General features: G+C 39.2%; 1 protein-coding gene across 3 annotated transcripts; it reads right to left on the bottom strand.

Moving 5' to 3' along the window:
* Window positions 1-26,427: 26,427 nt before the first annotated feature.
* On the bottom strand, window positions 26,428-103,118 carry Rab28 (RAB28, member RAS oncogene family). Of its 3 annotated transcripts, XM_051200204.1 has the most exons (8): window positions 102,851-103,118; window positions 98,614-98,710; window positions 93,510-93,598; window positions 80,639-80,768; window positions 35,163-35,266; window positions 32,589-32,666; window positions 28,418-28,512; window positions 26,428-27,312 (listed from the first exon to the last, which is right to left on the bottom strand). In XM_051200204.1, exons 1-7 carry the CDS (start codon window positions 102,923-102,925, stop codon window positions 28,423-28,425), a joined length of 663 nt encoding a protein of 220 aa, XP_051056161.1. In that variant the 5' UTR covers window positions 102,926-103,118; the 3' UTR covers window positions 26,428-27,312; window positions 28,418-28,422. The 3 variants fall into 3 exon arrangements, with proteins under 3 accessions (XP_051056161.1, XP_051056160.1, XP_051056162.1); XM_051200203.1 differs by lacking the exon at window positions 28,418-28,512; XM_051200205.1 differs by lacking the exons at window positions 28,418-28,512; window positions 98,614-98,710.
* Between the last annotated feature and the right edge of the window lie 41,061 nt (window positions 103,119-144,179).

Below are 144,179 nucleotides of genomic sequence, written 5' to 3'. Positions count from 1 at the left end.
GATTTCAGTTTAAATATAACTCTATAAAATGGAGCCAAAGCCTCCAAGTGTGTATTTCCAGGGACTTCCCTGTTTGAGTTGGTTGCATAAGAACAGTCTTCTCACATGAGCGCAAGTGCATAGGACTATATTCTCTGCTTCCAGCAGAGGTTTTGCTGGCATGAAAAAAGAAAGTTGCCTTGAGAACTAGAGTCCTGAGTTCAAGGCTAAGTTCTTTGTTGTAGCCATGGAACCACAGAAGGATGGCTCAGTTTATTCTGTATAAATTCGTACAAAGTTGAGTATGTAAAAATGAAATAACAGTAACAACCCAAAGCAGAAATTTAGTATCCTGTCCCTGTCTTCTTTGTTTGTTTTATTGCAAAGATTGACTACTATATGCCCAAGGTCTGGTTCCTGTGGTTTAGAGACTGGTTCAGGACCTCAACAGAGCCCATCTCTGGTCAATACACTAATGGTATCATTTTTAATTGACTAGTCCATGGGGTGTCAGGACTAAATAAATGTCACTTCTAGGTGTTCCTATGAGAGTGCTTCCGACCTGTGTGGTGGTTTGAATGTAACTGACCCCATGAGATCACAGGGAGTGGCACTATTAGGAGGTGTGGCTTTGTTGGAGTAGATGGAGTCACTGTGGCGGCCAGCTTTGAGGTCTCCTATGCTCAAGCTATGCCTGGTTCAGTTCACTTCTTAGCTACAGGACAAGCTGAGCTCTGCTTGGCTGCTCAGCGACACATTCAGCCACTTACTGCTTGAGAGACAGCATGTTCTCAGTCACAAGCAGGCTCTATGGCCTCCCCCTAGCCTGGAGAAACTAGATCACTTTCCCCCTTATAGACCAGTCAAGTGTTAGATACCACGCCATACTTGATAATATTTTTCACACCCAACTACTTAAAATAAACTATGTACCTTCATTTCTTTCCCTTTGAGGAACTGCTCTGAAAGCTATAAGGGAGGAGGGAAAAAGTACTTAAACAAGCTGGTGGCTATTTATAGAAATATATATATATATATATTTATAGAAATATATATATATACATATATATATAATGACCCTCTTTGTCTGTGCATTTCACATTCATGGATTGAAAATATTTTTTAAAATGTGTTATACTGAACAAACAATTTTCCTGTCAGCATTCCCTCGACAATACAGTATAACAACCACTTACACAGTGATTTTAATGCCCTATGCATTACCAGTAACCTAAAGATGATTTAAAGTCTGCAGACGGTTGTGTCAGTTCTATGCTAACACTACACTACTTCATGTAAGTAACCTGAGCATCCATGGACTTTGGTGTCTGCAGGAAGTCCAGGACCTAGTCTCCATGGAAACCAAGGGACAGCTAGATCCACAAAGGGGAGAAAACAAACTAGTAATTGTAGAACTGGGCATGCAATGGAGCTCAGTTTTTCAGAGAGTGTCTGTCAGGCACCTTCTAGGTGCCAGGCTGAGTTGGATCCTGAGGACAGCAATGAACACAGTGGGCAGCCATGGGAGAGGGGACACAGCAGGGAATCTCAACAGGCGAGTGCATGGGGTGAAGACAGTAAAAGCAAGGCAGGCCACAGTATCTCATCTGTGCAGGAGGGGACAGGGCCAGCTGCAAAGATGTGTGAGAGATGCTGGAAACAGAGTCATGGTGGTGGGGGTGGGGGGTTACCAGGATAACATTTGAACACTGGCCTGAAGGAGCTGAGGGAGCAACCCAAGCCGTGGAGATGCAGAGACTCCTCCTCTGCCCTGTATCTTTCCCAGCTATCTTCATAGCATCACGACCCACCACCAAGGATTGGTTGAGCATTAATTTCAACACGTCACTCTGAAAAAAAAAAAAAAAACAATTACCTGAGTTCTTTTCTTTAACATTGAATGTATGTGTATTCCAACTATAAAACGATGCTACAATACTAACCATGCTCTTCTAGATAAAACAGCCTAGAAATGCTCATAGGCTCTCTGTCTCCAAATATTTGTCTTGACTAAAGCAATCCTGATGGCAGGTTACAGTCTTTCCAAGGCTGTTTCGGGACCTAGATTCTTTCTGAAAAGAATGGCTTTCCACAGTCTCTCTCGCTTACAGAGGGTTCGCCACCCTTAGTGGCTGCAAGCAAACATCTAAAAAGTATACCCTGGGTATTTCAAACATGAGAAGGAATGAGATAGGTACTGAGGACAGGAGGGAGCTGGGAGAGCCCCCACACACACAGAGAGAGAGAGAGAGAGAGAAAGAGAGAGAGAGAGAAATGACAAATGACAAAATGACTGACAAACTGCCAATACAAGAAGACAGTTTAAAGTTTCCTACTTTGCTAAAGAGTTTGCTAGACACACTATGGCCTATGGGCTGAATATGGAAGATTACAGAACAACTTCAGGTGACTGACAAGGCAAGATGTCTCTGCACTTCTAGAGTTTATATATCATCCTTCTGTGGTCTTTGAGGGAGTTAAAGACAAACAGTTATGGTTATAGTTTTCCTTGGTTAGGATTAAAGGTAAATTACATAGACTTTAGACACACAAAGATAGGATAGATGATGGAATATTTTCTTCAAATCTTACTAAATATTAATGAACTAAATATTGTTAACTGTGATTCTTATTTGATAACTGTTGTGTGATATATTCTGCTATATTAAGGTTAAAACCCTTCTTTTTATTTTAGACAGAAAAGAGAAGATGATGGGAATGTCATTATGTATATGTGTTTCTCATACTGGTTAATGAATAAAGCACTGTTGGCCAATAGGAAAGGAGGATAGGAGGGACTAGGAGACAAGGAGGAGAGAGGAAGTAGTAAGGAGGAGTCAAGATGGAGAGTCTGGAGAGAATAGGATGCCAGCCGGCTGTCCGATAAGAGGAGACCACGTGGAGATTAACAGAAATGAGTTAATATTTAAGACAGAGCTAGCCAATAAGAAACTAGTACCTGGCCAACAGCATTATATCAAATACAGAGTCTCAATGTGTTAATTGGGGCTGGCATGGAGGGGGGACAAGACCATGCGGCGGGCAGAAAAACCTTACTCCTTACAAGACAGAGTCGGGTTCACCAGCAGCTCTTGGAATATCAACAAGTTGAAGGTTTCACATGAGGAACTCTACTGACCCACACCAATAGCAGTGAGTCAGGCCACTGGAGGATAATACCTGCTTGCTACTTCATAGCCTCACACTTGGACACGCCCACCACCCCCCGACAACAACTGCTCAGTGCTGCCCACTCTGTCCCTGTGCACCTTCTCGATTGCACTTCATTTGTTTGGCACTGATGAAACACGATTGGGAAATTTGCCTCAATGAATTCTGGAAAATGTAATTTCTGGGCTTTAGCCCCTGGGATTTAGGAGAGATAAGGAAGTCTTCACCCAGGTGGATACATGGCTCTGATACAGCCTCCAGAGTTGGCTTGTTGTGATTTTCCTGAATGTTGCTTAAGAGCGGGATGCTTTTCCTCCACTCCAGCTCAGGGTAGCTCCACCTAAATGCCAGGGTTAATGGCCCACATCAGACAATATAGCTGTTCCTCTTATGTAGCCCCAGATCCTGTGAGTCATACAGCTGTGCCAAAAGAAGACAAGTAGAATTTTACCATTTTGGTCTGCTTTAAGTCTATGCAGGCTATTATTAGTCTAGTCATCCCCAAGACAAGGCAGCTGACCTGCTTCATAGACGAACTTCTTCTCTACCTTCTCTCCTTCTTGCAGCTCTACGCCATCCCATTTAGCCTAACAGAGTTCTTAGAGGTTAGCCTTCCTAATAAACCCTATGAAGTCACCAGAGTCTCAGTGGAACATGAAGACACTTTCAAATTAGTGTGAGTGAAAGCTGGTTCCTTCTCTTCTCTATGAAAGTCCCATCTGTACAAAACATTGCTCAGTTTCCTTTCCCCCAGGGAAATGTGGTCCACGAGTCTTGGGAAGGGTTATGCCTCTCTTTAGAATACCCTAAGATAGCACATCTATTAATTCCAAAGGGGAAAGAAGACAAGTGATGTGTCCATGTAATTCTAACAAGTTTCCAGCCCTTAGTACCTATCCTGCTGTAGTACATGTCCAGGCATGGAGTGAAGCAAAGAATAAAGGCTTGATAACTCCCTGCATAGTGTCCTGTCCTGAAGTCTAGGTGATGAAACCATGACAGTCATTCAGGGGTGTGTACACATTCACAGAAGGAAATAAAATTCTTTTTACAGAGTAAGAGCTGGCTTTATTTGTCACAAGTAGCATCCCTACCATTAGACTGAAGATTAAGTAAACCCAACAGTTGTCTCTTTATAAAACACGAGAATCACAAGCATATTAATATTGAATAGTGAATACTCAGGGCATGCTAACTGGATAGAACAACATCAACAACTAAAACTTGTTCCTGTGAGAAAACTAAGTAGTCTTCTTGAGATAAACAGTAGCATCTAGTAGGAGACCAAAGTATAGCCTATTTTGGCTCAGAATATCTCGCCTAACCATTCTGCTCACAGAGCCATTAAGGATATGGTGGACCTCTACAGCAGTTTGATTGTTTTGTCTGTTCTGCAAGGCTTCTGTCTTTGGTTACTTCTTGCTCCCCTACTCCACCATTTTTTTTTTTTTGCAATATTTTTTACTCTTAGTGTTTAGGGATGGGAGCAGAGGTGACTCGGGCTTGTCAAGCAACTGGCTTCATGATCTACTCTCAGTGAATGGTAAACACTATGTGGTCTATGAAGGGGATGGAGAATTATCTTCTTGCCACTAAGAGGTGCTAGGGTGTAAGGTCCCAGTTTGGACTCAAAAGAATCATAAACCAGAATTGAGTCAGAGGCAAGCTGAGTTGAGGAGACCAACCATCCACTGTAGAAGTACGCAGGGTTCTAATACAAACTTCTAGAGAATCAGCCAATAAGTTACTATCACTCTCAAGATTTGTCTCATCCAACCAGGAATCAAGGACTAACCAGACACGTTTCTTAAAGAAAATTCATAGACTTGTCATGAAATTATTCACATAACTTGAAGAACTGACATTTATAATATTGGAAGCCAAAGCCTTTGTGAGTTAACAATGCTTGCCCATCAGGGTTTGGTCTGAACTGATTACACCATTAAAACCTTCTTTTTCCAATGTGGCAGAGTCCTGCTACATGGTGAAATGTTTGACACTGGAAAAGTAAATACCACGAGCCATTATTAGCCAGTAACAGCCATCAACGGAAAGTGTAGGGAGAGCTGTGATTCAGAATTAGCTGTAGAGAATTACTTGACCACAGGATGATGAAGAAGTGGCACTTGGCTCCTATGATCTGAGCTTGAACAAGGCATTTTTCCCCATCTGAGAAGTCCCCTCTATTTATATAATAAAAAGTCTGGATGGGTTTCTAAGGGTTCTTTCACTAATGGATCTGTTAAATTAACCATAAGTGCTTCTCCCATTTTTTATTATAATATAAGTTGAAGCCAAGTCAAAGAAGGAAATATTTCTTCCATGAGCACAGCACTTTGCCCATCCCCCACCTGTGAATGTTAGTGTTGTAAAAATGAGCTCTGGCTTCTCCACCCAACGAATTTGTTAGACTAGCATGTGGAGAGTTAGAATAATACATATATCTAGTGACCCGTTAGTAGCTGTTCTTATGCTTTTCCAAGAAGACACCAAGCTCAGTTAGATTTCCCGAGTCTCCCTGCAAGGGTTGGGAAATGAATGCTTTCATATGTATGTGTAAATTTATTAAAAGGCAGGGTGAGATATTTTGAGATTAAAAATGTCAAAATTCTCTGGGCAGGAAACACACCTAGAATCCCAACACTTGGGAAACAGAAGCAGGAGTATCTGGAAGTCAAAGACATCCTTGGCCTTATGGGGAGATTGAGATCAACCTAGATCACAACATGATGAGACCATGTGTTAGGAAAATACCAAAATCCCTTTTTATCATCATTTTCATAAAATGCACATGCTATCGATTGAAGCATGGAAACGTGCCTGCATCAGATTCATCTCAAGAGAAAAATAAGTTGATGGGTGACTGAATCTGAAACCTGGTGGTGCTCCATCCAATGTGTGCTCCAACAGTTTATTCACAACTGGTAATGAAGGAAACATGGTGGGGCACTAAAGAATGCATTGAATTAGGGAGAGAAACAACACTATCTTGGTAGGGAGAACTTAGCATAAGGAGTGTGTGCTGATTTTTATAAGCAGGGCCAGAGACACTGTTTGCAGGGGGAAAGCTGAGGAATGCCCATTGCAGGAGTAGACTGAATGTGGGGGCTGCTCATGCAGTCTGTCTAAGCATGCCCCTAAGGTCTATGCCTGATCTGTGATCAAGTTGTTGCTATAGCAAACAAACACAAGATAGAACAAGACAGGTAAGATGCAAGTAGAAACAATAGTGAGAGGATATGTCCCTAGAGAACCCAAGAATGATAGACCTGCTTCTGGAGATTCTCAGAACCATTCAAAAGACTTGCAAAGGAATGAGGGAGGCCTGCGTTCCTCTGGGAAAGCAGATCTGTTGTATTTTCCATCCCCATGATGTATTTGCAAAGAGACATTCTTATGTTTCCTCAAAATAACACAGCCTGGCAATCAGAAGTGCCAATAAGGTAGGCCCCATGGAGCTTTGCCCAACAGTGGTTGAAAGATAATTAGAACATGGAACTTTCTACCATTTTTAGCCCTCTGCCCAAACAGAGGGCAGCTGCCAGGTTTCCAAAACTCCTCTCTTGAGATTTGGAATGTCTACATATATACCTCTGTTTGCATGGACACCATTGAGCTGAACACCCTTGATTGTCACAATGATGAATGAGGTCAGAATAATTCCACACAGAAACTTATAAGCCGTAGGCTTGAAATGAAGGACAGTAGAAGGCCTCTTTCCTAGTGATAGAGTGCTCTAAAATCATGCTTCATTAGAAACTGGCTTATGACCCAGTTATCTACACTTTCTTCAGTTCAAAGCAAACAACCTTTTTTGAAAAATGGGCAAAGGGATCTGTAGAAATTGATCAGTGTTTAAGAGATTTTCTTGCTCAGGGTCAAGGCCCCAGGTTTGATGGTCAGCACCCACATGGTAGCTAACAACAATCTGTGAACTCCAATTAGAGAGGATCTGACACCCTCTATGGGTACTTAACACACAGGCAAAACTCCCATACACATACAAATAATTTTAAAACACTTAATTTGATCTTTTCTTTTCAAATGGGCAAAAATTATAATTATATTTCTCCAAACATGTACACATGATCAGTAATGACGAAGAAAAGCCATTCTAGACTATCAACCATTAGGGAAATGCAAACAAAACCTCAGCAATCAGTAACCTCACTCCTGGACATATATGCAAAGGAAATGTATCAGTTTGCTGAGCTCTGAATGGCCAATTTATCAGAGTACAGTATAGTAGCCAGGATTAGAATCCCCTAAGGGTCTATCAACTAACAAATACATTTTTGAAAAAAAATGTGAAGTATTATTCACCCACAAAAATGAATTGAATTCTGTCATCTGCAATGATGTAGACTAACATAAATATATTGTGGACTAACATGTAATATATTTTTATAAAAAGAACTCACAGAAGTAGAAAATAAAATTGTGGTTACCAGAGGCAGAGGTGGTAAAAGCACAGGTAAGGAAGGACACACTTTGGTCAGAGAAATGTGTAATTACAGTTAAGTTGAAGAGATATGTTTGAGGGATCTATTGTACAGCATGATTGTGGTAAATGGCAATGCATTGTACCCTTCAACATAATGACATCAAAATGAACAGTACCTGCCACAGAAGATGATAATGAGGTGAGCACGTGTATTTAAGTAACTAGATTGAACTATGCCACAAGGCCTATAACTACAAAGCATCATGCTATATTATAGACGTGGAATTTAATCTAGATTTTAATAAAGAATAAAAGAAAGCAAAAATAAAAATGGGATGCTAGTTCACAAGATATGTGGATAAATGAAATATGGTAAATGTATACAATGGAATAGCATAAGGGCATGAAGAATAATAGAAATCAAGCTTACTAGTGATGTTCATTTATACATAAAAGTAGCCTATACTGAAGAAAAAAGAGAGGAAGAAAATACACAAGCTATAAAAGTTGACATAATGCTAACCCCAAACTTCGATGCACACATGGTACTCCAATCAATAAGAAAAAGCCAGTAGTTCTATTCTCCCTACTGAACCACTGGCTACTGACAGATTCTGAGGGAGGGAAAGTCAGTATCTTCATATGTGTACATACAAGGGAGCCCACCAGGCTCTAGTGGATAGCTCCAGGTCCATGGTAACAGCTTCCATGGTTAAACTCAGTAAGTCATAAATCAAAAGAAAAAGAAATAAATGTGGAATGGGATACATAGAAAGTTGGGAGCATAGCAGGAAAAATAGAGCTTTCATTAATAATGTTTGCATACTTTGTTTCCTCCCCCTGTGGAGGTAGGATTTGAGGTCATATTTTATTTGCTCGATTCATCTAATGTTTCACTCAATTCACTTCCTGTTGTGAAGTGGGGAGTGGTTGGGTTTTGTTGTTGTTGTTGTTGTTATTGTTTTGAGTTTTAGGGTTTTTTTTCTTTTTTGAAACAGGGTTATTCTGTGTAAAAGTCCTGGCTGTCCTGGAACTCAGTCTGTAGATCAGAGACCAGGCTGGTCTTGAACTCACAGAGATCCACCTGCCACTTCCTCCTGAGTGCAGAGATTAAAGGCATCTGCTACCACTACTACCAATACCACTGTCTTTGGATCAAGATGCAGAACCCTGAGCTCCTTTTCCAGCATCATGTCTGCTTGCATGCCACCATGTCCCACTATGATGATAACGAACTAAACCCCTGAAAATGTAAGTCACCCTCAGTTGGATGTTTTCCTTTATAAGAGTTGCTGTGGTCATGGTGTCTCTTCACAGTAACAGAAAACCTAACTAAGACAGAATCACCCATCATTTCCTATGTTTACAAGAGACACCACTCTCTGCAGTGTTGAGTCTATATTATATGTATCTCTTCTGTCTGAAAACAGGAGACACTTCATCTTGCCAGCTTCATGACCACTCTGTGTAATATATGCCATACTGATCTCTGTATCTCTTCCCAACTCCACACTCAAGAATATTACTCTGGTGGTGTGAAATCAGCCTTGGGAGGAAACAAAGTATGCAAACATTATTAATGAAAGCTCTATTTTTCCCCAAAAAAATCTATTATTGCAGACAAATATGTTAAGGAATTTTTCTTTTTTATGTTGTTGTTATTATTATTATTATTTTACATATCAATCCCAGTTCCCTCTCCCTCCCATCCTCCCATGCCCCCCAATGACTCCCCCATCCCATCCCCCATCCACTCCCCCAGGAGAGTGAGGCCATCCATGAGAGATCATCAAAATCTGTCAAGTCATTTGGGGTAGGGCCTAGGCCTTCCCCCGTGTCTCTAGGCTAAGGGAGTATACCTCCATAGGGAATGGGCTTCCCAAGTCTGTTCATGCACTAGGGATACATCCTGGTTCCACTGTCAGAGGTCCCATAGACTGCCCAGGACTCCTAACTGAGACCCATATTCAGGGTTTCTGGGTCAATCCTATGCTGGTTTCCCAGCTATCAGTCTGGGATCCATGAGTTCCCCCTTGTTCAGGTCAGCTGTTTCTGTGGGTTTCTCTAGCCTATTCTTGACACCTTTGCTCATCACTTCTCACTATCTACACCTGGATTCCAAGAGTTTGGCTCAGTGTTCAGCTGTGGATGTCTGCCCATGCTTCTGTTACTGGATGAAGGCTCTATGATGGCATGTAAGGCAGTCATCAGTCTCATGTGGGAAGGGCATTTAAGATTTCCTCTCCACTATTGCTTAGATTGTTAGTTGTGGTCATCCTTGTAGGTCTCTGGATATTAGTTAAGGAAATTTTTAATTGACATGAAATCAATGCATATTTATAAGGTACAAATGATATTTCAATACATTATTCTGAGACACTCCTCACATCTGTCCTTTCTCGGTGATGAGAAGATTAAAACTCCTTTTTTTGTAGCATTTTGAACTCTATATGGTTATCTATGGCCACCCCACTGTACTACATAGCACACTAGGACATCTTTCCCCTAACTGTAACTTAGTATCCAAGAGCAAACTGTCGCTACCCTCCTCTCTCCTCTATTCTCCTAGCCTCTGGTAACCACTAGTCTGTTCTCCACTTCTATGAAACCAACTTTTTAAATACTCCCTATAAGGGGAAGTTGTCTCTAGAAAGGAACAACATAATGCCGTCCATCACATCCATTCTATGCCAGGTGGTCTGATATCATCCTTTGAGACTCAGTAGTATTCCACTGTTTAGTCCTATCAGGGTTTCTTTATCCATTCATCTGTTGATGGACCCTGAAGCTCCCATTTCACGATCATTATGAACAGTGCTTCATGAACATAGATAAGGAGATGTCTTTTTAACAGTGGTTTCATTTCCTTTCTATGTACTCCCAGTGGTATGATTATTGAAACAGATGATAGTTCTACTTTTTTTATTTTGGGTTTTAGAGATAGGGTCCCTCTGAAACTCGCTCTATAGAACAGGCTGTCTTTAAACCCGTAGAGATCCGCCTCCCTCTGCCTCCTAAGTGCTGGGATTAAAGGCGTGTGCCACCACTACCAGGCTGATAGTTCTATTTTTGAGACAAGTCCACTTACAGTGGGTTTTACAGTCTCCTTAACTGAGTATAGCACTTATAGTAAGACACAGACCATGACTTCTTACAGCTCAAGTTATATTTACACAGAACCAAATACTCTTGGTGGTTACTTTGAATAGGTGTCTAGGTGCTATACAAGGCATGCTCTGTCTTACTGTTTCTCTCAAAATTCTCATTTCTTAAGTGTATATAGTACAAGCCTATTTCTTAGGTGAAAAAGAAATCGTGAGATATGCCATGACTTGTGCCCAGTTGGGGACTAAGATAAGACCTGAGCACCCCCACACACACACCTGGAAATCAGTGTTTACACTCCTGCAGCAAGGTAGGCAGTGACTAAATATTTGTAGAGTTATTTACACAAGGGTGACTCTTCCAGAGAGTCAGGGACCCACTGCTCTGCTTATGTGTAAGGCAACACCCTCTCCAATATACAAAACACACTGGCATCAGGCTGCTTTCTCTAAACATCAAAGCCAAGCCTGAAACACTTATGGTTAGAAGATTAGATTTCATAAACGTATTAAATTTATGTTTTTTTGAACAGCATCACTGGGGGGAGGCACCGTGGTTACAATTCTCTCATCTTGAAATAGACAGAGAGCAATTTCCTCCTTTGCTGGCCGTCAGCCTGGCTTCCAAATCATTCCCCCCAGACTTGGCGGAATTTCAATGACTCCAAAATTAATCTGTTGGCCAGGGAGTATGTCCAGTGCCTTGAAATTCTGGGAGCTTTGCTGTGGTCTCAAAGTTGGTGCCGAGATGAGAGGTCAGAGGTAAAATTCTACTACTTTGTCCAATTGGAGAACCCTGCAGACACATTTCTCCCTTGCCTTTCTAAAAAAAATGTTCTGAATTGGAGCAGACAACAGCAATGAGAGAATAGTAAGTTATATGAATGGTGTGTCTATTAATTTATTCGGTATTTGAATTCCTAAGGCAGGCAGACATATAAACAGATAAACAATGAGTCTTGCCTAGACAAAAATACACATACCAGCTGCTAGGATCCCAAAGAACCTGGGGTGATAAGGTAATGTTTTCTACAATGGGTGAGGTTTGAAGTTAGGTTTAAAGGGAACTGGACATGAGTAAGAAAGTAAGGTGAGGTGTTACAGAGGAAGGACGGAGGTTACACTTCAAGTGATCCAGTTATTAAACTCAAGTTTTAAGTACCAGAGAATCAGAATAATACCAAAGTAAGCAAGGGGTAGAGGGTAGATTGAGCATTATACTGGAAGCCACGTGCAATGGGTACCATCCCAAGTTTTAGTCAGGGGGCAACACGGGCACATTTGTGGTTACAAGACACCCTAAGGCCTGGAGATCAAGGAAGAGCTTTTTGGGAAAGCATATGTAGAAGAGGGGGATAAAGAATGGGGAGAAAACCAATACCCAGAGCCTAAAGAACTATGGACCAAGGTTGCGGATATTGCTCATTGTTAAAGTTCTTGCCTTGCAAGCCCAAGGACTTGAGTTTCTTCCCAGAACCCCACTTCTTTAGAAAGCCATGGTACTTGTAGCCATAGTGCTGGGAGAGCAGAGATGGGTTGCTCCCTGGGGCTCACTCACCAGCAAGACTCTCCAGCAAACTTGCAAAGAGCTGTTAATGTATGTTTGTCCAATAGACCAATGGGAGTCTGACTAAATCTCAGCAGAGGGTAGTTGACAGAATCACACCTGTAATACATTGAGTGGGGTAGCAGTGCTCTGTGAGTGATGGGATGACACAGTACATCAACATGAATAGGCTAAGACATGCCCAGAAGATTGGCAAAAACTCACCTCTGAATGTTTCTACAAGGGAGCCTCCAGAAGAGATTTGAAGTTGGAAGCACTACACTCTTCATTGATGTGGGTGGGTATCAGCTAGGGGCTGTAGAAAGGCAGATTCTCTCTCTCTCTATCTCCCTCTGTGTGTGTGTGTGTGTGTGTGTGTGTGTCTCTTTCTGTCTCTCTTTCTCTCTCCCTCCCTTCTCCCTCCTCCCTTTACTCCCTTCCCCCTCCCCTCTTTTCTTAAGCTAGGACAACCATTGCCTTCTGCCTACAGATATGAGAGCTCCTGGTTTTTGGACCTTGGGACTTTATGGCATCAATTGTTCAGGCCTTCAGCCCTGCACTGAATTTCATAACTCACTTGCCTGACTCTGCGACGTTATGGCAAAATAATGGGGGCCCCCTCTGCCTCCACTGTTACACGAGCCCAGTACCCATATGTGTCAGTCTTTTTATGCCTCCATCCATGCTTTGATATCTACAGCCCCTTGGCTAATAGCAGCAGTGAGAGTGGCTAAAGCCAGAATGAAATACTATCTCAAGTGAGTAGAGAGGCAATGTCTTAGCCAGGATGTCCATTGCTGCAAAGAAAACAAACACTATGGCCAAAACGCAAGCTGGGAGCAGGGGGGCCAGGGAGAGGGGACTGGGTTTATTTGGCTAACACTTCTAGATCATAGTTCATCATTGGAGAAAGTCAGAACAGGAACTCAAGCAAGATTGGAATCTGGAGGCAGGAGCTCATGCAGAGGCCTTGGAGGGCAACAGCTTACTGGCTTGATTCCCCTGGCTTACTCATCCTGCTTTCTTATAAAACCAAGGACCACCCACCCAGGGATAGCACCACCCACTATGGACTGCACCCTCCCCCATTCATCACTAATTTTAAAAATTCCATACAGCTGGATCTCATGGAGGCATTTCCTCAAATGAGGTTCCTTCCTTCTCTGATGATTCTAGCTTGTGTCAAGTTGACACACAAAACCAGCCAGTTCAGGCAACAAGAGCCACCTTTGTGAACCAACATAAAAGGAGTGGGTAAAGGAGACAGGAACCAGGAGATAGGGGACGAAGGAACCAATACTGTAGATCAAGGGACACAGAGACCAAGGACATGGGTCCACCATAATATGAACATACCAAGTCCCGGCACACCCTGGGAAAGGCATCAAGGTTCCTGTGTGATTCTTTCAAGAGCTGCTTTTGGGAGTTGGAGGAAATGGGAGTCAAAACTTATGATCTAACATGAACGTGAACATGAGATTCAGTCCAGAGAGAGGTTAGGAGCACTCCAAGTAAAGGTCTTCAGAGAATAAATGCATATAATTTGATTTGAAAACACAGGGAGATGAGATTGTCTCCTCTGTCTAAGATCCCATAGGAGGTGCATGGGCAGAAGACAGAAACCACAACACAAAGAATGAGCTGATAAGTGGTAGCTTTCTGGGACTGGAGGTATAACAGCCCTGGAGACTGACTTGTCAATGTGAGGGTGGACACTGAACAACTTAACACAGAGCTAGGAAACCAACTATGTGGGAAAATATCAGAAATGGTGTGTAATTATGACTTACCAAAGGAATCAGTCACACACACACACACACACACACACACACACACACACACACACACACACACAAAGACATGATAAAGTCACACTAAATGAAGAGTTTGAAAGATGACAATTATTTTTAAAGGATGCTTCAAATAAGTTTTAGAACAACCGTACTAGAAAACCCATCTCATGTCAAGGTATATGGATTATTGTGGTTGTTTCCAACATATGTGTGAGTGGTGTTTGTGTGTGTGTGTGTGTGTGTGTGTGTGTGTGTGTATGTGTGTTTGGTTTTTGGAGAAAGGGTTTCTTTGTGTAGCCATGGCCATCCTGAAACTTGCTCAGTAAACCAGCTGGCCTCAAATATTTTCATTTGCTACTGTTCTACTAGATTTGTCTCGGAAAGATTCTGAAAATTAGAGGTAAAAAGGATGGACTAGACAGTCACCAGGTTTTCCATAGGCAATGATTCTTGTGTGTTAACTTTGCCAAGAATCTGAGATTCTGATAGCCTTTCCCCCTCCCAGAGATCTCTCTCCTATCCATCAAGTTAACATGCCATGGGACCTTCCCTCCAACCTCATAATTCGATCAAATGCTGACCTGAGGGCCTTCTGCCCATGGAAATAAGGCATCTCTATGGTGATGCACAACATCCAGAACTGGGGGCAAGATAGGACACTGGGAATGACATCTGGGCTCCTAGTGAGGACAGGACATGAACCAGAGTCTTACAAAGCTTCCAACAGTATCCGAGTGTGTCTTTACACACAGCACGCATGCACACACCCTCTCACCCCTCACCCCTGTTCTCTAAGCCTTTTAAAGCTGGAGGCCTCTCTGCACGTCTGTGGAATCTCTGACCCCACCCCCACCCAGAGGCAGCACAAAGCAGGGGTCAGGTGGTGCCACATGAGTTGGGAGGGGTAAGGGGTGGGCTGAACTCAATGGAAAGGTCATCTGGACAAGCAGTGGGGGTTGTGGATAGGGAGTCCAAGACAGGTGGTGGATACCATTCATTTTCTTAGGTTGTATATGCTATAAGGAGCTTATCAAGGAGTGTTTACAAATGCAGGGACCTTGCTGTTTTAACAGATTAACTGGTTCAGTAACCCGACAGCCCATTTACATGAATGGTTAGTTTACACTTGACTCTTTTCCTGGACAGTAGGCAGATAAAGAGGCCATCGGGTTGATGGGAAGGAGGCTGGCCATGCCCAGAACTTCCATTAAGCAGTTAAGAATGGGATTTGGGTACTCTGTCTACCCTGAATCGCACACACAACTCCCAACTCCCTCTATCCTAAGTAGACATAGAAATCTCCTAGCCCTGCCTGGGCCCATTTCCATACAGCTCCAAACACTGAGGAAGTTCACCACTGAGAAAAACTATCAGAGCCACTCCAATTACATTTTCATATTTGAACGTGACAAATCTGCCCCAACCCCAGTAGAATTAACTACGTGGGCTGTGTCTTCTTCTCACCTCCATGATCTCAGCTATGCTGAAACATGAAGTGTTCTAGACAGGCTTGTGTGGTGAGAACTAAACTTCTACCTGACGGTAAAGGATGGGACTAAAGTAGAGGAGCACGCCCTGGCCCTTTCCTCCATCTTTTCTTCGGTTTCCACCTAGCATGAGGTGAACAGCATGGCCAGTAAATAGTTAATAGGTACCCTGAGAGCTATATGCAACTTCAAAAACATATAGTGGACACCATGCAGAGAGCTACAGCATGCCTTCTCATCTCATTCTTAAAATCACCTAGAGATAAATAATGATTTCCACACCTTTTATATTAGGGAACTGAAGCCCAGAGAAGCCAGAACCTTATCAAGAATGCTGTAGTTCCTACATGGAAGAGCCAGATGCTAGTCCCAGTCTGTCAGGCACTCAAGCTGCTTCCAGAAGGCCATGTCGTTTCATTTCTTTGTGACTTATGAAGCTTTGCATGTTCACAAGTTCACCCAAGTGCTTAACGAAGCGAATAAAAGGCATTTGTCAAGGTAATCCCTAATGGAGATAACAGAAATATTAGCAAAGGCCCAAGTGAAAACAGTTCAAGTGAGGCCTAATTTTTTACAAGGCCAAAGAATGATTTACTTTATCACAGTAAAGAATTTCATTTGACAAACACATACTTTATCATCTCTGGTCTGCTGGAAATGTAAGTTTACATTTTTCCCAGCCATAAAATTAAAATAATTTTGGATCCAAAAACTTAAATCTCATTCTAGCTTCCTTTCCCTGGAAATGCAGATGCTAAATATGGAAGCTGAGAAGGCTTGAGAGCTATCAGAGAGGGCAGATGCTTGTGTCAGGGGAGGCAAGTTCAAGTCCCACTCTTGCCTCCTGCTGACAGAGTGACCTTGGGCAAGACACTTTTCTCCTCTACTTCACAGCTTCCTGGTCTATAACTTAAGAATCTCAAATCTCACTGCGGCCTGAGGCTAGGACTACATGAGAAGGCCCAGATGAACTGCCTGGCAGAAGGGGAGAACTATGGAGGTTGGCCATTATAAAAACTGAATGAACCTAGCTTGGTACTTAGTGTGTTATAGTTACTCGGTATATATTCAGATCTTCCATTCTGCATTCCCATCTCTTTATGTGTCTGAGTGTTGTCCTAGAAAGATAATGCCAAAACCAAAGTGGGTTCTACCAATTGGTTGTGAAAGAATTGAGAAAGCACCTCAGTTTGCTCAACTTTTTGGGCCACCATATCTGCATCCACCCTAGCACAGAAAAACAAGCCAATCGATTAGTGTGTCCTTGGGCAATTTGGAAGACAAATTTGAGTAAGTCAGGACATGAAAACAGGAGGCAGCGTCAGTGTGGGAGAAAATGGTTGACTCAAGTGCCATGACCTCTGGGAAGCTGGAAAGACACAACCTTTCTTGTCCAAGTCAGAGTAGATTTGGTGGAGATTCTCACAAATGAGGGGACTTCAAGTAAACCTGGACTGCTGGTGCAAGATGCAAAGGCAGCATCTCACATGGGATTAAGTTTCCATCACAAAGAAGACCTTAGATTTCTAGTAATACCTGGTTTCCAAAACTACCCTTCCAGTCTCACTGAGATAAACAGACTAGCAGTTCACCTAGCGGTTTGGAATTAAGGTTTTTAGATACTGAGTCCCAGCCCCTCATCTCACCCCTAGGAAACTTTAAAGAAATGTCATCATGATCACCGTCCCATTTTACAGATTTCCGAACAGAAGCTAACCATTGACAATACTATTGTGCACATAAGGGAAAGGTAGACATGAAGAACTGTGCCAATGATTCCAGATAAAACCCAAAGGCCTATGTCTAGGCTGAGCCCAGGATTAGTGATATTTTCAGCTTCCCTGGAAATTGCGATCAAGCGGGATTGTGGCCCCAACAAATTCAGTGCAGAGAAAGAAAGAGGCTGGCAGAAAGGAGGGGCTTGTTTCTAACTATGTCAAAATTTGTTCCTCCCTTTAGTTTCCACAACAGAGATGGCTCAGCTCACTCCTAAGCTGTGTGAGTGGTTCTTAATAGTCTGCAATGCAGACAGGTTTCATTTATTTAACACACCTAAAGTACATCTTGGCCTTCAGGAGAACAATAGGATTAACAAGCCTCCTGGAAGCAGTGTGCTTCTGTGGTACTTCAAGAGGACAAGACTTGGTACACTAGTGACAGGGAAAGAAAGAAGCTAGTAACCTCTGCCTAGGAATCTTCAGAGGCAAGACTAAAAAAAATAAGGACAAAGGCTTCTTACATGCAACAGTAGTTACTTCTGTTTCAACAACTACATGTGTGCTATGAATTTATGCAATACAAATTAAATATTTTCAAGTATAAGATTTCTAAGTGTATTTTTTTGTATATACGAATAGCATGACAATTAAATGTTTTGATGTAATAACCTGATAAAAGACTAGATGTCCTCACAGGCCTGGCCTTTCATTGTAGTTCAGTGTTCTTGCTTTTCCTGAGACCACTGTGGAATGCTAGCCTCCATCAGCATTGTGCAGAATGGACAAGTCTGCATAGCCAGTAAATCCACAGAGCAACTTGTGGCTTCTAAAGGTGTTGGAAGTTATTATTGTGTAGTATATTCACATACAAGATCATGGGGAAACAGGCAGTCTTATTTGAATTGGTAAGACATGTTAGGACATTACTTCTAGAGGGGAGTTTGTCAAAACTATGAAATTGCATGTTTACTAGCTAGCCTTCTGACCAGCCATTCTACTTCTAAGAGCTTACCTTAAAGGTAAATAATAAAAGTATACATAAAACACATATATAAAATATATAAAAGTACACAGAGCATAGTTTTTAATAAGGCAAGACAAACTGCCCACTGGTAAAATGAGTAAATGAATATTATTATATAACAGCCACTGACAATGATACCCATGGGTACAAGAAAATATTTATAATATTATCCAGAAAAAAAAAGCAAATCTCGCTGCTTAGTGCCATGTTACTTATATGTGAATATAGTTTTTGGGGATGTGTATTTATGCACAGATGTCTAGAACATGGTCCTTCTACCAAATGCCATCAATATGGAGCAGAGAAAGGAAAGTTCTTAATTTCTTCCCTGTGCACCATTTATACAGTCAAAACAAACCATGGAGCTACCTTTATTTGGAGAATCATATTCTTAATTAGTAATAACCCAGAGAAAATCTAACCTAATGAAGACTGTAGATATTTGTTCTACATCTTTAGTAGCATCCTTATATATGCTCATATAGTTGTTCTAAGAGTCTGTTCATTCATTTGAAGCTATGTAATCAACATGAGTATGGGAACAGTTGAGATGAGGCTGATGCATTGCATGGTCTGGGTTAGCGTCCACATAACTCACCAGCTTCAAGTCATGAATGGCTTACCAAAATGTGCTAAACTTCAGTTTCCTCATCTGTGAAAAACACTAATAGTTATCATATTAGCTACCTACTGCTGTGCAATAAGTACCCTAAGGATTCTGAATTTTAAACAATAACGATTAATTATACATTATAGTTCTATGGGTCAGAAGTTTCGGGTGCTCAGTGGAGTACTTATAACTTGGTGTGGTGGCTTGGATAAAAGTGGCCCCTATAGGCTCATATATTTGAATGCTTGGTCATTGGGGAGTAGTGCTACTTGGGGAATTAGAAGGTGTGGCCTTGATGCAGTAGGTGTGGCCTCATTAGGAGGAGTCTGTCACTGTGGCTAGGCTTCAGGGTTTAAAAGCTTAAGCCAAGCCCCATGTCTTTCTCTTCCTCCTGTCTTCTGATCAGGACATACAACCCTCAGCTCCCATGTCTGGCTGCCCATGCACCCCACCATGAGGATAATGAACTAAAACTCTGAAACTGTAAGCAAGCCCAAATGTAGCACTTTCTTTTATAAGTGTTGCCATAATCACGGTGTCATTTCTCAGCAATAGAACACTGACTAAGACACTTGAGTTCTTCCCTAAGGCTGAACTCAGAAAGCCAATGCTGCAATTCCCTTAAGGCCTGCCTAGTGCTGGAGGATGTCTAAACTGGCTGCCCTAAAGGACTTCCAGAATTGACTGCTGGTGGAACTTCTTTACAAGTCTTCTTGCTACAAGATTCCTCACAGCACGGTGCCTGGATTTCCCCCAGAAGGAGCAATTCAAGAGGCTGAGGTGAAAGTGTCACTATTTTTTGTGGCCTGGCCTTGGAGATTTATTATCCCCATTTCTTCAGTTCATGGTCATGGGGTTATGTAATTTAATGAAAAAGATGACACCAAGATGGGAAGAGAATCCTAACGGTCACCTGGAAGACAGACTATACCATATATTATGTTAGGGACGTGCTTACAAATTGTGTAGGATAACTGCATTGCACTAAACGAGCCACTGAGACAACTAACTCAGCAAATAGGTCCCTACAACTGCTCTGGTGCAGTGTCTGTTTCTTCTCATGGTGGGGTTAGGTGGTTTAGGCAGTAGTAGCCTTCCTAACAAGTGGTTTCCCATCTGCCCTCTGCAGTGTTTCTCATTATCCAAAGGAAATCCCAATGAAAACAAGAGTATGGGACCCACCTGTTAGAACAAAGTTGAAGAACGGTGCTTCAGCGGGAAGGGTGGCCAAGTTGTTAAAGGGTTCTGAATGTCACCCTGGGGAGTTCACTTGCCTTTGATGGAGGCCATATGGGGCCTTAGAGGGGCTCTGAAAGAGTGACTTAAATTCATGGGCAAACTCATTCCCAATGGTGTGCTCTGACCAGTGGTGGAGTCTCTGAAGAGGCTGTTGGAGTAACCCAGGTGTCATAGGCTGAGGGCTTCACTGGTGGGCAAGGTGAGGCTTGAGAGACATGGTATTACAAAGTCCCACCACATAAAACCTGTGGGTGCCACTCATTAAGGATTAAAGGGGGCAGTCCCAAGGTAGAGCCAAGGGCGGCTAAATGTGCTGGTGTATGAGCATCCTGGTGGCACGCTCCTCCCACACTGTGTCCAGATGGTTCTACTTCCTGGTGCGTGTGGGGTAATGCAAACCACCTGGAATCATGGAGGCAGTCTGCTTTTTCTCATTCCCAACTCCGCTGCCCAGAAAGCTGGTACACTGTAGGGCTAGAGAGAACACAAGGGTGAGGATCTGAGTGCAGTGTACAAGACTATTAGTAGGTAGAGAAGTTCATTTCCCACGGGAAAAGATGTGGAGAAGGGCTGTCACTCTCAGGCGGTGATGATGTTTCTCCCCCTTCTCATCCCCGCCCTTATTCAGGTAAACTTTCTTGCTGTAAATGGTCCATGTGCCGCATTTCCTGTGAAAGGAGTCTCAGGAAACCCAGGATGACATTAAGGCCACTCTAGCCCACATGATTCCTCTTCTAGCCCAGGAGTTCCTGGAGGCAGACACCTACCTGTCTGTGTGTTCTATGGCCCCAGCCCCAGGCTGATCATTGTGATGTTGCCTTCTAAGAAAGTTTGACAATTAATTTTCTCTAATGTCATCAGCTTTATAGCCAAAGTCAAAAGTTGACATGCACAGGGCTGTAACCTGATCTGCATGTTCGGTCCGGGCTGCCCACCAGACCGCCACTCACAACAACAGTGCTGCAGATATTTCGGTGGCCCTCCAGGACAGAAAAATGTCTTGTTCCAATAAGGCATTAAAAAAGTTCCCCAAGAGATGAAAGTAAAGTCGCCTGAGATAGGACTGCCTTGTATAAAGGTTCCATGTGTACCAAGAAAGGACTTATTCACATGTAGCTTTTAGTTGGCCAAAAGAATGTATTAAACTGGATTATACTTTTATTAATTACTCATCATTACCACTCCTCATTGTCTTATACTTTGCATTTCTCATTCATTCGTGTTACAAACCTGTAATAGAGTGAAACAACACATAAAAGAAAAACTTCCATCTGGGAAGCAAACAGTTGAAGGTTCTTTGCTAGGCCAGACTGAATCTTCTCCCCTTTGTCCTACACTTCCTCCTTCTGAAGTATAGCACTCCTCTCCTAGAGTCCATTCTAATCTGTTTGAATACCACTATCTTGGCCATGTCATTCTGGCCTTCTCCTTCCATTCCAAGTATAGTCTTCTTTCAACTGTTTTATATGTAGCCAAATCCCCCCCCCCCACCAGCTTACTTGGAATGTGCCGTCATCCTCGTAACAAAAAAAGCATCTATAAGGGGAAACCTGTAGGCACAGTCCAATCTCTTGCAAATTAATTACCATCCAAAGCCCAGCAGCATAAGCATCACTTGAGAGTTTACTATAAAGACAGAACCTCAGGCCTTGCTGCCTGGCTGACTCCAGGCGGATTGTGAATGCAGCCCCAGATGACACTGATTCTTGATAACTGCACTGTGCTATTGGTCCTGTTTGTACCTATCTTAATCCTGTTTTTAAGCCCACTTCTCCTTAGGGAATATTTTATCACAATAATGGATTTTACACCTTGATAAATTATACATGTGCCTAGATTTAAGGTGCAAAAGTACAGATCCAGCTTCATATCTGTCTGGGAACCCAAACAAAGACTTCTAGCACAAACCACTTGCCTATACAAAAAGAAATAAATATTAGACCAAATGATAAAGGAAAATTGACAAATACTCTTATTAAACAGCTCACAGTACAACTTGACCCTAGGACGCGTTATTGCTGACCTTCCCCCATCATGATTTATACAGTGAGCCCTACTCCTTTCCTTGTGCAGATTTTCTCAAGAAGGCTACAAGTGTCCCCCAAAGCCACATCCTTTTTTATCCTACCCTGCTGGGTCTTCTAAAACCTTCCCAGGTTTTTCTGTTTGTTTATTTGGTTGGCTGGTTGATTTTTTTGTTTTGTTTTGTTTTGTTTTGTTTTTTCTTTTTCTATTTCAAAAGCATATCAAACATCCTGTTTGATTAGTACTTATATAGTTAACTGCTTATCTCTGAGCCAGCCACCAATACAAATGGAGTCTATATGCTAATGGGTTTAAGCTAATAAAGGTTCTAGAAAGGGGAGAATCCACCAAGAAAGGAAAAACTTGTGGCTGCTGCTGCTGGACAGACAGCTACCATAACAGACATGCATTTCTCTTTCCTTTAATCTTGAAACTGCTTAGGACATCCAGCATTACAGCCCATATTAGCATAGGTTATGGGAAACCCCTTTTCTATTTTAAACATCATAAACATTTAAATATTGTTATTTTATGTCATCATGCTCTATCACTATTTCAGTGATCGAGTCTAAAGGACCCTGACTTACCTCCTCCCAGAAAAATAAAGCAGCCACAGAGTTCTTCAGACCACTCCAAAAACCACTCCAGAGCGGTTTGCCACACATAATAGAGGGTGCCCTTGAGGGGCAGGGCAGCAGCCAATGACCAGTTCTGGCTAAAGACCTTTGTATTTTTCCAAAGCTCATAAGCAACATAAGTGACCACAATGTGTTTGAAATATTATAGCACGTTCCTTCAAGGGACAATGTGTCTAAAACTAGATGGAAAAAAAACTTGTAATTTCTTAGATTAAAAACTGTAGACAGGAGAGGTTAACAGTCAAAAGTAAAATAAGCATGGGTTCTGCGTTGTTTCATAAATAACCCTCGGGGTACAGGGGAACTTGGTAATGAAGAATTCAGAAACCTGCTTCCCCTGTGCTGTTCCCCATGCTGTTCGTGTTTGCTCTACCTGAATCGGGGTTCTCCAGACCTGTCAGTGTTCACACTTGACTGACATATGGAAAACCAATGGAGCTGAAGATGGAAGTTTCGGAAAGGGGGCTCATTTATCTTCGTCTTCGTGGTCAAGACGTGTGCTGCTGGTCAGGGTGGCTGGTGTAGAGAAAGTGCACAGAGCCTCACGGGACAATCACCACATCTCAAAAGAACCAGTAACACCCGGGCCTCCTGAATTCTCACAATTGTAAAGGCAATTCTGTTCTCAATCAGAAACATTTTGTATGGCTCTTGGCTCTGCCACTTACTAAGGATACTTACTCTCAGCTCCAGTTTCCTTTACATCAGAGGGTGATTCTTCTCTCAACAGTTGGCATAAAAATAACACGTCCCAGAAGCCTCCATGACCCAGCAAGCCTAAAGGCCATTCTCTCCCCTCTCCCTTATCATTCACAGTCAGTTCAGACTTTACAAACACACAGCTGCAGAATGTCCACTGTCCACACACCTTTCTGATTGCTGTCCTTGGATGCCCACAGTGATTAGCTTGTGCCATCACATGCACATGGAAAATTATACACTTCGTAATATCTTCAAATTTCCATGTAAAAATACATGCAGAAACCAACAGAAAAGGGCCAAAAAGGTGTGGCCTATCCCCTAAGTGAAGGCAAAGCCTTAGCAAAGTTAGTTCAGCACAGCTTCAATCAAGCACAGCATCGAGAACAGCAACAAATATCTCTCCTAAGACCCCCTCACCCCCAAACCCTTGAAGGTTCGGATCTCACTTATTCAACTTTATCTTCTCCTAAATGCCCTTGCCTATAAATATTAGGCACATTCTGATAGGAACAGCAAGCTGGACTACCTTGAAGAGATTAACAGCGTGTTAAATTGTTTAAAAATCTAAAATAGTAATGAAATTAAAAAGTAACGGATTAACCCACACCTGATCAGTAGAGTCAGAGGTAGACTCAGGCGTTCCACCAGATCTAGGTCTCACCTTCCACCATCTTGGACAAATACTTTTTCTTTCTTCAATTTAGTTTCCTTAGGCATACAGGATATGAACTTTTCTAAAATCTCTAACAGCTCTAAACTTAGGTGTCCAAAGTTTCTGCACACGTGTGTAGCAAGTCTCCAGAGATGGGAAACTTAACTTATACTGAAGGACATGAGGAAGAAGTTCCCAAGCTGTCCTTTACTGAATACTCTTGTGGCTCACAAATATAACAGAAGGCTCACAGAGATATAAATTTTGTGCCTTGTGTTGCAGGACAGGAAGGGGAAGAGCCATCCTAGAGGTACTGATGTTAAGTTTTCAGCTGTGGAGTTGGGGCTTCATGTGTCTGTGGATCAAGGGGTGGCTCTTTCCTACTTCAGTAGCAAGTATGTGCTAAACACTGGATCTTAGCACAAAACACAGCACAATGATGACTAAGAAAGGGCAGTGCCTTCCGAGTGCTGGGATTAAAGGCGTGCACCACCAGCGACCCGCTTGTGTGTTCCTACCACTGCCCAACCACTCTCTTTTTTATTATTCTTTTTAAAACTATTTTATCCTGTTTCTTTTTCTCTCCCAAGCCTACGTATATTTTAAAACACACTGTAAACCTTTAGAGGTTTTTCTTAATCTGAATCTGTCTTTACTGTATCCTTTTATGGCCACGAGTCTTTATCTGGTAAACAACAACACTGCTAAAATGAAAGCCATGGTCTATTCAAGATGGTGGAGGGTACTTTTACAGCCAGAACTGAGAGCTGTGCTCACTGCCTTGGTCTATGCTGCCATCCAGCAGCATGTTGCTGGCTTGGAGATGTGGTCACTGCCATTGCCGGCTCTCCTACACACCATTCAGTTGTTAGTAGAACTCTTTAAAAGCTGTGCAGTTTTTTGCCGCTTATGATGAGTCAGAAAACCTCCCTTAAAGGACCCGCACAAGTCTCTGCTTGTCTCTAGCAAAACAAAGTCCAACCGAGAAAAATGCTGCTACCAAGAAGTCTTGTTTCTGTTCTTTTGTTTCCTAAAACCTTTCTTAAGCTTTTGTTAAGTTTTAAGTGGAAGTTCTTATTAGCCACATTGTGGCACCATTATGTTATGAGAGGTTTTCCCTGCCAACCTGGTCCCACCGCTGCGCCAGCCCCAAATAACACTCAGAGACGCTGTATTAGATATAATGCTGTTGGCCAGTTACTTGTTTCTTACTGACTAGCTGTGTCTTAAATATATTTCTATTAATCTAAGTATTTCCACGTGGTCTCATCTTACCAGAGAGAGGGCCCGGACCTCTGTTCTTTCCATTCTCTACATGTTGACGCCTCCCTACTCCTTCCAGAATCCTCCTTGTCTCCTAGACCCACCTATCCTCCTTTCCTATTGGCCAACAGTGCTTTATTCATTAACCAATGAGAAACATATTTACAGAATGACATCTCCCATCAGAGCAGGCAGCAGATACTGTGGGATAAGGAAGAGGGAAAGAAAGGGGTTAGTGTGGTGATACATTATTTACGATTTAATAAAGCTTGCCTGAGGGTTCACACTACATAGCAAGCCACAAACCGTAGAGTCATGCAATGGTGATACACATCTTTAATTCCAGCAACCATACTAGCTATCCACAGAGCCAGGCAATGGTGGCACACACCTTTAATCACAGCACTCAGGAGACAAGCAAATGGATCTCTGTTAGGTCAAGGCCACACTGAGATACATGAAATTGATCCAGTCTAAAAGAGAAACAGCTCTCACATAGGGTGATCTCAGCACTTGGGATCACATACTCAGCACTTGGGAACTTTAGGTATATAAGGTAGGAGCAGATATTCAGGCTAGGGCATTTTGGTCCCCAGCCACATAAAGGGTAGGACTGCTTCAACCTGGGTAGAGGTAAAAGCTAATGGCTTGGCTGCTTTGCTTCTCTAATCTTTCAGGCAAACTTTATTAATCATAAATAATATATCACCACAGGGTAGGGGAGAGGACAAGAGGGGAGGGGAGGATTCTTGGCAGTGGGTAGAGTATGAGTCAATGGCTAGGAATGAGCCCACAGTTTTATGTGCACAGAGGCAACAGTGGCATGAGCTGTGTAGAAAAATGAGCTGGAGCTGATGGAGACCCAGAAATGGCAGGCTGTGGGTTCAAGAATATAAACAGACCAACAAAATAAACTAGGAACTCTTAAATGACTGACTTCACACTAGACTTCACAGGATTGCTACTCATGTGTTCAATCTACTTTGTTTTACTGTAACAAAAAGGGAGAAGGACGAATGAAAATTCCAGAAATGTAATTTAAATAAATTTATTTATGAGAGGAAAACATCTGAACATCAGGCACAGTTTGATCAGTCCACAATGACCCAAGGATGTCACGACTCATCTGGAAGCACTCTCAGGCAGTCTGCAGGAGATCCATGTGGAGGATCAACTGAACCGTTTATCAAAATTCATAAAGCCATCTAAGCCAAATATGACAAAATATGCAATGACCATGATACAGTAATAAAAATACAATATCAAATACTCACTACTTGTGAGTTATAAACTACAATATAAACATTTTAAAAATGAAAAAAAATATTTCTATTACAGCCTCATTTGAAGCACTTTCAGTTAAATACAGCTTTGTATATTTTACTCTTAACAGCCAGCAAAGGAACACCTTCTTCAGTAACTGTTTTGCCATCAGTGCTCTGAAGTATACTTTCACACGCAGGAGGTCAGATAGAAAATGATGATCAGAGCTTGGAGCGTCTTCATATCTGGTAAATCTTTTCTATATTTAGGAAAAAAGAAGCGAGGATGTAAAGAAGCATGATGGCTCTTCTGGAGCGAAGAGGAGTTCTCAGTCCAGAGAATGAACTCGCCATTCAGATTTCAAAAGGTGTGGTCCTAAAGCCAAATTCCTTCCAGTCCAGGCAGTTGCCTGCTCCTGTGAGGCAACTGAAGGATGAAGAAGCGAAGTAGGAGGAGAGTGTGAGCTGACTACAGGAATGGTCACTGATAAAACATGTTCCTACACAGCCTGGGCCCAATCCTGGGTAAGAAAACAGCCAGAACTATCAAGACAGTGTGTGTTCACTGAACTGCACACATGGAACTCCGAGGTGGGTTAACAGTTCTTGACATGGGCTCCTGGTTGTAGTTTACAATATCTGCCTTCACCACCCTCTGCCATGAAAGAAAAGAAATATTATCAGGACATCAGAAAAAGCTCCTGAACATCTATTGTTTTCTGAGCTCCAGTGAACTTCTCATGATAAACATGAAATAGGAGTTGGTATTAAAAACAATTGAGCAGAACTACTAAATAGTCACATTTAGGGTTTTCTTGTTTGCCGCCTTTTTTTTTTTTTTTAAAGGAAGCAAATCAATTATGAGTCATGCCTGGTTTTGTTGTTGTTGCTTTTGTTTTTGTTTTTTTTTTAGCATTAACTGAGGTTATCACAAGTCTTATTAACAACTCACAAATCAATATGATTTAATTTTAGTTAAATTTAAAATCATTCATGCACGATAAGAAATCAGCATTTCTAAGATCTTCTTTCATGATCATTACACATGGCTATAATTTTGTGAATTTGAAAAAGTAGTATATTTTAAAGGACCCACATAAAGCAGAAGTGTCCCGAGCAACGCCACTGTTAAAAACGTTTCCAGTTTTCAAAACATTCCTCTCAGAATACTTACTTCCAAATAGTTCACTATGGGTTATGCATAATGACTCTAAATAACATATGACATAGTGAGGAATTTAGAAAATCACATCATGCCCATGCCTATATATCAATTTAAACCAAAAGATACTTTCACTCTGCCTTCCATTTCATACTCAGCCTAAAACAATGAACTCAACAAAATGTCTAACACCCTTCTCTTTGCAAAATTTGAAATGAAAACAAACTATTGGTTTCAGCTCTTACGAAGTCTATGCACACAGAGAAGGGCAGTTCAAGCCTTTCTTTAAAGTAATTTAAAATACCCTTTCAACTGCCATCGATTTCAGAGGGAAAATGGTAAAGGAATTACTAAAGAAAAAAGCGTTCAATCCTCTGCACTGCGTGTGTGATAAACACCCATAAAGATCAACATGCTTGAAAGTAATTGAAATGGTATTTTAATTTAATGTAGCTTCCCTGGCAAATGACCAACTTTTCAAAATTCTAAACCATGACTTACATCATTTTATTTATAATGTTCTTTCATAAAGAAGAACAGAATAACATAACTAGCCCCCACCCCACTCCCCAAATGGCAGTAATTCACCCATAAGTACCTGCGCTACTGTACTGAACAGACTCTACTCTGAGAAGAGCTGGGGTGTTCATTATCTTCTTCCGGGTACTTGACTATTTCTGCCCTGACAATACGCTGTCAATTCCGTACAACATAAACAAGATGAAGGAGAAAGAGGAAAAAGAGAAAAAGAGAAAGACAAAATGAAAAGCATGTTTAACGACTGACAATAGAAGGGAACAGCAAGGCAGAAAAAGGAAATTAACACATGAATTTAAACGTGTCACAAAAGAATCAGCAGGATGTTTACACATAAAAGGAAAGAAAAGTAGGAGAGACCCAATAAGCATAATTCTTTATAATTCTCTTCAGCCACTGGGACAGATGCATGCCCCTGAACTTCTTGGCATTAGAGGACTATGAAGAATTATTGGACTCGTCTATGCTAAAGTGCAATGGAAGCATTTGTTCATTTCCTTTGACAAACATTACTGATGCTCTACTATGGTAGTCACTCTCTGCTAGGAGTGCATAAGCAAACCACCTGAAAGATTTATTCACATGTTATTAGAGACCTAATGGGCAAAGACACACAACCAGTTCTCACACAAGTGCTTCGGTAGTGAGTGTAATGCTCTAGGGACACAAAGGAAGACGGAAACTCTGTTGTTTCAAAAATCAGAGGTAGACAAGTGCCCTTTACAGCTTCCATATTTATACTTATTACTCTCCCAGGGTTTCGTATGCTGCTTACTTCCCACTCCTCCTAACCCCATATTTCCAAATTTCCCATGGAAATCACTTCAAATGCAGTTGTGAGTCATGTAAAAAAAAAAAAAAAAAAATTCTAAAATACACTATTAAAGTGCAACAGCTGTTTCTTTCAAGAGTGTTGCTAATAAACAAAACCATGGTACTAGATGCTAGTTGTTCTCTCCTTAGAGATAGGACTCTATGGAAGAACCATGCATAGACAAGTAACAAGCACATCTTTAGATCTGAAGCCAGGAGTTCTCTCTGCATGACTACACAGACCTCTTACATTTGTTCATTCACATGTACATGAAAACACATTAGCTGGAACGGCTGTTTGTGAAGACATGTCTTAACAAAGAGTTGATAAACACTGACAGTGAGTGAGCAGGACTCCGTAGTATACAAATGTGTGAAGGTAGTTAGCTTCTGTGTCAATTCGCTAGTGAACAGTATTGACTTCTGGACAGCAGTCTTCAATTACTAGGCACTTAGCCTGCTGCATTACCAACTGACAGATGAGGTGCAAGCAGGATACATCAACGACTCCTATGCCAAACTATGGATTACAATGGAAAAGGGGGATTTTCACCACCAGCAAATAAGTCATTGATCAGACAAAACATTGTTTTAAGCCCTATTTATAAATACAGCCAGGTTACTGACCTGTGTGCAAGGCACTGGGGTCAAAGTACTAACTAATGTAAATGACTAGCTTTTATCATTAATTTTATCCACAAGGTAAGTTTTCCTTGGAGTCTTGACTGTTGGACATGAAACTATGTGCCATGTTTCCAAACCTGAAGCTACATCAAAAGGCTTTGAAGATTCAAAGCTTTGCTTATTGTGAGTAGAAAAACGTTTCCTTATCATAAATGAACCCATGCACTGCTGGTTGGAATATAAGTTATCCCAAACAGTCTGAAAATCAGCATGGAGAGTCTTTAAAGAACTAGAAATAGACCTGCCATATGATTCAGCAATATTGTGGTCCCAAAGCAACATATCATAAAGATCCCTGCACAATTTCCTTTTGGAGTCCATTCCCTATGGTGGAATACCTGCTCAGCCTTGATGCCAAGGGGGGAGCAACTTGGTCCTGCCTCAACTTACTTATATGCCAGGCTTACTTGATTCCCCATGGGAGGCCTTACCCTCTCATGGATGAGCGTGAGAGAGAGGGAGAGAGGAACATGGGAGGAGGAGAGGGAGGGGGAACTGAGGTTGGTATGTAAAAATGAATAGCAAATTTTAAATAAAAAAAGAGCCCTGTGCATCTGTGTTTACTGTTGCATGAATTTTAATGACTCTTAATAATATCCTCAAGTTATATATTAGCAGGTTGGGGGAGGGTGCTGAAAGATCAGAGAAGCAGAGTGGCCAGCAGTAGCTCTTCCCTCTACCTCAGACCTAAGGGATGATCCTGTCCTCAGACTGCCTCCTCAGACTGCTTCAGACTGACTGCCTAGACTGCCGAGCTCCTGTCTCCTCCCACTTTATATTCCTATCTCTACCTAGCCATATCCTTTCCTGTCTTCACCTTCTTAGTGCTGGGATTAAACACCTATCACTCAACGTGCTGGGATCAGCTCTGTGTGAGCTCTGTTTCTCTTTTAGAATGGATCGACTTTACATAGCTCAGCGTAGCCTTGAACTAACAGAGATCCGTCTGACTCTTGCCTCTGGAGTGCTGGGATTAAAGGTGTGTGCCACCTCTGCCTGGCTAACTTTGCACTCTGACCTTCAGGTAAGCTTTATCTGTTAGATCACCACAGTTTACTGCAGCACTTTTCATAGAATATGTAATAAAGTAATCAGAGTTATATACAGAGATACAAATGACCAGTAAATACATTAAAAATATTTTCAACATCCTTAGCCAACAAGAAACTGTATATCAAAACTACACTAAAATTCCGTCTCATCCCAGTCAGAATGGCAACAATTAAAACAAATCATTCTGGCAAGGATAAACTGCTGGTGGGAATGTAAACTAGGGAAGCCACTATGAAAATCAAAGAAATAAAACTGAGCCTTCTGTACAATACAGCCATAACTCTTCAGAATACACGCAAAGGAATCTAAGTCAACACACTAGACAGACATCAAACACCCATGTTTATAGGAACTATTCATAATAGCCATTACTTCAGATCAGCCTAGGTATCAAGCAACAGGTGAACAGATAAAGAACTGGGATGCATGTACACTTTGTAGTACAGTTCAGCCAGAAAGAATAATGAAAGTATGCTATTTTCAGGCAAGCAGATAGAACTGGAAATGAGCATGTTAAGAGGAATGAGCCAACATCACAAAGATGAATACATTTTCTCTCATATGCCTTTCTAGATAAAATATCTGGCATGAAATATATTTATAAATATATACATATATGTTACATATACATAGATACATACAAATGATACATAAGCAAAAGAATTATTGGTAGAGAAAAGGGAGCTAGTTCTAAGTGCTTAAACACATATTCACATAGGCGTAGCCATGAGAGTCCCTCACAGAACTAATTTATAAAATAATCAAGTAAATATTGAAAGGTATGAAAAGATAACAAATGTTTTTAGTTGCATGGAATGGCACAAGGAGAAATTTGGGGGAAATGTCAGTTTTGTTGAACCAGATTACTCTTACTCCAAGTCTTCATTTTATAAAATGTATGATTTACGGAGCAGTTACATGGCATTTTTAAGCTCTTGACTGCTGATATTTGTTTACTTATAAGATTATCTAGGAATACTAAAAAAGTACAGAAAACTTTAGTAACTAATAATGTTCAAAATAATATAAAGAAATAATATTACTACATGCATTTTAAAGATGATCGGATAACCCTAAAGAAGCTTAAAGTATAAGCAGGGCCTAAATCCCTGCATTTGGAAGGGGAAGGCAGGAGGAAGCCAACAGAGGCTTCATATTGAGGGCCTCTCTCAAACAAGCAAGAACAAATACAAAACAGGATTCTCCGAACCTTAATCCATTCAGTAAGAACTGATAAAAATTTCATTCCTTTTTTTTTTTCCACCAAAAGGGACAAAAATTACAAGATTATCATTATTTTGTAAAAATTAATTTTCCCAGCTGGACAAAGCAGCCTTACAGACTACAGACAGGATTTCTGCATCTTCTTAGAATCCCCCATGACAGCGCCCCTTACCAGCAGGAAGTAGTTTGGAAAGAACGATGCCCAAATTCCCAAATATTGTCTATAAATGTTTGTTTTCATTTAAATGGACTTGGTTATATAAAATAAATAAATAAATAATACACAAGTAACATACAAAAAATTAATTTTCCATGTTTTTTAATAAACATTATACATATAATCTATTTCCAAGGTTTTGGTGATTTGTACATAAAACAAATGGGAAAGAATTTATGCATAAAAATTAATGTCACAGAAAATTTGTTACTTTTTAAAATATAAATTTTAAGATAATCACCTGTGACTGTTCTATTTCTGCTTTGTTTAATTTGATTCCCAGGATTTCTGCAGCAACTTTCTGAAAACACAGGAAGACCTACATAACAAAATAGGTTTAAATGATTTAACGCAGGCATGCTTCAGTTACCTTCAAATACACTGAACTTTCTAAAGAAGGATAAACAAGTACTCCAAAAATGGCCCACCTGTCAAATATGGTAACAAATAAAATCATTTTAAACCACAATTTGAAAATTCACTGAATTAGTCTAAACACGCATTTATTACTAAAAACATTTTAAAGAATTTTTAAAGATTTCTTCTTATTTTAAGTGTTTAAGTGTTCTGCCTGCATGTATATATGTACTGCATATGTGTACTTGGTGCCTGTGGAAGTCAGAAGCCGGTGTCCAATTCCCTAGAGTTTATAGATGGTTATAAGGCACCATGAGGATGCTGGGAAACAAACCCAGGACCTCTGTAAGAGCAGTAAGTGTTTTTAACAGCCGAGCCATCTCTCCAAAGATTTAACATAAAAATTACAATGGTAAATATAAAAAACACACCAATAGCATAATATAATCCCTAATTCCTGGAGAAAATGAAAGTGAGTTCATATATACTTTATTGCTCTGCTGTTTGACTGTCTGGTCTATGCTGCTCTTGTGAGATGGCTTTAGTCTGTTTTAGCAGGTCTTTCTCTCCAAACCATAACACTGTTGGTTCTCTTATCAATGGCAAAACTCTCCATTATTCCCTAAGTAAAACAACTTGGTACCATTTACTGTGTTTTATCAGCTTGGGGTAAAGGAGTGATACAGTCCATTACAACTATACATTACGAGCATTTCTATAAACAGCCTTTTGTATGTGGTTGGCTTTTCCCAGGTCCTCAACAATCTTGAGAGCTTCAGGCCTAACCATATCTTCTGACCATTTTCTGACCATTCCTGACCAGTTTTGCTCTGTAACTGTCCTACCAGGATCCTACCCCAATTCATCTCAGGATCACTTAGTGAATGTAATCCCAACTTTACTAAGTTAATTATTTCTAGAAGACTGGAGAGATGGTTCAGAAGTTAGGAGAAATTAGGAGGACCTAGGGTCATTTCCCAGCACCTACATGGTGTCTTATAACCACAGGTTAACTCCAGTTCCAGTGGATCCCATGCCCTCTTCCAGCCTCCATGGGGTCCTGCACATATGTTAAACACATAAAAAACCTTGAACAGGCAAACATATTCACATGAATTTAAAAATAAATAAATCTTTAAACAATTAATGTTTTCTTGAAAATTAACATTCATAAGCAAGGCCCTGGATTTGAGCCCCAGCATCAAAAGAAAGGAAAAAGAAAAACTAAATCAAACAAAACCTAGAGAGTAGTCAGGTGTGATGACTCAGGTCTTTATCCCAGCACTCAGGAGACAGAGGCAGGTGATCTCTGACTTTAAGGCCAGCCTAATCTACAGAGCAAATTCCAGGACAGCTAAAGCTAAAAAAATGAAAGCCTGTCTTGTAAAATCAAACAAACAAAACAAACAAAAACAAAAACAACAACAACAACAACAAAAAAACCCAAACTGGACAGAGACAAATATTTGCAAGACAATCTGTTATTGTCTATAATATGAGATGTGGACATAGTAAAACCAATGAAAAATATGTGCTGTTAAGTAGAGAGTGAATAATTAATAAAATTTTACAAATTTCAACCTAAACTCTCATCAAAGAAATTCAAAATTAGTGAGGGTTGTATCATTATTGTTGTGTTCTTATTTGTACTGATATACAACTTTAGCAAAGAATTAAAACAATTAAATCCTTAATATTACAAGGATTTGTTTAATAATAGGAAAAGACTAGGTTAGTTTAGTCTTTCTCAGGAGCAAGTGGCAATATGCTCCAGTCCCCTGTCTATCTAAAGGAAATAAAGCATCAAAAGTTATTAACAAAATTTCATAAGAACACATTTGACACTTAGAAAAGCCCTACATGTCCAACAACAATAGGGCATGATTCAGTATATTTTTGAACATTTAGCAGATGACAAAATTTATTTTGTAACATTAAATGGCATGGAAAATTTTTTACAGACAAAAATAGTAAATAAAAAAGTACACTATAAAGCTATTTCTAGACTGGATCTGAATGTTTAAAGAATATTTGTTATGGTTAAAATGGTGGGCCTGGAATATCACTACTTGGGCTCACAAACCCTATCTCTACCACATAATACCTATGTAGACTGAGACCTGTGACATGAGCTCTAGAAGATATCTACAAAATAGAGATAATCAGAATATATAACATCCATCACAAAGTAAGCAGCAGTAATTACAATGAGGCCTTCCAACTAAGAGCACTAAAGAATCCTCTGAGACTCAAATGGGCATCTCTGGAGACTTGGGTATTTTGTAATTCTTGTTAAATCAACTATAAAATTAACCAATCCAAAACAAGCATTCTCACTCTCCTATTTATGTCTTCCTTTCAAACACATCCAGTGCTCCTTGTTAGGAAATAGAAGTGTATTTTCAGGAACACTTGAAGACAAAGCATCACGTACAGCACACTCCACTGTTTTACTTACAGAGTCTCCTGTCTTGGCTGAAACGAAGTGGCTACTAAAACCATTTTCCTGGCAAAATCGTAAGTGTTTATCAGGTTTTACTGTTCGCATATGCTCCAAGTCAACTAGAAAAAATGTTAAAGAGAGAACAAAAATCAATATTAGAATCAATAAAGGTATTTTTTAACATGTTGAAATTTGACTTACTTTCCAATATCATTCATTTCCCACTGTGTAATCAATCCTAGGCAACTTTCTAACTTCTTTGTTTCCTCATAATAAACTGTGAATAATAAACACACCTATTTAATATGGTATTCTTTCAGAATTAGTCCATGAATAGAGAACAAAGACTGGCAATGTGCTCAAAAATACATGCTGTTACTATTACTGTAACATCACCTATATAAATTCACACACCATGACAAAGTTCAAAACACATCTGCTCAATGTAGTACATTAAAGTACAGTTATTAACTGAAGATAGGATGTACATGAGCATATTTGGCTAGAAATAGTTTAATTACTTACAAGATAATTTAATAATTACAACATTTCTGAAATATTTTATATTACATAGCTACTTTAACTTATTCACAAACACAACTTACTTTCACAAAGAAGCTCCTGTTTTCCAAATCATTAAGTACCCATTTTGAGAATAATGAGCAAGATCTACTTCCTGGGCTTTAGAGCAATGTGTAACAATAAGAAGAAGAAGAATGCATGAACTTGAGGCAAAGGGCGTGCTGGGAAGAGGTGTGGTAGGAGAATGATATAAATACAGTACTCATGTATAATATAATTAATCTCATCTTGCTTTCTCTCTTTTATTCAGTCCATGACTCCAGCCCATGGAATGGTGCCATCTACAGTGGGCACCTCAATCAGCCTAATGTAAGTAATTCCTCATAGGCATGCCCAGAGATTTGTCTCCTAGGTGATTCTAGATCCCATAAAGATGGCAATCAAGATTAACCATCACATGAGGTATTGGAACTAATTATGCAGTATGGTACACTTGTTATTTACACCAAGGAGAGAGAGTTTGAACAGGCTAACTTTAGGCATTTGCTAGATTCTCTTTTAATGTTCAAATCAAGGAAAATGACATTCTGTGGAAAAATAAAGAAAAAATGCAGTACAATCTCAACTCAGTTAAAAATGAATTATTTGTCTACTTTGGTTAGGATAAAAATATAATTTTGAAAAGATAGTACTACCATTCCATGAATACCAGAAATCAGAGTGCTTTTAAAGATACTATCTGTTTGTAACACAAATTGTTGAAGAAGCTACTTATTGCTCCTCCTCTGCTTCAGCACAGCAAGAATTACCCAAGCCTTCAAATAAATGCTGAGAGTGCCATCACACTTGCTGAAATGCAGCCTTCCAAGGACAACATGGAGAACCTAGAGAAAAACTCACTCATATGCCAAGACAATCTCTAACGAAAGGGTCAAGACCGTTCAGTGTATAAAAGACATCCCCTTCAGGAAATGGTACTGGAGAAACTGGATATCCACTTGCAAAGGAATGAAGATGGAAGCAGTACATATAAAAACTTAACTCAAAATGGATTATATACCTGAATGTAAGATTCAAACCTCACACTGCTGAAAGGGAACAGGAAAAAGCTTCAAGACATTGGAATTAATATGGATTTCTCAGATATGACACTGAAAGCACAGCAGCAGAAAAGGAAAGCAGAGAAGATAGAATTACATCACACATAACAAGACTTACACATCAAAGCACACAATCAACAAAGTGAAGAGAGAATCTGAAAAATAGTAGATACACGCAAATTATATGTTTGATAAGATGTTAATATGCAGAAGATACTTTGTATTTTAATTTTTAAAAATATTTTTGTCTCACAACTCAAATGACAGGAAACACATTCAACAATACGCCAATGCTTTTCTAGATATGTTTTCAAGGTGATAATATCATCTAAGACATAAAAGGTGGCAGAAAGAATACCTTACATCTGTTAGAACGACTGCCATAAAAAAAATAGTAGTAAGTATTGGTGAGAATGTACAAAACTTGAAACCTCTGTACACTATGGTAATAGAATAGCACAACTGTTGCAGAAAACAATATGGAAGATATTCAGAAAACTGGCCAACAGCATTATATCAAATACAGAGTCTCAGTGTGTTAACTGGGGCTGGTGCCGCAGTGGATCCAGGCTGCCAGAAAAACTACTCCTAACAGGAAGATATTCAGAAAATCCATAGTCTAGCTACCATATGATTCATCAATCTCACTTCTGCATCTATGCCCAAAATTGAAAGTAGGGTCTCGAAAAATATTTTGGATACTCACACTTACAACAGCACTAGACACAAAAGCCAGGAGCTGGAGATAAAGCCAAATGTTCACCAATGGATGGATTTAAAATATGTTACGAAATGGTTATTATTCAGTCTTAAAAATGAAGGAGCTACTGTCTCAGTTTATAACATGTAGTTATCAGGCTCCTTGAAACATGTCAATCATCAACAGTTACAGCAATTTTTTTATATCCAAACAGATGATCTCTACTGTTGAACTTCATTGACCAAAAAGATGATCAGATCATGTACAAGAAGTCATCTCATTTAATCAGTAACTGTTTCCAGGGTGGAGAGAAGGCTCATCAGTTAATTGAACTTGCTCTTCTAGAGGAGCTGAGTTTAGTTCCTAGCATCCACATTGCAGCTCATAATTGCCTATAACTCCACCTCCAGGGGATCTCTTCAGTCACCCACATATACATGCCATACACAAAGAGACATATGCACATAAATACAAACAGAAGTAAATCTTTAAAAAAAGTAACTAATCCTAACTTCTTCATTGTCTCTATTAAAACGAATGTAAAAGTAACCTGGGCTGAATGTATCCATAGTTCTTCCCTGGACAGGAAGTGTGATAGTAAAAAACATACTCTTACCAGACATGGTGACACAAGCCTTTAATCCCAGGACTTGGGAGAAAGAGGCAGGAGGTTCGTGTTTTGCCAGCCTGGTCTACAGAGTGAGTGAGTTCTAGGACAGTCATGGCTTCATAGTAAAACCCTGTCTCAAAACATCAAATAGTCATCCCTGAAAATATGCAAACAAGTAACGTTATACAGACTGAGCAGACTGTACTCACATATTTAGGAACATACACAAAAACTCCTTGTGGGTAACACATATCAGAAAACCTTCGAATAGTCCTGTAAAATTCAAAGCACTTCTACTGGCCACATCTGTGTTGTTTCTAAATTCATATAAAGTATTCAGAAGAAAATTATAAATATAAATGATAAAATGTTGCATGGCCACGGATGTCATAATGTATACAGAAATGTATACACATATGATTGTCATCATATCCTCTAAATTTAAGAGTGGAAGACAGTGCATGTATACACAAGGAGTCAAGCTTTTTCTTCCTCCTTCAAGTCATAACAATCCTACACATTTACCAGCCAGATTAACTGCAGGCTGTGAAAATCACACAGAACAACAAAAATTATAAAAGGTATTCCAATTATTTATTTAAAACAACACAGGTAGCTCAGTGGGAAAGAGTAGTGCACTGCTCTTACAAAGGACCCATGTTCGATTCCCAGCACTCAGTTCACAACTGACTGTAACTTTGATCCCAGAGGATTTGATATCTCCTTCTGTTACCCAAGGACATCAAGCATGCAGATGGAGCACACACGTATGCAGACAAAACACTCATATGCATAAAATAAAAATAAGTAAATCTTTAAAATGAACAGGTAAAGCTGTATCTTAAATTTAGGAAATCAATAGGAATACCTGTTTTGCTACATAGTAGGCTAATGAACACAAACAATAAATAGATGAATGCTATAAACATTACCCTTCATGACCGTGAGAAAAGAATGATAAACAAGGTGACGTGTAACTGAAAGAATCTTCTGAGCATGGTGGTGTACATCTGAGATCCCAGAAGGCTACTACGGCAGGAAGTTCATGAGTTTGAGGTCAATCTGACCTGTGCTGTGTAAGGTAGGTATCCTGGGCTTCACATGGAAGCCCTCACTTCAAATCTACCTAAATAAATGAATGAGGGAATTACAATTATCATAATTCAAAATTGAGAGGCAAAAGGTGACCAGATAAAAGAGATTCATAACGAAGAGAGGAATGAGGTGAGCCAGTACAAGAATATATGCAAGAAGTGTGGAGCTGTGGGAGGAAGACCTTCCTCCTCTAACTCAGACCCACTTTAGTAAAACCAGTTAAGCAAGTTAGCAGGTTGGACAAAAACTGTATTTCGTTCACCTCATTCAGGATTTCCACAGTAACTACCTACACAGTTACTGGTCATTATGGCCAGAACAGAGTATTCAATGTAACAGATTTTAAACCCTGGATACACAAAATGAAATCAGAGCTACTGATAAGATTAAATGATGCACAATTTTCAAGTCTGAAAACAGTTTATAACAAACTTGTATTATTTTTGTCCTGGCTTTAACCTCAGCAGCATTCTGATTTCCCACATCTTTTCCAACATCCTATCATAACATAATCTATAATTAATGTGACTTTTTCATTCAAATCAGTTACTTCGTGCTTTGAAAAAAGGGAAAGTACTCTATGAAGCTAATTAGTTGCAGTATTAATGTCCAGTGCCTGTCAAAGGCAACATTCAAAATAAAAACTGAAAAACTGTTTTTGCTCTTCGTTACACATATAACTGTAGCAACAGAATATTCTCTGTGAGATGATTATAAAAGCTCCCACATTGAACTTAAAGAAGTAAAAGCAAAATATAAATACAGCACTTGTGTGGATTTTCACAGTAATTTTTAGGTTATCAAGGAAACATCTAGAGTGTTGATCTGGTTATACTCAATTCAAACAAACTACTTGTCACATTAACTACCTCCAGGAAGTTACTCCAAACACAAAATAAACTGTTTATGCCCCTACTCAGATAGATAACATGACAGATTGTTATTAGTTGAAGACAGATGAGATACATTAATTTGATTGTGAGCATGTGTTTAATTTTACCCTGCCATGCACACTCTCTAATGCTGTCTTTCTATGATGCCACAGTAAATCATGCCATATTAGAAGAATTGCTAACTCAAGAAAATAAAAAAGTAACCAGAACTTGACTTTAACTTTACAGCTCCGTAAACCAACCTTCTTACCAAAGAAACAACCTTGAATATTATTAAGTTCCACATCGGGATAAAGCAGAACACTGAAACATCAAAGAAGCTACTTTAGTTCCTACTATCAGTTTGAAGATGGGAAGGCAATTTAACATTTTTCCTGTTCACTAGCTTTTTTTTACTGAGATGTCTCCTCTTGCCTGTTTCTACTGGCCTGTTTATCCCCCAGTTTAAGCATATCCTATAAGGCCAAACTTTCCATACATGTTGCATGCATTTTCCTCAAATTAGGATCTTCACTTCAGATAGTTCATGACACTTTTGAGAAACAAAACTTAAGATTTCATAAAGTTCAATATTCTTGAGATAATAAGGTATTGAGTCCTTGTTATATGCAGTTGAAATCAAAACAAACAAGTAAACAAAAGAATTTACAGGTACATTAACCACTCAGAAAGTGTTGGTTTGGTGCAAAAAGTGTTTAGATTTTTGAAATAAGGGGAAATGATTCCCTGGAAACCTGTAGGCCATTCCAAACAGGGACGCGGATAGACTAACTGCAGCTCTTCATCTATGCCTCTATTTCTCCAAATCTAACACCCAATCTTACCCCCCAGCCCTTAGCATCCCAGTTTGGCAGCAGAAGACCTGCTGAGTCTCCCCTTCCTCTCTGAGCCCCATCACCTAAGATTACTTAGAACTTCTACAACATTCTTTGCGCCCACTCATTACATTAACCCTGCTTTCAAAGCCAGCAGGTACTGCCTAGGAACATGCCAGCCAGGGAAGCAAGTAGGTAGGTGAAACCGGTAAGCATGCTTCAGATTTTCACTCTCCCTCCTCTCCTCCATATCCAATTACTGAGTCGCATCCCCAAGTCTGTAGACTTTTGGCCTCTCCTCACTCTCTGTCCCCATTTCCAGGGGACTAAGTAGATCCTAGAGGAATATCCTGTTTTTCTCCCTCCTGTGGACCCTCTCAGTCTCCACTAGCCCATTACTAAGTGTCAGTTCCCAATACTAACACACATTTTACCTGGAAGCCCTAGAGGCCACACCTACTAGGAGCCCAGAATTTCTACCAGACAACACATACCAACCACACTCTTCTAAGAACTACAGAGGCAACAAAAGAACAAGAAACAAAACATCTACCCAACAAAGATAAGACCAGATATCAGCATCTAAAATTCCAAGATTCCCAAACCCAGAGAGATGCCAGTTTAAAAACACAATAACAGCAAGGACAATATGTCTTCAATAGGACCCAGCAAACCCTACCACAGTAGGCTTTTGAGTATTGCAACACAGCTGAAGTACAAGAGACTGATTTTAAGGTAGCCTTTATGAATGTGATGGAGGTCCTTAAAAAGGAAATGAACAAAATACCTTAAAGAAATCTATGAAAACACAAACAGTGGAAGGAATACATAAGAATTCCTATTACTTATTCAAGTCATCCTTTCATCACTGAATAGGGCACTAAACTACAGCTTTTACAGAGATGCAACTTAACAAGTTTAATGTTCTTGCCATTCCTAGTTTGTTGACAGCATTTTCCAAAAATCAGGAATAGCTATTCAACTTTATCAGAATGTTTTTGTGTATCTATTTAAATAATCCTATGGCTTTTCTTCTTTAGCCTATGAGTGCAGTATATTACATTATTTCATATGTGAAGCCAGCCTTTCATCTCCAGGATACAAAGATAATGCCCACTTGGTTTTAATGTAGTACCCTCTTTAAAATACTACTAATTCAATTTATTAATATCTTATTAAAGAATTTTATGTCAATGATCATGAGAGTTATTGGCTAGTCTTTACCCGGTTTTAACATCAGATTATCATATTAGTGTTACAAAATGAGTTTAGGGCAATGTTCTACCATCTTTGACTCTCTAAGGGTTTACATGCAGTTGGTATTATATTTCCTAATACATCTGGTATTAGGCATCTACAGTTTTCTTTGTGGAAATATTCAAATTATTAAAATTTTCTATTAATATGGGAGATGCTACCAGTCATATTTATTTCAGTAGATTTCAGTAGTCTATGTTTGTAGTAGAATCTGTCAGTTTAACCTAAGCTGGTAAGTAATGAAAGTAAACCTTTCTAACTACCTCTTACACAACTCTTAAGAACTGAAGAATTTGTAACGACTTCCCATATTTTCTTCTTGATACTGCAATGCCAATCTTCTTTTTAATGGCTAGTTTGGATAGGGGCATATCATCGATTGTTTAAATGAATTATGAGTTCTGGGATGAAACTCAGGTTACCATGGTTGTTCCAGTAAGAGCATTACCACTCCAAGCCTTCTTACCAGACAGTGTTTTGTTGTTGTTTGTTTCTTCTGCTCTTAACCTTTATTTTTTCCTTCCTTATGCTTGCTTATACCCTAAACTTTGGTACAATATTTTCATTTTCTGGTCAATTCAAAGTAATTTTTGGTGATTTCTCTATTCCCTAATAGCCTGATATGAAGTGAACTGCTGAATTTCTGTGTGTTGTGGTGCACTATAGATATTTTTTAGTACTGTCTTCTACTTCAATTCAATTACTATCACAGAACAAATTCAATATTTCTCACATTTGAAACTTTTACTAGTTACCTTATTAATTTTTTGGAAATAAGAATCATTCTAGCCAGTTTATATAAAATATTATCATTAAAATAATTAGTAGAGTAACAAAAAAGGTATTTTCTTGCTAATTCTTTGTAGGTAAGAATGTGTCCTATCATGAAAAATACTTTGTGTGAATTTGAAAGCAACATCTATTTAGTTGTGACATACGAGGTTCTTTTTCTTTCATTCATTGTTTTATTGTTTTTGTTTTACTTTTGTTTTGAAGATAAGGTCTTGCTCCATAGAACAAACAGAACACAAACTCCTGCCAATCTTTTTGCCTCAGCCTCCCAAGTATAAAGATTATAGGAGTGAGTCATTATGTCCAATTTATAGCCCACATTCTAGCTCCAGCCTGTTTCCTAAGTTTGGCAGTTTTACTTATCCTATAATCCTTCCCTGTGTGTACCAGGTACATCATTCTAAGATAATTCTGTTTTACCGTCTCTCCTACCATTATGCGCTCTCTCTCTCTCTCTATATATATATATATATGGCCCTCATGAATGAATAAATTAATAAATGGGTGAAGGAATAATTTTTCAAAAGCAAGAGTAAAATGTGGTTTGATCAAGCCAGACCGCCTGAAACAGAGTACCAGGTGACCCTACATTCAAAACAGCTGGACAAAGCAGCTTTACAGACTACAGCCAGGATTTCTGAATCTTCTTCGAATCCCTCATGACAGCGCCCCTTACCAGCAGGAAGTAGTTTGGAGAGAACAACGCCCAAATTCCCAAATATTGTCTATAAATGTTTGTTTTCAGTTAAATGGACTTTGTTATATAAAATAAATTTTAAAAAATAAATAAATAAAAGCAAGAGTAAACAGTATGTGGAGATGTCTATATTTACAAGAACTAAATTGTAGTGATATTTATCTACATAAATGCATCCTAAGCAAGTCCATTTTAAATTCTAATAAAGCTGAGCTCATTTACAGGGTTTCCTTAGGTTGTAATGGTAAAGTGTAGTATAGTGAGCTTCCAGAAAACACTGCTATCCCAATATGGCAAGAATAAATAAGACAAATGTCAAAAAAAAAAAAAAAAATGACTCTTCTAAAGAAAATAATGCAACTATTTAAGAAAAAGGCAAAGGTAATTTCAAGCAAAAGAAAATAATTTTTAAAAAGGAAAAATTAATTCCTAAATGAATCTAAGACTAAGAACAAAAGTTAATTTTCACCAATAAATATAAAAAATACAGAATGTTGGCCTGTAATTTTAGTGCTTAAAAAGAAGATATGCTGAAGAAACAGGCAATTCAATTTCAAGCCATAAAAATATTCTCCTCTGCAAAACTTTCAGTTCATAGTTTCAATATATTAGCATATGAAATTATAACTCTGTGGCTATAAATGGCATTGTGGGGAAGAAGTTAGTATAAAGACAGAAGCAAATTATACTAACCATCTTTGTTGTGTTCAGCTTTAAATAAAAAAGATTCTCTTTTTAAGAAAATAAAATGAGAAGACGGCTCAGCACTTAACAGCACATGATGTTCTTGTAGAAAATCCAGATTCAATGCCCATTATCATATGGTGGAACTGTCCAAAACTCCATTTCCAGAGACTCCAATACCCTCTTCTGACATCCACAGGCAGTAGGCATGCAGATGATACACAGACATACATGCAGGTAAAGCACCGGTCCCTATAAGCTCATGGGGAGTGGCATATTGGGAGGTATGGCCTTGGTGAAGTAAGTGTGACCTTGTTCAGTGTCACTGTAGGGGCAGCTTTGAGGTCGCTTTTGCTTTAGGTTCTCCCAGTGTCAGTCCATTTCCTGTTGCCTTCTGATCACGATGTAGACAGCACTGTGTCTGCCTGCATGCCACCATGCTCCCTGCCATGATATGGACTCAATCTCTGTAACTGTAAGCAAGCAACACCAATTACAAGTTTTCCTCTAAGAGTTGCCGTGGTCATGGTGTCTTTTCACAGCAAGAGAAACCCCAACTAAGACAATTTTTAAACAATACCAACTTCTTTTTTGCTCATTTTTAGACACCTACCTTATCATTACATTTTTCTTAAAACTAGCCTCTTTATGTTTTTGGTTAATCCCAAATTCTAAATAATTCTAAATATGTATTTCAGAGTCAATGTAAACTCCACATTCAATTTTTCATTTTTTTTTTATTTTTTTCAATTGTTCATTTTTAAAAGTTACTGTTTTGTATAGAATAGCTTTGACTTGTCATGTCAATTTGAACTCTTATTGAAAAGAAAAAAGCTTTTTTAAAAGACTTAAAATGTTCTGACTCAGAAGATACAAAGGGCCAAAATTTCAGTTCAAGAATATCTGACTTAACAGTAACAGCCTTTCTCTTAATGAGTTGTCTTTAAGGAAATTACATACTTTGAGAAGTAGATTCAAATTTAGCACACGATGCTCCTCTCTCAGCAAGAAACCCCAGCGGTCCAGCTCATAAATGCAATATGCTCTCTGAAGCTGAAATAATAAACATGTGGGTTTGCACCAAAATGAAGTTAAAGAAAGCTGTCAGCCTGTTTGGGATAGTCAGGAAGTTAAGGAAACTTCTGGAAACCACAGTTCTTTCAGTCAGTAGATTTCTCAACACATAACCGTGTTCTGACATTGTCATATAATAGATGTCATTTATTGACTAGTACAAGAAAAACATTCAGAAAGCTGACAAGCTTCTATTAAGTCAAAAATACAATTAGTATTTCTGAATAGCATTTACAAATTTCATAGTGAATGCTGTATTCATGCAGGAGCAATTACTGGGGAAGTAATCAATTTTGATTCACATATTTTGTATAGAACCTATCCAAATAATAGAGGAAGACTGCACTTTGGGAGTGTGCAGTAAAAGTATGATAGTTATTCAGATACCAACAGCAATGAGAATTTTTCATTAAATAGCCAATTTTCTTACTTCCTCAGCTTACTGAAGTCCAATACTAACCAAAGTATGGCTGTTAGTTCATTTTTCCCTTTTATAGAACATTGTAAAACTCATTCTAATTCAGTTATCGTAAAAACAAAATAAGCAAACTATAGAAAATTCAATCAATGAAAAATTTGGGTAGTTTTTCAAAATACTTTCCTAATTCTATATGATAATAACTGGTGTGGTGGTAGCACACACCTTTAATCCTGGCACTGGGGAAACAGAAGCAGGTGGATCTGAGTTTGAGGCCAGCCTGGTCTATAAAGTGAGTTCCAGGACAGCCAGAGTTACAAGGAGAAAAAAAAAAAAAAAAAAATCTACATAGTAATTAAAAAAAAAAAAAAAAATGAGCCAGAAACACTGAGAGAAAACAATAACACCAGGAAAAAGAATTTAAAACCAAGCTGGTTCTATGCAACAAAACTATGAGTGATTCCCTAGAATTTATAAGCATGTACTGACTGTTCGCTACTGTAAAAATCCACATATATACCTCACATCCCACCTTCAACCTTTTAAGACTCAGCTTCACAGTTCAGACCAGGCCTCCCTTAGTTCTTCCCAATTGTCCCTTTCAGCCATTCCATTTGGTTTACCTCCATTTCTTTGTGTCTCACACCCAACACTTAGAACAGCTTCCTACCAGGGACCTCACAATGGCCACACTTGGTTAGAACCCAGACTGGGCAACAGCAACCAAAGAACAGAACAACCAATCAACCAAGGCATGACCAGATACCTACATCAAGAAACACCACAAATATCATATCACCAGATGCCTAGAGCAAAGCACAAAAACACAAACATGAACAAATAAGAAAATATGCCTCCCATAGAAGCCAGTAATCTCATTATTAAAAACCCCATGAAAAGCAATTTAGCTGAAGCATAAGGACTTCAAACAGCAATTATATGTCCATGGATCTTGTCTTAAGTTACATTTCTATTGCTATGACAGGACACCATGGCCAAGGCAACTTATAAAGAAGGAGTTTAATTTGAGATTCACCAGTTCAGAAGGTTACAGTCCAGGACAATACCGGTGGGGAGCAGCATGGCAATCAGTCAGCAGGCAGATACAGCACAGAGCAATAGCTGAGAACTCTTATTGGGATGGCTTATTAAGCCCCACTTATAGCATTCAACTGCTTTCTTAGTCTAAAGTCTGTTTTCCATATTCCTTTAAAAAAACAGCATGGTCAGGTCTGTCATAGCAATACCCCAATTCCTAGTACCAACTTCTGTTTTAGTTACTTTCCTATTACTGTGATAAGGAAACAGAACAAGGGCAACCTATAGAAGTGTTTAACTTGGGGCTTACAGTTTCAGAGGGTTATAATCCATGATCATTCTATTAAGGAGCATGGCTGCAAGCAGATAGGCATGGTACCTCACATCCCACCTCAGCAACCGCTGAGAGCTCACATCTTGAGACACAACACTAAGGCAGGGATGGCTAACTGAGAATGCTGTGGAATTTGAAATCTCAAAGCCTGCTCTCAATGGCACACCTACTCTAATAAGGCCACACTTACTAATCCTTCCACTACACAGTGAACAAGTATTAAAATATAAGAGTTTGTGGGCATATAGGGGCCATTCTCATTCAAGCCACCACAGATCTTAAAGAGGATGTGAATAAAAGCCTTAATAAGACCATGAAAAGGCAAACAAAAAGCTGAACTAGTGAAACAATCACGGATAAGAAACAAAGAACAAAGAAATAGAATCACTAAGGGAAAACCAAACTGAAATAAAGCTTAAAATGAAAAACTCAGGAAGTCAAATAAAAAGCTCAGAGGTAAGCCTCACCAACAGATTTTAAAGACCCACAGTAAATTATAGAACTCACCTCTCATTAAGGATTCTTGTGTTTGCAACAGAGACCATTACAGAAAACCATGAACTAATCAAAATGCAGTTGTATAACCTCTCCTAATCTAAACATCTACAAAATACTCTCATATCTAAAGCTAAAGGAACACTGCCAAAAAGGGGATTATAAGAGCCTAGAGAAGATCAGGAAGTTTGCTGCAAGACTGTCTCCTAGCAATGTCAGAAGCTACATCCACATACCATCATGACTGCCTGAATATTAGCTGAACAAGGGCAAAAACAGACAGCCAAAGGGGAAGGTGGAAAGACCACAAAGCCTCAGCCTACACAAAGATCTAAGGAATGCTAAGAGTAGGTGAAATCATCTTCCCTAGAGAAGAGCATACCAGTTGTTAACCAATAGCAAATGATCAGTCCTGAAAACATGTATCATTTATATTTAGGGGTGTGTGTGTGTGTGTGTGTGTGTGTGTGTGTGTGTGTGTACACCTGCATGTGTTTATGTGTACAGCATGTGTACAGCATGTGTACAGGATCTGGAAGAGGCAAGAAGAGGGCAGTATATGTTCTGCACTGAAGTCATAGGGTGGTTTATGAATTGTCAGTCATGGGAACCTAATGCAAGTCCTTTACAAGAGCAGCAAGTACTCCCAATAACCTGAGCCAGCTCTTCAGCCTCAGATTTTCCATTTTTAATATTAAATTACCAAAGCATAAGAGAACAATGGCTACAAATTTGTAAGGGGGAAAGAATTTTGAATAAAAAAAAAAAGGTACAATAACTCTTCTAAAGTTAGAAAAATTCACTTTTAGACAACAGCTTCTTCAAAGCACACTGTCTAACACAACTTCTATGAAGAATGGCTGACTGACATAATCAAGCAAACAGAGGCTGCCTGTTACAGAGACAAATGTACAGAAGAAAAGCCAAGAGGACATGGTAGCACATGCTTTTAATCCCAGAATCTAGGAGGGAGAGTTAGATAGACTTCTGTGAGTTTGAGTCCAGCCTGGTCTACAGAGTGAATTCCAGGACAGCCAGGGACCCTGTCTTAAAAACAAACAAACAAAAGCAAAATGACATAAGGAAAAGCTAGTGATATGTGACCATGAAATAAAGTACATTATAAACCAGAGAAAAATTAATAGATTAAAAGAAAACCTAGGGGCTGGAGAGATGGCCCAGCGATTAAGGGCACTGGCTGCTCTTCCAAAGGACTTGGGTTCAATTCCCAGTACCCACATGGTACCTCACAATCACAACTGTCTGTAACTCCAGTTCCAGGTGATCTGAAACCCTCAAACAGACATACATGCAGATAAAACCCCAAAGTACATTTTAAAAAAAGAAGAAGAAGAAAAAGAAGAATAATTAGAAGAAGAAGGAGAATAAAACCGAATATAAAACCATTTAAAGGAAATAAAGAAAAGGTACAGAAAAATATTTCTGTTTGAAGGTAGAAGGCTGTAGATTCATTCGGTTTATGCTGATGATGAAATTCTGGAATACATTTTGAATTTAATAAATGATCATTCTAAATATTGCTAAATTTGAAGGGTACTCTTTGAATGTATTGTAAGCCTGGCTTCAGTGCACGAGAAAGCAGCCTCTGCTTCCAGTCTGGGCAGCACACAAAAGTTGACCTTTGGTTGTGATGTAGGTGAGCCAGTCCTGAGGGCTTGAGAGCAACAGAAGTGACCACTCCCCTCCCGTCTGCCATGCAGTGGGCTGGGTGAGGGAAAGATGCCCTCCCACCTCTGCCCCTCGCTTCCTACAGCAGGTGAGAGTTGGCCCAAGGTTATAGAACTAGTTCTGCCCTGCACCAGCTGCAGCACACAGGACTGGGCCCTGCACCCCACCTGGGGCCAAAGGTGAGCCAGCCCTGAGAGGGTGAGAGCAGAAGAGCTAACCCCCCCCCCCCAAACAACACACCCATATTCCCACTAGAGCAATCAGGAGTGAAGGCCCTGCACTTTGCCTAGTAGAGCTTCCCTGGTGACATGAGTGTGGCAGACCCAGACCTGTGGGCCAAGAACAGGAGAACTGGCCCTTCTCCATGTAGGCTGCTTTGGGTGAGCTAGCAGAGGCAGTGCTGGAGAGCTCATCTGGGTAGAGATAATGACAGAAAGCTAGCAAGCTGACCAACCCAGCTTCCCCCCAGGCCCAGAACCAGGGCTATGAGCTGGCCCATCCCAACATCCACTGAAATCGATGGAACTGTTGGGGCACATGAAGGGGATGTGAAGGGGGCAAATCTACAGATCCAAAACAACAAGAGGATATCCGAGAGGAGCCCCAGTGAGAGCCCGTTATCAGTGGTGTAGCAAGAGTCAGAGGCTTGATCCAGACCAATGACTCCTGACAATGAACACTTGCAAGTAAAGATGAATGGACAAAGGGTAAACTGTGTGATTCAAAGGGACACACTACAGCTGCCAAAACAAGAGTCCTTTGGTTGGTTGGTTGTTTTTGTTTTGTTTGGGGTTTTTTGTTTGTTTGTTTGTTTTTCTTTTAAATTTGGTTGTGATTTGCAGGCTAGGTTGCAAGAGCAGAGGGCAGATTCAAAGAGATGGCGAGATAAGTGGAATACATGATTGAAATTCACAAAGTATCAATAAAAGTAAAAATAAAATTTAAAAAATGTACTGTAAGCATAAGAAAAATGTTGCCTGTAGTTAGACAATAGGCAATACACCTTAAAAGAAAAACCTCAAGTTTCCATGAGGAACTTAAAAAAAGAAAAATGTTGATCCACAGAAGGCAAATGGGAGCAGAAAACAATATGACATATGTCAGATAAAACAGTGTGAAAAAAATAAAACCAGGAATAGTAATTAATAAAATGAACATACTATTTAAAAGACAACAACAGGGATTTTAAAATTAAGTCATAAAAATTTTAAGCTAATATACCAAAATGTAATTAGGCTTTTATTAAATGAAACTAGATAGACTCAAAAAGATAAATATGACATGTTTCTCTCATTTTTGGATCATAGATTGTATACATATAACCATATAGAAAGGCCTGAAGGAGGAGGAAAGGAGAATGAAGGGGAGGTTATAGCAGTCAATATATTCAAAATACATGATACACTTGAAAAAACTGCCTTCTTGAAACCCATGTACAACAAAGAAATATAACAAATAAATAATAAACACATAAATGCATAAATAAATCCCACCTGGGAAAATAATTTTTGATGTTGCTAAAGATAAGAAAATTAGAACCAAAACTCTAGTATAAAGTCAGGAATATTACTTGTACATTAAAAATGGGCCTAAGGCAGATCTCTGAGTTGGCTTCCAAGGACTATTATATCAAAGTAACACAAATTGGTATCTCAAAACAATAGAAACATACTCTATTATAGTCCCCTAAAGTCAAGGTGAGGTGTTGACAGGGTCAAGATTCCTTAAAGGGTGAGTCCTTCCTTGCTTTTTTCCTAACTAGCAAAAGGGGTGAATAAAAGCAAAACATAGTAATATTTATGTGTGAAATACCACAGGGAAGCTCATTACTTTATTACTCACTATACAAGGGAGGTCCTTAGTCTTACTGCAAGTTGATATGCCATGCTTTGTTGATAGCTATGGGAGGCCTACACCCCTATCCTGAATAGAGGGGTATGTTGAGTGGAGAGAGAGGGGTAAAAAGAAAGAGAGAGGGAAAACTGCCATCTGGATGCAAAATAAATTATTTAATTAAAAATAAAAAAGACTTAAGAACTCTGACAGACTTACGTTGCTTGGGTGCCTATCACACCATTCAGAACAGGTGAGTGACCCATCTGCCAGCTGAACTACCCAACACCCTAGATTCAGCTCCCAAAGACCATTCCACTGTCCTCCCCCTTCCCAGGTACCCAGCTGACTTGCCCCTGCCCCCTACCTTCAGCAGACTTTCATTGCCCAAGTACAGGCTATGCCTATCGGAAGAGCTGGTGCAGGCCACTACAGTTTGAGGAATAGATGCAGATCAAACTAACCAGAAGAACAGACAGGCAAACTCAGGCAGAGATGCCCTATTAGACCAGAGACCACACCTGCCTCCAGAACCACAGACAGGTGGCCCACCAGCAGACCTACTCCACTCACTCAGTGCCCCCAACCCCCACTCCTTCCTCATTATCATATCCCACTGCCAACTCAGGCAGAGACTCCCCGCTGCACCAAAGGCCAAGCCAGCCACCAGAAGTTCAGCCCCCAACTTGCACAGAAGTCAAACCAGTCACTAGAAATGCAGGTCACAAAGACCAGAAGACAAAAAAGAAAAAGAAAAGAAGAAGAAGAAAAAGAAAAGAAGAAGAAGAATAAGAATAAGAAGAAGAAGAAGAAGAAGAAGAAGAAGAAGAAGAAGAAAGAAGAAGAAAGAAGAAAGAAGAAGAAGAAGAAGAAGAAGAAGAAGAAGAAGAAGAAGGAAGAAGAAGAAGAAGAAGAAGAAGAAGAAGAAGAAGAAGAAGAAGAAGAAGAAGAAAGAAGAAGAAGAAGAAACAGAAGCCAAGATACAACACACCCATCCAACAAAGACAAACTCAGAAATAAGCATCTAGAACTATAATCATCCCAAACCCAAATGCCCAAATGCCAGTTTAAAAACACAATTAACATCAGTCAGGGCAACACAGTACCACCAGAACCCAGCTATCCTACCCCAGCAAGACCTGAATATTCCAAAGCAGCTGAAACACAAGAAAACTACTTTAAACCCAATTTTATGAAGATGATAAAGGTCCTTTAAGAGGAAATGAAAAAATTCATTATGCAGTCAAAGGAAAAAAAAAAAACAGAGGAAGGAAAATGGAAAATAGAAACAATAAAAAATGTGAATAGAAACAATTTTAAAAAAACATAAACTGAGGGAAATGAAAAATCTAGGTTAGTGAACAGGAACTACAAATGTAACATCACCAACAGAATGCAAGACATGGAAAAGAGAATCTCAGGCATGGAAAATATAATAGAAGAAATAGATTCATCAGTCAAAACAAAAATGTTAAATCAAAAGAATCCCAGCTCAAGAACCCAGAAAATATATTTAACTAAAGAAGTAGTAGTTTTCCTAACCTAAAAGGATGTAAAGGAACAAGAAGCTTAAAGAACACCAACTAAAATGGATCAGGAAAGTCCCCATGCCATATAATAATCAAAGCACTAAACATACAGGGAAAAAATGAAATAGTAACAGTGGCAAGGAAAAAAAGGCCAAGTAACATATACAGGCAAACCTATTAGAATTATATCTGACTTCTTAACAGAGACACTAAAAGCCACAGAGACCACAGATGCCAGACCAGACACACCCAGCAAAACTTCAATCACCATAAATGGAGAACAAAACATAATCCATGACAAAGTCAAGTTAAAACAATTATCTATCCACATATCTAGCACTACAGAAGGCACTAGAAGGAAGTTACCTACACCCACAAAAAAAAAAAAAAAAAAAGGCAATAAAAAAATCTCACACAAACAAAACTCAAAGAAGGGAAACACACACACAAACACACAAAACCACCACCAACAACAAAAACAAAATAACAGGGATTAACAATCAGTAGTTATCAATATCTTTCAATATCAGTGGACTCAATATGCCAAGAAAAAGGCACAGGCTATCAGAATAGATATGAAAACAGGAACTATCTCTCTGCTGAATACAAGAAATACGCCTCAAGATCAAAGACAGACATTATCTCAGAGTAAAGGAATGGAAAAAGATTTTAAGCAAATGGACCCATGAAGCAAGACCCATGAAGTCTAATAAAATAGACTTCAAGCCAAAATTAATCAAAAGAAATGGAGAAGGACATTTCATACTCATCAAGGAAAAATCCACTATGATGACATCTCAATTCTGAAAATCTATGTCCTAAATGCAAGGGTAACCACGTTTGTAAAGGAAACATTACTGTAGCTTAATTCACACACTGAACCCCACACATTAGTAATGGTAGACTTCAACACCCCATTCTCACCAATGAACAAGTCAATCAGACAGAAAAGAAACTAAACAGAGAAATAATGGCGCTAACAAGGTTTTTGACTCATAAAGAGCTAACACATATCTACAGAATACTTCATCTAAAAACAAAAGCATACACCTTCTTCTCAGCACCTTGTGGAACCTTCTCCAAAATTGACCATATTCTAGATTACAAAGCAAGTCTTAATAGATGCAAGAAAACTGAAATAGCCCCTTGAATTTTATCAGGACACCATAGATTAAAGCTGAATTTCAACAACAATAGAAAGCCTCGAAACTCATGTAAACTGAACAACTGTACTGAATTGCCATTGAGTCAAGAAAGAAATAAAGAAATTGAAGACTTCCTAGAATTCAATGAAAATGAAGGCACAGCATACCCAAAATTATGGAACACAATGAAAGCAGTGCTAAGAGTATGGTTCAGAGCAATAAGTGCCTTTATAAATAAAATAGAGAGATCTCATGCTAGCAATCTAACAGCACACCTAAATCTCTAGAACAAAAAGAAGCAAACACAAGAGGAGTAGATGACAAGAAATAATCAAACTGAGAGCTGAAACCAATAAAAATAGAAACAAAGAGAACAATACAACTAATCAATAAAACAAAGAGTTGGTGCTTTGAGAAAATTGACAAGATTATTCAAATTAACTAATCTTATCCAAATTAACTAAAAGACAGAGAGAGAATATCCAAATTAACAAAATCAGAATCAAAAAGGGCACCATAACAAAAGGCACCAAAGACATCCAGAGGATCATTAGGACTTACTTCAAAATCCCATATTTCACAAAATTAGAAAAATCTAAAAGAAATAGACAATTTCCTTGTTAGATACCACTTACAAAGTTAAACCAAGATCAAATAAACAAGTTAAATACATCTATAACCCCCAAGAAAATAAAAGCAGTTATGAAAAGTATCCCAACCAAAAAAAGGTCAGTGCCAGTGATTTTAGCACAGAATTCTACCAGACTTTCAAAGATGTAACACCAATACTTCTCAAATTATTCCATGAAACATAAACAGAAGGAACATTTCCAAATTCGTTTTATGAGATTACAGTCACCCTGATACCCAAGGCAAAGACTCAAAAAAGAAAGAAAATTACAAATCAATTTTCCTCATGAACACTAAAGCAAAAATACTCAAATACTTGTAAATTGAAATCTAAGAACATATCAAAAAGATAATCCACCATGATCAAGTAAGCTTCATCCCAGAGATACGGGGATGGTTCAACATACGAAAATCTGTCAATATAATCCAACATATAAACAAACTGAAAGAAAACAAAACAAACAAAAGCAACATGATCATCTCATTAGATGCTGAAAATGTCTAACAAAATCCAACACCCCTTCATGATAAAAGCCTTGAAGAGATAAAAAGGGACATACTTAAACATAATAAAGGCAACATATAGCATACTAAAGTCCAACATCAAATTAAATGGAGAGAAACTTCAAGCAATTCCACTAAAATCAGGGACAAGGTTGTCCACTCTTTCCATATCTATTAAATAAAGTACTTGAAGTTCTAGCTATTGTAATAAGACAATTTAAGGAGATCAAGGGGATACAAATTGGAAAGGAAGCAGTCAAATTTTGCAACTGATAGTATATATAACTGACCCCAAAAATTCTACCAGGGAACTCTTGTTATAGCTGATAAACACCTTGATGGAAGTGGCTGGATACAAAATTACCTCAAGTTCGGCAGTGGTGAAAGCATGCCTTCAAATCCCTACACTGGAGAGGCAAAGGCAAGCAGATCTCTTTGAGTTTGAGGCCAGTTTGGTCTGCAGAGTGGGTTGCAGGATAGGCTCCAAATCTACACAGAGAAACTTGTCTCAAAAATCAAAACAAAACAAAACTAACTAAAATCAGTAGCCCTCCTATATACAAATGACAAATTGGCTGAGAAAGAAATCTGGGACACAACCAACACCTTTCATAATAACCACAAAATAATACAAAATATCCTGTGGTAACTCTAATCAAGCAAATGAAAAACTTATATGACAGAAACATCAAGTCTTTGAAGAAAGACATTGAAGAAGATATCAGAAGATGCAAAGATCTCTCATGCTCATGGATCAGTATCTTAAACATAGTAAAAACAGCAATCTAGACAACAATGCAATCTCTATCAAAATCCCAACACAATTTTTCACAGAGCTTCAAAGAACAGTACTCAATTTCATATGATAAACAAAAGTTCCAAGATAGTCAAAACAAACCTGCACAATAAATAAAGGCACTGCCAGAGTAACCAGAGCCTTTGGGGTCCAGCCCTGAGACACTAGGGTTCAGGCAGGGCACTACTGCAAGCAAAAACAACTTTTTTCTTAGGATTTCTGAGGGTAAATGGACTCTCTCACATGTGCTTTTCCAAATCAGTCTCTGTATTGTTTTGTTTATATTCTAATTCTCTTGTCCTACTTCTAATTCTGCCTAGTTTCTTCTTTATATCTTCTTCTCCTGGAGTCTAAAAACTCTCTAACAGGGACCTTGAAGCAAAAAAGAAATTTCAAGAGTTACACCTATTTGGTCAAAAGCACATTCCTAGGGTAAGCAATAGAGAGCTGAGCCATTGCCATGACGACACAGGGTGCTAGGGTTATAGGAGTAAGAACATGACCAGAGGGCAGGCAGGGATACAGTGCCCAATGAGATAAGCTTTGAGACATAGGTCTTTTGTTAGCAGACTTGTAAGCAAAGAATTGGCCTACTTTTCTTAGGGCATTTCATGTAGCAACCTGGTTAGATGTCTCTGACTCTGACCTTATGCATATCAGCAAAGTTTTAAACTTATGATCTATTTACCAAAAGCCTTTAGTCTAGTTTGAACTTGCTCTGAGGTGAAAGTGAGATAATTATATGCAGTTAGTCTGAGCAAAAAGAACAAGCAGACTTTTAAGTGTCTATAGTCCTCATAGGACAAGTAGATCCAGCTATGAAGCATATCCCAGAATATTTTCTATATATCAAAAGTATACAGGTTAATGAAAAGTCATCTTCCTGACCATCTACAGATATGTGTGCCCCAGTAGATGAAATATTTTCATGACATGAACACATATGCAGTGCGGAAACACCCAAAGCTATTCTAGGAGAGAAATGAAGTGGCACATGAGAGAAATTACAGATACAGGCAAGCGGTTTTCAGAGTCAATGGTCCTGTAAACCTTGCTAGACAGGATTAACCTCCATCAAGTCTGGTGTGTCGACACCTGAATTATCAATTGTCATATGCTGTATATTTCCGTGGCCTCCAATACCAGAGTTATTACCACCCCTAATTTCAAGCTCTACTACAGAGCTATAGTAATAAAAATAACATGGTACTGGCATAAAAACAGACACACACTGATCAACGTAATCAAATCAAAGACCAAATAATAAAACCACACTCCTATGGTCACCTGATTTTTGACAAAGAAGCCAAAGTTATACAATGGAGAAAAGAAAGCATCTTCAACAAATGGTGCTGGTTGAACAGGATGCCAGTATGTAGAAGAATGCAAATAGACCCATAGCTATCACCCTGAACAAACTCAAGTCCAAATGGATCAAAGAACTCAACATAAAACTAGATGCACTGACCCTGACAGAAGAGAAGGTGGGGAATAGCCTTGAAAACATTGGCATAGTAGACAGCTTCCTGAACAGGACACCAATTGCACAGACACAAAGATTGACAATTAACAAATGGGACCTCATGACACTGAAAAGCTTCTGTGAAGCAAAGAACACTGTCAGCAGGATAAAACAGCATCACATAGAATGGGAAAAGATTTTCACCAACTCCACATCTGACAGAGGGCTAATATCCAAAATATATGAAGAAATCAAGAAACTAGAGATGAACAAATGAATCCAATTTGGGAATGGAGTACAGATCTAAACAGAGAATTCACAATAGAAAAATCTCAAGTGGCCAAGGAATACTTAAGGAAATGTTCAACATCCTTAGCCATGAGAAAATGCAAATCAAAACAACTCTGAGATTCCATCTAACACCTGTCAGAATGACTAAGGTAAAAAACACAGGAGACAGCTCATGCTGGAGAGGATGAGAAAGGGAACACTCCTCCATTGCTGGTGGGAGTACAAACTTGTACAGCCACTTTGGAAATAAATATGATAGTTTCTCAGAAAATTGGGAATCACTGTACCTAAAGACCCAGCTATACCACTCTTGGGTGTATACCCAAAGGATGTTCAGTATCAACACAGAACTCAAAAAAAAAAAATTATTCTGCGTGAGGTAAACCACACCCAAGAAAGGCAAACATAATACATACTCACTTATAGGTGGATATTAGCTGGAAAGTAACAGATAACCATGCTATGGTCCACAGATCCAGAGAGACTGAGTAACAAGGGGGGCTTGGAGTGGGGAGAGCAAGGATATCCCTGGGAAGAGGAAACAGAATGGGTTTCAAGGGTGGACTGTGGGCAGGTGGGAACAGGAGGAATCATGTTGGGGGAAGAAAATACTGGGTGATACAACTGGAATTGGGGGGCACTTGGGGGTAAGTCGAAAACTTAATGCAATGGAAAGTCCATGGAATCTGAGTGTACGCCTTGCAAAGACTCATTGTTATAGGGGACATGGGGTCAGAATCTTTTGTAACCATGCAAAGCTGCAAGAGGAAGGATTAGGATACCAATCCAGCCACAAAACCTTCCACCTACAGTCTGTCCTCCCTACAGAGTGTTCTGTGACTGGAGTCTAGCAGAATCACCAAAGAAACCAGACTTCATCCAGCAACTGATGGGAGCAGATGCAGAGTCCCACAGCCAAACACTAGGTGGAACTTGGGGAGTCCTGCAGAGGAACCAGAGGGGTCAGGGACACCAAGAGAACATAACTCACAGAATCAATTGACTGAGACTCGTGGGGGCTTGTAGAGACCTGTAGAGACCTGACCTAGGTCTTCTGCATATATACTATGGCTTAGTAGCTTGGTGTTCTTGTGGGATTCCTAAGAGTGAGAGCAGCGGCTATCTCTGACTCTTCTGTCTGCTTGTGGAGAACCCTTTTCCTCCTACTGGGTTGCCTTATCCAGCCTTAATGTGATGGTATGTGCCTGGTCTTATTGTGGCTTGTTATGCCATGTTTGTTGATGTCCCTGGGAGGCCTGTTCTTTTCTGAGGGGAGACAGAGGACGAAGGTGGATCTTGGGAAAGGGGTTGTCGGGGGTGGGGAGAGATGGTACAAGGGGAGGAAGGAGAAACTGTGGCCAGGATGTAATATATGAGAGAATAAAAAGAGAATAATAACAAGAAAAGAAAATGGTAAAATTAGGAATGATGATACATTCCAGTACTTGAGAAGTGATGGAGATCAAAAGTCTAGAGCAGTGGTTTTCAATATGTGAGTCTCAACCCCTTTGGGATTGTATATCAGAAACCCTACATTATAGTTGGGGGTCACCACAACTCAAAGGTCACAGCATTAGCAAGGTTCAGAATCACTGCTCTCAAGAGATATTTCAGCAGTTAAGAGCTCCTTTTGTTCTCATAGAGGAATGGAGTTTGGGCCCCAGCACCCTGCATGTGATCTGACAACCTCTTCTGACTTCCTCAGATACCAAGCACACATATAATACATATACATACATGCTGACAAAACATCCATATTCATAAAATAAATATATCTAATTCCTTTTTTTAAGCGATCAGTGAACATGTGCCTAGCACATGACAGATGCCCTATGAAAGGGAAGGGCTTTGAAGAAACAGCAATCTACCTAACTACTAAAAAATTTGCATCGATATGCCCAATTACTACTATTTATATTTTTACTGATATATAGTTTAAATAACAAAGGAAAATCAAAACTAAAGCAATAGCTTTTATCAGAGAAAATAGTAAATACTTACCATGAACTGTACTGTATGTAGTATATCAAATATCGATGGATTCTACATTTCTGTCTAGTTCCCTCTAACTAGGTCTTATTTTAAAATATAAATGTACCTAAAATTCACTATTTCCACTATTTACTAATTGTGAAGTAGACTACCATTCTCTGCTATTCTCTAAATGATAAGTTTGCAAAGACACAGGTCTGAGCTCTACAATTCTCTTAATCCTTAAAATTTTTCCCCTATCTTTTTGACATTTTTCTTCTCTGTGTATAATACAACTATATTAAATGTTGTCTTTCTTTTATAAACTGAAAGTCCTGTTAGGGAAGTGTTTCATTCACACTAAAAAAACTTTTACAGAAAGACTTTAAGTTTCCTAAGAGCAGGATTCATGACTTATTTCTTAAAAACCATCTGTATTGGACAGCCAAGTGGTCAGCCCTGAAATTACATACATACATTATACAAACTGAGCATGTTATATTTATATATTTAGGAATATACTACATAAATATATATAAAACAATTTAAGAATAGAGGTCATGAACTTGGGGGCAGTTCATGGAAAGGGCTGGAGGGAAGAAAGAGAAAATAACAGAAACATATTTTAATTTTTAAAAAGTTTAAAAATTATAAACCACCTATATATTCATAGAAGTGGTGCTTCATGCATTGGCTTTACTAAGTAATGATACAAATCTTTCTATTTCTTTTCTATGCTACTTAATTTAAAGGTATTTTAAATTATGGACTCTACAAAACATGTTCTTAACACACATACAGCATCCATTAAAAAAACAATACAAAAACTGCATTCTAGAACAGCTCACTTAACATACCTAGTTCTTCAATTATTAAATAAAATTACATAACAATCATATTCTCATTTTCCATTGTCAATAATATAGCCTTTTCGTCTATAATAGTAGACTATCTCTACTATTCTCTAAATGATAATGACAATATACTTTCATAGTAGCAATTTATGACATTCCAATAAACTAGTATGCTGCAATGATACCTAAAGAAAAGTTTATTTCACTATAATGATGCTTCCAGACATCCCTCAAGTCGGGTGGTTACTTACAGTTAATGATCTGTAACATACCACACAAGAAGTCCTAAAAAGACTTATTATCCACTGCATGTGAAACAATATTTGCTTTATGGATGGATTAATGAATGAAGACATTCAATGTAACTGTAAAGTAAAATCAAAAGAAAACTTACAAGTAACATGTTTCCTTTAAGTAAAAGGGCTGTGACCATTTTCCATTAATACTTAACCTTTCTCCTCTATGTGGAGAGCATACCACATAGAATACTCAGATCCACAAAGGCCAAGAGCTGTTCTAGGTTCATGCTAACTGCCCCCAATTAAAAAAGAAGTCATTTTACAGAAATGTAAGATCATCAGTATTTCTTGTTGGAGTCAGAGCCACATCTCAAAGCATAACAGTGCAAAAGAGACATGATTTATATACATAACTATGGAGAACCATTTTATCCAAGCTACACAAACACACACACACATACACACACACACACATACACACACACACACTTAACATAAACATGCCTAAAATAGTATTACTCTGCACACAAAATGCTAATCTCAAATACTTGATCTGTCATAACTGCCTGACTTTGTAGGCACTTACATCTTTACCATTTATAATTTTATACCATTTACTAGACTCAGCTTTTGTCTGCCATATGTCCACTGTGGATTAACTATTCCCTTAGGTACAATTAAGGACTTTCCATTTGTTGTAAGAAGAGCTAAGTATGAAGGACACAGCCAGAAATAACATTTATAACTCAACCAAACACAGAAGCACATTCAAGCTCAAGCAGTGGTTTGTGCACCATCTTTTTTTTTCATTAGACACATGTCTGAATAGCAAAATAAACCTCAGATAGAAATCCACAGCAATAGTACAACAGCTTTCATCATTCAGAGTAGCTATCAAAATTGCACCACCTCCACAAGTAAATTTTTAAAATTAAAAAAACTCTTCTGTAAGTTAAAAAGTTTGAACTCCAAACATTAATTATAACAAACATTTAATCATTATATTTTCAAAGATATTCCACAAAAATTTCAGCTTTTGGCTTTTAAATCTTTATATAATAAAAACATACAGGGCCTGAGCACACAATTCAGTGCAGAGTGTTTATCTAGCACACATCAGGCTCTGAGTTCAAATCTTAGCATTACTCAGAAGAAAAGGAAAAAAAAAGATAATACATAAATTTAGCAAAATTGTCTGTTATTGTTTGCAAATAGTAGACAGGATTTTGAAGACAGAATAGGAAAGACAATAATAATAGCTAACACAAGTAGCTATATTATATAACAGGAATGATTCTAGGAGCTTTGTGCATTTACAATAATCTCCTTTGTGCATTTACAATAATCTCCTTATGAGTTAAATGTTATTAGTTCCACTATTCAGATATGAAAACTGGAGTACAAAATGGTAACTTACCATAGTCACAGAGTTAATACCTGAGTCTATATTTGAATCTAAATATCTTGATTGTATGTCTAGAACATATACTGCACATGACTATTAAACATATTATATTGCCCATCGCTATTAAGCATATTAAAGTGGGTCCAACATTCTTTAAAATTAATATCCTTAGGAAAATATACATTCATTTTCTTAAAGTTTTGTTATTGTTATTTTTGGTTTGTGGAGGAGGCTGAGGTTTTTGGTGGAATAGTGAAGTAAGATAGAGTCTAACTGTATAGCACTGAGTAGCCTTGAACACACTAATGTCCTCAAACTCACCAAGAAGTATCTGCCTCTACCTCTCAAATGTCAGGGTTAAAGGCATGTGCCATTATCTCCAATCTAAAGTTGTATTTACAATGAAACTTATGATATTCTTTAGGACTAAGAGTTTGGCTACTCTAGCAGAATCATCATCAGAGACCAGAGAGACTTCATCCAGAAACTGATGGAAACAGATGCAGAGTCCCACAGCCAAACATTAGGCAAAGTTCAGGGAGTCCTACAGAAAAGGAGGGAATATCAGAGGAACCAGCGGGGTCAGGGACACCAAAAAAAATACAGCCCACAAAATCAATTGACTGGGACTCCTGGGGGCTTGTAGAGATCAGGGAGCCAGTAGGGGTATGACCTAGGTCCTCTACATATATATGTTATGACTGAGTAGCTTGACATTCTTGTAGAATTCCTAAAAGTGGGAGCAGAAGCTATTTCTGACTCCTTTGCCTGTTTGTGGAACCCTTACTGGGTTGCCTTATCCAGCCCTGATGTGATGGTGGCTTGTTATGCCATGTTTGTTGATGTCCCTGGGAGGCCTGTTCTTTTCTGAGGGGAGACAGGATGAGTGTGGATCTTAGGGAAAAGGGAACTAGAGAGAGGGACTGAGAGGAGGGGAGGCAGGGGTAACCAGTCAGGATATAGTGTATGAGAGGGAAAAAAAATTTAAAGCTAAAAAAATAGTTTGGCTAATAAAAAAACAACTGCCTTTGCAATACAAAGTCATATTCAAATTTATGTGGTATTAATAAACTGAGTTACTTTTCTGTTGCTGTGACAAAACAACATGATCAAGGAAACTTTTAAAGAGAAGAGTTTATCTGAACTTACAGTTCCAGAGAGGTAAGAGGCAGAGCAGTAGCAGGCACAGCTCCTGGAGCAGGAAGCTGACCATTCATATCCTCAACCATAAGCAGAACCAGAGAAGCATATTTACCAGCAAAGTCCACATCTAGTGAAAAACTTCTCCAGAAAGGACTCATCCCTAAATCTCCCCACACAATGTCACTAACTGGGAACTGAGCATTCAAATGCCTAAGCCTACAAGGACATCTCTCGCTCAAACCACCATACTAATTCAAAACCATCAAATGTAACTGTTTACTCCCAGATTTATTAAAATCAGCAACATATTAAATATTGCAACATATTTAAAATATACAGCATCACAGTCAACATATGTATTCTTGAAAATCTGGAAATTGTGCTAATTAATATATCTTGATCCTTATCTGATGATTGCTCTCTTAAACACTTTTGTATTTAGCATCCAAAACACCTCTCACTCTGATTGTCTTCCTTCCCCATTGGCCATATTTCATTATCCTTGCTGAGGATCTCTTCATTTTCCCAAATACATTTTTGTAATTTATTTAAAGTGTTTTATTCATTTTACATACCAACCACAGTTCTCCCATCCCCTTCCCCTCCTCCCACTCCCCTCCCCTCCCCCCAACCCTACTCCACCCCTACACACTCCCCAGAAAGGTTGTCTTCCCATGGGGAGTTAACAAAGCCTGGCATATATCAAGTTGAAGCAGAACCAAGCCCCTCCCCACTGCATCAAGGCTGGGTGAGGCTCCAAAAGCCAGCTCATGTACCAGGGATGGATCCTGGTCCCCACATACAGACCAAGCCACACAACAGTCACCCACATGCAGAGGGCCTAGTTTGGTCCCATGCAGGCTCCCCAGCTGTTGGTCATGAGCTCCCACAAGCTTGGGTCAGCTGTCTCTGATTTCTCCCAGTCATGACCTTGACTCTCCCTTGCTCATATAATCCCTCTTCCCTCTCTTGGACTGAACTCCTGGAGCTTGGTCCAGTGCTTGGCTATGGATTTGTGGATCTGTTTCCATCAGTCACTGGCTGGATGTCCTATGATGACAATTAAGGTAGTCACCAATCCAATTACAGGGGCAAAGGCCAGTTCAGGCCCCCTGTCCACCGTTGCTAGGAGTCTTAGCTGGGATTATCCTTGTGGATTCCTGGGGTTTCCCAAATTTTTAACACACAATATCACCCAAAGCTTAATGCTTGGATCCTTCCTTTTTTCATACTGGTAAGTTTTATTTAATCACCTGGCTGTATGATTCACATCCTGTTGACTATGCTTTTTATGTCTAGAATACGGCTTTCCCTGTCTTCTATACTGCTATACCTACCTCATCTGTTAAATATCTTTACATTGACCCCTAATAAGAACCTCCAAGTTAGAATGTCCAAATCCAAACCTTTTAACTTTACTTAAAACTTATTCTTCCCACAATCTTCCTCCTCTCAGTTAAGGTAACCATGACTTTACAGAGGTTTAAGTTTAATATTTTTCCCATTAGCTTGCACTTTTCCTTTACTCCTCTATCAGTATGAGAAAGCCTAATGTCCTGTCTTTTAAAATACGTAAGGGGTTCATGAAATGGCGGAGTGGTGAAGAAAACTTGTTGCTCTTGCAAAGGACTAGGGTTCAGTTCCCAGCACTGAGCACTCACAACCATCCACAACGCCAATATTATTGGATCTGATGTCTTCTTCTGACCTTCACTGGCACCAGGACATACCTGGTGCACATACATACATTTAGGCAAAATATCCAGAATCTAAAAACAACAAAATTAAGGAATCAAAACACCCAGAAGTCCAACACATCTCACTAGCTCTGCTGCTATCACACTGGCCCCCAGACCCTGTGAATCTCACCTGGTTCTATTAGAAGCCTCGCAACTGGTTTCCCTGCTTCCACTCTTAGCCACTATCAGATATTCTCAAATTTTACAGCTCTCATTTTCAAATACTAGCTAAATCACTTCACTCAAAAACCTCAGAGGCTGGCTTAGTTAGGGTTTCTATTGCTGCAATGAAATACCATGATACAAATATGCAATTTTTTACAACTCTCCCAAAGACCCTGAGTCTGGGCACATTTCCAAGGAATGCCTGGACAATTATAAAAATTCAGTAAGTCTTTGCTAAACTTATCATTATTATTGTTGTTGTTGCTGCTATTTAGTAGTATAAAGGAAATACCAAGCATATATAATATGAAAGAATATTAAAAATTGCAAGGGAAAATGACTAAGTAACATAGAGGCAGACCTACCAGAATTACACCTGAACCTGACTTCTCAGTGGAGACTCTAAAAGTTAGAAGGGCCTGGATATATGTGCTCTAAAACACCACAGATGGCAGCCAGCCCAGACTACTATACCCAGCAAAGTTTTCACTCACCATAGATGAAGAAAAGACGATATTCCATGATAAAGCCAAATTTAAACAATATGTATCCACAAATTCAGCCCTACAGAAAGTGCTAGAAGGAAAATGTCAATTTAAGGTAGTTAACTACACCTATGAAAATAGGAAATCTCACACCAATAAAATCAAAAGGAAAGCACACACAAAAACTCTCCTCTATCTCTCTTTCACACACACATACACATACACACATACACACCAACAACAACAGCAAAATAACAGGAATCAACAATCACTGATCACTGATAGCTTTCAGCAGTAGTTTCAATTATCCAATAAAAAGACATAGACTAACAAAATGGATGCACAAGTAAGATCCGTCCCTCTGTTACATCAAGAAACATACCTTAACAGCAATGATAAAGGGTTAGAAAATGATAATCAAAGCAAATGAACCTGAGAAGCAAGATGATATTAAATATTTTAATACCTACCAAAACATACTTACACATCCAAGCCAGCATTCCCTTAACTATTATATACATGTAAAGATTGAGATAGAGGGCAGCTTCTCATCTATGCTCAAATACTTTCCTCCAATAGCTTCTCTTAAGCAAATAATCACAACTCTGATTTAAAAATGTACACGTCAAAAGAAAAGACAACAGGAACAGCAGCACCAGACCCACCTCAACTGACACCTGGATCTAGTGCTTTGGATTGCTACCAGCCAAAAAAAAAAAAAGAAGCAAAGTATTAAACAAAATAAAGAAAGGAACAGAAAGCGTCCATTTAGAATTATAAATAAAATGAACTTCACAAATCCTCAAAATAGTTGTTTATAATTTATACATCATAGCTCTCTTAAGTAAAGTATTTCTAAAATACTAAAGCTGACAAATATTGTAGGAGTTGATATGGACCCTTCAGGGTAAGAATCAAATGTTAGCTATTTAGTAGTTCTACCTATTTACTATTCAGATAAAAAAAAAAAAAATTTAAAGTCTTGGTGCATTTATACTACAGTTAAACATGTTTCTGTAAATTCCACACAGCTATTTCTTACACTCTATTACAAAAAGCAAAGGCTATTAAAGGCTTTGTGGTAAGTTTATTTAAAGCATCAATACAATTTCCAACTTCAAATGTACTTATTTTTCTAATACATGTCCACTGAGTACAGACACACAACTTATAGGGTATGTTAAAATGTAACCTTTCAACTTCGCAATGTAAAACATCACTTCCTGGGCAGATAGTACTCCAGGAACGATTAATCACTGTTAGGAAGAATATACACTCAACATTGTTAAATAGTCCTGATGCACTCTTTTCTATGCCCTCATCTGTCATGAAGATTGTTTAAAAATCTGAGTTATTAGTCTTTATTTGGGAAAGGATCTGGTTAATATCTTTAAGAGCAGAAATCATTCATCCATCCACTCTATGCTGGTGCATGATAATTCCTACCCCCAATACATGTTCCTGATAACCACCACTAACCAAGAAGCTATAAATCAGTACCAGGGCAGCTCCCATGCAACCCCTGTTAACTCTGTTTACAATCTGTCCACCTCAGAATGTGAGCTAGCTGAGGAAGACGCTAGCTGATGGATCAGATAGTAAGAAAAAGTTAGAGATTAAAGATAGAAAATGACGAATTAAGATGGCACATATTTCTAAAGTGTAGAATGAGTTTTAAGGAAATCATTAAAAAGTTAACATTCCTAAATTTTCATTTTAATTGTTACAATCTTGCCAAAAGCACTGAAGAAAATTAAAACTATACTTCAATGCAGACAAAAATTAAAATCTTGGTAATAAAACCAAAGTATAGGTTTCTAACGTGAAAAATAAAGTTAGATAACAGCAAACTTTCTAAGTTTTTAATATTTATATAATCTAACAAATGACATGAATTCTACACTTTGTTTCAAACATAACCCAGCATAATACAACTGTGATGCAGTGTCTAAGAAACTCCCACTGACACTATTCCTTAAGATGAAATCCAGTGGGCCAATTGGCCTTTACGCCATCTAAAGATATATTTTCTATATTGAGAAAAAAACATTTTCATGTCATATGCATGTGTGTAGTTCTCAAGCTACTTGTTAAAAGGAAGAAGGAAAATCATTTTCCCTGCCTATCACCGTGGGCAACAAATTCTTATAGTTCCAACAGTCTCCATTATGCAGGTGATGATATTCTTAATTTTTATGAAGTTTAGTTTCAGTGTAGAAAGACACATCAGATGATAATGAGACTACACAAATAACTGAACATAATAACAACACAAAAGCCTAGGTGGCTCCTTGAGATTGAGTTGCCAAAAGCATTAACTTTAAAATGACTTTTAGGATGGGATGAGAGTGACAAAATAGAACAAAGAGAAAGAAAAGATCAGAGGAAAAAGCATTCCACTCAGAAGAAACTCTAAGGAGCAAATGAACTGGGAGTAGCTTATAAAAAGAAAGACAGAAGTAAGGACCAAGCCTTGAGTACAGAAAACTTGGAGGAGACTGGATTTCACTCTAAAACAGTGAAAAGGACAAAGGCTTTAAATAGGAGTAGGCTATGAGTTTCCCTTTGTACACTAAGTGAACAACAGCAAGGAGCAGGAACACCAGCCAGGAAGTATCTACATGACATGCACAGCCAGACCCACCAAGGTGCCCGTAAGTGAACATAATAAATCAAATACTCCTAAGCTCTGCAACATGGCCTCTTCAAGTAAGAGTTCCCCAAAGCTGGAAAAGCAAGATTTTCAAAGGCATAAAAACAGGGATTAAGCCAGGTGGATTCAGCTCCCTGCCTTTTATGCATATAACTGTTCCCAGATGTAACATAACTAAGGATCGTAACAGAATCACTAACCACTTTTTGAGAAGTACCTCTGGCTCAGTCTTTGAGAAAATTAACAATGGCCAGCTTAACATGCCATAGCTAGCATTTTAAAGTTTGTTGAATAAATGGCCCTCTCTCAGCACATAGTAAAAATCACTTTTTTTCTCTCTCCTTTTAATGATACATTTTTTTTTTTTAACTAACAAACATTCCTTCCCTGTAAATTTCATAGGACGTCCATTTCAGATCTAAAATACTATACTTTGTGATCATCTAGATAGATGCTACATATACTTCATACTTTTAAAACGCTATTATAATTAATACTAAAATAGCAGTTGAGTGTTTCCTACACATAAAGCATTCACTACTTTTCATACAGTATTTCATTTCATCTTTAAACTGACCTATCATACGGAAACTACTACTCACATTTCCAGATTTAAGGAATGAAGACTTAAAGATGTAAAGCCACACATTTCTGTTAAATGTAGAAATTGTATTTATAAATAATGTCTCATATCCAAAGCCCTGTAATCTTAAACTCCACTCTATACTTCAGGTGCTATCTTACGTTGTACAAAAAAAAAATCACTAACTAATATCTCACATATATTTAGAACAGAATATAGGCTAAAACAAATTGTTTAAATTATTATATACATTTAAGCACTGTATATTGAAATAAGTATGGTCCTATATACCAATCCTTCTGTCCATTTCTTCAAAACAAGTCCCTTTCTCGGTGGGTACTTCCTTTACTTATACTACATAGATAAGTATAAGAACATACATAAAGAATTTTAAGTAGATAAGTAGTAACAAAATAAAATTTAATTTTCTATAAAAATAAATCCTTAACTAAACAGTACAATGTTATTCTTTACCGTCAGCCCAAATCTCTGTTTATTTTTAATAAAGAGCAAGTAATCATATCATCTAAAGATAAACTCACAATATGTTATGACACATATGCTGTCCTATTAATTTTAACTAAGACTTAACTACTGCTGCTAGTATTTCTCAGACTATATTCCTTTTCAATGTATTCCTTATCCTTAAGTTGTGAGGAACATAGCACAATAAATAGTTAGTCTATCTCAAGATCAGCTATACCACTCTTGACATATACCCAAAAGATGCTTCATGCTACTGTAAAGAAACATGCTGATCTGTTATTCATAATAGTCAGAAGTTGGAAACAACTTAGATGTCTGTCAATGACCAAATAAAGAAATGTGGTACATTTATATAATGTAATATTACTCAGCCATTAAAAAAATGAAATCATGAAATGTACAGGTAAATGAATGGAGACAGAAAAAATCATTTTAGTGAGGTAACCCAACCCCACAAAGACAAATATCGTATGTATTCACTTGAATGTAGATACTGTAAGCCCCTTGAGAGGCATGAGAGGCCAGGCCCAACTCTTCAAAATATTCTATTAGCTATCCCTACCCTGTGGACCTCCAACCATCAGTGTCTGCCCACAAAACACTCTAAAGGCCATAAAAGCTGGACTCAGGCCTCCAAGCTCCATCCCACAGAATAAAAGTCCCAAGCTCATTTATAAAGGCTGAAATCCCACCAATCCCTGAGCTCAAAAACCTACCAATCTCTGATGTGGGATATTCTTCTGTATGCTGTGAATATGTGTTGCTTTTATTGTTTGATCAATAAAGCTGTTTTGTTCAATAGCCAGACAAAATAGAGCCAGACGGGGAATCCAAACAGAGATACAGAGGGAAAGAAGGTAGAGTTGGGGAGATACCATGTAGCCACCAGAGGAGCAAGATATGAGGTAACAAGCCACAAGCATTGTGGTAAAACATAAACTAAATGGCTTAATTTAACTGTGAGAGCTAGTCAGTGATGTGTCTGAGCCATCGGCCTTACAATTACGTTAATATTAAGCCTCTGAGTGATTATTTGGGAACTCCATTACATATAGTGACAAACATGGGGCATAGATCCACATAAGACCTAAAAAAGCTTAGAATGGGGTTTTGAACAAACCAAAATGTAGCCGCATTGGCCTTCCCAGTCTCAGTCTCATGCAAGCCACAGAGCACAAACACTGCAGCATTTGGGGTTGAGCACATCATGACAGATTTCTGCCACAGTACACAGAGGCTGTCTCCAAGCCACATAACACGCTGCATGGTAGATTTAGCTTTTACTCATACAGACAAAAACGGTTTATGGGCAGTGTGCCATAGCTGCTTGGTTATGGAATAGACCAGAGTAGCAGTGGAAAGCGTGCCTCCCAGAGCTGGCAGTAAACATATCTCAACCATGTTGGAAAGCCAAACAGGACAGAGCCAGCAGCCAGAGCTGCCACTTTAGTCCTAGCTTAGCATTGTATAACACTTTCCTTGCCTGAAAAGAATTGTGAATACACAATAAGTTCAGATTCAGACAAAAAAGGCCTCTAAATGGGTCACAGGGTGCTTACTAAATATGCATGAGCTTAGGAGAGAGAAGATAGCAGACAGAAAATCTTACATTTAAAAAAATAATAATTTTAAGGATAATAAACAAAGGTCCTTAAAAGTGAAAAAGAGTAATAAAAGAATTATAAGCCACATAAAGATGGCAAATACAGAGAGAGTAGGATTATGTTTTCTTTGAATTTTTTGATTATTAATAAGCTAACTGCAGAGAAACATTTGATTGTGGGGGCTGCTAATTAAATGTATGTATGTATGTATGTATATAAAGGTATACTGACTTCAAACTTTGAGTCTAAGGATATTTTCTTTGAAAGAGTTCACACTTTTGTTTTCACAGAAGATGAGAAGCTGTGGACTCCTTCCAGGATAATATGATTTGATCAAGCAAAACCCTCTGAAACGATTGCCTAAGTAATCCAACATCCACGATTGCTTTAGGACTTCAGGCTGAGATAGACCAACCACACGAAATACCCTAGTCAGGACTTAACCATAATTCTAAATTTTCTCAGGGTCCCCATAAGATTACCAGTGCCCCCCCAATCAGCAAGTGGTATAGAAAACTACCTCCAAATTCCAAAAATATTGTTTATAAATGTTTGTTTTTATTTAAAGGGGGTTGATTATAAATTGATAATGGTCACAGTAAATCTTTTCCAAAGAAAAAAGGGGATATGATATAGGTATGATATAGAAATTGGTATGGATTTTAGTTTACTGATACAAACTTAAAGTCAATTTTCTTATACTGTATGTTTAAGGCATTGTGTTTATATAGCTAAATTTAAAATGCAATGTATAATTAAAAATACAGATTAATAGTCATCTATAATAGTCAAACTTATATCCAAGTTAAGAGTTTCTGGATATGCAGAGAGATATTTCAGATGAACAGGTAATCTTCAAACATTTCAAAGACCTCCAAAATATGGCATTAAAAATGTTTTAAGAACCTGGATTTTTCTCAACAGTGAGATATGTCTGCTCTTGGCATTCACACCACATAAGGACATTTTCTCAACTATGTTCATAGCAAATATTATTCATAACACCCAGATCTTGAACAACCTAGATGCCCCTCAACTGAAGAATGGATAAAGAAAATGTTGTACATTTACACAAAAGAGTACTACTAAGCAGCAGGAAAAATTGATATCCTAAAATTCTTAGGAAAATGGAAAAACTAGAAAAAAAAAAGCATCCTGAGTGAAGTAACCCACAACCAGAAAGACAAATATAGTATGTACTCACACATGTGTGGATACCAGACATAAACCAAGCCCAGCATATAGTCCACAACCCCAGAGAAGCTAGAGCCCTCTTTCAGATGCAGAAATCCACAACTAACCAATGGACCAAGTCCCCGGAATATAATCAAAATGAGAGAGAATTGATAATATGAACAAAGGAGTCAAGACCATGATGGGGAAACCCACAGAATCAGCTGACCCCAGCTAGTGAGAGATCACTGACTCAGGTCTGACAAATGGGGAACCTGCATGAGACTGACTTATAGACTCCCTTAATCTAGGTGACCATGGTGTAGATGGTACGATACATGAGGCCACTGCCAGTGGGTCCAAGATCTAACACTAATGCACAAACTGACTTTTAGAGGAGCCCAGTGCATATGGAGAGATACCTTGCTCAGCCTAGATACAGGGGTGTGGAGGGTGGAGAGCTGCCTTGGTCCTGCCTCAATGCCATGATGGGACAGACTTAGTAGACTTCCTAGGGGAGGCCTTACCCTCTCTGAGGAGCATAGAGGTGGTGGGGGATGGAGGGAGCAGCAGGAAAGGAAGGAGGGGGAGCTAGGATTAGAATGTAAACAATAAAAAAAAAATTTTAAGAAAATGTGGTACATTTACCCAATGGAGTACTACTCAGTGAGAAAAGAAAAAAAGACCTCTTGAAATTCACAGGCAAATGAATGGAACTAAAAGAAAACAGAAAACATCCTGAATGAGGTAACCCAGACCCAGAAAGAAAACCACGGTATGTACTCACTCATAAGTGGACATAGAGCAAAGGATCACCAGTCTATAATCCACAACCCCAGAGGAGCTAGGAAACAAGGAGGAGCCCAAGGGACATGAACAACCAGTAAGGGGAAAGGGACAAGATCTCCTTGGGAGCATGGGGGGAGGGGAAGGGAGGTAGAAGAAAGAGAAGGGGCGAGAGGAAAACATGAGGGATCAGGAAGGTTGAGTTCAGGGAAGAAGGGAAAACAAGAGAAGAATAGCCTTAATAGACAGTTAAGGAGAAACCTGGCACTAGGGAAATCTCCAGAAATCCACAATGATGACCCCAACTAAGAATCTAAGCAATAACGGAGAGGCTACCTTAAATGCCCTTCCCCAATAATGAGATTGATGACTACCTTAAACGTCATCCTAGTCTTCTTCCAGTAGCTGAGGGAAGCAGAAGAGGACACCCACAGCTAAGCACTGAGCCAAGCTCCAGGAATCCAATTGTAGAGAGGGAGGAGTGATGAGCAAAGGGGTCAAGACCATGATGGGGAAACCCAGAGAAACAGCTGATCTGAGCAAGTGGGAGCTCATGAACTCCAGTCTGACAGCTAGGGAACCAGCATAAGAGAAAATCAGGCCCTCTGAAGTTGGGTATTATCTGGGGGGAAGGGGTTGGGACAATCTATGGGGCCTCTGGCAATGGAACCAGTATTTATCCCTAGTACACAAATGGGTTTTGGGAACCCATTGCCTATGAAGGGATTCTTTCTCAGCCTAGACACTTGGGGGAGGGCCTAGGTCCTACCCCAAATGATGTGACAGACTTTGATGATCCCCTATGGGAGAGGCCTCAACCTCCCTGAAGAGTGGGTGGGGTGGTATGGAGGGTGGTGGAGGGAATGGAAGGATGGGAGAGAGAGGGAACTGGAATTGATATGTAAAATAAAATTGTTTTAATTTAAATTAAAAAAATTTAAATAAAAAAAAATACACAGAAACTAGATAGCCCTGGGACATAGGGTAAAACCAAATACTACTGTTCTACTAAAAGTATATAACAATAAAACGAGTTCTACATACTACTATACACATAGATTAGCCATAATCAAAGTAGCCTCCTCCTACATCAGTTGGAAAAGATACAGAGATTCACAGCCAATGTTCAGAGTAAAAGACCTTGGACTACTCATCCCTAAATGAGATGTCTGCATTAAATCTCTCCCCTGAGGGCTCAGCGAACTCTGCAGAGGAGGAAGAAGAAAGAATGTAAGAACCAGAAAGGATAGAAAGTACCAAGGGATTGGGGCTTTCTAAATACAGTGCAACCAATGTGTGATGTACACATTGGAACTCAGAGACTGTAGGAGCATGCACAGGACCTGTGGAGATGGGGTAAAAAAAAAAAAAAAGAGAGACGTGAACACATGCCCCCACCCTTAATCAAAAAGCTAGCTCCAACTGATAACCTCTTGCAAAATAAAAAAAAAAAAAAAAAAAAAAAAAAAGGGTTTTCTTCAAAGGAATAACACCGGGAAAACAAGCTACTTTTTTTTTTATTAATTTTTATTTAAAAACAATCTCACGTTACATACCAATCCCAGTTCCCTCTCCCTCCTGTCTTTCCATTCCCCCCCCCCAGCCTCTGCCCATCCCAACACCCATGCACTTAATTCTACATTTTAAACTGCAGGAAACAAACTACTCTTAAGGACAGGCTCCATGTGCACCAGTAGGTGGCAAATATAAAATGAAGTCAACAGCATTTGGAGGTTTTGTCTCACAATGTTGTGTCGGTGTTTTTTTTTTGTTTGTTTGTTTGTTTGTTTGTTTTGTTTTGTTTTTAAACTTACAGGTCCTTTGTGTTTATATTATGTGTTTTTTATGGGATTCTTATGTGTGTGAACATGTGTGTCTTATTTATTCCTTGGATGACTGTGTTTTCTAAGGAGAGACAAAAGTGGTTTGCATTGAGATGGAAGAGGAGGGGAAGAAATGGGAAAGGTTAGGGGAAAGGAACCCATAATCAGGATATAGTATATTTTAAAATTCTAGGAGCTAAGAGACGGGGCCATGCTCAGCCCTCATTGGACGGGAAGCAAACAAGTATGTGGTGGAGAGATGGGAGAGCTGGAGATCTGATGGGAAGTGAAGAAACAGCCTGATGTGAGAGGACTGTGCTACCACCTGAGGCCATGGCGATGTCAGGTCCCATGCTGCTGTTGAGGGCCATGTCTGGGTCTGTCTGTGGTCTGCAGCTGGGGTATATCGATGTCCATGTTACCACCAAAGGCAATGAGGATACCCTATGTCTGTACTGTAGCCTGAAGCCATGTTGATGTCCAAAGGCTCCGCTGAGCAGGCCAGCCTTGCCTAGGTAAGACAGCTGACCCTGATGTTGTGAGCATGGGAGAGACGGCCCCTGAGGTGTGGGGAAACTGGCCCCACCTTGCCAGGGTGGCATGGAAGAGCTAGCCCTAATGACATCAGGACAAGAGACCTGGCCCCATGGTGTGGATGCGGGAGAGCTGGTAGGCTGACCAACTCAGCCACTGCCCAGGTTTTGAACTGGTGTACCCCAACACCTTCCCCATCTATGAGCTGCTGCTAGAGCATGTAAAGGGGCCAGTCTTTCCAATCCATAGCCACGGGATCTCCTCAACTCAAGGAAACAGATAACCAAGAATCTCTGAGGGTCTAGTATTGGTGTAGCAGAGGCCAGAGGCCTTGAACTAATAATGGCTCATTGTAATAAACATCCACAAGTAGAGCTGTTTGAGCAAAAGAATACTGAATGACACAACAAAACTTCCAATGCCTCTACCATGAGCAAACAGGTGATGGAAAGACAGAGGAGCAGACTGGCACATGCATAGAATGCTGTGGTTGACAGAGGAGCAGTCATTGCCCAGAGGGTCAGGTAGATGGATTTTTTGTTTTCTGTTGGTAGTTTTCTGCTTGTTTCTGTTTGATTTTTCTTTTCTAATTTTTCTTAATTTTTTATTTTCTTTTGGGAGAAAGGTTACAAGGATGGAGGGTAGATATTTAAAGACTAGGATATGATTAAGGTTAAGGTGCATGATGTGAAATTCCCAGAGATTCAATAAAAAAAATTATGTTTAAAAGAATCTACTTTGGGACTGTCTCAGCAGTTAAGAGCACTGACTGTTCTTCCAGAAGTCCTTAGTTCAATTCCCAGCAACCATAAGGTGGCTTACAACCATCTGTAATGAGATCTGATGCCCTCTTTTGGCCTACAAGGAAACATGCAGGCAAACACTGAATACATAATAAATAAATAAATAAATAAACTTTTTTAAAAAAGAGTATTTTCAATAAAATAGATCATTTCACCCAAAGGTAACCATGTTTAAACACTATTATTATTATTATTATTATTTATTCCTCTTATTTTAGCATCAATCCCATTTCCCTCTCATTCCCTCCTTCCCTCCCTCTCTCCCATCCTCCCATACCCCCCCCCAGACCACCCTCCCATCCCATTCCCCAACACACACCACATGTAGGGTTCCCACTCTTTTTTTACATGTCAATCCCAGTTCCCTCTTCCTCCCTTCCTCCTTTCCTCCCTCCCTCCTTCTTACTCTCTCTGCCCCCTCACATGCACCCTGACCACCCTCCCCTCCCATCCCCCCACCCCAATTCCATATAGGGCTGTGCCATCCAGGTGGGGTCATGTAGATCTGTCAAGTCACTTGAAGTAGGGACTAGGGCTTCTCTCCTGTCTCTGTTAAGGCAGTTATCACTCCATGGGGGATATGTTAGCAAGGTCCTTTTGTGCCCCAAGAATACATCCTGGTTCCACTGTCTGAGGTCCCTTAGACTGCTCAGTCCTTCTGGCTGAGACCCATATTCAGGAGAACCTGAGTCAGTCCCATGCTGGCTTCCCAGCTATCAGTCTGGGGACCCATTAGCTCCTCCTTGTTCAGGTCAGCTGTCTCTACGTGTTTCTGCAACCTGGTCTTGCATCTGGATTCTAGTTCGACTCAGTGTTTAATTATGGGTGTTTGCTTCTGTTTCCAACAGGTAGTAAATGAGGGCTCCATGATGGTGGATAAGTTAGTTTTTGATCTCACCATCCGGGAAGGGCATTTATGGTAGCCTTTCCACGGTTGCTCAAATTGTTAGTTGGAGTCAGTCTTGTAGGTCTCTAGACATTTCTTTAGGTTCAGTTTTCTCTTCAAACCAATAATGGCTCCCTCTTTTATATTCTCTCTCTCTCTCTCTCTCTCTCTCTCTCTCTCTCTCTCTCTCTCTCTCTCTCTCTCCTGTCTTCTATTCCTACTTGACTCAATCTTCCTAGTCACACGTGCTTTCCTCTCCTCCCCTTCTCTTTCTCCAAGTTCTCTCTCCATTCACTGCCCCCCCCCCCACTTCCCATGAGAGGGTTCCCACCCTTAATCCATCTTGTTTCTCTTGCTTTGGCAATGTGTAGTCTTTTGTGAATTTTACAGCTTTTTAATAAAATTGCATTCCCAAAAAGAAAAGAAATACATATGATTACATTAACTAGTGTACTATCAATTTGGAAACACAAATTGTAAAATATTCAGAAGATACAGAGTTAAAGACCTAATAGGCTTAACTGTAGGATAATCTTTCACTAAATAATCACATGAAATTGGGCCAATGACAGATTATACAGTAATAATAGCCAGGAAATATTCACCTATAACCTCTTTGTTTTACATATGTAATAGTCTTGGTGACTATATACTCTGTTATATGTCGTACTGAAGGGACATATTATAAATCCACTTAAAAATGGGGTTACCCCAGGATAAAATCCACAGCTCCAGAGAAGCTAGGTAACAAGGAGGACGCTAGGAGGGACACATGGATCACCCCGGGAAGGGGGAATAGATGAGATCTCCTGGGTAAACTGGGGGTTGGCGTAGAGGGGAGGTAATGGGGGATGGGAGCATGAGTGATAGGGGTGGTCCAGTTGAGGAAGGGATAAAGAGGGAGAGCAATGAAAATGATATCTCAATAGAGGGGGCATTACGGACTTAAAAACCTGGTGTCAGAGACACTCCCAGGAACCCACAGGATGACCCCAATTAAGACTCTAAGCAGTAGTGGAGAGGGTGCCTGAACCAGCCTTCTCCTGTAATCAGATTGGTGACTACCTTAACTGTCATCATAGAACCTTCATCCAGTACCTGAGGAAGCAGATGCAGAGATCCACAACCAAGAACTGGACCAAGATCCAGGAGTTTAGTCAAAGAGAGGGAGGGGGGATTATATAAGCAAGATGGAGGTCAAGATCATGACTGGGGAAACCCACAGAGACAGCAGCTAACCCTAGCTCCTGGGAACTCATAGACTTAGACCGACAGCTAGGGAACTTGCATGGGACCCACCTAGGCCCTCTTCATATGGGTGACAGTTGTGTTACCTAGTCTATTTGTGGGGCCCTAGTAGTGGAACCAGGATCTGTCCCTAGCTCATGAGCTAGCGTTTTAGAACTCATTCCCTATGATGTGATGCCTTGCTCAGCCTTGGTGTAGGGGGAGGAACTTAATCCTGCCTCAACTTGACAGGCTAGGCTTTACTGCCCCCCTTAGGAGGCCTTACCTTTTCTGAGGAGTGGATGGGTGGGGCAAGTTAGAAAGGAGGCAGATGGGGAAAAGACAGGAGGAGAAGAGGAAGGGGAAATTGTGGTTGGTATGTAAAATAAATTTTAAAATTTAAATTAAAAAAGAATGGGGTTATCACTAAGTCAAAGATGAAAAGTCTGAGTTTTTATAATAGTAAACTTCAAATACAGCAACCTATTTTCTGCAAAAATTTAAAAAACTTCAACTACAGTTTTACTTTATTTTTAATACCTGGACATAACACCACCAGTCTAGACCAGTATTTCATCTAATCTAATATTCTGTTGTTGACATTAACCAATGGTGGATGCATCACAGGATAACCTAAACATATAGCATAATGTATAATTATATACTACTATGTCATTATCTCAGATGATGGTTAGATTGTACCCAGAAAGAAATGAAAACAAATGCCAATTCTCCTCTTTCCTTTACAGATTCCCATAGAGTGATGGGAAATCTCCAACAAAAGTATAAGCAGAGTATGAGTTAATGCTTTAGTAACATGACAACTGACCAAGAAATTATCATCTATAATGAAAAGCTGCAAACAGAAATAGAATTCAAAGTGACCAAAACCTATTATTTAGAAGGGAGATTTCAATGAACTACAAATCATAATTCACTCCAAAAGAATTACTTATAAAACAGATGTGTAATTTTTTGTCAAAGCTAAACACAAAACACACAATTTCTACCAAAGGGCATGCCATTTTGTGACATGCAATACTTTTTTTTTTTTTCTAGACAGCTGAGAGTATTATTTTTAACTGCAAAGAAATGGCTTCACACCTGTTATGTAATGATTTTAAACTAGGGATTAGGTTTATTAAATGCTCATTTTGGTGTGTAAAACTACATAATGCAGAAATCTAGTTGGAAATACTATTTCCTAAATAATAACAGGGAAAATGTATTACATTTTAGAGAAGCTAATTCTCTTGATAGTATAGCTAGGCATTGACTTAACAACCCTTGTACTCAGGAAACAATTCCCAACTAAATCCTCTATGGTATAATTTGAATTCATTTTCTCTTTCTCTGACCTCAAGTAAGCTAGAGATTCTCAGATCATACCATAATATCTCATGTATCTAAAACCTCTTCTTAATGTCTTCTTTTCAAAATAACTACAAGTCTATAAACCAAATACTGGTTGAGTCCAGGTTCAGTTTTATGATTTCTATATGATGTAAATCATAGTTCAAGAAACTCACCTCAAAAAATTACTTATCCATACTTATCTGCCAAAGACTGTACCTTTCCCTAATACAATACTCTTCCCAAAAAGATTATCTGCATTTCAGAAATAAATCAGAAAAATTCAGGAAAAGTTTATTTAAAAAAAAATAGGAATGCAGAATAATTAAACTCAAGATCATCTAGTGAAATGTCTCAAAACCACTGGGACAGAACTGAAGCTATAACGTAGTGTCATAAAATCTACAGCTGTGCTATTGTTCTTAACAGTCCACATTGCTTCCTGAACACCACAGAAGAGCAAAAACATACACAGTTTTGAACTTACCTTTACAAAAGCAGCAGATAAATTAGAGCAGAACAAGCCTCAAAATAGTTACTGAACAGTAGAGGATGTCTTAATCACACTACAATGCCTGAAATGAGGGTTCAATTCGTGTGTTCAAAAGTTACTTCTTAGACTGCAATGTGAGCCATGTGGTATACAACAAATTTCAGAGCTGAAATGTCACTTACGGGGAAAAAAAAGGCTGTTATGCATATTCATAAGAATTTTCTACTTAAACTCCAAAAGAAGCTGTTTCCAGATATCAAATATACTTTTAGGAAAAAAATTATCAACAAGACAGGCAAATTTCTTTGCAAAGTATCAGTTTAGACCACCATAACAAAATGCCAAAGACCAATGAACAAACATTATTTCTTATAGTTCCAGGTACTGGTAAGTCCAACATGAAGGTGCTAGCTGATGTTAGTGAGAGTCCTCTTCCTGGTTTGATGGTTACCTTCTTGCTATGTCTTCATATCATGGGGGAAAAATCCTCTCTTCTTATAGAGGCTTAATCCCATTCATGAGGGTTCCACTACCATGAGCCAGTGACTTAGTAAAAGCTATACCTCCACTAACCACCACATTGGGAACTCAAATCTCAAAATGTCAATTAGTGAGAGGACACAAACATTCAGTCCAAAGAAGCAAATAACTCTACTACACATAAATAAGTAGTACCAACTTACTTTTATTGCCCACCAAAGCAACCAGGGGCTGAGTTTCTGACTCTTCACTCACTGTCTTCACCACAGAATACCAATCTTCTAAATTCTCAAAGCTTTGATAATTTGTAATATCATATACCAAGAGGATTCCCTGTCACAAAAAAAATACAGGATATTTATAACAAGCTTTTGAAATAATATTAATAATACTTTTAATGCTTCAGCTATATAAGGTATACTATAAAAATGCAGTTGTGTTTTTATATATAAACCGATTTTAACTTAAATGTGTTATTAGTAGAAACAGTATCAAATGATCACATTCAAATAAATCCTGAAACAAAGGTATAATTTTATCAAAATTTTAAGTAATTTCCCAATAAGATACCTGAAGATTTCTTAATAGATTCAGGATAAGAAAATTCTTACACACACACACACACACACACACACACACACACACACACACACAAAACTGCATAGACTAAACCCACCTCTCACTTTCACAAGGTCAAACATTTAAACTTTTCTATAAGTAACCATCTGCTGCTTCTCCAATTTTGAATGTCTTCAAAAATGAGATTCCATGATGTCCCTTGATGGGCAATTTTAGTGTTTAACACAATTTTCTTTAAATGAAATGTGGATTTCCTCTTTTAGTCCTCTGTGCATTTAGGGAACAACTGGAGAGTATCCTCCCTTTAACAACCCCTCGTATACTTGAAGACAGTTAAGTAACTCCTTACCAGTTTGCTTTCCAGAATAAATAAACTCAGTTCCTTAAAGCTACCTCAAAGGGCCTATTCTCTGTCCCTTTAATCATGGCTGTTGATTCTTCCCAGGACACACTACATAGAGTTTTTTGACATCCTCTTTAAAATGAGCAATGTAAAACTGGACGTGATACTGTAATAAGAGTACAAGAAAAGCTAAATATAAGAGAGAGGTTGCTTCCTGTCTCTTATACATCATATTCCTTTTAAATGTATCCCATTATATTGCAATGGAAGAAAGAGAAGTATATACACACACAAACATAACAGAACCGCATACTTGATTTTCATCCAGTTTGTGGTAAAACACTTAATACAAAGGTCTGCTTACAGGCTAAGTTACTCGTGGCATTCATGTCTACTTCTTCATTCTAACTATTTTTGCATCTGCTATGAATAAAATACAGATATAGATCTTTACACTAATCCTCACCACAGCCTACAGAGATTGGCATTATTATCCCAATTTTATTGATAGAAAGGTTATAATAACCAAGATGACCCAAACAGATAACTGACTTTAATCAAGGGCTAAATGACTAAATGCTTTTGTCTGCAGACTCTGTCATGCATTTTATTGACTGCTAAGAATATGAATGCTAAACTTCAAGAAACTCTGTCTTCCAGGAAAACTAGACATATAAACAGGTGAGTATACAACACAGCAGACACAGCAAAAACTAAGTTAATAATTAGTGAGCTTGGAGTCCCACTGCAGCTGCTATCAATGTGACATTATTGAACTAGGACACCACTCCATAACATTTCTACCCTATACATAACAGAAATTATAGCAATTAGTAGAGAATTCATTTTGACCATAGCACATCTCTAACAATACTTTTTAGTTTATATATTTAAAAAAAAATGTAATCATGAGTGTATTCAACAACTGGCTCACAGAAACTGCCAGAAAATTTAAGAGTTGAGGTTTTTTTTTTTTTTTAAGAGTTGAATTTTTAATATTGTAACAAACTGGCTGTTATTAGGATCTTCTGGTACTGTGCTTTCATTAAACCACACTGGCCCTTAAGTCACCTATTTATTGCCTTTAAAGTAAATTTCTAGAGACTATAGAGATGATTCTAGGGCTAAGAGCACTGGCTCTTCTTCCAAAGAACCTAGGTTCAGTTCCCAGCACCCACATGGCAGCTGTCATCAGTCTCTAACTCTTGTTTCAGAGGCTCCAACACCCTCTTCTGGCCTCTGTAGCCACTACAAACATGTGGTACACAGAACATGCAGGCAAAATACCCATACACATTTTAAAAAAATTGCATCTTACACTTAGATTTCTGATCCTTTTCAATTTCAATAGTCCGTAATTTTAAAAATCAGTGTGGGTGCTGACACATAATTTCATAACTAAAGAAACTGAGGAAACGGAACTGTTCTGAGTTTGAGTCTAGCCTCCACTATCAGTGAATTCTAAATCTATCTGGACTACAGAGCAAGACCCAGTCTCAAAAACTTTGTAAATAGATTACCTAAGTTTGCCAGGCAGTGGCATCCACTTGTAATACCAGTACTCAGGAGGCAGAGGAAAAAGGATCAAGAGTTCAAAGCCAGCTCTAGTTACATAGTAAGTACAAGACCAGCCTAGGCTAGATGAGAACTTGTTTCAATAAAACAAAATATAAATGTTGCATAATTTTACATAAAACCACTTATCTGATTTATTTGGGTGACAACATCTATTTCTTTCATCCAAGATTACTTTGGCCATTAACCAAAAAAGTTATCTAAAACAATAAGTGCAATTTCAATTCCTTGAAACATAGTCTAAAACTGAACTCGAGAGACAGCCAATCCTTACTTTACTGACTCTACCTCCCACTATAGTGGGTGATAGTATTTACTGTTTGCTGAAAGAGTTCTATCCTTGGATTCCATGCCTGAACACATCATCTTTTTTACCTTGAATAATTGTCTTTGCTGTCCCACTTTTAAAATGTTTAATATGCCTATATGGTTTAGAGAATAAAAGTAAACACCAAACAGATAACTTGAAATTAGTAGTTTATATAACTACTAATAACATGATTTTTATTACTCAGTTGAACCACATTCACATGGTAACTCTGAGGTATTTTATATTAATTTAAAAAAGCTCATACATGTGACAACTAATTCTTAAGATATTAGAACATTTTGATTAATACTGAAAATCTTTACCCAATTTAGATGGAAGTTTCTGTCCTGCTTTAGTCCCAAATAAACACACAGAGGCTTATATTAATTATAAACTGTTTGGTCTATTGCTCAGGCTTACTGCGCTTAAGACTTAAAATAACCCCTACTTCTTATCCCTGTTTAGCCACGCGGCTTGGCACCTTTTCTCAGTAAGGCATTCTCATCTTGCTTCCTCTGCGTCTGGCTGGTGACTCTGTCTCTGTGCCTCTCCTCTTCCCAGAATTCTCCTCGACTGGTAGCCCCACCTGTACTTCCTGCCTGGCTACTGGCCAGTCAACATTTTATTAAACCAACAGTGAACAAGAGCATCATCCCACACCCACCCAAGGTGGAACAGTAGCTGTGTAAGACAAAACACAGGCAAGTAGAACATGCATGCCACCATGTCCTGAAGGCTAGCACAATGGTGCATGCCTTTAAACCCAGGATTCAAGAGGTACAACCATGTACAACTCCAACAAAGGTTCCAGTCCATATATATTCCAGGTAAGCTTCTATCTAATACAATTATACTATTTTCCTTAAGAATCATCAATGGTTGCTTTACTATTACAACTGCAGAGCTGACTCACTGCAACAGAGAGAATAATAACCTGAGAGGACTCCTTGAAGTATTTACATCTAACTATAGGAAAGTCTGCCAATCCCTACTCTAGACCAACATGTATTTTTCAGTTCTTCTTTTGAATCTTTTTAGAGTCATAAAAAGATATACTTCATTCACTAACTTAGGTATCCTTCAACCCAAATACTCCCAACACAATTTAATGTAAAAGCGTTTTACATGCAATTATATTTTACATTATCATTTTGTCTTTATTCTTACCATAATTATTACTGATTGTGACCTTCAGTATTATACTAAAAAAATCTGAAAAGCTGTTATAAAAAAAACAAAACAAAACAAAATACAAAACAAACTTGAGGAGTTTTGGCTTCTAACATAGAAAGGATTTTGGTCATCATCTCTGATCTTACAAAATAAAGGTCCGATTTTTCAGGGGTTCATCGGAGAACTGAGTTTGGAGGACAAAGCGCTGCCCTGAACCCTAGAAAGCATAGTAAACTGAGAGAGTACGAACAAGACCTTCTCCCTGGATCAGAGGCTGCTGGAGATATAATATGGAACATGGTAATGCTAACAACCTGCAGGAAGCTGTTGCCTGGCTGAAGCAGGAAGGACTCTTGAGCAGCCCAATCTTCAGATCACCACCTGCTTTCATTTACCTGCAGGAACTTGAAGAGCAAAGAAAGGTCCGCTCCTGGTTCTGACATGGAGAAAATAACCATGGCAATACTCTACAAAGCATTAGATCCTGCGGGTAAAGTAAAGTTTCCTACTTCTGACTCCTCTAGCCATCGACTCACTGAGCTGAGGCCCACTAAGAGACTGACATGTTCTCATTAGGACATAGAAATTTCCCCATCTTCCATTCTTTAGCACAGTGTCAACAGAGATTCAGGATAAGAGCAACTATACGCAACACTTCAAGTGAAAAGAATTCTTTGAAATCTCTAAAAAGGGTGGATGAAATAAACAAACACACTAGAGAAATTGTTATCTCTGGCACCTACAGCTGTAAGTGAAAGGGAGTAACACATTCAGGGTCAAAGCAACATAAAACTTCATACCAAAGGCCCATTTACCTGGATTCTTATTGTTTCCCCTCATTTTGTCCATTATTTAATAGAAAATTATAAGACATTTACTATAAGAACTCTTTTCCTGGGGGATATGAACAAATATCTATCCATACATATGGGACAACAATGACAAAATAAAGTATATTCAATCAAAGTCCAATTTAAGGAACCAATGAGCGTTATACAGCTTACTTAAAGAGTATGGATGAGATATTACTTACAGGATCATCACTAGCCCTGAAAAACAGTCATATTACCAGATCTCTCTCCAGCAGGAATGATGACTTTCCCATACCATATGGGGAAGATGGAGTGACTCTTCAGTTAACCTTTTACATACTACATACTTCCAAGACCAAGAGGTCATGTGCAATTAGAACAGAATTACACACAAATGGTGGGCAGGTGTGGAAGGGGCCTTCTGGAATCTCACTTGAGGATCCAATAACCCTTCTCCCACCCCACTCTTTTATAAAAGAACATCATCAGTCGAAAGCTTGCTCTTGAGGGGCTCTTCCAAGGAAAGCTTGCTCTTGAGGGGCTCTGGTGAGGATGCTTTGCGTTTGCTGTTCAGGATGTGATTCCCTCAGCCTCCTGTCCTTGCAACTATGCCTGTCCCCTGCTGTCATGCTACCCTACTGTGACAGACCTTCTGGAACCATATGCCAAAATAAACTTTTCTATAAGTTGATCTCATCACAATGGTTTATCACAGCAGCAGAAAAGTAATTATTACAGTGCTTTGAGGTTGAACACATTTATTAAGAAAGAAGAAAGATCAATAATCTAAGTTATGATAGTAAGAAACCAATATAAAGGCAATCTCGGACTAAAACAAGTGAGAGGGAGTAGAAATAAAAAGTAGAGCACATATCAATAAAGTTGAAAAGAGAAAAGTAGTACAAAAAATTCTTCAAAAAAGCAATTTCAGAGGAAAAAAAACCAAATGAATAGTAGCAGAATGGATAGAAAGTCATCAAGCTGACATCACGGATTAAAAAAAAAAAAAAGTTATCGATTTTATGGGTACAAATTTGGTAATGTAGGCGAAATGGACCAAATGTCTAAATTCAGTATTTTTGACTCCCAGGGCCACCACTACCAGCCTCAGCCCCAAAAGCCTCTCAGATAGTCAGTTGTTCAGGAAAACCCTCAAAGATGAGTTTCCTGATATTATCAGTAAACCCAGGGTTCTGCTGATTCCCTCCAAAAACTATCAGAATCTACCTGGTCACAAACAAATACAACTTTCTCAGAAGTTTCATTTTCACTTCTGCTCAAGTTCCAGAACAATCCTGGCAACTATAAAGTCTAATTTCCTTTGCAACACTGTAGCCATCTAAAGCCGTGAGCATTTCTCCTGTCTTCACACCCATGACACCCTTCTCTCCCACCCTCCAGCTGCCCTCTCCTTCCCAAACCTTTCAAAAGACCTTTGGAAGTCAGATTTCAACACCAAGAATGCTTCTTTCAATGTCCCAGTGTCTTCACTGTACTAGACCCTCCCTTCCAGTTTCAAGAAGATATGACTTCTCCTTGTAACATTCAAGACTCTTGTACAAAACTAAGGAGGATACTTTGTGCAGTTGCTGGTTTGCATCTGTTTCATGTATTCAATAAGCATGAGTCAGTACATCCAATGCGCAGCACTCTCAAGGTAATAACTGACTGCTGTTTAGAAGTAACAAACATTGGTGGCAATACTTCATATTCTTAATAAATTTTTCTCCATTTTTATTATAATTAGCAAAAACATCACAATTTTAATTATATTTCATATTCTTAATAATTTTCCTAGTGACTGCCTTTATTATAATTTTTAATTTAAAAAAATTATTTTTCATTTCATATACTAATTCCAGTTCCCCCACCCCATTTTGCCCACCCTTCCCCTATTTCCCCCCTTTATACCACCCCATCCACTTCCCATAGGAGGTAAGGCCTTCCTTGGGGGTCAACAAAGTCTGGCATACCAAGTTGAGGCAGGGCCAAGACCCTCCTCCCTGAATTACAGCTGAGCACGGTATCCCACCACAGGGAATGGGCTGCAAAAAGCCTGTTCACATCTCTGAGATTGGTCCTGGTGTCACAGCCACCCCCTCAACAGATCAAGACACATAATTATCACCCACATTCAGAGGGTCTAGTTCAATCCCATGCAGGTTCCCCAGCTGTCAGTTCATAGTCCATGAGCTCCCAGTAGCTCGGGCCAGCTGTCTCTGGGATTTTCCCCATCATGGTCTTGACCAGTTTCCCTTGTTCATAAGATCCCTCTTCCCTCTCTTCAACTGAACTCCAGGAGCCCAGCCCAGTGCTTGGCTATGGATCACTGCATCTGCTTCCATCAGTTACTAGATGTATGTTCTATGATGACAATTAGGGTAGTCACTAATCTGATTAAAGGGGAAGACCAGTTCAGACATCCTCTCCATTATCACTAGGAGTCTTAGCTGGGGTCATCCTTGTGGATTCCTGAGAATTTCTCTAGCATCATATTTCTCCCTAACCCCATAATGGCGCCCTCTATCAAGATATCTCTTTCATTGTCTCTGATTCTTAAAATGCAGAGGGTTTTTTTTCCTTCCTAACCTGCAAGAGAAATAATTTATTTTTTAATTATACAGAGAAATTAATTAAATCATAAATACTGTGCAATAGCTACAATATAGTATACTTACAACCTATAAAATAATACTACAAATGAGCATTGCATGTTTATATTTATAAATACATAAAAATTAACTAAAGAAAAAGAGACCATGAATTTGAGAGGGGGCCAAAGGAAGGAGGAATATAAATGATTAAAGGGAGAGGGAAGACAGGAATAATATAATTAAGTTTAATTTTTAAAACTGTAATTTAAAGATGAGGAAGCAGGAAGATTGAGATACCATAATAGAGGGAGCCATTATAGGTTTAAAGAGAAATCTGGCATCAGGAAAATGACCAGAGGTCTACAAGGATGACCCCAACTAGCAATCTAAGCAATAGTGAAGAGGCTACCTTAAATGCCCTTCCCCAATAAATGAGATTGATGACCACCTTATATGCCTTCCTAGAGCCTTCATTAATTCAGTAGCTAACAGAAGCAGAAGCAAACACCCATAGCTAAACACTGAGACGAACTCCTGGAATCCAGCTACAGACAGGGAAAAGTGATGAGCAAAGGGGTCAAGACCAGGCTGGAGAAATCCACAGAAACACCTGACCTGAACAACAGGGATCTCATGAACCCCAGACTGGTTGCTGGGAAACTAGCATAAGACCAACACAGACCTTGTGAACATGGGTCTCAGGAGGCCTGGGAAGTCTGTGGTACCTCTGACAGTGGAACCAGAATGTACCCCTAGTGCTGGAATGGACTTCAGGAGCCCATTCCCCATGGAGGGACAGTCCCTTAGCCTAGAGACATGGGGGAGGGCCTAGGCCCTATCCCAAAATGATTTGACAGACTTTGATAATCCCTCATGAAAGGCCTCACCCTCCCTGGGGAGTGGATGGGGTATACAATGGGGGGGCTGTGGGGGACATGGGAGGATGGGAGGTAGAGGGAATTGGGATCAATATGTAAAATTAAAAAAATATTTTTATTTATTTAGAAACAATCTTATTTTACATATCAGCCCCCCCTCCCCATCCCCTCTCCCTTCCAGCCTCCCTCCCACCCACCCCCACCAACTCCCCCTCATCCTATCCCCTTCCTCTCCCTAGGGAAGGTGAGGCCTTCCATGGGAGATCATCAAAGTCTGTCATATCACTTGGGGGAGGGCTCTCCCTTGTTTTAAAAAATAAAATATTTAAGGAAATGTCAGGGCAAGAAGGCTATAAATATAGCTATATGTGGTGAATATCCAATAAAAATAATCATAGTAAAAGATAGCAGGTCTCAGAATCAAGCTTTCAATATAATCTGTCCCTAGGTGTCATGCTGGCACCAAATCATTTTGTTGGTGGTTAACAAGCAGGCTCATCTATGTAGGGCATTGATGCACAAGAGTAGTTGTGTTCTACCTCACAAATGACTACACTTCATTGAGTTTGTGCTCAGTGGAGCAGTGTTTGCAAACCACTTAGACTCCAGGATGGAAAGAGCTACAAAAATGAAACATCCAGTCCTTCTCTGAGGTTTGTTATTAGCCTCTGTTAGCCACAGGTTACAGGGCACTAAACACTATGTACTGTGTATTTGCTCCTAACCACTAGGAAAAATAGCCTATAACATTTTACTGAAGACTTCTAGACATTTTAAAGTTAATTTAAAATCCAGGCATTTAACTGGGACTTATTTTAATTTTTAAAACTAGCCCTTGTCAAAATACCTTAATTCTTTCTGTAGGTCAATTCACTTGGTTTCAATCTACATTATCCAATGGACTTTTGCTAAAGTTTATTGTTACTAGGACAGAAGTAAAGAAGGTAAAATAGTCAATTTTATCTAAGCCTAATAAACTTCCATCTTTCAAATAAACATTTTCCTGGATACTAATACTTAAAAAAAAAAAAAAAATCACATACACACAAGATTACTCTACAGCTTAACAGCCCAGACTTATAGAAGATAAATGAGAAATGTGTAAGATAATTCTATATACAGTGGGCAATAGTCAGAAAGCCTCAACCAGAATGCTAAGTAGCATATTAAGTTGGCATCCTAGAAGCAAACTGCCAAGACAATATGTGTAGAGTTTATGTCCTGGTAAAAGTTACACTCCCCCAAAATGCTGGCATTCCTGGCTGAGGTATACTATTTACACATATTTTAACAAAAGAGCCTAACTGACAAGTGTACTTTTATGTATTCTACATGCTATTTAGGTTTATAATTTCTGGAAAGCACAAAAAAAATATATTGTCATTAACTTATGATAATTTATTTCATCATCTCATAATTCCAAGTTTCTTAGGATGAATTTCTCAGAAACACTGTACTACACTGTTATTCACCATAGCAGGGTACATGCTTGGTAATAAAATTATGAATAAAAAAACATCAGCAAAAGAAAAAACAGTCAACATATACTGTCAAGATTCAGGATGCATTCTAAGAAGACACCTAACACTCACTTTCTTCTAGGAAATGAAGTTCATTTCACCAAACCAAAGAGTTCTTTAAAAAGCAAAAATAAGAATTCTAGTACCAGGCCTAGTTACATATGCCTTTAATCCCAGCACTTGTGAGGCAGGCAGATCTCCAAGTTCAAGACTAGCCTGGTCTATAGAGCGAATTCCACGCTATTCAGAACTACACAGAAAACCTGTTTCAGAAAAAGAAAAAAAGAAAAAGGAAACAAAAACCAATAAACAAAATACTGAAAAAATGCTATACAACCTCACATTTTATGCAATTATTGCATAATATTATGAATATAGTAAGTTATACACCTGAGAATGGTTAGCATATTTTGTGACTTTCACAATACTTACTTTTATATAAAGGTAATAAATTTTAAATAACTTAAAATTATATATTTATGTTATTTAAAGTAAAGCAAAAGTAACAGAATCCGTGTATATTATATTGTGCAATTCTGAAGCAGAGATGAAAATAATTTTCAAATTATCTGTCCCATGATGCATAAAATATTTCTGTTTGTCTAGCATAAGCAAAGCTATTGTGGACTAACAAAACAGCTCAACAGATAACCCACACCAAGGTGGGAGGAGAGAAAGGGCTCCACAAAGTTGTCCTCAGACCTCCACAGGTGCACCGTGGCATGTGTATACTGCAAGCACAATGAAATTAAAAATTTCAAAGTTGCTCTATGTGACACTCTGAGTCAAACGACACTAGAAGAGAAACCATCTTAGTTTTTATTAAAAAGAAAACAAAAGAGGCATGTGGCCTGTAGATACATTTTATGGGGGAAGGAGGAAAAGATGTGTTGTTCTCAGATGAAATGTAAGCAGTCTCAGAAGTAAAACTAGGACTGTGGCGTCCTGCATTTCTCTGCCCAGCTACTGCTCTTTTGCTGAATATCTATTTTAAGCATAATCAGTTTAATAAGAGAGAAAAGGGACTGGGGATGTAGGTCAGTGGTATAGTATTTGCAGGTATGTATAAGACCATAGGGTTGATACTCCAATACCACAGAAGAAGAAGAAAAAGGAAAAAAAAAAAAAAAAAAAACTTTAAACAATAGCAAAAGGAACCAAACCAAGTAAGCTTTAAAAAGTGCATGTATATAAACTACCATGCCATAGAATCACACGTGTAAAGGTGACACAGGAGCAGAAAGACTTTGCAGAAGACACAAGATAATGCGGAAAAGACAAAGGGTAAAGTTTGAAGAGACAAGCACAGGTAAAAACAGCCATCTTTGGAACTTTCACAAATGATTCGGTACCCTGTCTGTCTCACTTATACCCAATATTTTGTAGGAAAGTAGATTCCATTTTCCATAGCAATTGATAACAGCCAAATAGTGAAACAGTGTGCAGTAGAGACTGGGATTTATCCCACAGACTCATTTTCTTGACAAAAAAACATAGTTTCACTTAACCAAATTGTGCTTTCTTTTTTTTTTTCCTTTGTTTGTTTGTTTGTTTGTTTGTTTGTTTTTGCTTGTTTATTTGGGTTTGGGGTTGTTTGGTTTTTTGTTTGTTTGTTTTTGTTTTTTGAGACAGGATTTCTTTGTGTAACCTTGGCTGTCCTGGACACTTACTCTGTAGACTAAGCTGTCCTCAAACTCAGAGATCCACCTGCCTCTGCCTCCCAAGTGCTGGAATTATAGGCCTGCTCCACCACTGCCCAGGTCCAAATTATGCTTTCTATACTTAAAACAAACTTCAATAAATAATGATGAACATTTAGAGATTACTCTCATGTCTCATGATAAAGGACAAGATGAACAGTAAAGCCATAAGCAAAAGCAAAACTAAATAGTACAAACACAAGTCCTATGTAAGAGCTCAGTAAGTGCCATGCACTTCTCCACCTGTCCACAGGCATGCTACTTCAGTAGACAATGACATAAATAGCATTACTGCTAAAGTCTGTCAAAAAAAAAAAAAAAAAAAGCAACCCACCAAAGCATTAAAATGCCAATTATTTCACTGGAAATAATTTCTAAAGTGTTTTGCTAGCATGTATACTTTCTGTTTGGATAATTTAAATACATAAACTATAGCCAGACATATGGTTTACACCTGTAATTTCAGCTCTTGGAAGGCTGATGCAGAAGGGGACTGCCATGAATTTGAAACCAGCCTGGGCTGCGAGTTCCAGGCCAGCCTGAGCCACAGTATTAGATCCAGTCTCAAAAAAAAGACACAAACACAAATTATATCTGTTACAAGCTCAAATTGCAAAAAAAAAAAAAAAAAAAAAAAAAAAAAAAAAAAGGCAATTATTCAAGTTACATTTCTACATAGATTTTCCTCTGGAAACACGCCATTATTATATTAAACTATTACATTACTCCATATATATAGATATATTTATATTTGTTGAAGAGTAAGCTTACATAAATTAGTCTGAATTATAATTATTTAGTTAGCCAATACATAAGTGAAAAAGATAGACATATAGAGATGTGTCTTTTGTTTCTTCCAACTTAAGATGAAATAACCCCTTCAGTATTTTTCACTCAGTTTATTGATGATAGTTACATAACCAAATCATTACATTTATTCAACTAATGACAGTAGTATTTAGTAAGGCAAGTATATGAAAGTTTTTTTAAAGAGTTTTCCAATTCCCACCAAATCATTCCAAATGTAGTCCTGAAAGAATGAAACTAAAGGACTAGCACACATAAAATTAATATCTGCATATCAGATAAAAATCAAATTAGTAAGCCAGGCATGGTGGCATGTACTTGTTTTGGCAGAGGCAGGCAGACATCTAAGTTCTAGAACGGCCTGTTCCAGCCTGAGATACATAGTGGTATCCTGTCTCAAAACAAACCAAAAATAAAAATAAAATTAAATTAAATTAAGATAATATTGGCCAACTCTCGAAGAGATGGCACTAGCCGCTTTTCAAAAGGACACAGATGCAATTCCAGCCCCCACATAGCAGCTCACAACCACCTGTCACTCTAGACCCAGAGAATCTGATGCCCTCTTCTGGGCCCCTCAGGTACCAAACACATGGAATATACAGACATACCTGCAAGCAAAAACAAAACGAACAAAAAAAAAAAAAAAAGCCATACACATGAAATAAAAACACAGTAAAAAGAAAGATTCAAAATCTAAGTCCTGTGTCTACATATATACCTGCATGCTTTTGCAAGGAAAGTATTTAAAATATTAGGATAATCACAGAACTCACGGCATACCTGGGCTCCATAGATGTATTTATCCAACATCTTGCCACCTATTGTCTGCCCTCCTATATCCCAAACTTGAAGAGTGACATTCAAATTTCCTAGAATATAAAAATAACATAAAATAGGAATATAAAAGACTAACAGTCTAACGATTAAACATAGCATCACAGAACACTAAGTAATAATGGCACACTCTAATGCCAATTTGCATTTTATTCTACAAGTTCACATGGTCAGATATTTAAAACTGAAAACAAATGTTGTCAAACAAATTGTGGAGAAACTTTATGTCATATTTCTATGGAAACATCTTTATAATTTCATTTAGTATAAAATAAAATTCAGTGCCAGGCATGGTAATGCATTTCTTTAACCCCAGCATTCACAGGAAAACCTCTGTGAGTTGGAGGACAGCCTGATCTACATTGTGTTCTAGGCCAGACAGTTCTACATAGTGATAGCCATGTTTTTGTTTCAGAAAACAAAAATAAACAAAATACTCAATGCATTCATTTACAAATTTGAGCCTTAACAAAATTAAATATTTCAGAGAATGGATCATACAAAGCACATATACACAGAGAAAGAAAAATACTTTGAAAATAAAGATGGAAGTCTTATAAACCAGGCTACCTAACCACACATGAGTTGTGCTGTCAGTTCTAATTTCTGTGTGTTCTAAAACACAGAGTAACAGATGATAAAAAATGCACTAATAATTTCAACTCAAATGAAGCTATAATTTGAATGTCAGCTATTACATATAAAAGTAAATACAATAAATGTGTTTTTATATTTAATCACTCAGATATATGTTATTGATCTATGCAAAGCCCAAAACAGTATTTACAAACTAAGTATATTTCTAAACTTTATGATTCATACCTGTACAAAGCATGATTGAAACAAATTAGTATGTGCCCTTCAAAGTCTTCACAATAGTCTAATGTTCTGCCCCATTACAAGTATTATAAAAGCACCCAAAGACTAAAAGGCAATCTTTCTAATTCACTTAGGCATTTTGTAAAATATTGGCATGAGCAAAAATGTATTAAGCAAATTTCTCTTAAGAATACAACTAATTATTAAACAGCAATATATATTAGTTGAACATTTCAAACATTTTCCTCATAAAATTATATTGTTTTCTCCAAAGTCTAAACTGGTACCTTCTGAATGATTCAGAAATTAGAAAATTTTTAAATAAAATTTTAGAACTGTAAAAATTATCTCTCTTCAAAAATAACATTTTAAAACATGAATTTTTAAACCAATATAAAACCCTAAAATCAAAGAATGTCTGTTAGACCACTTGACTACACTGCTAGAAAGAAAGCACGACAATGAATTAATCACCGAAGTTTTACACTTCAGTTTAGTTTGTGTGGACTTGTATTACAAGATGTCCATTATTTGGATGTAGATCTGTTCCATCTGCCACAGTGCAGAGATGTCCAGGAGGAACATCCATTAGCACTAATGAGAGCTACTGAAGTTTATCGTCATGATCATTGCCACACATGCAGCTCTGATGCTATGAGTAATGACAAAAATGTTCTTAAGGCTCTATGAATTTGAAATCCAAATATCACAGGTTAAAAATTGACCAACAGACTGTATAAATCCAATTTCTTAAAATTCTAATTTTTGTGAAAACTAAAGCTAAACTTGTCTTTTCAGATGCTATCTCAAACTAATCAGGGCGGGACTATGGTAGTTGTCACTAGAGGTGGATGAATGAGGTTCTGAAGCCTGCATCCAACAGGCAGGAGTCTATTCATTTGATTTGCAAAACTGCAATCCTAGGTTTATAGCAAAAGATAGTACTCCCCAATAGTAATGCTCAGAGTAAGATTTCAGGCCACAAATTAATCATTTCTAAGAGGTATTCATTCCTACTCCCTCAAGGCCCAATAATCCCTACTGCTTAACCTCACAAGCAGATATAAAGCTTCGCGCCCCCCCCCCCCGCTTTGTATTCTGATATCCAGAGCCTCTCTGAAATACATATTACGAATATTTTCTGCTATAACTTCAGGAGCACTCTTCAATGTATGCTTCCAAATTCTGGTGGCAGTCTGGCAGTCACTTAAGGACCAAGCTCAGATAAGCAATTGTCTGCAACCTAGATTTACATTCATGTGTTGATGGTACTTTTTAAACCTTTATCTTTCTTAACACACACTTTTTGTTATCAGCTTGCATTTTATTTTTCTTAAGATATAGATTCCAATGACTAAGAATTCCACTTGAATTATTAGTAACATAAATTTTCTTGCAAAGAAGTAGCAAAAAAATTACTGTTATACCTTCAATGAGTATTACTGCATAATTATTTTATATACTTGGAAAAATATTTTAATATCTACATTTCAACTTTAGACTCATTAATACACAAAACTAAAAATAAAATGGATACTTTCTATTTGAGAACCAAAATTAACATAATGCTGTGATTCAAATGTATTTTCATTTAAGTTTTTGTAGGAACATCATGTGACAGCCATTATATTTTCAATATGCTATAGTTATAAAACTATAAAAGTATGTTTGGTTAATCAATGTAATATTTTCTAAAATCAAAAATCCACCTAAACCAAATATCTAACAAATAAAGAACATTAGACAAATTGTCATCATTCTAACCTCAAAGCCAAACTGCTATAAAATCCCTGTGTTCTGTAAGTCATGGCATGTAACTAGGAAAAAGTTTAAAGTAGCATTTACATTAAAAGAGAAACTACAGGTAAGTTGCATTTGGTATGAGACAAAGACACCACCACAGGGATTCAACAGTGACCTTGTATAAGTACACTTGGTGCCTTGGTTAACCTTACTTAAAGTGCTGCATAGTCACCATGGAACTCAAAACACAAGGCTGCCCACTTCTTGTGCCAAAGACTCAGAAATCCTTTTCACAGCAGAACGCTGTTTACTGGACTGTACCACAACTTCCTGAAGGTATTTTGACTAAGGCTCTTAAGAAGCTCTATCAGCAGAATCTCTGACTAACAGATACACTACTTTAAGCAGCAAAATCTGCACAGTGGTTGCATCCAGACTATACAGCATACCAGATTGTAAAATACACTAAAATGGATGGGTATCAGCAAAGAAATGACCTTGAAAACTTGCACGAAGAAAATGTAACTATACGGACAGGGAGTTTACAACCCTAACAATGTGACTAAACCCATACCAAATGTTAGATTCACTGCTGTGCTACATTACATAAATTTAAAAGAGGTCTTCTGTAATGTTTTAGTTAGCAAATGAGATAAACAATGCATTGAAACTGCAGTTAGCATATGTAAAGAATATTTTATTATATAAATAATAATTTTATTATATTAAATCAAAATATACTTTTTAGTATTTTTCAAACTGAAATATCTGTGATAATTTTGAACCTATTAAGTAGCTAAAACTGTCTTCTAAAAATATATGATTATTTTTCTAGAACTCTGCTCACCAAACTTCATCAGGAAAATTAAAGCATATATTCATTAAAAATATACATTCCCTAATGACATTTATAACCTAACGTTAAAATCTAAATCTAAACATATAAATTTGTATTTTAAAACTACCAACAATATCTTACAAAGTAGTCACAATTTTTGAACTGTTAACATTATGCAACAGTTCAGAAATCATCACAAATATCATATACATAAAATGCCCATTAATTAATTAATGTTTATAATATTAATGTTTGTGTCGTTTTTGTTCCTTTATTTCAACCTTACAACTAAAAAGTTGACATTTTTAAACAAAATTAATGAGATAAGTTGGTGCTTTGACTACATAATCATCCCAACAAAATAGATAATAACAAAATACTATGTTGAGGCACTCTGTTTCCAACAATGAGCATCACTAAGACAGGCTTGCACACAGACATTTTTGGTATGCATGCTGCATAACCTGTGTGTGTATCCTACTAGCAACTGCTCGAATATACAGCTAAAATGATATTTCAATCTTGAATACATGAAAAAATATAAATAAATGAAACAAAGAACAAACTATGTAAGCTTATTAACCCTCAGAAAATAATCAAGAGTAGAAAAATTAGAATTTACATTTTTTTTCTCATGTTGTACACCTAATCCATTTTGGATTGAGATCCAAACATAAACCATCACAAAATATAACAGGAATTATAGTATTGAGATATAAATAATACCTCCAATTACCCAAAGCTCTATAATTTCCATAGGAAGTTAACAATAGATGGAGCATTTGAGAGGGGAACTAATTCCAATAATACTGAAAAGTATTCACATTTCAGTATAGGAATCTGACATTACAAATGCAATCACTTAATTCACAGAAATGAGGGTTGTGGTTTATAAAATCAGTCAAGATAACTAATTTTAATAAAATATTTAAAACATGTCATTTAGCCATTGATATTGGTTGGATACATTTTAAAGCTCTAATTGTTCAGAAACTAACCTAAAACATACACCACTCTTTTTGTGTTATTATTTCCCTGTATTTCCCACAAAATGTGCTGCAACTGGCATCTAAATAGTTTCTTTGCATGGCGAACTGAAACATCGTGAATGCTCAAACTGTATTTTTACGAGTGCCTAGGGACCCTAAATTTTAGTGGTCTATTAAATGCCAGCAATTTCATGCTGCCTTGAATAAAACAGCATTCACATATTAGAGCACAGAAGTTCCATAGCTACATTATACTTCTGTTCCAAACTCCAAACAAAAAACCTGAAGCAGAAGCTAATCAAAATAGTATTTTTAAATCCTCCTCAGTCTTTGCACATTTAATTAATACAATAGATGTCAACAAATATATAGCATTTGATTTTTTAAAAGATTTCTGGAATTTTATGAGCAACTATTGTTTTTCTCAAAAGACAAAAATGTATAGTTGCCAGTAACAGCAACAGAATAAGGAGTGTATGAACTTTTTCTTACCCCATGGACAATATGCTCTCATAACAGATGCTAATGATAGCTAATTTGTTGTACATATTCCTGGGAGACTTACATAACCTCACACAGGTAAGGCTTTATAGTCTCTTACCTAGAAAGCTTGTCTTGCGAGTGAGACTTAAGCAATCTCATAGGTTTTATAGTCTCTCACCTGGTAAGGTAATCCTTCTCAAAAAGAAATCCAGTCCTACAGTCTGCTTGTACTGTTTCCCAAAAGTCTCTTGAGCAAAACATGTCGCTAAGGAGGTCTAAAAAAAAATGGATGCACAGAATAGAAAAATTAATTTTTTGCTTATAAATAAACATAAGACCACTAGAAAACTTTTTAAGTAATCTTAACATTTATACACTAATTAATCAAACAACTTTCAGTATCTTTAACCAGTTATAAGGGTAGAGACACACTCTCACCAGGAAAACGTCACTTGCCTACAACCAGCAATGGAAACAGTAGACTAATCTAATCAGAGTTCATTAATTCCCCCTAACTTGCAAGATTCTTCTCTTTGATGGAAATTAGACTCAAAGAATTGTAAATGGGATCTAAAGCAACAATATGATTAAGAGCTGAACCTTACACATTGCTTCAATAAAAATTTGAGAATTCTTTAAAGTTTCCTTCTATGGTTAAATATCTAAGGGTAATTGGACCATAAGCTAATAATAAGAAGCACTGATTAGGGAAAAGAAGCTAGAATCTTCCAGTTTTTCCTGTACAAAATATTGTACTTATATTTCTCTATACTTAAGATAGCAAAAATAATTATACAAAATTGCCATGATAACATGTACCACTTCAATAAAAAGGTTAATGATATTAGCAGGAAGCAGGCAAAAATAATGTTTTCTAGCTGTAGTACTAAAAAGTCACAAGGTAGAATTAGAACAAATATTCATGTACTTTTTAAATAAAAGCTCTAAGTTTCTCTCAAGGACTCCAGGGCTTTCTTTAGAGAGTCATTTCTTATCAAAGCAAAAAAAAAAAAAAAAAAAAAAAAAAAAACACATCTAGCAACAACTGAAATCAGTCCAAAATCAGAATGAAGAATTTCGAACACACTGCTCTGACCTGAAAGCATTGAAAGCATACCCCAAAGGAAAGGAAGGAAGCTCCGCTAAGCTTCAGGACAGACTGTTGGAGTTTGACAAAAAAGAAAACTGGTTTTATTTTAAAAGTCAAAATTTGAAGTCAACTGGAACAATAAAGAAAACTAGGATACAGTTTCCAAGATAGCTCATTATAGTTAATTATGATAAAAGAGTTAACAGTTCTAGATCACATTTCAAGTACTTTTAGCAAGGTGAGTTAAATTTCTCTTATACAAGGGCCATATTTTTTCCACAAAGGACAATTTGCATACTCTTAACTCCAAACTCTTTAATATTCTAATAATGCAATTATAATAAATTTCTAAGATTTTGCATCCAGTATTATTGAGCAATCCCATATGAAAGATATTCATCCAAACATTTAGAAATAAACTCACTACAGTTATTATATCATTGAAGTATAAAACAGTATCAAAATGAGAAATCAGAATAAAAGAGGTAAGTATTTGCTTTTTAAAGATTTTTTCGGTTTTCAGCCAGCTTTAATTATTTCATTGAGTCTGGAGGTCAGAGGTCTAGAGAAAAATACTATTACCTACAGTACTCCAAGTGTTTTCAAGTGTTTCTTTCACATACGAACGGTTGTAGTATTTAAAAGTCAAGGAAAAAGGAGGCACATACAATAGCATAATGTTATTTGAAATATTTTCTCACTTTCATTTAAGATTATCAAATTATATTATTTTTATATTCATTAATATTCAGAAACAGACACAAGTGCAAGTCGGAGTGTACAGACCCAAGGAAGAAAAGCAACAAAGCAAATTTTATTTGAGAAATGAAATAATGAAACCTAATACTTCATTTACTAGAAAGTATATAATTTGAAAACTTCTGAGTTAAGTTCTTTCCTTGAAAACAGGATTTCCAGATTTTAAAAGCCCTGCCCTCAAAAAGCTGAGGCAAACGTAAAGCCTCAAAATCACAGGATTTTCAAATTTAGAGTAACAAATTCCAAGTGTCTAGGTTATACGCCCCACACAGTTTTAATGTAGGTTCTTAAATTGCCTTCCATTTTGCTATAAGAATTGAGAATCAACTGGATCTGTGGGAGGCACTTCCTTTCTCTCTAGTTCTTAACCTTACTGCCATTTCTCATATTCAAAGAACAACCAGCTACCGTATCTGAAACATGTTTATTTGATTACTGATGTATACACACACAGGGTGTTTGTGTTGGTCTGGGGAATAATCTTTAGCCAAACTATAGATTTACTAATACTGAAATGATACCAAAGAGATATCACTGTGTTTGTTATGATACCAAAAAAGAATGTTTTGCTTAAAAAAGAAAATGTGTAATTACATTGAAAATATGAAACAACAGGAAACACACAAAAGCCCTTATTACTAGAGGGACAAACTAAACACCTTTTCCAGAAGCTGTTACTGATCTTCCCAATGCTGTTCTTTATTGCTTCTGCCTGTGGGCATAAAAATGCTGATAGTTCAAACATAAAATTGGCAGCGTTAAACATACAAATAAGAATGAAAACGAAGGTGTTTTATAAAGCAAAAGACAGTAAACGCAGCAGAATGAGAATGGTGATGTCAATAATTTGAGAAGTGAACAAACTGTTGAGAAAATGTTTGCTACAGTAATAATGGAACGCAGTTAAAGTTCAGCAGCTCATTTCAGAAAGTACATAGCAGGAAAAGTTGTAACATTTTAAAATACATTACTTGATCGAGAGTATAAAGACTAAGCCAGAGTACCATAAAAGAAGGTCATTCATTCTCAATCATACAGAAGAGGAAAAGAAAAGTATGTTGTCCATCATTGGACAAAACTTTAAACAGGTGAAGACCAATCACACTAAACTAGCAACAAAGGCAAAGTAATGTATGACTGACTAAATTTTCAAAATACAGTAATGAAACTATGAATAAATTTCAGCATGTATTAAATATTGGTAGACAAATGAGCAAAACTTTAAAGAAATATGATCAAATATTAACTATTTTAAATACTGGGAGCAATATATTCAAATTTTAAATATAAAAATAAATATAACATGTGAACTTAATGGGTAATTTGGGGGTCTTTTAGATAATATATTAGTATTGTTACGTGTCACGGTTTTAAATGTAAAGCTCAGTTGTTCACTGAATTTACAAGATTAAAAACACAAGGTGGCCTTCAAAAGAAAAGCTAAGTAATGAAACCTATAAAATAATCTTTTGTTGAATGAAAGTTTAGAAATAATACTGATTTACAACAATTTGCTTACTCGAAAAGCTTAAATTTCATACACTTTCCAAAGAAAAGCAGTCAAGTTCTGTTCTTTGCACAAAAATAGAATCGCATTGAACTGTTTGGGGTAGCGCTGTACAGCAAAGTACCCTGGGAAAACGGGATAAACAGAAGACTTCAAATTTTGCAGAATGAAACCTTCCACAGTGACCCTAGGAACCCAAATTTCAGAACCAAAGCCCGAAAGCATGTGCACAGCTTCCTTCCGGGAATGATGCAAAAGCCGTCACCACAGAAATCAGGTCCAGCTACACCAGTCACGCGGGAGACTGGTTTCCTACGAAGGCTCTGGCTGCGCAGAGGAAGAAAACCTGCAGCTATCTTCCCTGCCAAGGGTGTCTGTGGTTTCACCTGGAGCGCCTGGTGTGAGGGCGCCCAGACAAGGGTGCATCACTTTATTTGGGAGATAAACCCCATCACTACAAGACCCCTGGTGTCCGTGTCCCTAGCGAGTACCAGGCAGTGAGACAATCGATGTCCGTGCCATTTCAGCAGTTCATACATCTGGCAAAGAACCCCGCGGCCTAGGAGACAGGGGACTAACTGCCCGCGGGTATTCTCCCGCACGCGCCCACTCACTCATTCCTGCAATCAACGGTCACAGAAGGGCCAGGTCGCCCGGGGTGCCCCGGCATCCTGCGCACCGCGTCAGCTCGATAAAAAACCTACTGAATGGCTGACAGGTGCCCGGGATGGCCCTAAAGTGAGAGCGGGACCCTAAAAGGGCTGCTACGGTGTTGTTGGAGCGCACTCGGCCTGTGCATCGTCACGGCCAGGGTTTGCCTTTCGCAGCGGCCCACCCCAGGAGCTAGGGGGTGCCCGGCGGGCGGCGGGCACGCGCCCAGGGCGCAGGCGCGAGGAAGGCCCCGGGGCGGGGAGGGGGGCCGAGGCGAACCAGGCCAAGTCAGCGGGGCCGCAGAGGCGGCGGCAGCGCTGCTCGGCGCTCGGCTCCCCAGGGGTCCGCCAGGCCTGGCCGCGGCGTGGCTCCTGCAGCCCAGGGCGCCGGGCCTGCCCGAGGACTGACCTTCCCGGAGGTGCCGTCCCCCAGCACGACGATTTTCAGTTGCCGGTCCTGGCTCTCCTCCTCCGAGTCTGACATGGTGCCCGGGGATGCTGGCCCGGCCCCCGAGGTGGAGGAAGGAACGGAGGAGGCCTCCGGGGGCGGGGGAGGGGAGGCCAGGCGGCAGGACGAGCGGGACCCCCGCCCCGGCGTCTCCCCGACCCTGAAGGCGCCCAGGGAGGATCACGCACTGACCGCCATCTTGCCCTCCTCCCCACCCCCGCCGGGCTCCGCCCCCCGGAAGGCCCCGCCCCCACACGCGTCACTCGTGTGGGCCCCGCCCCCGGCCCTACCACCCCGCGGCAATGGCGGGGATTGTGAGGTGGGGGAGAACGGGAGGAGATCCGGGCTGGGTGTCGTCGTCGCGGTGTGCTTGCGGGGGACTGCATTGGTTAGGAGCCAAAAGCAAGCGCGTCTTGAGCGGGAAATGGAACCGCAAGGGAGCAGAGCGGCTCCCAGACGTTCTGTTCTCCGTCCTTGTTTCTGAGAACATCACTGCCGCGAGTGATCCGGTCCAAGGGGGCGGGCGCGTGGCGAGGCTCGGTTGCCACGGAAGCCTGGAGTCGCGGAGCCGCGGAGGGGCGGGGTCTGTCTCTGGGCAGCCGGGGGACGCTTCGGGCTGCGCGCGTGCGCAAGGTCCATCCTGCCGGGGAGATTGAACACCCGCCAGGTGGTTGGCGCGCCAGTGCAGTGGAGCTCCACACGGTTGCTAAGGCCTCAGCTGAAGGGGAGACCTGGTTGTCGCCTTGGATCTCTGGCACTGGGTCCTGTTTTACCCTCTAACTCCTCGCGTTCCTCTCATCAGCCAGACTCCAAAGCTCATTAGTACGGCGGAACTGAGTGAACCGAACACCATCTCACTGGCCATACATCAACCTTCAACTTCAGGCTGCAAGCCTCAGACTGTGCTCCTGAGAATCCTGCGGTTCCCGTGAAGTTAAAACAACTTTCCATAGTACGATCAGCGCCTCCTTTGCCTTTTTTCACCTTCAGGATCTCACAAGTGTAGATTGCGGGAGGAAAACTTGTGTATGAGGTTCCCTAGGACGGTGCTGCTATATAAAATGAAACTTCGGTTGCGTTATCTTATAACATTATTTCAAAGATCTGTGACAGTTGAGAAGGTTTAAATGAGAGTTTGAAAACTTGCAGTCATTTTTTTTTTTTTTATTTTGCAAAGTTAAAAAAGGTAAAGATCACCTAGTTTGGAGAATTATTAGACTTCAACACTTCCAAGAAACAATTTAAAGAAAAATACAACTAATCCACAAAATATAAAAATGTCATGTGGATTCTCGGTTACAGTACTCATGACAGGAACAGATACTAAACCCCTTCAAGGAATAAACAAAAAGTTTTGAGAAGAATCCCAGGCAGTTTTTGAAAGCAGGGATCTTTGCAACTTGAATGCAGACTTTAACGTATCTTTTCAAGCTTATACAAGCTGTATTTTAACACCACCGCATACAAGGAATGTTCATTTGTGAAACACCTAGATGGCAGAAGTGTAAGACCTAGTCCTTAGAATAATCTTTACAACTTTCTCACTGTGAATTCCAACTAGCTGTATCCCAATACCATTGATTTACATGCTTGGCTTCTCAAATAAAAAACTACCCACTCCAAAGGTAACTCAATAATTCTTAAATTGTCAAGTATTAGTGAATATTGTTTTCATCACAACTCTTGTAAGCACCAAGGACACAGAAGTGAGAACATAAGCGTTCTGCCCCTTGCTACAGCAAATATTGACCTGTGTAGAAGAAGCAACCTTCAGCTATAATTAAGAAGACTATCTGGTAAGATTTCGGTTCGTTCACATATATCCTTATAAGGGGAAAATGGACTCTGAATTGGCTCAGACAAAAAAGGCAATATAACCATGAAGACAGAAATGGCAGTGATGTGGCCACAAACCAAAGAATGCTGGTGGCCAGGAGAACCTGGCAAGGATAGAGAACAAATTCTCTTCTGGAACCTTCAGAGGGAACACATTACCCACACCCTGAGTTTGGTCCAGTGGTACTGATTTAAAACCTCTGTCCCTACAACTTCAAACAAATTTGTTAGCTTCAACCAGCAAGTTTATGCTAATTTGCTATCGCAGTCACTGGAAGCTCTCACGAAAAGGGACACTATTAGTCAATCAACAAGAAATTTTCAAATAGGTTAAAAACAGTAAAAACCTGTGGGTGGGTAGAGCAAGCATATTCAAATATTGTAACTCATCACTAACGAAGGTAAAATAACTTTAGAAAGTAGCTTTGTGCTATAGTCTTTTTTCTTTTTAAAATTTTTATGCAAGGCCTCACTAAGTTACCCTTGGCTGTCCTGGAACTCACTGTTATACACCATGCTGACCTTGAACCTACAGAGCTCCCACATGCTAGAATTAAGGAAGTGCCACCATGCTGGGCTTCCTCTGCTACATTCTTAACAATCTAATAGTTAACTGTTGTTATTTGAAGCTTAAATGTCTCTCAGATGTTCAATGTTTCTTCACAAGCTAGTAGTTACTTTAAAAGCTATGGAGCCTTGAAGATGAGACCAGGTAGAAAGAAGTCTTTGAAGGTTATCATAACCCTGGATCTGACCTGATCCCCCACGTTTTGAGGGGTCTCCACCACACATTCCCTCTACCCCAAATATCACCATGTCTTTCCTGCCATGATGGGTGAAAACCCTCTTCAACAGTACACCAAAATAAATACTCCTTTCAGTACATTGCATGTCTTAGGGATTCTCCAGTACAGTTACCCAAAACTTTCCTTCCTCCTTTTAAAACATTTCATAGTTTTAAAGATGCACCTCCTATGACTAAAGTCCATAAGAATATAAATTTGGAGAGAATGATAAAACATTGGTGTATGAGGAAAATTTATGGCCACATTCTTAACTTATACACCTCTGTATCTCTGCTATTAACAAAAAAAAAAAAAAAAAAAAAAAAAAAAAAAAAAAACAAAAAAAACCATAGAGTGTAGAGATTGACCTCAGCTGGTAGTGTGCTTGCCCAATATAAATGGAGCCTTGGGCTCAATCTCCAGTATCCCATAAAGCAGGCATAACACAGAAGTGAAGACAATAATCAAGTTCATGGTTATTCTCAACTCCACAGTGAGTTGAGGCCAGTTTGGGCTACATAAGATCGGTTGTTTGTACACATACATACATACATACATACATACATACATAGAATTTCAGCAGACACCACAATGCTATCATTTGGTCATCACTTGCTTAGAAGCAAGTACTTTCCTAACTCCCTTCAATGAATAGAATAATCCCTGAGAGCCATCTCTGTTGTATGTATAACCATAATTTTTAATTTTCCATTGCTGTATTGTATTCCATTGTATAAATTTACCACAGTTGATCAATTCTATGATTGAGGGGCATATAGTGTGTTCTCAATTTGAGAATATAATGGAGAAGGCTGTTTTCATGTTTGAGAATATCATGAGCAATGCTCTTCCATTCACCCCACCATTCCTCCAAAGGATTTCAGTATACAAATACCACACTACTCAGCACAAATCTTCATTACATTTTATAGTCTTGATAGGCTTTGGATAAGCACTCTTAGCATCTGCATTGAGCAGTTGACTCTTGGAGTATTTCATTTGCTGTGTGGTAACCTCTACTGATACACCAATATTCACATATTGCTTTGTTTGCCTTTATAAAGTGTCACTTCTACACAACCATATTTAACTTTCAATCAAAACTTCCCTTTTATATTAACAAAATGATACTAAGCTTCATCTGGAAGGAAAAACATAAGAACAATTAAGTAAGGAGTAAGGGTGATAAAGCTTTGACCCACAAATGAGCAACACAACTTTTTGATAACACCATTTATAACTATTGTTACAGCACTAAACACCTAGGAGTTACTCATAAATATGTGAGCCAAACAGTGTGCTATGCCTCCAAATCCAGCACTCAGGAGAAAAGTATAGGAAGCTCAAGATTTCAAGATCAGCCTGGATTTAGAGCATGAGCTGTACTATGGGACTGCATTATTACTTTTCTATTTCCAGGATAAAACAACATGACCAATGTACATTGCAAAAGAAAGAGTTGGGCTAACAGTTTCAGAGGGTTAGCATTTATGATGGCAGAACAAAGACATGGGACAAGTACTGGAGCTGCAACTGAGAACTTACATCTAGGTCCATAAACAGGAAACAGAAAGCACACTGGGAATGGCATGGGTCTTCTGAAACCCTAAAGGCCACTAGTGATATATCTCCTCCACCAAGGCCATGTTTCCTAAATCTTCCATAAACAGGCACCAACTGTAAAGTATTCAAAGGCTCAAGAATCATGGGGAACACCTAATCCAAATCACTGCATTCTACTCCAGTCTTATATCCATATATTAATCTAAAATGCATTTAGCCCAACCTTAGAAGTCTCCATAGTCCTTCACTAAAAGTCTAAAATCTCTCATGAGACTCAATGGCGCCTCTTAATTGTAACTGCCTGTAAAGTAAAAAAGCAAATAGCACACTTCTAATGAACAAGGGTACAGAATACATGTCACTATTCAAAAGGGAGGAATCGGGGCATAGTGAAGAAATGCCAGACCAGAAGAAGATTGAAGCCCAGCAGTGCAAACTCCATATCCTGTAACTCCGCGTCTCTTGTCGGAATACACAGATGGGTCTTCCCTCACAGCATTGCTGCCTGAGGTACCCTTTTCCTCTTGGACTGGTTCCATTCCTTGTATGCAGTTGTCCTTGCAGATATTGCACAGCTCTGGGACTTCTGGTATCTTGTGGTCTCCAATGCAATCCAAGGTTCACTTGGACAGCTTCACTCAGGGGCCTCTCAAAGGCCTCATGCCTTCCTCTCATAAGCATCAAGCAGGAACTGTCCTGCCATACATTCCCTAGCCTCCGAGGCTTTTCTTAACCGTAGAGGAAATTTCCATACGCCTTTATTTATGCATCCTTCATGGCTCTAAAGCTAGAAGCATGTGGACAACACTAGCAAGTTTGAGTGTCCACTTGGGAAGATCCTGCCTCCCACAACCACATTCACAGCCGCTTCTCTTCTTGCTACAGACATTTCCTTTTTACAAGTTGGAAACTTAGTGAGTTGGGGTCTTTTAGCTAGCCCCTTCCTCTAGTCCATTTCCAAACAGGCTTTCGTCTTCTCATCTCTTTCAACCCAAGTCTTGGCCCCAACGTTAAATTTCCTGGTGCTCTTTTTCTCTTCGGTCTTTACATTTCGGTGTGCCTCGCTTGCTCTCTTTCATTATGAGCTTGTATAAGAGTGATTATTGATAACTACACAACAGAGCCATCATAAGATTATCTTGAAATCTTGCGATGGTTTGAAAGAAAACGCCCCCCCCAAAGGAAGTGGCACTAATAACTCACAAAATAGACTTCAAAATACAAATAGTCAAAGGAGATGAAGAAGGACACTTCCAATTCGTCACAGGACAAATCCATCAAGGTGAAGTCTCAATTCTGAAATCTATGCCCCAAACACATGGGCACCCCCCATTTGTAGAAGAACCATATCAAAGCACACACACTAATAATGGGAGGTTCCAACATCCCACTCTCACCAATGGACATTCCTGCCAGACAGAAAATTAACAGAGAAATAAGGGATCTAACATGTTATGACTCAAATGAGTTTAACAGACATCTATAGAACACAAAAGAATATACCTTCTTCTCGGCACCTCATCGAACCTTCTCTAAAATTGACAACATACTAGGTCACAAAGAAAATCTGAATACATATCAAAAAAATAGAATAACCCCATAGCCCCCTGCATATTATAAAATCACCATGGATTAAAGTTAGAATTCAACAACAATACAAATTATAAAAAGGCTAAAAACTCATGGAAACTGAACAATGCTCAACTGAATCACTGGGTTAAGGAAGAAAGAAATTAAATGCTTCCTAGAGGTCAATGAAAATGAATGTGGAACATGACCAAACTTATGAGACACTATGAAAGTGGTGCTAAAAGAAAAGTTCATAGCACTAAGTGCCTACATAAAGAGTTTGGAGAAATCTCACATTAGTGACTTAACAGCACACCTGAAAGCTCTAGAACAGAAAGAAGCAGACCCACCAGGAGGAGTAGATACCAGGAAATAATCAAACTGAGGGCTGAAATCAAGAAAATAGAAACAAAAAGAACATTACAAAGAATTTAAAAAAAAAAAAGTTTGGTTCCTTTAGAAAATCAAGATAGACAACCCCTTGTCTAAACTAACCAAAACAAAGAGAGAACCTTCAAATCAACAAAATCAAAATGAAAAGGGGAGCGTACAACATATGCTGTGGAAATCCAGAGAATCATTAGGTTACACTTCAAATACTTCAAAAACCTATACTCTACAAAACTGGAAAATCTAAAAGAAATGGAAAATTTTCTGGATAAGTACCACATACCAAAATTAAGTCAAGAACATATTAACAATTTAAATAGACCTATAACCCCAAAGGAACTAGAAGCAGTCATTAAAAGCTTCTAATCAAAAAAAAAAGCACAGGGCCAGATGATTTCAGCACAGAATTCTTCCAGGATGTCAAAGAAGAAAAAATACCAATACTCCTCAAATTGTTCCACACAATATAAACAGAAGGAACATTGCCAAGCTTTTTATGAGGCTACAGTTACCTGATTTTTGACAAAGAAGCCAAAATTATACAATGGAAACAAAAAAGAAAAAAGAAATTATCTTCAACAAATGGTGCTGGTATAACTGGCTGGCAACATGTAGAAGGATGTGAATATATATCTAACCCCATGCATAAAACTCAAGTCCAAGTGGATCAAAGACCTCAACATAAATCCACTTATGTTAAGCTGATAGAAGAGAAATTGGGAAGTACCCTTGATCACACTGACACAGGAAACTACTTCCTGAATGTAACACCAGTAACACAGACACTGAGATCAACAATTAATAAATGGGACCACATGAAACTAAAAAGCTACTGCAAGGCAAAGGACACAGTCAATAAGACAAAATGGCAGTCTATAGAATGGGAAAAGATCTTCACCAATCCCACATCTGACAAAGGGCTGATCTCCAAAATATATAAGAATCTCAAGAAAGTAGATATCAAAATACCAAATAATCCAATTAAAAAATTCAAAACAGAATTGTCAAGAAGAAACTCAAATGGCTGAAAGACATTTAAGGAATTGTTCAACAGTATTAGCCATCAGGAAAATGCTAATCAAAACAGCACTGATATATGTTCTTATACCTGTCAAAATGGCTAAGATCAAAAACATTGATGACAGCTTATGTTGGAGAGGATGTGGAGTAAGAGGAATACTCTTCCATTGCTGGTGGGAGTGCAAACTTGTCCAACCACTTCAGAAATAAGTGTGGTGGTATTATGAGTAGGTTTTTCCCCTCAGGTCTGGTCCCAATAACATGCAGAGACTCTGTATTAGATGTAATTCTGTTAGCCAGTTACTAGTTTCCTATTGGCTAGCTCTGTCTTAAATATTAACCCATTTCTATTCATCTAAGTACTTCCACGTGGTCTCATCTTACCGAAGAGAGGGGCTGGCATTCTCTCTCTCAGTCCACCATCTTGGGTCTCCTTCCTCTTACTTCCTCTCTCCTCCTAGTCTGCTAGTCCCTTCTATCTTGCTTTGCTATTGGCCAACAGTACTTTATTCATTAACCAATAAGAGAAACATATTTACAGAACGATATCTCCCATCATGGTCGTTTCTCAGAACATTGGAAATCAGTCTACCTCAAGACACAGCAATAACACTCTTGGGCATATACCCAAAGGATACACAATAATACCATTAGGACATTTGCTTAAGTATATTTTTAGCAGCATTATTTTTAACAGTCAGAACCTAGAAACAACATAGATGCCTCTCTACCCAAGAATGGATTAAAAAAAGAAAGAAAGAAAAAGAAAGAAAGAAAATGTGGTACACTTACACAACAGAGCATTACTAAGAATTAAAAAACATGAATGTTGCAGGCAAATGGATGGAACTAGAAAAAAAATCATCCAAAGTGAGGTAACCCAGACACAGAAAGACAAACATGGTTTGTATTCACTCACAAGTGGATATTAGATGTAAAGCAAAAGATAACCAGGCTACAATCCACAGCTCTAGATTAACTAGGTAACAAGGAGGACCTTAACAGTGAGGTTAGAGAGAAGCCTGGTGCTAGTAAAACTCCCAGGAATCCACAAGAATGGCCCCAGCTAAAACTTCTAACAATAATGGAGAGGGTGCCTGAACTGGCCTCCTCCTGTAATCAGATTGGTAACTGCCCTGACTATCATCATAGAACCTTCATCCAAAAACTGATGGAAGCAGATGCAGAGATCCACAGCCAAGCACAGGGCTGATTACCCGGAGTCCAGTCAAAGAGAGGCAGTAGGGGTTATATGAGTAAGGGGATCATGACAGGGAAACCACAGAGACAGCTAACTTGTGGGAGTTTATGGCCTCTAGATTGACAGCTAAGGAGCCAGCATGGGACCAACCTTGGCCCTCTGCATGTGGGTGACAGTGGTGTAACTTGGTTTGTTTGTGGGGCCCCTAGCACTGGGACCAGAATCTATCCCTAGTCCATGAGCTGGCTTTTTGGAACCCATTCACTATAGTGGGATGCCTTGCTTAACCTTGTTGATACAGTGGTGAGGGGCTTGGTCCTGCCTCCACTTGATATGCCATGCTTTGTTGAGTCCCCATGGGAGGACTTACCCTTTCTGAAGAGTGGCAGTGGGTGGGGGAGGGAAGGAGGGGTAAAGAGGAGGTGTGGGAAGGAACAGGAGGAGAAGAGGGAAGGGAAACTTGATTAATATGTAAATTTAAAAAAAAAAAAAAAGAGTAAAAAATCCCTCCTCTTTGAAATCAGGAAGTTATTTTCAATTGATGTCTGCTGGAAGTGTCATCAAGGTTATCAAACATACTTCATGATATACCCCATGTCCAGGCATAGCTAGCTAACACAGAAGAGACTCCGTGTGTGTGTGTGTGTGTGTGTGTGTGTGTGTGTGTGTGTGTGTACTTTGTTTTATTTTTTGTCTTACTGGGTTTCATTTTTTTTAACCTTTGATTTTGTTTTATGGGTCTTTTTTGGGGGGTGAGAGTGAGAAAAGAAAGAGAGAATGTAAAGCTGGGTGGGTAGGAATGATCTAAGAGGAGAGGGGTAGGAAAAAAAATATGATCAAAATATATTGTTTTGTTGGGCGTGGTGGCAAGACTCTAATCCCAACACTCAGGAAGCAGAGGCACAAAAATTTCTGTGATTTTGAGCCAGCCTAGTCTACATAGTGAGTGCCAGGGCAGCCAGGGCTATGTACATTGACCCTGTTTATCTCTATCTAATCTATATCTATTGTATATATCTCTATATATTTCATTATATAAATGAAAAAAGTTTGAAACACTGTTTTAATGATCAATATAACCAAAGAAACACAAAGGCTTAATAAGAATCCTTTCAAGCCAAGCAGTTGAACTGCAAAATCTAAGAAGTCCAATACTGTTTTCTTCAATCAAGAAAATGGGGGGGAAAGCAACTAAGCTAACATTTTTCAGTACTGGACACCTCACAAACGCTAGACAAGGTCTATAAGCTATATCCCTCTTGTTTTGTTTGCTTTTTTGTATTTTGGGTTTTGTTTTTAACACAATTTAAGTTGCCGAGGACAGCCTTGAACTCACTTTGGTGTCAAGATAGATGTCTCTAAAAGAGCACAAAGAAGTCAATTCTGGTCAGGAAACTGGAACCAAACAGGGCTGCCTCCATCTGCTGCCACTAGCACGGAATACTGTTTTTCAAAGGACATGGAAAAGTGAAGTAAACAGGATAGGAATGCTTTATATCTCCTACTTCCTTCCAAACTCCCTCAGTCACACGTCTGGAACCCCAGTGCTGGTGGACAGAGCCAAGGATTCCTGAGACTTACTGGCCAGTGATCTTGCTGAATCTGAGAGCTTCAGGGTCAGTGGAGAGACCTTGTTTCAGAAAATAAGGTAACATTGATTGAAAAAAAACAACCATGTGCTCTCTCTCTCCCTCTCTCTCCTTCTCTCTCTCTCCACATACACACACACACACACACACACACACACACACACACACACACAATTAACCCAAAGAATTAATGTTAAAGTTAGATTCACTTGAAGACAAAAATGATAACATTGAAGTAAGCTGGTAGGAAAAATCTGTACCAAAGAACATAAAAACAACAAAATAGAACACACAGACCAAGTCCAGGGTTAACGGTCCTGGCTTTACATCCATGAGGACTGAAGTCCGTTCCTCAGGGGACACATACAAGCAGGGCCTCCCACAGCCATAACTCCCGCTCCAAGGAATCGGATGTCCCTTCCCAGCTTCTTCATGCACAGGTACTTGAACTCACACATACACATACACTTGTACATGCACGCCCACATAAAATATTTTTAAATACAATACAACTGACAGAATGAATGAGTGTATAATGTTTATTAGACTGGCTTACCTGATACAATTTGGCTTATCTAATACTGGCCATCTTCACTTTGAAGAACCTGAGAACTTGTCGGATGCAAGGATAGAGCAGTTGCAATCTGGTGCCAAAAGGCTGGAAGAGTTACTGGTCTTCAGTCCATGCTGGAATTCTGAAGAATCATTGTTCTGATGGGTGAAGGACAGCAGCAGCAGCAGTTCAAGTAGATGAAAAGTACCAGCAGGATGTGAGGACAACAGAGGATATCCTAATCTAAATGATCCCTTACAGGTGTGCCTAGAGGCTTGTCTCATGTGTGACTGTAGATCTTGTGAACAATATTAGTGATCACAAAGTGTAACCAAAATATGTGGCATTCCAAGAAAATTTTCTTTCTGACCCATCTCGAACGTGGCAACCCATCCCACAGAAGTGAGGAAAAGAGTTCTCTTATCAAAAAGGTATCAACCAATGGCCAAATGATCTCATAAGACAGAAATAAATCGTAGGTATTACCTTAAGCTATATATAAAAATAAATTTTAGACATTTCATGTGACTAAACCGGAAAGTAAGAATTTTTATGAGATTAAAAAATATATACTTTATCATCTTTGGGAGGAACATACAAACCAACTTTAAGGGAAAAGTTGACTAAATCAGCTACATTTTTTAAAAAAATGGACAAGAGAGAAGGCTTAGTGGGTATGCCTGATGGACTGAGTTCAACCTTCAGAAACTACGTGAAAGTGGAAGAAAAGAACTGGGCCCACAAACTGACCCACTGACCTCCACACGTGTGCCTGACATGTACAGCCACACACGTATTTACTAAATTGGCTTACACACATGTTAGATATTGCATATATATCCTGAGCACACAACTACTTTTAGATCTTTTTTAAATTCTATCCATCAAAAGATACCTTTATGCTAGCGATGTGTCCCAGCCATAGAGCACTTGCTTGTTATGTGCAAAGCCCTGGTTTTGATCCACAGCACCACAAACTTACAGTAAATGGACAAAAAATGAAATTAGGAAGAATATATTTCATTACACATAACTCACAGGTGACCTATAGCTAGATTTTGAAATTACACCTATGTTAATTAGAAGTTGACACAAAAAATTAGAACACTAAGCTCCAATGAAGTTCTCAACTTCATTAGCAATAAGAGAAATGCAAATGAAAACTGTAATGAGCTATAACTACATGTGCTCCTACCACACTTGCTAAACTTACAAAAGGCAGACATTGCAGAGTATTGGTCACATGGGGCCACTCATCTGTTCATGCACTGCAAAATGAATATAAATCTTTGCAATAACTTTAGAAGTTTATTTGACATCATCTACTAAAGCCAAATGCACATATCCTAGAAAAGAATTTCATTTATTACTAAGATACCCAACCAAAATCCATTCAAAGCCATATACAAAAATGTTTATCTATAGAAATGTTATCCATAAATCTCCAAACTGGAACTAATCCTAATGTCAATCAATCCTTGAGATGTGACATAATCACACAACAAAATATTATGCAGCAATGGAGATTAATGAGCTGCTATATACTACATCATAAAATAATCACAGTATTTTTTATTTGACAGTCATATATTTATATATACTGTTATAGATATTTCCATACCCCTAGAAGGGGTTAATATAGCCATCTCATTTAGGGATATGTACTCCATCATCACTGATCTTGACCCTTTAGCCCTTTAGCCAGTTATTTAATGTAATATTGGATAAAAGAATCCAAACACAAATGAGAACAGCTTCTATGCTGATTTTCATGCAAGGCTTAAAAATCCACTGCCTGTTGATTGAAGTCAAAACAGCTGTTGCCTCTAGGAAATAAGGTTTTGAGATAACAGGAATGTCATTTCTTGATTTGATCCATGGTCATGTGGCCATGTAAACTTTTGGGTGACCAATATTTATAACTAAAATTTGTGTAAATGCATTACTTAAAATTATATGTGTGCGTGTGTGATTATAATTGTATAGTAAAACCAAATCTAGTGGAATATAAACTAAGTTGCAAATCTCTACTAATAATAAACTATGGAGAATTATGGCTTCCCATAGTACATACTTTGGTAAAAGATACTGTATAGTCAACATAAATGTCACTTAAAATTGGTAAAGGATGAAGAAAATTGAGTCAACAATAAAAGAAGAAAAATAGTTAACAATAGTCCTTTCTGGGAGACAGATGATAAATGTGTGATAAGGTCACTGTTTTCTAGCAGTACATAGAAAAATTGTTAGCAATTGTAAAGGGTACCTCTTGAAACTAAAAAGCATCTGTATGGCAAAGGACACCGATATCAAAGTGGTAAGCTACAGAATTGCCAAAGATTTTTATCAATCACACATCTGTTAGAGTTAATGTCTAAAGTATATAAAGAATAAAGAAATGGATATCAAGAAAAAATAACCCAATTAAAATTGGATACATATCTAAACAGAGTTCTCAAAAGAGGAAACACAATTGGCTTAGACAAACATAAGGAAATGTTCAGCATCCTTAGACAGCAGGCAAATGCTAATAAAACTACTTTGAGATTTTCTTACACCAGTCAGAATGGCCAAAATCAATAACACAAGTGACAACTCATGCTGGTAAGATCTTGGAAAATAAAATTAATGCTTACTCACACTGGCAAGATCTTGGATAAAAAGGAAATACTTAACCCTTGCTGATGGGAGAACAATCTTGCACAATCACTAGGAAAGTTTTATGGTGATTCCTCGGGAAGTTGGGAATAGATTGACTTCAAAATTTGGCTATGTCACTCTTAGGCATATGGCCAAAGGCCTCTACATCTTATTACCTTGCACAGAGACTTTTGCTCATCCATGTTCATTGCTACTCTATTCATAATAACAAGAAATCAGAAATAGCCTACATGTCCATTAATGGATGAATGAAAAATGAAAATGTGGCACATTTATAAAGTGGAATATTATTGTTAGGAAAAATGAAATTTGCAGAAAAATGGATGGAACTAGAGAAAAAGTCATCATGAGTGATATAACTCAGACCCCAAAAGACAAATATGATATATATTCTCTTGTATGTGAATGTTAGCTTTCAAGCCTTCTATAGACATACTATAACAGAGATTAAGTGGAGTAAAAAACTAGTAGAGAGTGAGGACTCCCAAAAGAAGGGAAATAGACTAGTTAATAGAGAGATAAGGGACAGACTGGAAGAAGAGGATTAAACAGGGACGGGGAGTGAAGAGGAGAGTTTTGTGAGGTATATAAACCATAATTAAGGTAGGTCCCACGTCCAGCAGTAAATGACCAGCACAAAACAAACTCTATAGTATTTTTGTAGATTTCTTGTCTCATATTGCTTTGTCTGATTTTTTTAATCTCATTGGTTTTTTTACCTGTATAACATGGTTTCTGATTTTGTGTTTTTATTGGGTGTGTGCTTCCTGTGCTGTTTCACTGATTTATTTTTATTGCCTGTTTGTTTTCTAAAGAGATGGGGAATGAGACATGGAGTTGAATGGATGGGGAGGCGGAGAGGATCTAGGAGAAAATGGATGAGGGATCAGAATGCATAACATAAGAAGCTTCATTTTAAAAGAAGAAATGAAGGAAAGAGAGAAAGAAGGAAGGAAACAGTTCAATAAAGGCAGGACTATGAGAAATGGAGCTATAGGGAGGAGGGAGGGAGAGAGGATGGGAGGAAGATAAGAGAAGATGGGGTTGAGCATAAACAGCATGTACTATATGCGTATATGAAAATTGTCAAAGAACAAAATTTAAAAAGTAAAATCTGTTGGCATCACAATTATCTAAAATTGTCTGTTAGAAGAGGAAAAAGTTATGCTTGTGCCAGACCTCAGGATGGTTTGTGAGCTTCAACTTCCCAGCTGTCCACAGTTCTGCCTCATTGCTTGGAGGATATGCTTCACTGATACCCAAAGCAAAGCTCCAGACAAAACCAAAAAAAAAAAAAAAAAAATGTGTACAACATGAGACTTCTCAAATCACCTCTACAGCTGTGAAAACCAGACCTGTCACAACCTACAACCCACAACCAGGCTGGCATATATATTCAAAACAGGTAATATCAGGCATGGTTTTTTTTTTTTTTTTTTTTTTTTTGAAAAATGGGAGTTGGGGTGTAAATACAGTAAAGTTCAGAGCCTGGTTGTATGGGCTTTTAGGGTGTGTATTTCCCTGGATGTCAAGAACCAGAATAAAGGACTGAGTGGCTTTGTGGGCACTTCCAGGTTCTACAGGACGGTAGTGTGTTCACAAAACAAAACATCCTTTCCTTTAATCCTACCGAAGCCTTGTTTTATATAGACCTCCCTATTTGTGAGTGTGTCTCCCTTGGTGGCCTCTGGCCAAGTCATCTGGACTTCCAGTTTATCCATGTTGTTAAATTTAACTTTAACACATTCAAACAAGTATGATGCTATTATCTTAAGCTCTGAAGAGTGAGACCTTTTGGATGTTTGTACCACAGATTGCTTTCGAAATCAAGTTCAAGGAAAACAAAAGCTATCACTACACCCACTTTTAAAAAGTGGCTGTGCAAGAGAATACCATATTCTGAGGTGTCTGATGTTACTTGCAAAAGAGGTTTTTTCCCAGGTAAAAATTTATCCATATCATGTAGTGCAAAAGGGTCAGAAATCATTATTTCCAAAACACTGTTTTAAAACTGAAAAATTCCAGAATAGAAAAATTTATGACGAAAGACTGATGCCTAGTGATTAAATCCTCATTTCTTTCTTCTCTTGGTTTACTGAGATAGTTTCTCTATGTAGCCTTTGCTGACATGGAACTCACTAAGTAGACCAGACCAGCCTCAAACTCATAAAGATCTGCCTGCCTCTTCTTAAGTGATGGGATTAAAGGTGTGTGCCACCATGCCCATCTTAAACCCACATTTCTAAAGGTTTTCATTGTTTCTTAAATCTGCATGGAGCTCCATCGCCTGTTGCACAAATGTTGGTGTCACAGAAAGATGAAGAGCTACTCTGGCACAGACACAGTGACCAAGCAGCAGCTTAGACCTGAGTGAATCTCATTTTCATCTGCATCATGTTGAACCATCAACATTTCTTCTGTGTGTTTCCTACAGAAACTGCAATAACAGAGCTTCTCTCACAGGGCTGCTACACAGCTTCCTGTGGTGGTTTGAATGGGAACAGTATCAGTAAGCACATCATCATCATAGTTCACACACACAAAGTAGATGGGCTACAAAACAGCCATAGCAAACCAGCAAGGCCAGTGTGGCGGCTCACACCTGTATGCCAGAATGCAGGAAGGAAAGTAAGTCAGAGGGATTAACATTAGTTTGAAGCCAGCCTGGGCTACATAGTAACAGCCCAGGAAGGAAGGAGGAAAGAAAGGACAGAAGGAAGGGTTTGTTTTCAAATAAAAAGAAGAGGAGGGTAAGCTTTGTGACTAAATATGGCAAAAGGTTTGTTTTGGCCACGAGAGATTTACTGTCTTCAAGAAACCTAACTAAATTCAATAAAAATACTGGATTTGGGGCTGGAGAGCTGGCTCAGGGGTTAAGAACACCAGCTGGACTTCCAGAGGTTCGGAGTTCCATTCCCAGCAACCATATGATGACAAAAAAAGAAAAGAAAGAAATAAAATGCTGGATTTAACCTATGTACTCACACTATGATGGATTATTAGTACTACAAACTTTGTGACAGCTCATTTGCAAAAACTGGGGTTCCCTGTAGAAGAAAGTCTACACCATGGTGGCCATGGTCTAACAGTCCCACTTGAGTTTCCTGCCAGTCCCACAAACTACAGGTGTGCCAACATCTGCAATCATGTGACCCACTTATCCATACACATAGAGAGAGAGAGAGAGAGAGAGAGAGAGAGAGAGAGAGAGAGAGAGAGAGAAAGAGAGAGTTCTATTCCTCTAGAGAACGCTGGCGCCTGCTATGCGGGACACAAAGATGAACTATGCCTTTATTTAGTTAACGTTCTGATATAAGAATTTCCAAATGCACGTTTCTCAGGCAAGCAGTGTGAAGCAGCAGGCATCCCGGAGAGGACTAATGTGCATTACCAAATGCCATCATCACAGGGCTTGGACAAAAGTGGGATCGGATCTCCAAGCGTCACAAGCCACAGCTTATAAGTTGCTTTGCAGAACACGTGATCTTGAAAATGGGACATGGGGGAACAGTGGCAGCAGAGAAATCATCGTGGAAATCCCGTGCCATTCACCCAGTAAACACTGAGTCTGGAGTTAAGCCTAATTAGCTTTTCTCAAAGAAAGATCTATTTCTATCTAATAGAACAAAGCACAGCTTTTCCTGTGCTTTCCAGCCCCCTGTTTCCCCCATGTTCATAAAAATTACTATATGAATATCATGAAAGGAATAACACATGGGTTTCATGTCACCTCTTCTCATTACTCACTCGATGGCCCTAGGCAGGTCTGCTGGCCTCAGCCTTGCTACATGGAAAATGGAACTATCCCTGACCTCCCGAAAGCACCGTGAGAGCCGAATTGGATCTAATTATTTTAAACGGCTCTGAAAACTATTTGAGAATGGTCAACCACTTGTCCTTCATTTGAGGGCCTAGCCGTCTCTGCACTGTCTTTGCTCCAAAGTTTACTTATAACAGAAGGAGGCTGGAAAAGAAAATGTCAGAGGCTAGAGAAAAAAATTCTCTTTCTCATATATTTAGCAAATTATAAACTCCATAAAGTCCTTCTACCACAAACCTAAACTATAAGTTTTTTAATGAAACTTTTAAAAATACAAATTACAGTCATTGACATTAAAAATCAGTGAAAGCATTAAATAGCCCATTTGCAACAGCTCAGTGACCAGGAAATAGATACAATAAAGTCACCCAGGACCTAAGACAAAGATGACAAGAGAGACTGGAAAACAGGATCACATGAGAAGGTACAACAGACAGCTGTAGTTCACATGAGGAGAGAGGGAATGTATGAAGGCAATATTAACAAAAAGCCTTTTTCAGAGCTAATCAACGATTAAAATGAGCATATAGAAAACATAATATATTGGGTTGGAGAGATAGCTCAGAGATACAGTACTTGCTTAGCTTATTTGAGGCTCTATGTTCAGTACTCAACATTGCCTGCAAACACACATACACACACACACACACACACACACACACACACACACGATGTGTAAATATGATAAAAAAGTGATGCCCAGATTTCCATATTTATTGTGGGAATACTTCACAGCCTACCAAAGACCAAACTATACTCTTATATTATTTTGTATATGCTAATCACAGGCTCTATTTTCTAGTAAGCAGAAAAATGCAAAATAAGTTATATTGCCATCACAACTTCAAGTGCTAGGTTGAAAGCATTTGGTGTTTTTCTGGTGCCTTGCTTTATTTCTTTTCTCTTTTTTGTGTATCAGATCAATTAATTGCTAAAAGTCATACCCCAGGCATTTTTTGCCAGCTATTTATGTTCCTTCTTAGGTAAAGCAAATCCCATACTTTCTCCATGGGGTTAAGGTCAAGACACTGAGGGGAGCCACTCCTTCCTAATTAGTTCCCCAGACCCCTCTTTTCTCCCCTTCCCTTTAAATGGCCACAACAGTCTAGAAAAATGTTTGGAGTCATAATCCCCCTGATAAATGAATCCCCGATCAAGCAGCTGGTTTCCAGAAGGGGCCCCTCGCTGGGCCGCAATTATGCTGAGGCTGAACTCCAGTAGTTCAGGTCACAGCTGAAGTACTTCAGGGAAAAGGACCTATCTCCAAGCTCCATTATGCGATTCACCAAGCTAAGAGCCTCTGCTTCTCCCCGCCAAAGCCCTGTCACAAGATGAGGAAACTTGTAAATGAGAAAAACACTTAATGAAGTGAATGCAGGAGAAAGTCCCTTACCGGTGACCCATGACAAGAAAAGACTCCCATGTTCACAGAGTACTGGAGACTTTAAGTCCCTCCTGGAAATCCTAACAGTGATTTCCTGTTTCTTAGACAACTCATTTCTGAGCTAAGAAGAAGTCATCCAGTAACAGCTAGTGGAGCCACCTTATTTCTTTGAGACTCCTTCAGTAAAATCACTCTAAAGAGATTTAAAAAAAGAAAATAACTGTATAAGTGAGAAATCAGGCCAAAAATCAGAAGAGAGAGACAGAGAGAAGGAAAGCCTTTGTCCTTTGTATTGAGTGTGTGTGTGTGTGTGTGTGTGTGTGTGTGTGTGTGTGTGTGTGTGATTTCTCTTCTGTAATATTTTTGTTAATCCTTTGATATTTTGAACATATTCACCCCCTCATCCTTCCCCATTTCCCTTAGGTCCACCTCTACCTCCCCCTTTCCTCTCCTTCCTGCAACGCTGTGTTCTAGGAATAGTTGTTGTCTTCTACACCAGAAATCATGACAATGCAAAACACTAAAACATTCCAAAGCTCGACTGCCTTTCCATAATTTTGTAGACTTATTTTCTCTTCCTGATTCTTCCAGGGTAATGAAAATTCTGTGCTCATTTCCACATGAGGGTACTGTCTTTCATCCCTTAATATGTCGATAATATTGCATTTCTGTTTATGTCAAAAGACATGTAGCTTCCTTACTAAAATTGATCCTTAATAGCAGTGTTTTTCTTATTTTGAGATTACAATACATCCACGCCTTACTTAATTTATTTATTTATTTTTATTTTACATGTTGATCCCAGTTCTCTCTTCCTCCCTCCCTCCCTCCCACCCTGCCTCTTTTCCTCTCTTCCCCCTCACATGCACCCTGACCACCCTCCCCTCCCATTCCCCCCACCCCAATTCCACATGTATGGCAATGCCATCCAGGTGGGGTCATGTAGATCTGTCAAGTCATTTGAAGTAGGGACTAGGACTTCTCTCCTGTCTCTAGGTTAAGGCAGTTATCCCTCCATGAGGGATGTGTCCGCAAGGTCCTTTTGTGCATCAAGAATACATCCTGGTTCCTTAGACTGCTCAGTCCTTCTGGCTGAGACCCATATTCAGGGGGGCCTGAGTCAGTCCACCTTACTTAATTTGAGAAAAAAAAATAAGTTCAAGTCCTTCTGGGGAAAATGTAACATATTTTGCGGGGGGGGGGGGAGGACACAATAGTATTCTGTGTGAGAACTCCCAAAGTCTTCTATTCAGATGTAAAAGATAAGAGATGTCAAAAGCCCCTTGTAACATACAAAACAGAAGAATAAGCAAAATAAAGACTATCAACTGAAAAGAGGCAAGCCTTTAATTCTAGCACTCGGGAGGAAGAGGCAGGTGGATCCCTGTGAGCTAAGCCAGCCAGGTCTACAGGAGTGAGTTCCAGGTCAGCCAGGGCTACACAGAGAAACTATGTCTTGGAGAAGGGGGGGTGGGTGAGAGTAACAAGTCTATCTGGTTCTTCTAGGATTTTTCAGAACTTCCATAACAAATTCCCACAAACATGGTGCTTAAAATGACTGAACTGTATTCTTTTTCAGTTGTGGGTGTAGGAAGTTACCAAGACAGCTGCCACCCTGGGGAAGCTCTGGGGGACATTCTCCTTCTCTCCTCAAGTGACTGGTGCTCTTGTGTTTTACTGGGAGGCACCCTGTAGTTCCCTAGAAGTCTCCATCACCTAATGACCTCTCCCTTCTCCAAGAACATTCCTCCTTGATGTGTGGCTGGATTCAAAGATCATCTAAATAATCAAAGGGGATCTCCCATAAATTCTACCATCAAAGGTGCGTTTTCATATAACTCACAGGTGTACAAGGAATTACATGAATGTGTCCCTTGCAGTGTCTCCCATCAACCATGCCATCTATAAACAGACTCACAGCTGGAATAGTTCCCAAAGCTTTTGATCTGAGGCACTCTTTCTACAACCACATGATGTTAAATATAAAAGGTGTAGAAAGAAAGCTCACAAGAAAAATCAGAGTGAATCAAAAAAAAAATGAAGCAGTAAATAACATTAAGTCTGTGAGTGTAGATGACTCTAGGGCAGATGGCTCACAACTATCTGTAACTCCTGCTCCAGAGAGATCTGATACCTCTGGCCTCTGTAGGCACTGCACTAATGTGTACATACCACCCCTAGTCTCCCTCATACATTAACTACAAGATATAAAAAAATTACAGAAGCCAAAGTGCATTCACAAAAAGCCTATAACATACATGATTTCTTTTCAAACTCCTATAATGATGAATAGAAGGAAACTTCTTTAATCAGATTTTCAAACTAACTCTTGAGAGACTTCACAAAAAGACTTTTGAAGTATCATCAGAAGAGCCAGAAAGAAGGAGACAAAACTATCTTTGTAGGTGATTTGGCCATATACATAGAAAAAATTAGAAAATCTAACAGACTCATAAACCTACATGCACTTCTTTTTTTTTTTTTTTTTTTGAAAAATCTATGCATTTACTTGTGTGTTTTTATGCATGTGAGATCCACAGCATGCTCATAGAGGTAGGTCAGAGGACAACTTGAGGAAGTATAACCCTAAAAACACTTGTTTGTTGATTTATTTACTTTTTATTGAATGTCTATGGATGTTTTGCCTGCGTGTATGTCTGTGAACCACATGCAGGAGGTGCCCACAGAGGCCAGAAGAGGGCATCAGATACCTAGGAATGGAGTCACAAGTGGTTGTGAGTCACCTGACCAGCTGGTGCTGAGAACCAAACCCTGATCATCTGCAATGGTAACAAATGCTCTTAGTCATCGAGCCATCTATTCAACTCCCTAAAAAGACTTTGTAAAATTGGTAAGTACAAATCCATCTACAGCAAGCAATCATATTTATCAACATTGGTAAATCAATGAGGAGGTACAACTAGAAAGAACAAAGAGAGCTCAGAGGAAAGAATGAGAGGGGAAGAAATTAGATGAATAGAAAGGCTCATGGTTTTGAAGTACAACCTGGGACAACTTCAGCCCAGTCACAGGTATTCATTCTAGAGCATTAACCCTACCTATACAAGAAAGAGTATTCAGGGAACATGATTACAATAGTAAAACATTCAGCAGTGAGGAATTGACTAACAGTATATTTGTATGCTGCAATTTAAGAACATTAAGTATGCTGAGCAGTGCACAACTTTCTTCTTGGCACTGGGGAAGCAGAGGAAGATGGATCTCTATTGAGTTTGAGGCCAGCCTGGTCTTAAAGACATGTCCCATGTCTATATGTACCAATATGAAAAGCTGCATAGTATAAGCATCCTAATGTTGGGGGTCTGTAAGTAACACACGGCAAAATTAAAATTAAATTGCGTAACAAGTGTGTAGTGATTTTTTTTTGTGCAGTAAATCACACAAAGCAAAAACTATGTATGAAAACACACTCCTGTCTGGAAGTACAAATACCAAAGCACTATCAACAGCAATCACTGAGGTCTGTAATTGACATTGGGGGTGAGGTGGAGGGAAATAATTATTTTACAGTATGTAGTTCATGACTTGTAATAGCCACATGAAATTTGGGAGAAAGGGCAGACAGATAGATTAAATTAAGATGATTAAATATAAACTCCAAAATTCTGTCTCTAAAAAAATTATTTTACAGTATGTAGTTCATGACTTGTAATAGCCACATGAAATTTGGGAGAAAAGGCAGACAGATAGATTAAATTAAGATGATTAAATATAAACTCCAAAATTCTGTCTCTAAAAACTCATGATATTAAGAACTACTTTCTGTTTTCACTCCAGCTCCATCCTTTTCAGTTTCTAAAACACTGTTGCCTCTGTGGGCTCATGGGTTTGGATCACATACCTCAAAAGATATAAAAATCTGAGGATGCTTGCCAGGTAGTGGTGTCATAGCCCTTTAATCCTAGCACTCCAGATGTAGAGGCAGGTGAGTCTCTGAGTTTGAGGCCAGCCTGGTCTACAGATTGAGTTCTGTGATAGCTAAGAATACACAGAGAAATCTTGTCAAACAAAATAAGTAAATAAAATTTGAGGATGCCCAAATGCCTCATATAAAATGCCTCAGTATTTGCATGCTGTAAGGAGTAAGGTTCCCCTCTCCCACCCACCTCTGGTCTGGTCCCACTGCCACGCCAGCCCCAATTAACACACATAGACTCTGTATTTGATATAATACTGTTGGCCAGGTACTAGTTTCTTATCGGCTAGCTCTGTCTTAATTATTAACCCATTTCTATTAATTTAAGTATTTCCACATGGTCTCATCTTACCGGAGAACGGGCTCTCCAATCTCCCCATGTTGACTCCTCCTTACTACTTCCTCTTTCCTCCTTGTCTCTTAGTCCCACCTACCTTCCTTTCCTATTGGCCAACAGTGCTTTATTCATTAACCAGTATGAGAAACATATTTACAGAATGACATCTCCCATCATCTCCTCTTTTCTGTCTAAAATAAAAAGAAGGGTTTTAACCTTAACATAGCAAAATATATAACATAATAGTTATCAAATAAGAATCACAGTTAACAATATTTAGTTCATTAACATTTAGCAAGATTTAAAGAAAATATTCTATCATCTATTTTATCTTTGTGAGTCTAAAGTCTTATAAGTAACTTATCTTTATCCTAGCTAAGGAAAACTATAACCATAACTATCTTTCTTCAACTCCTTCAAAGACCACAGAAGGATAGTATATAAACTCTAGAAATGACAGAGACAACTCATTGCCTGGTCAGTCACCCAAAGTTCTTTTGTAATCTTCCATCTTCAGCCCATAGGTCATAGTGTGTCTGGCAGACTCCTCAGCAAAGCAGGAAACTTTAAACTGTCTTCTTGAATTGGCAGTTTGTCAGTTACTTTTCTCTATGTCCTACAGACTGTCTGTCAGACTCTTCCATGAAGCAGGAACTCTGTAGCAATGTCCATCTTGAATCAGCAGTCACTTTTCTGTGGGTCCTCCTTGTCCAGAGTATACAGTATAAAGTCAAACAGTCCAGACAAGAGCAGTATCTTGTCCAAAAGGCTAGTCTTGTCATATTGGAAGCAAACTCCATACATGTTTCTTCCATGTCCATCTTCCTTTTTGACACAGGTGGTGTTGCCAGGAGCAGTTGTGCCTCATTGTTAAGAAAAATCCTAAACCGTTCTAATTGCCATATTCTGTAGATCTTTGAAAGGTTTGACGAATTCCTATCCATCTCAAATACATCTCGAAAACCTAACTAACTTAACTCTAAGTTTCGATTATCATGGGTAATTATCTATAATCTCTACTAAATTGTATATTACATATCTAAATGAGCTATATAAACACAAGATCTAACCAAGAGGAGAAATATGCATATCACAAAATTGACCTTAATTTTGTATCAATGAATAAAAATCCATTCCAAAACAAAGTATTCATATCTATACCATAATTCCCTTTTTACCTTCAAAAATAGATTGGTTGTGGTTATTAACCATTTATAACCAACCCCATTTAAATGAAAACAAACATTTATAAACAATATTTGGGAATTTGGGTCTTGTCCCACCACCACACCAACCCCAATTAACACACAGAGACTCTGTATTTGATATAATGCTGTTGGCCAGGTACTAGTTTCTTATAGGCTAGCTCTGTCTTTATTATTAACCCATTTCTATTAATTTAAGTATTTCCATGTGGTCTCATCTTGCCGGAGAGAGGGCTGGTGTCCTACTCTCTCCAATCTCCCCAGGCTGACTCCTCCTTACTCCTTTCTCTCTCCTCCTTGTCTCCTAGTCCCACCTATTTTGCTTTCCTATTGGCCAACAGTGTTTTATTCATTAACCAGTATGAGAAACATATTTACAGAATGACATCTCCCATCAGCATGGAACCTGCATGCATATTCATGTATACTTTAAGCCATCTCTAGATGGTTTCTAAAATATAACTCAAGGTAAATGCTATGTAATTAGTGGACATAATACTTCTGAAATAATGAGGACATAAAAACTGTTCAGCACAGATTCAATCGAAACTTTCCTTTTTTTTTTCCAACTACAGATAGGCAAATCTTCAGGAACAGAATGCATACATAAAGAAGGCAGGCAGACTGGGAGCCAATAAGATGGCTCAGAAAGTAGAGTGTTTGCCATGTAAGCTTAACAACCTGAGTTTGATCCCTACTATAGTTATCTTCTGACCCCCGTTCATGTGCTATGTTATAAGATACCTGTAAACACACACACACACGCACAAATACACACACACACACACACACACACACACACACACACACACACACACACGTTTTTTGTTTGTTTTCAGGACCAGAGAAATGAGTCAGCAGATATGAGTATTTGGTGCTCTTTCAGAAGAACAAAGTTTGGTTCCCCATACCCACATGGCAGCTCATAATCATCTGAACTCCAATTTATTTTTTTTAATATTAGCTGGATGTAGTTCTGCACACCTTTAATCCTAGCTCTGGGGAGTCAGAAGCAAGCAATCTGTGAGTTCCAAGTCAACCTGGTCTATAGATAGAGTTCTAGGCCAGTCAGGGCTACATAGTAAGACCCTAAATTTTTTTTAAATAAAGTTATTTGACTGTATTAAAAAATTTCATCAGAGCAGGAATTGAAGTCGACAACAGATGCAACCAGAAGAGATAGCAGAAAATAAGACAGAAATAAAAATGATCTTAAAGATGACTATCTCGGCATGGTAGTGATGGCACAAACCTTTAATCTCAGCACTGGGAGGCAGAAGCAGGTGGATCTCTGAGTGTAAAGAGTGAGCTCCAGAACAGCCAGAACTATGAAGAGAAGCAACCCTGTCTCAAAAACAAAACAAACAAAATAAACACACAAAGGTGGTTGGAAAACCACAAAAAAAGTGACTATCTTAAAAACAAAACTTTAACTGATATATCCTCTATATTTAACTTGAATTTCAGTCAAACCACAGCAATATAAAGACACACTAAGTTTGTAATAGCTTCAAATTAATGTTAACTGAGCCAGACAGGTCTTTGAACAAGGATCTGGACTTCTAATATGGAAAGCAAAGCTTGTCCCTTAAAAGATGTAATTGCTAGCTTGGTAATCATAGTTTTTTTATATATATGGAAAAAGATAGATTATTATAAGTCACTCTTGATTTCTACCATCTTGAACTTGGGATAAAAATACTCAGAAAATAAAACTGAAGCAAAAGTCTATGCACATCTCAAAGTGTTTTTAATTAATTATAAATGAGAACAACTATGATGAGAACACACCCACCCGGTTTAAGTTCACGTTGACAGCGCACAGCACACTGGCATTCTCCAGGGGCTTGCTCAAAGAAAGGAGGATTGTCTCCTCTCTTTCTGCCAGAATGAGACTGTTTCAGGGGGCAGGCTCCTTAAAGTGAAGAAAAGGGTCAAATCCAATTAAAACTGCAAAGGAAACTTTGAGAGGACGAACGCCATTAGCACAAACTGGAACGTGGCCAAAACACTGGGTTATACTTCAGCTCTTAGAAAAAGAGCCAGGGGGACGTTTAACAACTGCAGGTGGCCAAATTCTTTCTCCCAAGTCTCATCAGGAAAGTCATTTGCAGCAACAACGTTCAGCACAGCAAAGTACTATGACTTGACAAACTGTATATTCAATTACCATGTTTCACTCTGACTTGAGTCAGCTCTCAGTTAAAACTGCTCCTCTACGGGATGATCAGTGCAGAAATTAAACATGCCTGTTGTTAAGCAAGGTCAAAGCCTCAGCATGGTCGCTGCTTATGTCTAATACTGGTCTTTCTTTGCTTAAAAAACAATGATCATTTTTGGCCACTGGACTGAGCCTTGATTTATGCATGTTTTAATTTCCTTTCTATATTTTGGAACTCTCTATGAAATTTTAACCAAGAGTTTATTCCCCACAATAATTTCTCACTACAAGCTTACTTTATGTGAATTCAGTCAGTTAGCTGTTTTCTGTAACCTGACATAAAATGGAGCATGTTTTTTTAAATACACAAATTTTCCCATGCTTGGAATTATCACACGATACTATCTCTTATTTCTTTATTAATTTACTTTTTAAATTTCTTTAACATGTATTTCCATCCAAGATTCCACATTCCCACCTCCATCAGGGTCGCATGAGAAACCTTTCACTGGCATAGAGAAAGGCAACGGAAAATGCAGGCCTGTCAGTGACATAACCCATCCATCTTGGATCCTGCAAAGGATGTTATGTGAGCAAATGCATACACTGAAATGGAGAATGGCTCCCGGCTTTTAAATGTTGAATGCATGAGAGTTCTGCTCTGCCTGCTGTGATTTAAAAGGCTAAAGGCCTCATTTCGAGCCACTAAAATTCAAAGTGACAGAAACCTACAAATTTTTATTGCTGTGCATTTAATAAAATTTACATTTACAAGCTGTCAGTTTGAAATGTTGAATAACTGGTACTTTTGCATGCAGACAAGCAGATTGGTTTGTGCTGTGGGTTCATTACTACCTACTTACTCGTTCCTTAAATACTCAGAATAATCCTTCAATCTATGACTTTTGATATCTCCTAATTCAACACTGCACAAAAACACCATTGAGTCCACAGCAAAGTCAACAAAGGGAATTTATTGTGCTCCCATAAAGCAAAGCGTAATTAAGAGCCCCTTTCTGCTTGTTTTAATGTGCTAATACAAGAACATTAGAACCAAGGTACAGTCTATTGCTAGGTGTCTGCAGCAGCTGCTTAGGTTTTTGGTAATTTACTTACTCAATTATGTCGACTCTCTTAAATCCACAACACTGGTGGGTGGTAAGGTAGAGGGATAATAAAAAAAAAACATAGAGTAGGAAACCCCTTTAATGCATCTTTTATGTGCATCTTGGGTAACTTTTTTTTTCTCTTTTGCTTGTTTGTTTTTGAGAATCAGGATTAAAGGTTGCAATTTCAAGAAACTCTCAGTGCAGGAATAAACATGCTTGAGTTCAAAACACCTCTGCATACTATGAAATGTTTAATTATCCTGTGATTACATGCTCTGTGCTGACGAAGAATATGAAAGTGAATATTTGACTCAGGACTACAAAAACAAATTATCTAATGGCTTCCAAGGGGGAAATATGAGAAAGACCATTCATAAAGTTACTATAGAGTAGTAAATTATACACACTTCCTTATTCTGCATTAGAACTGAAAGACAAAGAGAAACTCAAAAGAGGATGTGATGTCACAGGTTCCTGAGGTCATCATTAAGAGAATCTCTCTGAATTTTTTCTAACAAAGCAGATCCAGTATTCTTTCTGATGTACGTCAAGTGAAAATGCTCCTTACACTTACAAAACACCCAGTTCTTCCTAATAGTCAAGACATTTTAATATGTCAGCCTCAAAGTTCTAGTTTTTTGTTTTTTTATATTTGTTTTATATTGAAGTCAAAATGCAAACTTCCAGAAAAGGTCAACCTGGTTTACTAAGACATCACTCCTACTCTGAAAGTTACAATTACATCCAAATACAAATTAGCAACTTAACATTGGAGACCAAAATTGTCTTACTTTTAAATTTTATTTAAATTATCTCTAAAATGTGTCCTTCATGTAACAGGGCAAGTCACAATCTATCAACATGAATTAATATTTCAGGAAGTGCTTAAGTAATTTATTTTCAAATGTTACATTAGTTTAGTATTAATCTGATTTTCACAATATGTTAGGACTTAAAATGTGATGAATGAGTAATTTCCATTTTATAGCTCAAAAATGCAAAAGGACTTGCACATATCAACTTATTAATGTTGGCTGCAAATTTGATATGCTTAAATTTTCCTCATTAAGACTTAGAGTCTGCTGGATGAGGTGGCATCATTAAAAATGAGAGAAAGTAAATAATCTACTTTGCATAATTGCTGGGTCCTTGAAATAATTTTATGAAAATGTTTCAGTCTTAAGAGAAGTTCATTTTATTTTGATCGCAGGGAGGTTGAGCATATAAAATACTATATTATACTAAATTAAATCCCATACAACAATAAGTTCAATAATAAAGGTGGTTTAATTCCCAGAAGAATGTGTCTTGCTTCATTTTCTATTGTTAACTTTCAAAAGTGAATGCAAATAAATAAATCGGTGAAATCTTATTTTTTAAATGGAAAGTGAAACCTAAAAATAGTTGACAGGCTACAGGATGACAGAAAAATGTGTGAAACTCACCTCTTTCCTCCCTAATAATGAGCTCAGTAAGCTGGAGTTCCTAATGAATTTCCCCAGACCAGTCTCTGGTTGTGTGATCAAATTGTATGTAATGTGAGTTAATTTATTTGCCTATTCATTAGTCCTTTTGAGAAAGATGTGTGAAGGATGGGGCCAAAATAAAATCTATCATCTCACCTCTTCACAAAACTAAGAAACACAACTTCATGTCTAATCATGGCTGTGACTTTATCTAAAAGAGAAATTCCAACAACTCATTTACTTAGAGTAAAAAGACAAATGGTTGGCCTTTGTAAGAGCTCGAGCAAGCTCAGGCTGCACACTGTTTTCATGCTCACACTTTCTCAAATGCTTCGTTTAAATGTCTGGTAAAATGCTAGGCTTATTGGTGTAAAGTATGTATTGAATATGCTCGGTCTCTATTAATTTGGCTGCCTGCAGGATAACTGAATACTAAATAACTAAAATAACATCAATATTAATATAATTTTATTTACCAACCTCTAGCTACTCACTCCTGCCTGGCATAAATGTTGGAATTATAATTCAGACAGGGCTGAAGAGCAATCTTCAAGAAAATTGCTTTAAATTGGCCTTCATTAGCTCCCAAAGTTCTGAAAAACAACTCCAAGTGCCTGACTATGGAAGGCAAGCCAGTAGCAAAACCTCCCTATTAAAAAGACAGCACATTGACCTGTTCAGCCAGCACTCATCACATTCAATCAATATTATTAAATAATCTTCAACCACAAAAGAATTCTGTGCTCCTAAGTATTGGGTCTATTAAGACTATATTTAAAACCCAGTCTAAATGTCACATGTGTTATTGCAGTTTGCTTGCTTTTTACAACAAGAGAGAATTGGAAGCGATGGCCGATCTTTTTAAGTCTTTTACTTAATGTTGCTTAGTTATAATAAATCATCATCACACTGTAACAAAAAGCAAAGAAACTAAAACCCTTATAGGAAAGGCAAAGGTAATTTAGATACCAAATGTCAAGAGGGAAATCTGTTTCGAAGGGGGGAAAAATGTCCAGTGTTCCAGTGCTTTGCTTTGAAGGGCGTGTTCTTCCTTGCCATCTGCATAGTTAAGGGAGTACAGTTCCCTTGGTCAAGTGTCCGTTCCGAAAAACCCTGCATTGGCAGACTTGCAAATGGAAGGAATTTTTCTGAAGGATTAATTCACAGCTCTTCTTAACACTCAAAACGCTGAATACCTTCAGTATAAAAGCCAGGGAACCAAGTCCTGAGAGCTGCATACTTCAGCAAACAAATGTTTTAACATACTTTTCTCAACATAAACTTATCAGAAGTATGAGCACTCTCATAGGAAAGTGATAAGCATATCGCCTCTGACTACTGAGCTCCCTCTGATTTAAAAGTTGAGAATGTGCCAGCACTTTTTCTTTCATATTGGCATTTCCATTTCTGAGCCTAACCACTGGTTTTGTTCCAAAAAAATAACATTTCAAAACAGAACAGTAAAACAAAATATTTCAGGCCTACCAACTAAGACCACCTTCCTGAAAGCTAGGTAATGTTTCTTGGAGTCCAAGTTCACAGCCAATTCCACCATTTTGACTTGAACTAATTTAACTCGGTAAACACTTCTCTTTTTTAATACAAGGTCCTGTGAATTTGTGTCTGTTCAGGGAAGCATGGTTATTCAGGTCAGTGGAGAGATGCAGCTTCAAGGGGGGCTAAAAAATATATCATACAGCCACACATTCCCACTGTTAACATGTACTGTCTCTATGATGAGAAGCAATCTATTTTACACTCTCTTCCTTTATGTACTAATAAATATAACGCCAAAGACTTTCATAGGAGGGCATGAAACACCATGTGTTAGGTACTAAGTATGGTACCTGCTATGTAGCAAGCTTTTAGTCTTGTGGCTGCTGCTTTTATACTTAGTTTGCTATGCCTTTAATTAAATAAATAGTCTTAGATCAAAATGGCAAGCCACACCTTGTAAAACTATTGATATTCAATCTAGGTTCCAATTGATTGATCATGGACTACCTAAAGTCACTCACCAGTTTAAAAATGTAGACTCTTGAATCATAACAAATCTCTCCTCTCCCCTTCTCCTCTCCCCCTCCTCCCAGGAGCAAAGGTCCAAAATTTCCTTCTCAAATATCTGGTGATCTGTTCCTATAACCAGATGGAGAAATGGCAATGATAGTTTTCAGTTTTCTTCAAAGTCCCTTCCATTTTAAAAACACCTGTAGTGTTTTCCTTCTTTGTTGTGTGCATTAAATAGCATTTTGGAATTTGCTTCAAGATCTATTCTTCTTACATCATCTAATTGTCAAGTACAATTTAATTTGTTTTTCATTCTATGAATAGAGATATCCTTTCCCTGTCTTGTGATAGAGAACAGAGAGGAATACAAATCTAAGGTTGAAATCACAGCTGTCCATCCTGTGGGGAGAAGCTGAAAAATACTTCCCACTCACTTGCACGGAAGGAAAGAGCTGGAAAGACTCTTAAGAATGCAGAGATGCTTCAATTTAATTTTTTTTTTTTTGATTCATAACAAAATTGGCCCAAGCAAGCCATTGGGGGAGGGGCTACCAAAATAATAAGGGACTTACTGTGTGGTCTTCCAAAAGGGTATGGGATGAAGAAAGAGACTCCAGCCTAACTTCCCACAGAGCCAGAGCTTCCTTCTGTCCTCCTGTGCCAGTGCTAAGGCCACTGTGTTCATTTAACATTAGGCCAGCTTACACTTAGCCTCACCATTTTCTCCTTGCCTTCCTCCATCTGTGGAGGCGGAGTCTAGAAGTCAATAGGAGTTCAGGGCACATGAGTGGGTATAAAGAATGCCCACACAGCTCACCCAGGCCTATAAAAGCCAGGAAATGAACAAGTTCAAGTTCTCACAGTGTGTTAATGTGCCCACAAATGTACCTCCTTCATATATTTAACAGCTCATGTAGTAATGAAAAATATTGTGTGGAATCCATAGCTGTATGTGCAAGGTGGGCTAATTACTATACCTATTTGTGTTCCTTAATTGTTTCATTCCCTGTTTTTTTTTTTTTTTTTTTTTTTTTTTGGTTAATGAAACACTGAAAACTTTTTATAGAAATAGCTTATATTATATATGGAATTTCATGTAAAGAAGCCAAGGGGAACAAGCAGGGGGAAACTCTAATGGCATTTCTTATTGAATTTCATGGGCTGATACCCCCCCTTTCCACCCAGAAACTGTTAATCTATAACAACACACAGAAGGAAAAAACTTCATCCAGAATGGTCACGCAGTAAAGCTTGTACTGACAGCTGAGCAGAAGATGGAAGACTGGGATGTGGGACTCTTGTATTTCCCTGGGTCATTCCAGTGAGGACATCTCTGCTTCCAGCCAGGTATTAAGCCTGACATTTGTCTGTCCTAATGTGTTTGTCAGTTTGTCAGGGAAGCCTGCAATGAAGACTTGAATTTTTAAATTCTCACTATTGCTAGTGAAGTCTGGGTTTGGGTTATTTTTCTAGGAGAAGCCAAAGGCCACCGAAGATATTTTTCCTTTTTTTTTTTTTTTTTTTTTTTTTTTTTTTCATCACCATTTAAGCTAAATGTTGGGGGAGGATGGAAAGATGAGAGGACATAGTTCTCTTTGGGGAAGGAAATTAGAAGTCACCACAAACAACTCACCTGGATAGGTAACAGTGTCTGCTTGTGCCTCCCTGAAGACATTGCCTTGTACTCCAGGGAGGGACACAGCTTCTAGCAGTGTTACAGACCCGCAAGGAAAGGGCTTTGAGAAGGGACTGGGAAGGGGCAGGTTCCAGGTGTGGGTTCAGCACTAGCCAGAGGGCCTCTGCAGGTGGCTCTCATTGGCTGCCAGATCCTGTACAAACCAGAGCCTGATGTGACTCCCACCCAGACTGACTGAAGTAAAGCCCCAATTCTCTGAGAGAAATATTTGGCCTCTACATATCGGTTGCAGGCTGCCCTGCTGGACTTGCAGTAAAACCGCTGCAAGAACCAAGAGAGGCAAAACTTAAACCCATCATTTTCTCTGTGATGTGACTGTGGCTTCATGGGGCCTCACCCAGACTGGTGCCTTCAAAGATGCCCTCCAAAGAGCTTGATGCCAGGCTGCTATACTGCCCTGAGCCCAGTATGCTTAGGTCTTAAAAGCTACCCCTAGGAGTGCACACTGGCCCTGTGGACTCTAGCTGCTTCGCAGGTGTTAGGTGACTTAAAGGTAGTCCTGGTCCCAAGGCTGACACCTCCCTGTTAAACCTAACTTTATAGTCTCTGTGTCCCTACCACACGACTCTCTAGAGCCGAGAGTCTACCGCCAGATTGCACCGCCAGGAACTTCTGTCCTTATGTACGCTTGCTCCTCCCGGTGAGATCTAGAGGCACCTACACACAGAGCATCCTAGGGGTAAAAATGCAGACTGCTGGGCCCACCTCTTTTCTTAAAAGCAAGCACCGCCGCCTGAATTTTCCCGTTTGCTGAAGCCAGGCCAGACACGGTCTCCCTCCCCTATCCTCCCCACCCCCTCTCTGTCCGGCCTTGCCTTGTTTTGGGAGTATCACTGTCCCTCTTTAGCTTTTCAAGGAGTTAGACATTACCCGTGCCACTTGACACAGGGACCCGTAATACTAACGCTGACGGGATTGGGGAATACTCCAAAGGCAAGCTGCTCCAGGCAGAAAGCGCCGCCGAAAGCGGAGGCCCGGAGTCCACCAGGACTGAGCAACGGAACAGAAGAAGCTGTAGTGTTTGTATCCATTGCTGTCACCCTCCCCGCGGTCTCTAACTTCCCCTCCACTTCACAACCCCTGCCAACTGTCAGGAACTGGAGGTTAGGAAGGAAGCGGGGTGGGGGGGGGGCGGGAGGGGAGCGTCCATTGTGGAAGGCTAAACACAAACCGCATCTCCCCCCCTCCCCGCACTCCCATCCCAGAGAAATGAAAAGCCGTGGGGGGGGGGGGCGGCGGGGGGACCAGAGTAGACACAGGCCCAGCTCTCCAGCTAGAAAGCAACCTCGGGAGTCCTATCCCACACAAGTGTGTCTAGTCCCTGTTCCCAATTCCAGCCTACTAGGGCCAGGACGACCTCCTGCTAGCCCTCAGTAAGTCTCCACTCGCCCAGCCGACTTCTTTTACCCGCCCACTCCACCTGCTCCACTCCGCCCGCCCCAAATCGGAGTCCCCTGCTAAGTCCCTTCTGCTGGCAGTGCTCTAGGATTCTGGGATGCAGGATGCTGAAATGCCGGATGAGAACTCCCACTCTAACCCAGAGTACCCGTGATCTCCTGCACCAGAGGTGCGGTTCAGAGTTTGTTAAAAAAAAAAAATTGTGAACAATAGGAAGGCCATGACCACCACACATCCAAGCAATCTCAGAGCTCTCTGAACTGTACATTTTGGAGATGCTAGGGATGGCTCTGGACCCCAGAACATGCGCTTTTGGCAAGTTCGGTGTCACAGTCTAAATACCAGGAGAATGGGTATCCTCCTCTTGTACAAATATTCAGAAAAGTCTGACACTTCTGGGTCCTGATAACACAGAAGGAGGAAGCAGGTTGTCGTGGTTAGTGTTTCTTGGGCTGGAGGTTCAAATTCCTGCACTATCGGACTAGTTGGAGAGCCACAAAGAAATTCTGTCCTTTGTAGCACGACCCCAGGAACTGTAAATCAACTTAGAACGGGTGTGATAATTCATTTAATTGGCATAATTTACAACCGAGAGCCGCTTCCGTAAGCTTAACAATTGCCACCATATTTTTTTTCCCTCAGCTTTTTCCACCAACCTTCTCTTCTGATGGGATCGAAGGAACAAGGAGGAAGAAGGCCTGCTAACCATCTCCCAGGTCGCTAAATCCAACTCCCGAGAAACAAGTTGTGACCCCACACAGAACAGTGATGTCCCGAGTTTCAGGAATTGGTAAGACTGCAGCGCAAATAGGCTAGGTGGAGCAGGTTATGGATGCTGCAACAAGATAGCGTGCTCTTCCCATCCGTGCTGGACACCTCCCCTGAGTACTGGAGCAAGCGCCCAGAGTTCTACTAGCAAAGGTCTCAAGACCCTAGGGTATACTTCAATGAAATGGATCGAAGTTGTCCCACAGAGCCTCCAAGACTTTTTTCTGGGAAGGCTTAAAAATGCACTAGTGAACTTTCTCTCAGAAGTCCCAGAAGGTTCTGTTTAGCCCTTCAGTTTCAGGCATTTGGGGTTTGGCTTAATCATAGGGGCTTCCAGTTTTTTAGTACCCTGTGCCAGATACATTGTCAACATTTTGAATGCTGTAAACCTAAGCCTGTAAAAATAGCAGCACTCAGTGAGCAATTCCTAAGACGAAGGCAGTGACCTGGGGTCTGGATCAGGATGCCTTTCCAAAAGATGCATTTGTGAACTGTGCCTGGAACTGTGTCTTTTCTTCTACAGGAACTTAAAAAAAAAAAAAAAAGACTAAGTACCAAATGCCCCCCCACACACACACTTGATTATTTTTCTTTGTTGAAGACCCTCTGGAGAGCACTAGCTGCTCTTCCAAAGGACCTAGGTACAATTCCCAGTATGAACATGGCGTCTCACAACTGTCTGTAACTCCAGCCCAGAGGACCTAACACCCTCACACATGCAAACATGCAGACAAGACACCAATGCACATAGGATAGAAAAAAATGGAGGTGGGAAAGGGGGGCAGGGAAAGGGGGAACTGGAGTTGGGATGTAAAATGAAAAATAAATTTTTAAATGAAAAAGAAAAGGCTGTCCTCAAACTCACTACACACTTGAAAACCACCTCTTCGTCCCCCCCCCCCCCCCCCCCCCCGCCAACTGACACATTTGCGTAGTATTTGGCCTTACTTAAATGCAGAGGGCAGTAACAGCAGCTGAAGTACCTATTGGGACTACAGGAACAAGCCCAACCTAATTCTAGATCTTGAGTTCTCTACCTGACAGTTTAAATGACAAGCCCTCAACTACCCTCTGTGCCCCAGAGCCCTTGCTACAAGAATGCTGGCAACCAGTGCAGAGAGGCCATAACTGATGCCAGGCCACCCAGTGAGCGAGGGATCTTGGTCTCAGATGAGCCCTAAAAGCTGTGTCTCTTAGGAATCATGCCAGTTACCAGAGAACTAACCAGTTGCTTTATCTTCCTCTCTATGGGAAATATCTGCAAAAGGCAGTTTATATACTAAAAAGGAATGAGAGCCAATAATATTGAGTTCTGACTGAGTGGTCAGATGTGGGGGAAATGCTTCATGTGTGTCTTTTTAAAAGCAAACACAAAGCACATACTTCGTGTGGGATTAAAAGCATTAGGTAATATACTAGGAACCCACACCCCTAAGGGAGGGGCTATGGACAGTTGATACCTTCCAGCAGAGGGAGAGTCAGTTTTGTTTAAGGGTGTGGCTCCTATCCTCAGAAGTACATGGACAACACAATTTGGAGTGGGAGGGTTATTAAATAAAGTTTTAAAAAAGAATACAAAGTCTGGGAGATGGGGGCAGATCTGGGAAGATGATTGAAATACATTGAGGCATTCTCGAAGAATTAATAACATATTTTTAAATCTTCAAGTGTACTTGTTAAACTTCAAGATAAACTTCTTATGTTCGCTATCCTTATTTCACACAAGAAACAGAGGCAAAAAGGGAATTCTCTGTTAGTTCAAGGTTACTAGACTAGTGTGTTGCAGAGCTGAGATTGACACCCAGACCTCTAGGTAGGGAGGCCTCCCTTCCAGTTGCCACCCTGGTGCAGTCCAAAGGGCTGCAAAATCCCATCAGCCTCCATAGGTCCATGATAGCTTCTGTATGTGTTTGCTTGCTTGAATCTAGTCAAAGACCTGCTTTTCTTTTCCAGGTTTAGCTGTGGTATCTTGCAGGGATAGTGAGCACACCTTGGTTGCTTTCTATGTGCCAGACCTCAAAAATAAGCACTTACTAGATGCGGGTACTATCCTAAGCTACTTGACTTTTTAACCTATTTAAAATGGTAAGTGGTAGCATACAGAAGAAGTCTTATTGTCATCCAGAATGTATAGACTAGCAAGCTAACAACCCACTGTCACACACACACAACCTGTAAAAGATGAAGTTGGTGAATGGCTGAATGGCTGCAAATGGCTACATGCCAAAGAAAATGGGAGCCTCCTTTGCCGGAAGGCCAGTGGAACAATACTCCACCTTCTTTTTATCTTCCCAACTTACTGAAATAATTGCTTTTGGTGGAATTTTCCTTCTAAATGTAAAGCTTCAAGCAACCTAAAGAGACCCACTGCCTGCACATTTGGCCTCCATTTCGATTTCTACAATGGTAAGTTGACCAGCCAAATCAACTCTTTCTGGTTTGAGGCTTAAGGTTTGAGTCTGGATCCAGGACAGCTAGCTGTCTCTGTGGCTTCTGGACAATGTCTTCCTGATCAGTAGTGTGGCTACACCCACACTTCCGTGCATATATATTCTTAGCCTATTACAACGATTGGCACCTTCCATTCTACAAAGTGGCTGGGAATCCTTTCTATGTTCACTAAGGGAACTGGAATCACATGAACATCACCAATGTCTGCTTCTTCCCCAATCAAAGGCAGCCAAAAGGGCTCCTCTTTGTACAAATAGCTAAGTGTCTTTCACTTCCCTTCAGAAAATCCTCAGAATATTTGTACCTAAAAATCCTCTCAAGATCTTTTTAACCAGCAAGCCCCCATTTGGGAAGTTGAGCTGGGCGCTTGAATTTACACTGGCTGCCACACCTGGGTGCCATCCTCTTCCATCCTTGATCGCCGCCATCCCCTTCCCGGAGTTCCACGAAGTCAGTTAGAAACAACTATTGAGGCTGTGGGGTGATGATGTGTAGAGCCCTTAGTTGGGAAGAAATACACCTTGTGGTGAGGTCTGGAGGGACAACAGGGCAGGGCAGAAGGAATGCCTGAGTGGCACTGGGCAACAAGAGAGCAGGAACTGAGAGTCACAAGCGGAGACCGATCTCCGCAGATCTTCACCCTCCAGCTCTTTAGGTAATCAGTGTCTGGTGTCATTGACCTCCCCGTCTTCCCTAGGGTACATGAGGGAGGAGTAAGCTGGCCTGGGTGTTCTGATCACCCCTTCCCTACTTCACCCAGCTAAGATTTCTGCACTGCCCCCCAAGAACCTGTTAAATTTCACCCGCCCTCCAAGGGGAGGCACTTCCACCTCTCTGGGGCTCATCCCTTTTTAGCTGCCCCTTTAATCACCTTTAATCATCAGCACTCCCCCTAACCTCTTGGGCGGGTTGGTGAAGGCTGGGGTCCCCTTATTATCCTGACTGAAGGCCTATTGATTTCTTAACTGCCTTCATAGGTGCGTTTTAGACCCATTTTTCAAAGGAAGGACCTGACAATCTGTGAAGTTATCTCTGAAGCAGTGTTGGTAAATTTTGAAAGCAGTGTGGGTAAATTGTGAGCTGACACCCATCTATCTGGCCAGCAGACTTCTCACCCCTTAAGAAATGAACTGCACCCAGTTGCTTTTGAGACATTTAGTCTGGGACATTTTTAACCAGTGATGGGCAGGGCTAGGACCTCTTCCAGAAAGAAGCGAGAAGATAGGGAAAGGAAGACCCTAGATGCTGAGGGCCCCTGATCCCCAAGATCAGGGCAAGAGTTGAAGAGATCAAATCAGTCTTTGACTGGACTTTGCACCAAACAGCCTCAGCTTCCTCACACCGCCGAAAGTGGCAATAATTACACCTGGCTGATGTCAGCCCTTAAAAGCCAGAGGTCACCTAGAAAACCTTTAAGAGCGAGCACTTGGCACTACTCCACCTGGAGCAGCTCTGTGTGACTGTTTGGCCACTCTGGGTCTCAGTTTTAACCCTTTGGATTTTAACCCAAGTAGGTTGTCAAGGCTCTCCAAAGGATTTTCCTCAACCATGGTTTTGAGACTTTCAAATTAAGGAGTAAATTTGACCTCCCTTTCCCTAGCTGAAGGACACAGGAGCCTCACCTCTGGGACCTGCACTAATCATTTAGAGCAAGGGGTACTTAAGCACAGGTGAGATCCCAGCAACTGTGGATCTTCCCCAATTAAATGGGCCCCCAAGGCAGAGCGTCAGCTTCTGAGGCCTCCGAACACTGGGCTTTGCTTTGGAGGTAAAGAGGCCTAGCTTGAGAGAGGCAAGAGAGACTGAGAAGCCGGCACAGACCAGCCTATACTCAGTGAGCCTCACCACTCCACCTCCCCGGGCACAGCTCCGGACTGCAGACCTCTGGGCTTTGAGAGAGCAGGGAGGACCGCCAAGCCCCGAGTTCCCCCTGCCACATATGGTCTGTGGATTTAGGTGTCAAAAACCGGAGAATTAGAAATGGTAATTTTCCGTCATTATGGCTGAAATGCGATCTGTCACAACAACTGGAACATGTCTTCTCGCTAGCGAAAATAATGTTCGTGATTAGGAATCATTATGCACGTCAAGCCGAGTCCATTAAGTTGTAGGGAGAAATTAGCCTTGACGGGTGGAATCAAACTACAAATATACATGCCTCGCCTTCAGGAGGCTGCGCACCGGACCTGTGAAGGAGGCAGCCACAGTTGGGTGTTTTCTTAATAGGAAACTGCCCAAAGAATTAATATCTCCTTCCCCACCCCCGCAGCCCCCCACATTCTTCCTCTCACAGCTGCCAAGGCCCCGCCCTAGATGTAGGTGTGGAGTTCTGATGTGTTGGTCAAATCCACTAGCTAGAGGCTTTGAAGTCCCAAGGCCCTCTGGACAGTTCTTTACAACCACTTCCAAACTCTGTGACCCTGCCCAAGTCACTTGACTCTCCTGAACTTTGCTAATCCGTCTATAAAAGGATAATCCCCACCCACTTCATGGGATTCTTATGAGACAGAAGTGAAATCAGGTATGGCGTAGGGACCTATGAGACCCTGTTTCTTTTACCGGGCTTTCCTTCTCTGCCTTAGGGATAAGATGATAGAGGGTAAGGAAATAGGTGTCTATGAAGGAGCCTGGGGTTAGGGTAGAATGGCTGTCATTGAAAAACTCATCATCCAGGACCCAAGAAAAGAGACCAGAATCTCTGAAAAATAGAAGAGATGAACCTGAGAGCAACTCTTCTGCCTATCTGCCCCACACCCCTCCCCTCAGTTCAGAAAGGACCAGAAACTAAGTCCTCCATGCTATCTCCCTTCACCGGGATGTCTCCTCTAGGTTGAAATGTACCCTTTTCAGATTACAATCTCTGGGTCCTCGTGCAAAATGTAATTTACTGCCTGGGTACTTGAGCAGTGAGCTTGAGAAAGAGTCATCCCCTTTTTTTCAGGTGAGAAGAAAAAGGTGGGTGGTGGTGAGGCAGGGATCCAGAAAGGCTAAGTCCAACCTTGAAGTCCTAATAACCTTTAAAAGAGCTTGTTCTCTGCCAAGCACCAAGTCTAAAGGATGGGACCTCCTTTCATTTTCAAGAAAACTGTGTCTCACTTGTTGCATGGATGACAGAGCCAGAAGCTGGAGAATTCACCAGAACCACAAGGCTGAGAAGGGCCAAGCTTGACCTCACCCCCAAAACCTCTATGCTCCCGTTTTTTTTTTTGAGGTGTGCACAGCTTGGGTCAACATGTCTTTCCTCCTTCCTACCAGTTAGCAAATTCACCTCTCAGGCTGTGAAAACTGGGCTAATGAACCAAAAGTGGTGCCCAGCACAGTCCACGACTGAGCGCAGACACTCATGGAATCCCCAGCTCTGCCTGTTTGTTTGTTTGCTTGCTTGCTTGCTTTACTCTCTACAACAAACGGTATGGGCATTCCAGAAACTGCATGTGAATGAGCTGAAGACAAGTGTAGACAGCTCTCTGGCCAGCCTCGAGTCATTTGAAGCCCACCAGTCCAAGTATGAACCCAGCATCACCAGAAACTGCCTCTCAGTTGAGAAAGGGAGTGGACTGGGGAGGGGACAGCTACCTCCAGGCCAGACTCCACGTTCAACGATGCAGCAAGCCAGAAGCTGAGCCCCAACAAAGACCAGCCCTTAGGTCTGGGGAGGGGGAGCAGGTCAGTATTTTTGAGTTTGATCTTCCATGTGGTAATGTACCTTGCTCACTGTCAATCCGGAGTGTATCTTCTTTTCCTTTTAGCAGTATACTCATTGTCTCCTGCTCAACGGTAAAATTTTCCAGCAAATGATTTTCCTCTTCCATATCCCTGGCACAGAAGAATTCAACAAATATTCATGGATATCTAAACAAATGTATAAGGAAAGAATGAGAGAGGAGAGAACAATTCAATTTTACAGCAAAGGTTTGTCTCATTAAAAGCAAAGGACCTACCTCTATCTAGCACAGTGACACATGCCTGTAGTCTCATAATCATAGAATAGAAGACTGGGAGGCAGGAAAATTGGGAGTTCTAAGCCCATTTGAGCTATACATAGGGACTATACATGGAGAGCACATGTGAGCATACACCCCCCCCCTCCACACACACACATATGAAGATTCCAAACCAGAGCTTGGAGCAAGTATACTATTGAATGCGATTCTTTGTCTTCTGTTGAATTTATTTTTATTTACTTATGCATGTATATATTGAATCCTAGTAATAGAATCTAGGACCTCGAGCAATTTCTATTACCACACACACACAAAAAAAAAAAATATGGTGTGTGTGTGTGTGTAAATGTTTATTTTTAAACCACAGATGTGATAATCAAAGATGTAGGGAACTTGCTGATTTGAAGGTTTCTGATGAAGGCTGAATGATCTTACTGTTT

This window comes from Phodopus roborovskii, unplaced genomic scaffold (genome assembly GCF_943737965.1).
Source record: "Phodopus roborovskii unplaced genomic scaffold, PHOROB, whole genome shotgun sequence".
Classification (NCBI taxonomy): domain Eukaryota; kingdom Metazoa; phylum Chordata; class Mammalia; order Rodentia; family Cricetidae; genus Phodopus; species Phodopus roborovskii.
The sequence above is the reverse complement of the archived record's forward strand: the minus strand, read 5'-3'. Positions and strand labels throughout refer to the sequence as shown.

Bases quoted from the DNA above. Each gene is read 5' to 3' on its own strand.
- Rab28 (XM_051200203.1), bottom strand. From the start codon at position 102,925: ATGTCAGACTCGGAGGAGGAGAGCCAGGACCGGCAACTGAAAATCGTC. The intron at 93,599-98,613 runs GTGAGAGACTAT...TTTATATTCTAG, and splicing joins GAGAAGGATTACCTTACCAG to GAAATTTGAATGTCACTCTT. The intron at 32,667-35,162 runs GTAAGTAAAACA...TTTGTTATGTAG, and splicing joins CAGCCAAGACAGGAGACTCT to GTCTTCCTGTGTTTTCAGAA.